Source organism: Apium graveolens, chromosome 9, assembly GCF_009905375.1.
Source record: "Apium graveolens cultivar Ventura chromosome 9, ASM990537v1, whole genome shotgun sequence".
NCBI lineage: Eukaryota > Viridiplantae > Streptophyta > Magnoliopsida > Apiales > Apiaceae > Apium > Apium graveolens.
Window position 1 is genome coordinate 211,148,388 of NC_133655.1, and position 144,179 is coordinate 211,292,566.

The following is a 144,179-nucleotide window of genomic DNA, read 5'->3' on the forward strand; positions in this document are numbered from 1 at the left end:
TCCAGAAATTCTTCTAGATCATGTAAAGCAAATTGAAAATGGAACCAACTTCAAAGTCAAAATACTAAGAATTGATAATGGCACTGAGTTCAAGAACTCAAAGACGGAGGAAGTCTGTAAGTACAAAGGTTTACAACAACAATTCTCAGCTCCTGGTACACCTCAACAAAATGGTGTTATTGAGAGGAAGAACAGAACCTTGATTGAAGCTGGAAGGACTCTGCTAGAAGAAGCCGAATTACCCACTTACTTCTGGGCTGAAGCAGTAAACACGGCTTGTTACACTCAAAATATCACTCTGATAAACAGACATGGTGTTACTCCTTATCAGATGCTGAAAGAAAAGAAGCCAAGTCTCAAACATATCCATTTATTTGATGTAAGTACTTTGTTATGAGAACTCATACTGATCAGCTAGGAAAATTTGAATCAAAAGCTGATGAAGGAATCTTTGTTGGTTATTCACCATCTCTATCAATGTATCTTTTGATGATAAGAAAATTCCTGGTTTTGAAGAAGACTCTCATGAAAGTTTGATCTTTGTAAATGAAAATGCACTGTTGGAATCTGCATCAGACTCTAATGGATTATCAATTACTGATGATCTAAATCCTGATACTCCTTCGGATCCTGAAGATGATCCATGTACTAATGAACTTGCACATGTTGAGGGGGAGCAACTGTAAGGTTCAACTGATAGTACTAACACTGAAGAATCAACTCAAGTTTCTTCTCAATCTGATCACTCAGAATCTAATGCTGATTCAATATCAGGAGAACATGAGTCAAGTCCTAATACTTCATCTGGAGATAACAACATTGATTCGGGGGAGCCTAAAATGTATTTGATGAGGCACATGATTCAGGGGGAGCATCTAGCTCAAGAAGCACATTTCCTCATGCCAGAAAATGGACCAAAGATCATACTCCTGATCTGATCATTGGAAATCCTGATGAAGGTGTAAAGATAATAAGTGCAACTCAAAATGAATGTTTGTATCACAATCTACTTTCAAAAGAAGAGCCAAAGAAAGTAGAAGATGCACTTAAGGATGTAGATTGGGTTATGGCTATGCAAGAAGAGTTGAATGAGTTTGAAAGAAATGAAGTATGGAAGCCGGTGCCAAGACCTAAGAACAGATCAATTATAGGCATAAAGTGGGTCTTCAGAAATAAAACTGATTCTGATGGAACCATTGTCAGGAACAAGGCAAGGTTAGTGGCTAAAGGATATTCCCAACAGGAAGGCATTGATTATGATTAAATATTTGCTCCTGTTGCTAGGCTGGAAGCAATCAGAATTTTCTTGGCATATGCTGCACACAAGAAATTCAAAGTCTTTCAAATGAATGTCAAGAGTGCATTTCTCAATGGAGAACTTGAAGAAGAAGTCTATGTTGAACAACCACCAGATTTTGTGGATCCTAAACATCCTGATTATGTTTATAGACTTGACAAAGCACTCTATGGCTAAAGCAAGCACCTAGAGGATGGTATGAGACACTAGCTCAGTTTCTACTTGAAAGTGGATTCAAAAGAGGTACAATAGGTAAAACTTTATTTTATCTGAATAAAGGTAAATATTTGTTTTTAGTTCAAATTTATGTGGATGATATCATTTTTGGATCAACTAATCAAAAATTGTGTGATAAGTTCTCAAAGTTGATGCAATCAAGATATCAAATGAGTATAATGGGAGAGATGAGCTATTTCTTGGGATTGCAAATTAAACAAACTGATGATGGCATCTATATTAATCAGTCCAAGTACACAAAGAATATGTTGAAAAGGTTTAATATGCAAGAAAGTGCACCTGCAACTACTCCTATGGCAACTACTAAAAATCTTGATCCTCAAGAAGGTATAACAGTTGATGTCACAAACTACAGAGGTATGATTGATTCTCTTATGTACCTAACGGCTAGTAGGCCAGACATTATGTTTGCCACCTATCTGTGTGCAAGATTTTAGGCAAATCCTAGGGAGCCACATCTTATTACAGTTAAGAGAATCTTTATGTATCTCAAAGGCACTGCATCACTTGGTCTATGGTATGCAAGGGAAACTGATTTTAAATTGTGTGGATATTCAGATGCTGACTTTGCTGGAAGCAAAATAGACAGGAAGAGTACCTTTTGAAGTTGTCAGTTTTTGGGAGGAAGATTAGTCTCATGGTTTAGTAAGAAGCATAAATCCATTTCTACTTCAACTGCTGAGGCTGAATATGTTGCAGATGGAAGCTGCTGTGTATAATTACTATGGATGAGGAACCAGCTCATGGACTATGGATTATCATTTTCTAAAATTCCTATTTATTGTGATAATCAAAGTGCTATTTCCATGATAGGAAATCCAGTGGAACACTCTCTTACTAAACATATCAATATCAGATATCACTTTATAAGAGAACATGTCACGGAAGGGACAATTGAGCTTCATTTTTTTCCTACTGATCAGCAGCTGGCCGATATCTTCACAAAACCATTACCTGAAGCAACATTTACAAAACTTGTCAATGAACTTAGTGTGGTTAGTTGGGACAAATGTATTTTTTTTAAATCCTGATATATATTGATCAAATTCTGATGTTGTCCTAACTATTTTAGAGATATTATTTTGGGAATTAATGATGTATTTTGTCTATATGCATGTTCAATTAAGTAAGTTATTTGCTAAATGTGCATTTATACATATATCTTTATCATCATTACAAATCAGTCTAGGGAGATGCGTATCACTTAGATTTTTTTTGATTAAATTATTCACTTAACTCTGTAGTTAATAATTAACCAAACCTCTAGTCCTTTCATATTCCCCCTCTCTCTCTCTCCTGGTTATTTAAACCACCATTCATTATCCAGTCTAATCATACCCTCTACACATTAAACTCTCAAATCTCTTTCATTTTTCACATTTCCTTCTTCTCTCAAACGATGGAGAAATTCGGTTGGTTCTACAGCTATGGCACAAATACGGTGACACACTTTCTTGGTGGGGTGCCAAGATCATGGAACATCACAGCTATTCCAAATGATATTTGGATTCAACTTCTAGAAGTCACCAAAACTGACTTTCTGGGCTTTCAGAGAGCACTTCATCTCTCCATCCTTCGCCAATAAGAGAGGATCATTCTTCTTGCCATTCTCTTTGATGAAAGCAGGAAGAAGTCCTGATCATTCACCACCTTAGTTCTCCTGAAAAACATCCTCTTCCTGTTTCTCTTCACCATCAGCTTTGTCAGGCTTCTTAGACTAAGGCTGTTGAAGTTCTTATCTATTAGACTAGGATTCTCTTGTAATTTCTCATGCATGTAATCAAAATTTCATGAAATGTAATCCTTTGATCTATTAATGAAATTTTTGTTTACAAGAATTAATCTCTAATATTTAGTTGTGTGTGCATGTGATTGTTCTTATTTGTAGCTTGTTAATCTCTAAATCATACACTTATCATGTATATTTTGATGGTTATGAGCCTAAAATTGTGGTATTCTAATGAGGTTGCATTTTTGACAAATATTGATGAATTTGAGTTGACAACTCTTGAGACTGTCAAATCCTGAATGGTAAGAAATTCCAAATACTGATGACATGTCAACATACTCAAATTTAGAATATTATTTTTAAATAATTTCTGGGTTGTTTAATGCTGCAATTGAATATCTTATTCAATTATTGATTAATAGTGGATTATATGTTGCACAATTTCACACGGTGAATTTTTGAAAAAGCTGTGCGTATTTTGTTACTAATTCCGCACATTAGTCCATTTTTAATTCATATTTCTCAGTAATTGTCCTCTGTCATAAGTCTAATTATATAAGCCATCTTCTTTGAATGTGTATGTTATAAATAATTCAGCCCTACAACCTTATATACCCACGAGAACTTCAGTGACATAAATCATCATACACACAACATCATTGTCCATAACTCACCCATATCCTTACTCAACTACATTCATCATGTCATCTTCTGACGTTTTACCACTCTTCAGCCAAATGACTATCATTCATGGAAACACTTTTCGCACCAACAACTATTTGGCTCTGCTTACACATAAGCAGTTTCCAAAATCTTTTCATGATATTCAGGATTTCTTAATTCAATGTCCAATTGGGTATGCTCTTACAAATCCTATCAAGGTGTCATACAAGGCTGTAATGCAGGTATGGAATACAACTCTTGTTAACGAAACAAATACTGCTTTCTCTTTTGAATATAAGGAACGCATGTATGAAGTTGATGCTGATATCTTGGTTCAAGCCTTGAGACTGCCTGCTTGTGATGGTGCTCCTAATAACTATACAACTGAGAAACGGTTTGCTATGCTAATGACATTGAGCTATAGAGGTGAAATCACAACCATTGGCAAGCTGACAAGGACAAAATTGAAGAGAGAATGGAACTTCTTCTTTGACTGCATCAGCAGGTGTTTCTTAAATAAAACAACAATTTTGATGCTTTTCCATCTACTTCTCTCAAAATTGGGTACTCTCTCCTTTACTCTGGTAATTTTGACTATGGTAATAATATACTTCAATTTATAATTTCTAGGAGAGTAGATACATCAGCAGTTATAGGGTATACTAGATTCTTTCAATTAATTTTCAATTATCTAGGCCCTAATGCTAAATTTGATGATGATGAATTGCTTCATGTGTTTCAAATTTCTGATAAAGCTATCATTGATCACATTAAAAGGGATGAAAAGAATGATTTTTCAGGACCTCCTTTCCTGCCTAAGGAGGTCAGACAATTTCTGTTAAGAAATATACATACTCCTTGTTAGTCGCTAAATACGCACTAAAATTCATGCAAGTATACGTGTTCGCAAGTAATATAGAATTATTTATAGTTCGTTCACACAGGGATAGGCTTAGATTAACTTTGTGATTTATGCACTTATGCAACAATGATATGGCTATTATTTAATACTAAGACGAATAACAATTTGGGTTATTTATACTAAGATTAACTATTGAGAATTATACTAGAGAATATTAACTAAAGGGAGTAAAGAGAGTTGAATAATATATAACACAAATATGGGATTCTAACTTCATTAAGTACTTCATTCAATAGCCTTTTCGTTCTTAAGCTTAGCATGTAATGGTGATGACACTAATCAGATAACACGAAACTAATAATCGCCAACTTTCGTTGCACGAATACCATACTACCAGACATCCACAAAAGAGAAAAAAGCTGAATAGACACCAATTATATTGAGACCCTATATGTCTATGGAATTTGACAACATAACGGTTTAATGCACAAGTTATCTATCGTGATTACATAGGGTAAGTAAGATGGTTAAAATTACCTACGAATCATGCATAACAATAACACATGAACCTATGCTAGCATTACAAGTTCTAAACCCTTAAATTCACTTTCACTTCATTAAGAATTAACACGCTATCTTATAAGATCGCGACGCTCATAAGACGAATAAGCACAACCAATACTAGGTTATCATACAATCACCACACACTAAGGCATCGAAATAAATCAACTAAAGAAATCCATAAATAAATCCACTAGAACCCCACAATAACGATTAGCCCATAATCAGACTCATCATCAATGTGGGTTCCTATGAAAGCATGGTATAATAAACATAGTCTTTATACTTAAATAAACCGAATACAAAACACAAGTAAAGGTTCGAGAATAAGAAAACTAGCATCCAAAGTTAACTTAAAACAAAGAATCATAAAAATAAACAAGATCTTCTTCACCTTGGTTGAATTGTGCTCTATGGTCTTCTTACACCTTTTCCTTAGCTTTGATAAGTCTCTCCCTTGAAAAACGTCCTTATTTACGTATATATGCTGTAGAATTGACCAGGGCTTCAAACTCTCAAAATCCCAATAAAAACATAATTCTGCCATCCCGACCTGGCGCGGCCGCGCGCTTGACCAGCGCGGGTGCGCTGAGTTTTTGCTCATTAGGCGCGGGCGCGCGCTACTTTAGCGCGAGCGCGCCGTCCTCCTGAAAAAAATTCTGATTTCTTTTATTCTCCTTGCTGATTTAAGCCGGTATTTTCACGAGCATTTATTCCAACACCATCCAAACACCAAATTAGCACTACAACCATGCTAATTTACCTGATTACCTGGAAAATGTCTACAATGCAAAAACACTATAAAAACACGTAAAAACACCAATAATTTGAGTACAAATACACCAATTCAAAGCTTTACGGAGCTTAATAAAGTGTCATAAATGCCACTCAACATACCCCCAAACTTGAATCGATGCTTGTCCTCAAGCATAAACAGACTCAAAGAACAAGAAATAAAAATGCATGAATGCAACTAAATGAATACAACGATCCCCAATAGAATAACTAAACCAATCAACAAGAAACATCTCAACAAATGCAGTTATTCGCATAAAACTCAATCAAACCTCTCACAAATCAACCTACAAACCAGAGACGTAGGTGTGTGCAACTATTTACAGATATACTATCGCAACTAGATCAATAATCATGACTCACTACTCATCAAAGCAATCACAAGGTTATAAATAAAATAAAATCTAGACTCAAAATAAATTATAACTCTTCAATTCTTATTTTGTAGATTTATATAGAGTCACGCTTTTATTCACAACAAAACAACACAAGTATGCTTATTTGACCATGCAATGAGTGAGATCTACAAAAGACTTATACAATAGTACCCATGTAGCGAGCGTTAGGTTAGCGGATCTCAGACTATAAAATCCTTAGGTCACTAGGCACAAAGTACCCTAAGAACTTAATAACTCGAATATTAAAGAGCCCACTTGTGATCAATTATACATAACACTTCTTTTTTTTCTTTTTTTCACAAATTTCTGAACGAGTGTGTTTCGCTCCATCTCGCTCAACCCTAGACTACTCATATAAATATGAGCCGGCTACTAGCCATTTGACACCTAGCCACAACAACTAGCAATAAAATCCAATTTCTCCAAAAAAAATTTAAAAAAATTTATGTTATTTTATCATTAAAAGAATATCCTAAATTTTAAATATAAACAAGCGATTAAACCTCGACAAACAAACAAACCATGATCATGATCTAGCACTCAAGCAACCTATAAGACTTAGTGAAATACAATTGTCTTTAGCAAGTAAATTAATTCGACAAGACTTAATATCACTAAATACGACATCACTACACTAGCATCAATATCATAAGTCAATCATAAAAAATCATCTAAGGGATCATGTTATAATGTAAATGCATGAACTATATGAACAAACTATCATAAAAATTACAAAAATAATAAAAAAAAACTACATGGCAAAATATGCAACTATATGCACTAAAATATCATGAATATGCAAACTATATGCGACTCACACAAAACATATTCCTTCAACTACTACCCCCAAACTTAAAATTTTCACTGTCCTCAGTGAAGGTAATAGTAAGGAATCAGGCATACCTACTCGGAATCGGGATCATCACCCTCAACGGGTGGAGTGTCAGGCGTGTCTGGAGGTGGATACACGGAGTCCTGGCCAAATACTGGCCACTGGATGTCAACACCTGAGGCTCTGAATGCAGTCCCTAGTTCCTGGATGAGATCACGTGCAAACCGACTATGGATATCATGCATCACATCCATCCTCCTCGCTAGACGCCTATACTGCGTCGTGCTCAAACCAGCTCCATCATCTGCTTCTGCTTCCTCCTGCTGCTGTGATCCTGAAGGCCCAGCCTCCTCTCCCAAATGAGCTCTCCATACTGCCTTACTCGCCTGTTGCATTCCACCCGCATACATCTGATCGCGAGGCCTTCCACCTGGCAGATGGTCAAAAGAGTAACCAAGCCCCTTCAAATCAGGATTTCCTCCTCCCCACTCTGTCATGTTTAACAGCGTAGAATTGTCGATAGGAGGAATGGGAAGCTACAGCTGCTCATGTGCGGGCCATGAACATTAACTTCCACACACAGCTTCGTCACAATGGACACATAGGGTATAGAAACCTTAGTACCTCCTCGCAAGAACCTCAAAATACCCTGGTAAATAACCATACCAAGGTCCACATAGTCGCCCTGAAGAATACCCATAACAGACGAGCACGCTCCACAGTAATCTCATGCACATGAGAAGATGGTATGATGTTAGCACAAATAAACGAATTCCAAGCACGTGCAAACCTGTTCATGCACGAAGCCGGGAACGTGGAATAAACAACTGTGCCCCTCTTGAACTTCCAATGAGTCTCAGGCACACACAGAGTAGCAACTATCAAATCCAAATCAAAATCCTCTAGTATCTTATCGTTTCAGGTGTCCTGATCGGGCTTCCTTGCGGGCTACTCAATCACCCTCCTTATCGCATCCGCACTGTACTCCACCGTCATCCCCCTAACCACAGTGAAATCGTTCTTCTCCGCCTTTGCATTAGCATAGAACTCACGAACAACACACATGGGCACAGCAGTGGGTGCCTCGCAAAAAGCAACCCGACCCATCTCCAACATCATCTCCAACAACTTACCATCTTTTCCGGATGGCAGAAAACCTCGCTCCTTTGCTATAGGCTTCGAGAGAAGCCTCGTATATTCCGCTTCAGCCTCGGGAGTCAAAAACCTCGGCCTCACACCACCTGCACTCGAAGAATCAGTGGTGGTGCTACTGACTTGAGTTCTTTGTCTCTTAGGTGCCATTGCGATTGAATAAGAGAGGATAAAAGATAAGTGTTTGAGAGAGAATTGTGTTTGAGAATTTGAGAAGTGGTGGAGAAGTTTATGTATAAGTGTGTATATATATAGGAGGTGAGAAGAGAATTAGATATGAAATATAAGTGGGAATTGATTATGGGAATAGTGAGAATAATGGGTTGATTTGGAGAGGGAAATTTGGGATGTGGAAGAGTAAAAATCGGGTGGAAATTGATTTTCTATTAAAAACCCCGATCTTCTCCTCACAAACTGTTATTTTTTTTTGAATCGGGACCCCGGCATGGCCGCGCGCTAGACCGGTGCGGACGCGCTCACCTTCTGCCAAATCGGCACGGCCGCGCGCTAGATCAGCGCGGGCGCACTTGGTTTTTGGAATTCCAGCGGAGTCACGCGTTAGATCAGCGCGGGCGCGCTCAGCTTCTGAAGTTGGCCCTGCAATTTTCTGTTTTTCTATTTTTTTTGTGTTTTTCTTCTTTCTTCTTACTTCGACTGCCTACTAATGTACCACAAACTTGGGTTGCCTCCCAAGAAGCGCTTGTTTTACGTTGTTAGCTTGACGTAGAAATGCGAGATCAAATGGACAATAAAACGGCACTAACCACCTCACGGTTTGCCGTGTCACCATAGTAATGCTTCAACCTCTGACCATTTACCTTGAATGCCTGGCCCGGATCATTCTCGAAAATCTCCACCGCTCCATGTGGAAACACAGTTTTGACAACAAACGGCCCTGACCACCTTGACTTAAACTTTCCAGGAAAAAGACGGAGATGAGAGTTGAACAAGAGAACTTGTTTCCCCGGCACAAATGATTTGAGCACTAGACCCCTATCGTGCCACCTCTTGACTTTCTCCTTATATATTTTATTATTTTTATATGCTTGAAGTCGAAACTCATCGAGTTCATTCAATTGAAGCATCCTCTTCTTTCCAGCTGCATCCAAATCAAGATTCAACTTCTTCAAAGCGCAATACGCTTTATGTTCTAGCTCCATCGGCAAATGACACCCCTTACCATAAACCAACTGAAACGGCGACATTCCCAATGGAGTCTTGTATATTGTTCTATACGCCTAAACAACTTCGTCAAGCTTCAAAGACTAATCTTTTCTCGATGGACACACAATCTTCTCTAAAATGCGCTTGATCTTTCTGTTATATACCTCAACTTGACCATTCATCTGAGGATGATAAGCCATACCAATGCGATGATTCATATTATATCTTTGCATCATAGCAGTGAACTTGCGATTGCAAAAATGCGACCCCTCATCACTAATTATGACTCTTGGAGTTCCAAATCTTGTGAATATATGCTTGTGAAGAAAATTAAGCACTACTTTCGTATCGTTCGTTGGAAACGCCTTAACTTCAACCCATTTCGACACATAATCAACCGCCAACAAGATATACTGATTGTTACAAGATGAGACAAATGGCCCCATGAAGTCAATTCCCCAAACATCGAAGACTTCAACCTCAAGAAGAACATTAAGAGGCATCTCATCCCTCTTGGACATATTACCCACACGTTGACATCAATCACATTTCAAAACGAACTGATGAGCATCTTTAAACAAGGTCGGCCAAAAGAAACCTTTTTGAAGAATATGAGTTGTTGTCTTTTCTCCACCATAATGTCCTCCATATGCCGTTAAGTGGAAATCTCGCAAGATCCCCCCCGTTTCGTTGTAAGGAATACATCTCCTGATGATTTGGTCAGCTCCTTGTCGAAAAAGAAATGGCTCATCCCACATATACCACTTCACTTCATAAAGAAACTTCTTCCTTTGAGCCTATGATAAGTCGGGAGGCATGATATTACTCACAAGGCTTCTCATCAGGAAAAGACTCATTTATTAATGTCTTATCTTGTGAAGTTGCAATTTGATCCTCTATACGCGAGAGATGATCAGCGACTTGATTTTCAGTCCCTTTTCTGTCTTGATCTTTAATTCAAATTTCTGGAGTAAAAGAACCCATCAAATCAATCTAGGCTTCGAGTCCTTCTTCGAGACGAGATATCGAATGGCAGCGTGATCAGTGAAAACTGTCACCTTCGTCCCAAGCAGATAAGATCAAAATTTCTCGAAACCATAGACAATAGCCAAAAGTTCCTTCTCCATAGTAGTATAATTCAGTTGAGCACCATTTAGGGTCTTACTAGCATAGTAAACCGCATGAAATATGTTGTTCTTTCTCTGTCCAATAACTGCTCAAACTGCATAGTCACTTGCATCGCACATCATCTCAAAAGGTTCACTCCAATCAGGTACAGTTATGACAGGTGCCATGATTAAACTCTTCTTTAAGAACTTGAAAGAAGCCATGCACTCGTCATCAAACTTAAACGGGACATCCTTCTCCAGCAGATTGCACAAAGGTTTAGAAATTTTTGAGAAGTCCTTGATGAACCGCCTGTAGAAGCCCGCATGACCAAGAAAACTGCGAACTCCCTTAACTGAAATTGGTGGGGGAAGATTTTCGATTACCCCCACTTTGGCTTTTTCCACCTCAAGACCGTTACTAGTGACCTTGTGCCCAAGAATAATGCCCTGTCATACCATAAAATGACATTTTCCCCAATTGAGAACCAAATTGGTCTCAACACACCTCTTGAGAAAGTCACCTAGATTCTGCAAGCACTCATCAAATGAATCTCCAAACACAGAGAAATCGTCCATGAACACCTCCACAATATGACCAATCATATCAGAGAAGATAGCCATCATGCATCTTTGAAATATGGTCGGTGCTCCACATAACCCAAAAGAAACCCTTCTAAAGGCGAAAGTACCAAATGGACAAGTGAAAGTAGTCTTCTCCTGATCTTCTGGAGCAATGAAAATTTGATTATAGCCAGAATAACCATCCAGAAGACAGTAGTACTCATGCCCAGCCAATCTGCCAAGCATCTGATCAATAAACGGCAGAGGGAAGTGATCTTTTCTTGTGGCCTTATTCAGCTTCCTGTAATCCATGCAAAATCTCCACCCCGTGACTGTTCGAGTAGGAATGAGCTCATTCTTCTCATTAGCAATGACTGTGATACCTCCTTTTTTTGGTACACACTAAACCAGACTCACCCAAGAACTGTCAGAAATAGGATAGATGATCCCTGCATCCAGCCACTTAAGAATTTCCTTCTTCACGACTTCCTTCATGATCGGATTTATCCTTCTTTGTTGCTCAATAATAGGCTTTCTACCTTCCTCTAGCAGAATTTTATGCATACAATAAGAAGGGTTGATTCCCTTGATATATGCTATAGTCCAACCAATTGCCGATTTGAATTCTCTAAGAATTCTCAAAAGCTTCTCCTCTTCGCTACCTGAAAGGTCAGATGCAATAATAACAGGTAAAGTAGATGCATCACCTAAAAACGCATACCTCAAATGTTCAGGTAAAGGCTTAAGCTCAAGAGTAGGAGCTTCCACAATAGATGGCTTGAGGCGCTTAGGAGCTTTGTTCAACTTCTCCATTTCCAGATATTCAAAATGCATATCAATCTTTCTCTTCCAGGGAGAAGCATTCAGAAATTGCAACTACTCATCCCCTTCATCATCTTTACTATCGGAATTTCCCAACAAGGCCTTCTCTAAGGCATCAGACCTAAGCAATTGATCAAGTTCTGAAGTAACCACAGAATCAACCAACTCCACTTTTAAGCACTCCTCATTTTCCGTAGGGAACTTCATGGAATTGAACACATTAAAAGTTACATCATGATCCATCACTCGCATGGTGAGCTCACCTCTCTGCACATCTATTAAGGTTCGGCCAGTAGCCAAGAAAGGTCTTCCCAAGATTATAGGAATCTTCTTATCCTCCTCGAAATCAAGAATTACAAAATCAGCAGGGAAGATGAATTTATCCACCTTGACCAAGACATCCTCCACAATACCACGCAGATATGTAATAGAACGATCGGCCAACTGCAAAGTCATATAAGTAGGCTTTGAATCAGGAAAGTTCAACTTCTTGAAGATTGACAAGGGCATCAGATTGATGCTAGCTCCCAAGTTACATAGACACTTGTCAAATGACACCTTTCTAATTATACAAGGAATAATGAAGCTTCCAGGATCTTTAAGCTTTGGAGGCAACTTCTGTTGCAGCACAGCACTGCATTCCTCCGTGAGAGCAACGGTCTCTAAGTCATCAAGCTTCACCTTCCTAAAGAGAATACCTTTCATGAACTTCGCGTAACTAGGCATTTGTTCAAGAGCTTCAGCGAAAGGTATGTTGATGTGAAGTTTCTTAAACACCTCCAGAAACTTCTCAAACTGCTTGTCCAGCTTTTTCTTCTGCAGCCTCTTAGGAAAAGAAGGTGGATGATAGATATGTTTCTCCCCTGTATTACCTTCAGGAGGAGTGTGCTCAACAGTAGTCTTTCTTGGTTCCACTTCTGCTTCCTTCTGCACTTTTTCTTCTACAGCCTCAACTTCAGATTCTGGAGTCTTAGCATTTTCAGGATTTGCAACCTTACCAGACCTCAATGTAATTGCCGTAACATGCTCCTTAGCTTCCTTCTTGCCTGGCACTTCAGTATCACTCGGAAGCGTGCCAGGTTGATGATTTAGTAATGCATTAGCAATTTGCCCAATCTGATTCTCCAAGGTCTTGATAGACACAGCTTGGCTCTTGCACATGAGCCTCAACTCCTCCAATTCATATTTTTCATTAGCTTGCTGTAACTGCTGAAGTTGAAGTTGTTGTCTAGGGGCATATTACGATTGCTAAAAACCAAGAGGGTTATACTGCTTTGCTGTGTATGGCTGATAAGATTGTTGTACCACATTCTGATTGTTACTCCAGCTGAAGTTAGGATGATTGCGGTTATTTGGATGATAAGTGATTGGAGCTTGTTGCTGTGATCTTTGAAAGTTACTCATAAATTGAGCTGATTTGCTAGAAATAGCACACTGCTCAGTTTCATGTGCCCCCGTACAAAGCTCACAAACACTAGTGATTTGATTAACTCTATAATTCACCAAAGAGTCCACTTTCATCGTCAAAGCTTGAACTTGAGCAGCTATAGCAGTAGCTGTATCCACTTCTAGAATTCCTGCGACCTTTCCTTGTAACATTCTTTGCATAGGATTCTGGTATTCATTAGCTGCCATGAGCTCAATCAACTCATAAGCTTCATTATAGCTTTTGGCCCGTAAGGCTCCGCCAGATGCTGCATCGAGCATAGGTTTAGACTGAGCGCCCAAACCATTATAGAAATAGTTTATAATAATCCGATCAGGCATGCCATGGTGTGGGCACTTTCTTAGCATTTCCTTATATCGATACCAAGCCTCACACAGAGATTCTCCAGTTTGGTGAGCAAACTGAGTAAGAGCATTCCTGATTGCAGCAGTCTTCGCCATAGGAAAAAATTTAGTGAGAAACTTTTGAGCAAGATCCTCCCATTTGGTGATAGACCCTGGTGGTAGAGAATGTAACCAGCACTTTGCTTTATCTCTTAGAGAGAATGGGAAGAGTCGCAGCTTGATAGCATCTTCAGTCACCCCATTGAACTTGAAAGTGTCGCAGATCTCGATGAAATCCCTGATATGCATGTTGGGGTCTTCTGTAGGAGAACCCCCAAACTGAACTAAGTTTTGTATCATCTGAATCATGCTCGACTTGATCTCAAAAGTGTTAGCCGAAATGGCCGGTCTAATGATGCTTGACTGAATATCATTGATCTTAGGCTGAGAATAGTCCATCAAAGCCTTAGGATTTTCTGATTGATCTCCCATCACTACTAAAGCTGGTTTCTCGACTTTATCTTCTTCTTCTACTTTCTCTTCGTCCTCAAAAGCTTCCCTTCAAATCAGTACAGCTTCTTCCTCAGCTTGATCCAGAGTTCTCTTACGAGCTGAAACATGATAAGGAAAAGATTAAGTAAGTAAGTAACAATGTCCGAGTCAATAAACTTTAACGATCATTGATGACAAACACATAAACTAAGAAGTTAACACCGTGTCCCCGGCAGCGGCGCCAAAAACTTGTTAGTCGCTAAACACGCTCTAAAATTCATGCAAGTATACACGTTCACAAGTAATATAGAATTATTTCTAAATTGTGAAGCCCTCAATCTCTGGGTTAGGAAATGAGGACCTACACACCATTAAACTAACATTAAATAAGCATAAACCCCGATTAACTACTAATATGATCTAAAAGGATTAAGTTTGAGACAAGATAACAACTACCAACCAGATAATATATATTATAACCCAAAATAATATTTAATTTCCACAATCGATTCTGACTTGGAACCGACAGATAATCATTGTATCCTTATAACTTTCCAACTAAAGCGCTTGCTCACACATCTTGTATTACCTGCTCTGGCATCTGGAAGCCTACGACACGGTAGGGGCCACCAGGTATGCTCTTACGAGCAGTGCGCCTAAGTCTGGCCATCTTCTCGCTTAAATATATGAGCATAAAAAGCTCAGCAAGTAACTATATGACAGTTCTATGATGCAATAATAACAATTATCCATAATCTCTTTTAAGGCATTTTACTTTAAATCTCTAGGTGGCAGATTTCTGTCTATGGGCTACGAAAGGCTTATGAAGAAAGGTTTGGGCTTTCGGAAATCAAGGCTCAAGATAGGGTGAAAGCCGACATTCAATCCAAATTATTAACAGGATCTCAAGGATCTTTCAAGCAAGAATCTATTCAACTCTGGGAATCAATTATATGATTGATAACAATATCAGAATAAGAATCAAAGTTCTCAAAGATGTATGCTAAACAAAAACACAATCAACTTTTCTCAAATTGTTTCATTTTCAAATAAACAATTTCTAAGGCAATGTATTCAATATCTTTTATAAAGTGATTGGGAACCCTTGATTGGACTACTTTAACTTTCATAAATAATAATACGGGTGATCAGCCCATACCGACCTCCATCTGGTCGTTAAGGTACCTATGGCATAATTTCAGCCTTAAATTGGACTAGCCACGCTAGTCTCTTAATTGACTGGACTAGTCCCACTAGTCTCTTACGTCTCAATCCAATCCATCAGGAATTCATTTGGAAAACCTTGTGTTGGAAAAGAAAGGTTTTACTAAGTTCATTTTATCATTACCAAGAATATGAAATCATTCGGACTCTTTCAAGTTGAAACTCATTCTTAAGTTCAATTTCAAGAATTCAAAGGAATTGAACAAATCAAACATAAACACGGATCAATACTAAGGAACTGGATCAAATGATAAACATGGATCAATATCAAGGAACTGGATCAAATGACAAATATGGATCAATACCAAGGAACTAGTTCAAATGACAAACATGGATCAATACAAAGGAACTGGATTAAATGACAAACATGGATCAATACCAAGGAACTAGATCAAATGATAAACATGGTATACAAGTTAGGGAATCAAAACAGTTCTAAGGATCATTACAGGATAAGGTAAATAAAGGAATGAAAGATCATTATGCAAGGGATTTCATTAAGGTTCTTATAGGGTTTACAAGAATTTAGGGTATCAACAGGTGATCATGATATGAATAAAAAGGTTACTATAAAGGTTTGAACAATAATCATATCAAGTCATTACAAGAATCAATAACAGGTTCACAAGGAATAATAACAGGGTTTCTCAAGAATCAATAATAGGTTCACAAGGAACAATAACAGGGTTTCTCAAGAATCAATAACAGGTTCACAATGAACAATAACAGGGTATCTTAAAATCAATAACAGGTATATCACAATTGCAATAAAAAGCCTCTAGTTAATCATGGCATCATCAATATCCTCTCTATAATCAAATTATACGAGTAGGAAGAGTTACTTGCCTGAATTCGCTTTCCTGCTTTACGGGGTTGAGCTACTGCCACCTAGAATACCTTTCCCTTTCCTAGCCTGAATGCCTTCATAATTCGAATCTACAATCCAATATCAAACCCTAATTAGATTCCCACTCGACGTTCCCGAAACATTTAACAATTACCCCAATTCGATCTAACGCTTAACTCATATATACGAGTATAAACACCGAATACTCACATAGCACTTAATAGTGTATACTTATATACTTAAACTCCATTCTTTAGCAAATAATCTCAATTCGTATGACTCGATAACAAAACAACTCAATCATTTCCTTTTTATCCAAAAATTCGAACCAAACAAACGAACCACATTAACATGCAAGCTTATGCATTCATTTAACTAGACTCTAGAATCAAATCAACCAAATAACTTGAATCAATCCTTTTGGAATTTATGAACCATTTGGCTTTTTCACAAGTTACAAACAAGAAATCAAATTTTTACAAGCAAAACCTTAATTTGTTACATGCAACACCACAAATTGACATGCAAGTACAAGGATCATCTATAAACTTTAGTTCAATCCAAAAATCATCCTTTTAAACCAAAATCCTTTGTAAACTTAAATCAAAATCAAAACCCCCTTTTGAAATAGTAAGAATTTCGAACTAAAAACCATTCAATCAAATCAAAAGATTCTTTAAACACTTAAAATATAATCAACCTAAGCAAACAATCATTCTTCTCCTTTTAATTCACAAAAATTCGAACCCAACATAGCACAAAGCCATCCAAAATCACATGAAACTAGTCTAATGCTATCATTTATACTAAAAATCATTTAAACCAAGAAATTTATTCATAAAATCAAGTAATCATTTTGATTATAAATAATAACTAAAAACAACTAGCATGCAAGCCATAAAAATCAATTTATTCCCCTTTTTATTACAAAACCCATTCGGGTTTTTTAAATAACACACATGCACACACCATTTTTGACATGCAACCTTTAACTCACATATTTATCTAGCCAAAATCCATTATTTAATCATTTTACTCAAGATCAAACTAAGTTACAACATTTATTCACAAAATCTTATATGCATGCAAAGAGTTTTCTTAAAAATAAGATTTTATAGTCCATACCAATTCAATACTAAATATAAGCAAGTAAATCATGGATTATCAATCAAAACTCATTTGGAAATCAAACTCCATTTTATTTTTCCAAAAAATCGAACTACACCAAGTCAAAACCAAAGAGAACACAACATATAGCACACTACACTTCTCCCATGATCATACACTAAGAAATTGAGGTTTTCTTAAATATAATCAAGAGAAGTTGATTTTGAAACTAGCTTAAATACTTACATGCAAATGGTATATGAGTAGAAGATCGAAAATGATGATTATAGGTAGCAAGATCTTTGAATTTGGACTAAATTTTGATGTTGGATGCAAGAGAGATAAAGGGAGAGAATGAGAGAGTCGAGAGAGAGAAGAGAGAGAAAAGAGAAAAGAGAGAGAAGGAAAAGAGGAAAGAAAGAAATAAAGAAAGAAAGAGTGGCTGGGTGGAGAGAAGAAAAAGAGGGAGGGTGGGTTTTTATAGCCAAAATGGTAGGGGCGTTTTGGTCTTTTGCCAACCCACTCTAGAATCTTCTTTTTATTTAACTCAAAATAAATTTAATTAATACACCACCCTCTCAGAAGAGATGAAAATATCACGAATAACAATTTTAGAATATAGATCTCGAAATTAGCTTTCGAGACATATTTTTAAAATAATTTTTGAGCGTACGATTTATTTTCTATGAATTTTACAAAATTCGCTCAAAATAGAATTATAACTCGATAAAATCATTTTAAAATACACCGAGCACCAAATTATTCTATCTATCATTTTTTTGGAAAGTCCCTAGGACTATTTCGAAGATAACAAAACAATTTCACACCTTAACCATACTTGTATAATTTTATAAAAATATAAGGTTCAATAAACCTTATTTTAAATCAAATAAATCCCTTAAAATCATTTAAAAATAACCAGAGCACATAATCAAGAAATAGAACGTATTCACATATCATAAATCATATCATAACACATTCGATCATAAAAATTTCCCCTTTCTTTTAATTACTAACCACTTTTCGCGTAACGGGTCGCGTCTTGTCTGACGGCCCGACGCTGAGCGTTTTCAACTATGCTTCTCAATCATTCTCTTTATACCAGCTGACACGTCAAACTGGAATATAATATTCACTTAAAAATTTCATCTTCACATAATAACACATAATCACACTTTATTCATATAATTTAGAATTATAACACAAAAGTATACTTTATTCACTTAATCACGTCGCGAAATTCCCAGTCGCTACAATCTACCCCCCTTAAAAGGATTCTGTCCCCAGAATCTAGTCTAAGCAAATAGATGGGGATACTTTTCTTACATTTAACTCTCTAATTCCCAAGTTGACTCTTCTACTTTAGGATTTCTCCACAACACTCTAACTAGAGGTACAACTTTATTTCTGAGCGCTTTTTCTTTACGATCTAAGATTCAAACTGGTTGTTCGATATAAGACAGATCTTGTTGTATTTCCAATGGTTCCAATTCAATCACATAGCTTACATCAACATTATATTTCTTTAGAAGAGAAACGTGAAATATGTTATGAAGATGTTGCATCTGCGGAGGTAATGCTAACTCATAAGCCACTTTCCCGTCTTGTTTAAGTACTTCGAATGGTCCAATATACCTTGGACTCAACTTTCCTTTCTTCCCGAATCTGGATAAACCTTTTCACAGAGATATCTTTAACAATACTTTGTCTCCGGGCTCGAATTGCAAATCTTTCCGATCTCAATCCGCATATTTCTTGTTGTCGATCTTAAGCAGAAATCAACCTTTTACGAATTACTTCCACTTTCTCTTTCGTTTGTTGAACTAGCTCTAGGCCAATTAGTTTGCACTCACCAACCTCATCCCATTTATGTAGGGGATCTACATTTTCTTCCATACAATGCTTCATAGGGCGGTATGCCAATACTCGTGTGATAACTGTTTTTGTAAGAAAACTCAATCAATGGCAGATGATCGTCCCAATTTCCTTTGAAATCTAATGCACAGGTTCGCAACATATCCTTGATCATTTGAATTGTCCTTTCTCTTTGTCCGTTAGTCTGCGGATGATACGTCATGCTCATTTTTAATTTAGTTCCCAAATGATCATGAAATTGTCTCCAAAATCTCGAGTTAAATCTCGGATCTCTATCGCATACGATAGACACTGGAACTCCATGACGCATCACAATCTCGTCCAAATACATTTTGACCAACTTTTCCAATGAAAATCTCTCATTGATGGGCAAGAAATATGCTGATTTTGTCAGTCGATCAACTATCACCCAAATCGCATCATGATTAGACTTGGTTTTGGGCAATCCTAACACGAAATCCATCACGATATGTTCCCATTTCCATTCAGGTATGTCGAGTGGTTGAAGTAGTCCACTTGGTCGTTGATGTTCCGCTTTTACTCTTTGACATGTATATCATTTACTTATCCATTCCGCGATTTCCTTTTTCATGTTTGGCCACCAATAACTCTCTTTTAAGTCCTTGTACATTTTCGTACTTCCAAGGTGAATTAAAAATCTGGAGTTATGCGCTTCGTGCAAAATCTCATGATTTAGCTCCACAATGTTAGGTATCCAAATGCGTGAGTTAACGTGATATATTCCTTTTACATCCTTTTGAGCTTTAAGTTCCTCTCCTGTACACTTATCTTTCTCGTGGTTCATTACTTGCTCTTGACCACATCGAATCTTTTCCAAAATTTCTGGTTGAAATGACATTGCATACATGGCTCCCTTTCCTAACTCTGGAATCTGCACTTCTATTTCCAACTTTTCAAAATCCTTGATCAATTCCTTTGATGAAGTCAACATATTCAATCTTTCTTTGCAGCTTATTGCATCTGCTACCACATTCGCCTTACAGGGGTGATTAATTATCGTACAGTCGTAATCTTTGATCAATTCTAACCATCTTCTATGTCTCATATTCAACTCTTCTGGGTGAAAATATACTTTAAACTCTTATGATCCGTATAGATCTCGCACTCTCCATATAAGTAATGCCTCCAAATTTTAAGAGAAAACACAATCGCTGCTAATTCCAAATCATGCGTGGGATATTTCTGTTCATGCGGCTTTAGTTTTCTTGACGCATATGCTATTACTTTCCTGTGTTGCATTAACACACATCCTAACCCTTTATACGAAGCATCGCTAAAGATCACAAACTCTCCTTTTTCATCCAGTAACACTAAGACTGGGGCGGTTACCAATATCTTCTTCAACTCTTGAAAGCTTTCTTCGCATTTATCTGTCCACAAAAAATTTTCATTCTTCCTTATCAGCTTAGTCAATGGAACAACAATCTTAGAGAAATCTTGCACAAATCTTCTATAGTATCCTGCTAATCCCAGAAAACTTCTGACCTCCGTAGGGGTCTTGGGCCTTTCCCAATTCATCACAGCTTCTATCTTGGCTGGGTCTGTTTTAATTCCTTCACTATTTACTACACGTCCAAGAAACTGAACTTCTTTCAACCAAAACTTGCACTTTGAAAACTTGGCATATAACTTCTCTTTCCTCAAGATCTCTAAAGAAATCCTCAAATGCTCCATATGGTCTTCCTCCATCTTGGAGTATATCAGAATATCATCGATAAATACTATAATGAACTTATCCAAATACTACTTGAACACTCTATTCATAAGATCCATAAATGCGGATGGTGCGTCCGTCAAACCACACGCCATTACCAAAAACTCATAATGTCCATATCTCGTTCGAAACGCTATCTTGGGTATATCTTCTGCTTTAGTCTTCAGTTGATGATACCCAGATCTTAAATCAATCTTTAAAAAATAAGTAGCTCCTTTTAACTGATCCAACAAGTCATCGATTCATGGTAGAAAGTACTTATTCTTAATCGTCAACTTATTCAATTCGCGATAATCAATGCACCACATCATTCTTCCATCTTTCTTCTTCACAAATAACACCGGTGCACCCCACGGGGATACACTTGGGCATATTACTCCTTTATCCAACAATTCTTGCAATTGTGTTGCTAATTCCTTCATCTCAACTGGCATCATACTATAGGGAGCTTTCGATACTGGTTCCGTTCCAAGAGCCAAATCAATCGTAAACTCGATCTCTCGATCTGGAGGTAGTCCAGATAATTCATCTGGAAACATGTCGGGAAAATCTCTCACTACTGGGATATCCTCAATCCTTACGGATTCTTTTTCTATATATTTGATATGAGCCAAATAAGCTTCGCATCTTTGAGGTAGCAATCTCCTCGTCTGAATAGCCATTAGAAACTTCTTTTCTTGCCTTTTTCCCTTGAATATCACTTCAACACCATCCTTGGTCTTTAACTTCACCTTCTTACTTTTACACTCTATTTGCGCCTCGTGGTTTGACAACCAATCCATTCCTAATATAATGTTGAACTCCCCTAACTAAAAAGGAATTAAGTCAGCGGAAAAGTGCCAACCTTCTATAATTAAATCGCAACTGGGACAAATCCTATTAACAATAACTCTCTCTTGATTTGCTACTTCTATATTCAAATTAGGTTCAAGAGGGTATGCAACACATTTTAGTCTATCAAGAATACTTTCAGCAATGAAGGATCTAATTGCTCCAGAATCCAGTAACACTTTTAATTCTATTAGAGCTTATAATGAGCATACATGTCACCACATCCACATCTTGCACAGCATCTTTCATTGACATGTTGAAGGTTCTAGCTCTGATTTGAGCTGATGGTGCTGGGAGAAGTGGTGGTCCAGCAATCCTAAGAATATGTGCCTTCTAAACAGGCTCCTTACAATTTCTAGCCATATGGACCACCTTTCCACACTTAAAACAAGTTAATTCTGGCTTCCTTGCTCAACTTGGGGACCCTGATGAATAATGCCCTTTCTTATTACACCTAAAACAGGTCACATCCAGCTTATTACATCTTCCCGGGTGTCTTTTCCCACAAACTTTACACTCTTAAATTTGAGGTCTACTATCATTTCCCGGCTGTCCTGACTTCCGGAAATGATTCTTTTGAGTTCCATTCCTTGATTTAAACTTCTGAAAATTTTGATTCTGACCTCCTCCATTCTTGCCAAACTTTCCTCTAAACTTCGAACTTCCTTGTTTTTGCTCTGAGCTCTCAAACTTCCTTTGCCTACCTTCATTCTCTCTTTTTGCAGCTTCACGCTCCCCTTCCAATATCATTGCCTTCTGCACCAAGGCGGCATAGTTCTTGATCTCCAACACTGCCACTTGACTCCGTATCCATGGCCTAAGTCCCTGCTGGAACCTTTTGGCCTTCTTCGTCTCCGTATTCACATACTCAGGTACAAACCTAGATAACTCTGAGAATTTTACTTCATATTCTGCCACCGACATATCCTTTTGTCTAAGATCCAAAAACTTCATCTCTAACTGGTCTTGTATATAACTTGGCAAGTACTTCTCCATAAACATCCCGGTAAACTTTTCCCACCATAAGTCATTTCCTTCAAGTAAAGCCTTGGAAGATTCCTACCAGAAACTTGCCTCGTCTTTAAGGTAATAACTCGCATACTGAGCTTTCTTTTCATCCTTAACTTCTGCTAATTCAAACGCTTTCTCCATTTCTCTTGACCATGACTGAGCTTTTATCGGGTCGGGCAAACCTAAGAACTCTAGGGGATGCACAAACTGAAAATGTTTGAAGTTTCCAACTTTAGGGGCTACGGGTTGTTGTAAAAGCTAAGCAAGTCGGTTCATCATAGTGGTATCTTGGTTTAGTTCTTGGTCTTGGGTTTGAGTTTCTTCTTGGTGGTTTGGTGAGTTGGCCATTTCTTACAAACCTGATTGAGCAATTATTTAGCAATACGATAGCATGGCATTGATATATAATAACGACAATTTTACTACGAAGTAACTTTAACGGGTTTTAAGCTTTACCCAATTTTGCATATGCAGTCCTATTACTATATAATTCCTCTTATCAGTTGTGTTTTCACATGGCACAGGGTATGATTTTGCGAAATGGTAAACACGGTTATATAGATATATGGTATGCAAAACAGTTAATAAAGATTTCTAGGGTTCACGATAAGGTATATGATTTAATCAACAGGCCAAGGGTACATAGATAAAAGGTCTGGTTACATCAAGTTCTGAAATAGGGTATAATAATATGGCAGGGTTAAATAGAGGAAAAAGTGGAAAACATCCCCCTATCTACCCCTAACTTCTAACAACCGCTACGATACAAGGTTCCGAAATATAATACAATATAACAAATGAAAAAGGGATCCTGGCATCTAACCAAGTATCCCAAAGCCTACTGGTGCTGAAAAGTAACAACAACTATGGGCTCCACCATCTCAGTGCAAACTTTCCACCTATCCTCCACTACTGAAGTCCTCTGCCTAGACTCTCGAGCTAGCCAATCCACCACAGCTCCCAACTCAGACATGCGGGAGTAAACAAAGTCTCGATCCTGGGCTAACTTGCCACCAACACTAACACGCACAATCTTAGGCATCTCAGACTCTGGCTCAGGGGCTGGGGTCTCTGACTCTGGCCTCATGGGTGATATCTGTATAGGGATCTCACTACTCTCAGATGGATCCTCCTTCGGATCTGAACTAACATACATAGGCTCCTCTGAAGAGGGCGGAATAGAGTCTACTGGGGTACCGGTCAAACTAATCTCTGAATCGGAATCACAACCACTACTGGGGTCCTGAGAGAAAACACAAAACTGCAACCAAGAAACAACGTTAGGGCGAAATAAGACTTCTAATTGTCACGCATCTAACTATAGTTGCCATTTTAACCTATTCACTTTTCTAAGACTATACATAATAGTCTAACTCAACTCTATATGAGTCGAACAATCTCGCGATACAGATATATACCCAAAATACCCTTTTATCCTAACTTGTCTCAGGGACTAGATCCTGTAGCTCTGATACCAACTTGTGACACCCTCAATCTTGGGGTTAGGAAATAAGGACCCACACACCATTAAACTAACATTAAATAAGCATAAACCCCGATTAACTACTAATAGGATCTAACAGGATTAAGTTTGAGACAAGATTACAACTACCAACCAGATAATATATATTACAACCCAAAATAATATTTAATTTACACAATTGATTCTGACTTGGAACCGATAGATAACCCATTGTATCCTTATAACTTTCCAACTAATGTGCTTGCTCACACATCCTGTACTACCTGCTCTGGCATCTGGAAGCCTACGACACGGTAGGGGCCACCAGGTACGCTCTTACGAGCAGGGCGCCTAAGTCTGGCCATTTTCTCGCTTAACTGCCATGGTTCGAACAAAGCAAGATATATGAGCATAAAAAGCTCAATAAGTAACTATATGGCAGTTCTATGATGCAATAATAAAAATTATCCAAAATCTCTTTTAAGACATTCTACTTTAAATCTCTAGGTGGTAGATTTCTGTCTTTGGGCTATGAAAGGCTTATGAAGAAAGGTTTGGGCTTTCAGGAATTAAGGCTCAAGATAGGGTGAAAGCCGACATTCATCACAAATCATTAACAGGATCTCAAGGATCTTTCAAGCAAGAATCTATTCAACTCTGGGAATCAATTATATCATTGATAACAATATAAGAATAAGAATCAGGGTTCTCAAAGATGTATGCTAAATAATAACACAATCACCTTTTCTCAAATCATTTCAAATCATTTCATTTTTAAAGAAGCAATTTTTAAGGCAATGTATTCAATATCTTTTATAAAGTGATAGGAAACCCTTGATTGGACTACTTTAACTTCCGTAAATAATAATACGGGTGATCAGCCCGTACCGACCTCCATCTGGTCGTTAAGATACCTATGGCATAATTTTTGACTTAAATTAGACTAGCCCCGCTAGTCTCTTATATGACTGGACTAGTCCCACTAGTCTCTTACGTCTCAATCCAATCCATCAGGAATTCATTTGGAAAACCTTGTGTTGGAAAAGAAAGGTTTTACTAAGTTCATTTTATCATTACCAATGATATGAAATCATTCGAACTCTTTCAAGTCGAAACTCATTCTTAAGTTCAATTTCAAGAATTCAAAGGAATTGAACAAATCAAACGTAAACATGGATCAATACCAAGGAACTGGATTAAATGAGAAACATGGATCAATACCAAGAAACTATATCAAATGACAAATATGTATCAATACCAAGGAACTGGATCAAATGACAAACATGGATCAATACCAAGGAACTGGATCAAATGACAAACATGGATTAATACCAAGGAACTCGATCAAATAATAAACAGGGTATAAAAGTTAGGGAATCAAAAAATTTCTAAGGATCATTACAGGATAAGGCAAATAAAGGAATGAAGGATCATTACACAAGGGAGTTCATAAAGGTTCTTATAGGGTTTATAAGAATTCAGGGTATCAACAGGTGATCAGGATATGAATAAAAAGGTTATTATAAAAGTTTGAACAATAATCATATCAAGTCATTGCAAGAATCAATAACAGGTTCACAAGGAACAATAACAGGGTTTCTCAAGAATCAATAACAGGTTCACAAGGAATAATAACAGGGTTTCTCAAGAATCAATAACAGGTTTACAAGGAACAATAACAGGGTTTCTCAAGAATCAATAACAGTTTCACAAGGAACAATAATAGGGTATCTCAAATTCAATAACTGGTATATCACAATTGCAATAAAAAGCCTTTAGGTAATCATGGCATCATCAATATCCTCTCCATAATCAAATTATATGAGTAGGAAGAGTTACTTGCCTGAATTCGCTTTCCTGCTTTACGGGGTTTGAGCTACTGCCACCTAGAATACATTTCCCTTTCGTAGCCTGAATGACTTCACAATCTGAATCTACAATCCAATATCAAACCGTAATTAGATTCCCACTCGACGTTCTCGAAACGTTTAACAATTACCCCAATTCGATCTAACGCTTAACTCATATGTACGAGTATAAACACCGAATACTCACATGGCACTTAATAGTGTATACTTATATACTTAAACTCCATACTTTAGCAAATAATCTCAATTCGTATGACTCGATAACAAAGTAACTCAATCATTTCCTTTTTATCCAAAAATTCAAACCAAACAAATGAACCACATTAACATGCAATCTTATCCATTCATTTAACTAAACTCTAGAATCAAATTAACCAAATAACTTGAATCAATCCTTTTGGAATCCATGAACCATTCGGCTTTTTCAATAGTTACAAACAAGAAATCAAATTTTTACAAGCAAAACCTTAATTTGTTACATGCAACACCACAAATTGACATGCAAGTACAAGGATTATCTATAAACTTTAGTTCAAGCAAAAATTCATCCTTTTAAACCAAAATCCTTTGTAAACTTAAATCAAAATCAAAACCCCCTTTTAAAATAGTAAGAATTTCGAACTAAAAACCATTTAATCAAATCAAAAGATTCTTTAAATACTTAAACCATAATCAACCTAAGCAAACAATCATTTTTCTCCTTTTAATTCACAAAAATTCGAACCCAACATAGCACAAAGCCATCCAAAATCACATGCAACTAGTTTAATGCTATCATTTATACTAAAAAACATTTAAACCGAGAAATTTATTCATAAAATCAAGTAATCAATTTGATTATAAATAATAACTAAAAACAACTAGCATGGAAGCCATAAAAATCAATTTATTCCCTTTTTTATTACAAAACCCATTCAGGTTTCTCAAATACACACACATGCACACACCATTTTTGATATGCAACCTTTAACTCACATATTTATCTAGCCAAAACCCATTATTTAATAATTTTACTCAAGATCATACTAAGTTACAACTTGGATTCACAAAATCATATATGCATGCAAAGAGTTTTCTTAAAAATAAGATTTTATAGTCCATACTAAACTCAATACTAATTATAAGCAAGTAAATCATGGATCATCAATCAAAACTCATTTGAAAATCAAAACCCCATTTTATTTTTCCAAAAATTTGAACTACACCAAGTCAAAACCAAAGAGAACATAACAAATAGCACACTACACTTCTCCCATGATCATACACTAAGAAATTGAGGTTCCCTTAGATATAATCAAGAGAAGTTGATTTTTAAACTAGCTTAAATACTTACATTCAAATGGTATATGAGTAGAAGATCGAAAATAATGACTATAGGTAGCAAGATCTTTGAATTTTGACTAAATTTTGATGTTGCATGCAAGAGAGAGAAAGGGAGAGAATGAGAGAGCTGAGAGAGAGAAGAAAGAAAAGAGAGAAAAGGAAAAGAGGAAAGAAAGAAAGAAAGAAATAAGAGTGGTTGGATGGAGAGAATAAAAAGAGGGAGGGGTGGGTTTTTATAGCAAAAATGGCAGGGGTGCTTTGGTCTTTTGCCAACCCACTCTAGAATCTTCTTTTTATTTAACTCAAAACGAATTTAATTAATACACCACCCACTCAGAACAGATAAATATATCACGAATAACAATTTTAGAATATAGATATAGAAATTAGCTTTCTAGACATATTTTAAATTATTTTTTGAGCGTACGATTTATTTTCTATGAATTTTACAAGATTGCGCTCAAAATAGAATTATAACTCGATAAAATCATTTTAAAATACACCGAGCACCAAATGATTCCATCTATCATTTTTTTGGAAAGTCCTTAGGACTATTTCGAAGATAACAAAACAATTTCACACATTAGCCATACTCAGATAATTTTATAAAAATATATAAAGGTTCAATAAACCTTATTTTAAATCAAATAAATCCCTTAAAATCATTTAAAAATAACCAGAACACAAAATCAAACATATTTTCAAGCAATAGCACATACTCGCATATCACAAATCATATCATAATACATTAAATCATATGAATTTCCCCTTTCTTTTAATTACTAACCACTTTTCGCGTAACGGGTTGCATCCTGTCTGACCAGCCGACGCTAAGTATTTTCAACTATGCTTCTCAATCATTCTCTTTATACCAGCTGACACGTCAAACTGGAACATAATATTTACGTAAACATTTTCTCTTCACATAATAACACATAATTCACAAATCACACTTTATTCACATAATTTATAATTACAACACAAAAGTATACTTTATTCACTTAATCACATCGCGAAATTCCCAGTCGCTACATAGTTCGTTCCCCCAGGGACAGGCTTAGATTAACTTTATTATTTATGCACTTATACAACAATGATATGGATATTATTCAATGTTAAGATGAATAACAATTTGGGTTATTTATACTAAGATTAACTATTAAGAATTATACTAGAGATTATTACCTAAAAAGAGTAAAGAAAGTTGAATAATATATAACACAAACATGGGATTTTAACTTCATTAAGTACTTCATTCAATAGCCTTTCCGTTCTTAACCTTAACATGTAATGGTGATGACACTAATCAGATAACACGAAACTAATAATCGCCAACTTTCGTTGCACGAATACCATACTACCAGACATCCACAAACGAGATAGAAGCTGAATAGACACCAATTATATTGAGACCCTATATGTTTATAGAATTTGACAACATAATGGTTTAATGCACAAGTTATCTATCATGATTACATAGGGTAAGTAAGATGGTTAAAATTACCTACGAATCATGCATAACAGTAACACATGAACCTATGCTAGCATGGCAAGTTCTAAACCCTTAAATTCACTTTCGCTTCATTAAGAATTAACACGCTATCTTATAAGTTTGCGATGCTCATAAGACGAATAAGCACAACCAAGACTAGGTTATCATACAATCAGCACACACTAAGGCATCGAAACAAATTAACTAAAGAAATCCATAAATAAATCCGCTAGAACCCCAGGATAACAATTAGTTCATAATCGAACTCATTATCAACGTGGGTTCCGATGAAAGCATGGTATAATAAACGTAGTCTTTATACTTAAATAAACTGAATACAAAACACAAGTAAAGGTTCAAGAATAAGAAAACTAGCATCCAAAGTTACAACTTAAAATAAAGAATCACAAGAATAAAGTAGATCTTCTTCACCTTGGTTGAATTATGCTCTATGGTCTTCTTACTCCTTTTCCTTAGCTTTGGTACGTCTCTCCCTTAAAAACGTCTTTATTTACATATATTTATGTTGTAGAATTGACCAAGGCTTCAAACTCTCAAAATCACAATAGAAATAAAATTATGCCACCCCGACCTGGCGCGGCCGCGCGCTTGACCCGCGCGGGCTTGCTGAGTTTCTGCTCATTGGACGCGGCCGCGCGCTACTTCAGTGCGGGCGCGCCGTCCTCCTGAATAAAATTCTGATTTCTTTTCTTCTCCTTGCTGATTTGAGCCGGTCTTTTCACGAGCCTTTATTCCAACACCATTTAAACACCAAATTAGCACTACAACCATGCTAATTTACCTGATTACCTGGAAAATGCCTGCTGCATAAACACTACAAAAACACGTAAAAACACCAACAACTTGAGTACAAATACACCAACTCGAAGCTTTACGGAGCGTAATAAAGTGTCATAAATGCCACTCAACACTCCTACGCAAGTGCCTGCAAATCATGATGCTGGCACCTCTGTACCACTTCCTGATGCTGTGGGACAAGACACTACCCATCTTGTTTCTAACCCAAGCAGTTTTTCTCCCAAACATCACTCTCATCCAGCCCCTAAATTAGCTTCATTTGGTGTCTCCCAAAAGGCATCAGTTGTAACAAAGAAAAGGCTAGTTAAGAAAAATTGTTAAATATAAACATAAAGCTCTAAAGGCCTTACTGAGTGAGAGTGAAGAGAAAGAAGGATGTTCCAAAGTCAGAAAGAGAAGACTGATCATGCATGATGACTCAAATTCTGATGATCAAATGCCCATTGAGTCAAGGTTGAATATCAAGAAACCAATAGTTGCAAATCATGATGCATCTGTTAACAATCCTGGTACCAAGGAGCCAACTACTGATGCTTGTGCTCTACTAAAAAAGATTCTGGTACTCAACGAAACTGAGATAATCAAGTCAGCTGAAAATAGCAGCTTGAAAAGAAAAGGTGGATCAACAGTTGGGTACGCCAAAAAGAAGAATAAGGTTCAGTCCTCTGCTATGGATGTCAGTCCACAAGAACCTGAGTCTCAAAGGGATTTAGCAACTGAGACACATCTAGTCACACAAGAACCATCTTCTCAAAGGGAAGATGCAGACCAAGAGGCTGCACAAATCATTGTTGATTTTACTCAAGGTGATCTTCTTGCTGATTCTGAGCAACTACTGAAGGAAAAGAAGACTCATCAAGAAGAATTGTCAAAGGTGGATGCAGTTATCAATGATCTTATTTTTTAGGAGAGTACATAAGAACCTTCACCAACACTTACTGAAGCAACTCATATTCCTCTGCCCCCACAAGAACCATCAGTTCAAAGTACTGATGTTGGTCTATCTCATCCTCCTGACAAGTCAAATCCTGATGCTACATCAGATTCTAATGTGGTTCATCCTTCAACTGAAACAACTATTACTGATGATCCCCTACTGATTGCTAGTTTGTAAAAGCATCCTAATGTGTTGTTTGTTCATCCACTATCATCACTTCCACTTGAGAACTTTTGAGTGGCATTTATGACACTTTATTACGCTCCGTAAAGCTTTGAATTGGTGTAAATGTACTCAAGTTATTGGTGTTTTAATATGTTTTTTTAGTGTTTTTGCATTTTTAGGCATTATCTAAGTAATCACGTGAATTAGCATTATTTTGATGCTAATTTGGTGTTAAGGTGGTGTTGGAATAAAAGCTCTTGGAAAGCCGGCTCAAATCAGCAAGAAAAAAAAGTCAGATTTTTATGTAGGAGGCCAGCACGCCCACTCTGTGATAGCGCGCGCCCGCGCTCAAAGTCCAGAAACTCAGCGCACCTGCGCTCGTCAAGCGCGCGCCCGCGCCAGGTCGAATTTAAAGAATCCTGTTTCTACTCTGATTTTGATCTTGAAGAGTTCTACTTCGCATGGCGCTACTATATATATATAATTAAGCTCATTTTTCAGAAGAGACACATCAGAGCACAAGGAGAAGGAGTAAAGAAGACCGTTTTAGCACAATTCAACCAAGGCGAAGAAGACCTAGTTTTAACTTGTGATTCTTTGTTTAAGTTGTAACGTTGGATGCTAGTTTTCTTATTTTTGAACCTATACTCTTGTGTTATACTTTGTTTATTATTTGTTTATAACGACTACGTTTACTATACCATGCTTTCAATGGAACCCGCGTTGATGATGAGTCTGATTATGGGTTAATCTTTATCGTGGGGTTCTAGAGGATTTATTTATGGATTTCTTTAGTTAATTTGTTTCGATACCTTAGTGTGTGGTAATTATATGGTAACCTAGTATTGATTGTGCTTATTCGTCTTATGAGCGTCGCGAACTTATAAGATAGCGTGTTAATTCTTAATGAAGCGAAAGTGAATTTAAGGATTTAGAACTTGCCATGCTAGCATAGGTTCATGTGTTACTGTTATGCATGATTCATAGGTAATTTTAACCATCTTAATTGCCCTATGTAATCAAGATAGATAACTTGTGCTTTAAACCTTTATGTTGTCAAATTCCATAGACATATAGAGTCTCAATATAATTGGTGTCTATTCAGCTTCTATCTATTTTATGGATGTCTGGTAGTATGGTATTCGTGCAATGAAAGTTGGCGTTTATCAGTTTTGTGTTACCTGATTAGTGTCATCACCATTGCATGCTAAGGTTAAGAACAATAAAGCTATTGAATGAAGTATTTAATGAAGTTAGAATCCCATGTTTGTCTCAGATAATATACAACTTTATTACTCTCTTAGTTATAATTGTTAGTTAATCATAGTTATAATGAAAACCCCAAATTATTATCGTCTTAGTATTGGATTATAACCATATCATCGGTGCATAAGTGCATAAATTAATTAGTTAACCAAAGCCAGTCTATGTGGGAACGAACTAGAAATAATTCTATATTACTTGTGAACGCGTATACTTGCGTGTATTATTAGCGCGTGTTTAGCGACTAACAAGGACACACCTTCGAGTATTGCTTCAAAAATATATATATAGCGCATGATTTTGATCCAGAAGACTTCTACTTGTGCTTCACAAATTTGAATTAGAGATCAAGGACAGAAAAGGGACTGAAAATCAATTCGCTGATCATCTATCTCGATTAGAAAATCCTAATGCTATTTTACTGGACAAGACATTGATAAATGAGTCTTTTCCCGATGAGCAGCTGTTTGGAGTGCAAGAGGAAGAACCATGGTTTGCAAAAATTATGAACTACCTTATGAGTAACATCATGCCTTCCGACTTATTATACACTCAAAGGAAGAAGTTTCTGCATGAAGTGAAGTGGTATATGTGGGATGAGCCATTTCTTTTTCGACAAGGAGCTGACCAAATCATCAAGAGATGTATTCCTTACAACGAAACGGGGGGGATCTTATGAGATTACCACTCAACGGCTTATGGAGGACACTATGGTGGAGAAAAGACAGCAGCTCGTATTCTTCAAACAGGGTTCTTTTGGCCAACATTATTTAAAGATGCTCATCAGTTCGTTTTGAAATGTGATCAATGTCAATGTGTGGGTAATATGTCTAAGAGGGATGAGATGCCTCTTAATGTGCTTCTCGAGATTGAAGTCTTCGATGTTTGGGGAATTGACTTCATGGGGCCATTTATCTCATCTTGTAACAATCAGTATATCTTATTGGCGATTGATTATGTGCCAATGAACGATGCGAAGGTGGTGCTTAATTTTCTTCATAAGCAGATATTCACAAGGTTTGGAACTTCAAGAGTCATAATCAGTGATGAGGGGTCGCATTTTTGCAACCGCAAGTTCACCGCTATGATGAAAAGGTATAATGTGAATCATCGCATTGCTGCGGCTTATCATCCTCAAACAAATGGTCAAGATGAGGTGTCTAACAGAGAGATCAAGCGCATCTTGGAGAAAGTTGTGTGTCCATCGAGGAAAGACTAGTCTTTGAAGCTTGATGAAACTGTTTGGGCGTATAGAATAGCATACAAGACTCTGTTAGGAATGTCGCTGTTCTAGTTGGTTTATAGTAAGGGGTATCATTTATCGGTGGAGCTAGAGCATAAAGCTTATTGGGCTTTGAAGAAGTTAAATCTTGACTTGGATGCAGCTGGAAAGAAGAAGATGTTTCAATTGAATGAACTCGACGAGTTTCAACTTCAAGCTTATGAGAATAACAAAATGTATAAGTAGAAAGTCAAGAGGTGGCACGATCGGGGTCTAGTGCTCAAATCATTTGTGCCGGGGCAACAAGTTCTTTTGTTCAACTCACGTCTCCATTTTTTTCCTGGAAAGTTGAAGTCAAGGTGGTCAGGGCCCTTCATAATCAAAATTGTGTTTCCATATGGAGCAATGGAAATTTTTGAGAATGATTCGGGCCAAGCATTCAAGGTAAATGGTCAGAGGTTGAAGCATTACTATGATGACATGGTAAACCGCGAGGTGGTTAGTGCCGTTTTATTGTCCGTTTGATCTCGAGTTTCTACGTCGAGCTAACAACATAAAACAAGCGCTTTTTGGGAGGCAACCCAAGTTTGTTGTACATTAGTAAGTAGAGGAAGCAGAAAAAAAAGAGAAAATCACAAAAAAATCAGAAAAAAAAAAATCAAGGCCAACTTTAGTAGCCAAGCACGCCCGTGCTGATCTAATGCGCAACCGTGCTGTTTTTCCAGAAGGTAAGCGCGCCCGCGCTGATCTAACGCGCGGTCGCGCCGATTTGGCAGAAGGTGAGCGTTGCCGTGCTGGGGTCCCATTTCTGAAAAAAATAAAAGGCAGTTTTGTGAAGAGATAATCGGGATTTTTAACACAAAATCAATTCCTACCCAAATTTTACTCTTCCACATCCCAAATTTCCCTCTCCAAATCAAACTCATTATTCCCACGATTCCCATAATCAATTCCCACTTCTATTCCGTATATAATTCTCTTATCACCACCTATAAATACATATACTTATACACAAACTTCTTTACCACATCACAAATTCTCAAACATAAAAATCTCTCAAACACTTAGCTTTTATTCTCTCTTATTCAATCCCAATGGCACCCAAGAGACAAAGAACTCAAGTAAGCAGCAGCAGCACCGATTCTTCATCTGCGGGTGGTGTGAGGCCAAGGTTTTCTACTCCTGAGGCTAAAGAAGAGTACACGAGGCTTCTCTCGAAGCCTATTGCAAAGGAGCGAGGTTTTTTGCCATCAGGGAAGGATGGTCAGTTGTTAGAGATGATTCTGGAGATGGTCTGGGTTCCTTTTTGCGAGGCTCCCGCTGCTATTCTCATGAGTGTTGTTTGAGAGTTCTATGCTAATGTGAAGGTGGAGAAGAATAGCTTCACGATGGTGAGGGGGATGACTATGGAATATAGTGCTGATGCTATTAGGAGAATGATTAAGCAGCCCATGAGGAAGCCCGGTCAGGATACTTGGAACGATAAGACTCTGGAGGACTTTAATCTGGATCTGATTGTTTCTACTCTTTGTGTGCCCAAGGCACACTATAAGTTCAAGAGAAGCACAACTAATTACTCCACGTTCCCTGCGTCGTGCATGAACAAGTTTGCACGGGCTTGGAACTCGTTTATTTGTGCTAACATCATGCCATCATCACATGTGCATGAGATTACGGTGGAGCGTGCTCGTCTGCTTTGGGGTATTCTTTAGGGCGATTATATTGATTTGGGGATGGTTATATATCAGGGGATTTTGAGATTCTTGAGAGGAGGTACTACAGGTTCCATACCCTATGCGTCCGTTGTGACGAAGCTGTGCGTGGCAGTTGGTGTTCATTAGCCCGCGCATGAGCATCTACAACTTCCCGGTGCTCCTATCGACAGTTCTACGTTGTTGAACATGAATGAGTGGTATGGTGGTAAGCCCGATCCTAAGGGGCTTGGGTATTCATATGATCATCTGCCAGGTGGTAGACCAGCGGATCAGACTTTTGCTGGTGGAATGCAGCAGGCAAGGAAGGCAGCATGGAGAGCTCAGTTGGGAGCAGAGGCTGGTCCATCGCAGCAGGAACAGGAGGGAGCAGGAGCTGATGTTGGAGCTGGTTTGAGTACGACACAGTATAGGCGTCTAGCAAGGAGGATGGATGCCATGCACAACATCCATAGTCGGTTTGCACATGATCTCACCCAGGCACTTGGGACAGCTTTCAGAGCCACCGGTGTTGACATCCAGTGGCCAGTATTTGGTGAGGACTCCGTGTATCCACCTCCAGACACGCCTGACACTCTACCCGTTGAGGGTGATGATTCTGATTCAGAGTAGGTATGCCTGATTCCTTACTATTACCTTCACTGAGGACAGTGAATATTTTAAGTTTGGGGGTAATAGTTGAAGGAATATATATTTTGTGTGAGTCTCATGTAGTTTGCATATTCATGATAGTTAGTGCATATAGTTGCATTTTTGCCATATAGTAGTTTTTAATTTATTTTTGGTAGTTTTTATGTTAGTTTGTTCATGTAGTTTCATGCATTTGCATAATAACATGATCCCGTAGATAATTTTTCTGATTGACTTGTGATATTGATGCTAGTGTAGGGATGTCGTATTTAGTGATGTTAAGTCTTATCGAATTGATTTGCATGCTAGAGACAATGTATTTCACTAAATCTTATAGGTTGCTAAAGTACTAGATCATGATCATGGTTTGTTTGTTCGTCGAGGTTTAATCACTTGTTTATATTTAGAATTTAGGATATTCTCTTAATAATAAATTACCATGGATTTTTAGAAATTGGAGAAAAAATGGATTTCATTGCTAGTAGTGTTGGCTAGGTGTCAAATGGTTAGTAGTCGGCACATATTTATATGAGTATTCTAGGGTTGAATGAGATGGAGTGAAACACACTCGTTCAGAAAAAAAGAAAAAAAAAAGAAAAAGAAAAAGAAAAAAAAGTGTTATGTATAATTGATCACGAGTGGGCTCTTTAGTACTCAAGTTATTAAGTTCTTAGGGGACTTTATGCCTAGTGACCTAAGGCTTTTTATAGTCTGGGATCCGCTAACCTAACGCTCGCTACATGGGTACTATTATATAAGTCTTTTGGGACCTCACTCATTGCACGGTCAAATAAGCATAGTTGTGTTGTTTTGTTGAGAATAAAAGCATGAATCCATGTAAAACTCCGATATAAAAGTTGAAGTGTTAAAAGTTATTTTGAGTCTAGCTTTTATTATATTTATAACCTTGTGATTGCTTTGATGAGTACTGAAGTCATGATTATTGATCTAGTGGCGATAGTATATATGTAAGCAGTTGCACACACGCACGTCTCTGGTTTGTAGGATGATTTGTGAGGTTTGATTGATCTTATGCGAAAAACTGCATTTGTTGAGATTTTGTTTTTTGATTGGTTTAATTATTCTATTGGGGATCGTTGCATTCATTTAGTTACATTCATGCATTTTTATTTCTTGTTCTTTGAGTCTGTTTATGCTTGAGGACAAGCATTGATTCAAGTTTGGGGGTATGTTGAGTGGCATTTATGACACTTTATTACACTCCGTAAAGCTTTGAATTGGTGTAAATGTACTCAAGTTGTTGGTGGTTTAATGTGTTTTCTAGTGTTTTTGTATTTTCAGGCATTATCTAGGTAATCAGGTGAATTAGCATTATTTTGATGCTAATTTGGTGTTAAGGTGGTGTTGGAATAAAATCTCTTGAAAAGCCGGCTCAAATCAGCAAGAAAAAAAAGAAGTCAGATTTTTATGCAGGAGGTCAGCGCGCCCACGCTGTGATAGTACGCCGCCGTGCCCAAAGTCTAGAAACTCAGCACGCCCGCGCTGGTCAAGCGCGCGGTCACGCCAGATCGAATTTAAAGAATCCTGTTTCTACTCTGATTTTGATCCAGAAGACTTCTACTTTGCATGAGGCTGCTATATATGTATAATTAAGCTCATTTTTCAGAAGAGACACATCAGAGCATAAGGAGAAGGAGTAAAGAAGACCGTTTTAGCACAATTCAACCAAGGCGAAGAAGATCTAGTTTTAACTTGTGATTCTTTGTTTAAGTTGTAATGTTGATGCTAGTTTTCTTATTCTTGAACCTATAATCTTGTATTATACTTTGTTTATTATTTGTTTATAAAGACTACGTTAACCATACCATATTTTCATCGGAATCCACGTTGATGATGAGTCCGATTATGGGCTAATCTTTAACGTGGGGTTCTAGCGGATTTATTTATGAATTTCTTTAGTTAATTTATTTCGATACCTTAGTGTGTGGGGATTGTATGATAATCTAGTATTGGTTGTGCTTATTCGTCTTATGAGCATCGTGAACTTATAAGATAGCGTGTTAATTCTTAATAAAGCGATAGTGAATTTAAGAATTTAGAACTTGTCATGCTAGCATAGGTTCATATGTTATTATTATGCATGATTCGTAGGTAATTTTAACCATCTTACTTGCCCTGTGTAATTAACATAGATAACTTGTGCTTTAAACCTTTATGTTGTCAAATTCTATAGACATATAGGGTCTCAATATAATTGATGTCTATTCAACTTCTCTCTATTTTGTGGGTGTCTGGTAGTATGGTATTCGTGCAACGAAAGTTGGCGTTTATCAGTTTCGTGTTACATGATTAGTGTCATCACCATTGCATGCTAAGGTTAAGAACAATAAGGCTATTGAATGAAGTATTTAATGAAGTTAGTATCCCATGTTGTCTCATATAATATACAACTCTCTTACTCTTTTAGTTATAATTATTAGTTAATCATAGTTATAATCAAAACCCCAAATTGTTATTGTCTTAGCATTGGATAATAACCATATCATCGGTGCATAAGTGCATAAATTAATTAGTTAACCAAAGCCAGTCTATGTGGGAATGAACTAGAAATAATTCTATATTACTTGCGAACGCGTATACTTGTGTGTATTATTAGCGCGTGTTTAGCGACTAACAAGGACACACCTTCGGGTATTGCTTCTTCTCTTACACATTGTTCCCTATTTTTGTATGATTATAAATAGTCTCTTGTTTGAGGTTACCTCTATTTATATGACAAGCATACTACTCTTCTCATCTATCTCTTATTTCTTTGACAAATATATGATTGTGCCTTTCTGTGAGACTGTGTGAACATATTATGAGAGAAAATAAAATTTTTGAGTGGCAGTCTCATGTACTGGCAAAAGGAGAGGTAGCTTTGAGACAAGACTTTTATAAGTGTTTCTTTACTTATAAGCTTTCTTCTGTGAGAAAAATATTACTCTCAAAAGTAATATATTGTGTGAGAAGTGATGAGATCACTTGAAAAGAAAAGAGAGATTTAGGTGTTACCTTGTTTATGTTTCGGGATCTCATCAGGAACAGACACCTATTGCTAAGGATTCATCTAAAGGCAAAGCAATTCTGCCTAGTTCTACAAATTCTTCTGAGGGCCTGTCTAGTTCTGATTCTGATGATGATGTGCTGAATCTGACACATCTCGGATTAAGGCTGCTATTTATGCATCTAAGAAGTCCACTTTTGGTTCTTCTTCACGTTTTAATAAGAATCCTTCTTATTACAATGATGACGCTGAACACCTTAGAAAGTCTGAATGGGATTTTAGATGGAGACATGCAAATGCTTCTATCTCATCTGATGTTAGTATGCAACATGTTCACAGGGCCTATGATGAAATTTAAAATCCTGATCTAAAATTGCTTCTTAAGGCCTCTACTATTTCTGCGAAAGGGATTTATTCTGAACTTGCTGATATGAAGAAATCTCATGCTAGTGTAAAGGACAAGATTGATGCATTCATGATTAATACACCTACTTCAGCTGAACTCACAAGTGTAAAAACTGCCATTAAAGCTGTGGTTCAATCTCAACAAATCATGGATTCTAGATTTTTTTCTTTGAAAGATAAGGTATCTTCTATGGCTGACAAACTAGATGCAATATTTTCTCTTCTTTCAAATACTGATGCCGAAAAGGGGGAGAAGATAGTTGTTACAAAATGAACACCAGATTCTATTCAGATGAAGAATAAAGATACTGATGGTGATGGTGATAAAAGTCCAGTTGCAAATGTTCTAATTGCTCCTACTGCTCAACAACCGCAACATTCTAAAAAGTCTGTTTCTTCAGGACAAGAGAAGTCTACTGGTGCTCACGAAGCTAAGCACAAGACAACTGATGATGCTCCTAAGACTGGTAATGTTACAATCTCTAACTTAGAAGATGCTAAAGGGTTATTATTTTCTTACAGACACAAGGAAACAGGTGAAAATATTATTATGTACTACAAAGATAAAAGGTTTGAGCAAAAGAATGCTAGGAGTGCTCTTGAAATGATAACTGAAGAATTTTCTGATCTAACAACTGAAGAAGCAGTTATGCAAAAGAAGGAGTTAATGGCTCAAATTGAAGCTAAAGTCAACACCTCTAAAGGAAGAGGAAGAAGAGGTGGAAGATCTACAAGAGCTAGAGGAAGAGGAGGAAGAGGAAGGACTTCTAAACCTTTTAAGTCAAATGGTTGTAATTGATTCTGCGTTTCTGAATGTCTTATCCAGAGAAGTTTATGTTCATGTACAAGGACATGAATTAGCTGAAGAAGCTCAGAGGACTGAAGAATTGATTGTTCAAAGAAAGAAAAGGTCAGTCACTGACATTGATCAAGCTGATATAACAAATCAGAATATAACTCTTGAAGCAGACATAAATTCTGAGGATAAAGCAAATCCTAATGTTGTGAATCTGATAGCTGATTTTGACACTGATGAAAAGGTGATCAAAGCATTGAATGAGTTGGTTCTTACTACAGTAGTTACTTCTCATAACTCAGAAGTTGATGAACAAAAAGGAATTGACAGAAGGAAAGTTGATCAAGCATGTAATGACTATGTGGAGAGAATTCTAAATTCAAAGAGAGAGCTATGGCATAAAGCAAAAGGGAAGATTTATGATTTACCTACAAGTTATGCTCCTCTCAGAAAGCTGGATAGAAGATGGAAAGATGTTTATTCATTGATTTATCCTAAAGGGTTCAAGCGTATCGAATATGTGTCAGCAGGACTAAGAGATCCTATTGTATAACAGGAAGATGTTGACAAGTCCATCAAGAAACCTTCTTGGGTGGAACATAATGAAAGGCTGAAGCTTATCAAAACTCGAACTAGAGGAGGTATTGGTCATTCTGGAATGGAGAAGGTATGATTTACTGGATACAAATACTCTGACTGACAATCTTGGTGAAAGGGTTACTTCTTCACATCTTGAAAAACTTGAAGCTGTGAAGATTGTATATAGAAAGATAAATAATGATGAAGTCAGAGAGGAGATTCTGTACTTTTTGAGAGATGGTAAAGTAAAGAGTTTTACCTTGCAGCAACGCTTGATGAAGACTGTGACAGAGTTGAAATACATTCACTATCATCTTAGAGTTGAGAATAGTTTCACCAGAAATTGGTCTTCTATGATACTTGAAATTATCAAATGAAGAGTCATGACCAAAGATGATAAATATAATGGTGATTATGATCCTATGTACAGAACTTATACTGGTCAAGAAATAAAGATGCAAAAGGGAGCTACAGTTCTAAAAGTTTTTCTCAATAATCCTCAGTTATCTTTCAGTCCTGATCGTGAAGATGTTAGTTTGAGCTTTATACTGATTGGTGATCTTGAATTGAATAAAAGCTCAATTTTTAAACTGAGATCAGCCGTCTATCAGCTTGGAGAAGATACTGAAGAGAAGAGAGAGTTGAAGAAAAAGCTTGTTAAAGTCCTACAAGACCAGGAGGAAGAAAGGTTGAACAACTTTCTGGAAATAACTGTCGGTTATCTTAGGATACTGAAGTAAGCTTTACTCCTTGTATATTTTGTAATTGGTTTTGGCATCATTGAGAATGGAATTTGTGCTTCATTACATAAAGCATAAATTGGGGGAGATTGTTACATGCTGATTCTCAATGATCAGAAGAAGCTCAGGATCTGACTGCGTTTTAGATGTCATCAGTATTTGGTGTGTCGTCAGGATTTAACACATCATTAGTATTTGCATGTCATCAGCATCTGGAGGTGGTCAGCTAAGAAGATTGATTATGTTCCTTAGTTTGAGGAATAGATATCTGTTATGTGTTGAGTCATAGGACTTTATCTATTCAGTTAAAGATATGTATCATTTTCAGTTAGTATTTGATAATGCATATTTTAGATTGATTTGTTACAGCTGTGTAATATATAAACAAAGTTTAGGTCATCACATAGTGAATTAACTCGAGCATTGTACGACCTAGCAGCTCTCAAGTCAGTATTTCTTGAAAGAGTTTGTAACAGTTTTTATCATAAATATAAAGAACTGTTATATTTTTCATACTTGTTCGAAACATTTATACAATTGTATCCAATCTCCCTTAAACAATCGTATTATTACTCGGCAACATGGTAAATTTCTGAATCAGTTTTTCTAAAAAATACTTCCATTCGGGAAGTTGCTTCTTGAAACAACAAGTGTCCCGTTATTTTGAAATTAACTAGTTGAACTATTGATGGAAACAATTACTAATTACAGTATTAAACCTCACCAAATATATTATTGCATGTATACTATAACAAAATAAATGTGAAAATTAAAAAAATTATCAAACAATTATGTAATTTTTGTTACTAATTACAGTATTAAACCTCACCAAATATATTATTTCATGTATACTATAACAAAAGAAATGTGAAAATTAAAAAAATTATCAAATTCACAACAATTTTTACCAACAATTTCGAATATAGCCTTAATCAAATTAAGAAGTGTACCCTAATTTTTATATTTTTGAGCCTCTTAACTATTTTTAACTTATTTTGATCGTTTATAAAAATACAACTTTATGTCCCTAAATTATTTTTTATGATGCCGGTCGCCTGGGTGGCACAGAGCAAAGCACATGTTTCAGAATATCATTTTATATTTGTGAAACAAAAATTATGTTCCATGTAATAATATATTTCTTGTATTTTTAATTATATGACGCTTGATTATTTACATGCATTTTAAGATATTTTGATCGGATAATTTTAAATATATTTTTTTAAATTTCTTTTTATAAATTATAATATATATTACCTATTTTTTGCTAAAAAATAAAATAAAACGCGTATAAATATTCTATCAAAAGATATCGAAGTGTGTACAAAAACTCTCTTAAAATAAAAATAGACTGAAAAATGAGAAAAGAAATAAATAAAGGGAGGAAAGTTTATTCAAAAAATAGGAGGAAAGTGACTAATGCGCATCTATATTGAACACTCCAGTCTCCATGAGTGTGGAGTGAAAGCTACTCAAATTATTCATAGAGAGTGCGTGGCTGGAATAAAAAAAAGGAATATTTTTTAAAAAAATTACACGAAAAAGTTAAAAAGTAAACAATGTAACAATGTTTTATTGGGGTATTAGATAATGACGTATTCAACCGAATCTTAATTCTCACATCAAATTATTGTCAGTTGTTATGTGTCTTCATCAACCAGCACAACATTTTGTATTTAATAATTAATGGCTCCCATGGAAATTTTTGCTTGTCAATTTTCCTGTGGGCTCAAAAGCTGTAGCTTTTATTATATTTGGGTCCATTCTAAAAGCAAATTCCTTTTTTTTTTTTAATTTTTTTGCGGGGCTGCTAGTTGATAGAATAGAAGTACTATATTTTTAATTGTAAAAATGAAGTGAGTATCATGTGGTTTCAACTTTCATGTAAGTTTAAAAAATAAACTACTCGGATAATTGTCCTAAATTTTGATCAATATTTATCAAAATAAAGGTATTAAACTTTTTTACCCCAAAACTTCCATGTAGCGTGACTGAAGTAAAAGGCATGGATTGTGCACCATATGATTTATTATATGCTATCTGGCCAGGGTGCTATGCAAGGGCTTTTTTTAATTTATTATCTAATTAAATTTTATTGTGATTTAAATTATTCTCCATAATTTTTTGTCGGGTCGAGATTTGGATAATAAATTAACTTTTATTGTGATTTAAATTATTCTTCATAATTTTTTGTATAATAATTTTCTAACGAATATTATCATAATTTGACTTCTAAAAGTTATAAAAAAGATCATTTTTAAATTTTAGTTAACTTAAATAAAAAAGTTTAGAAACATGAAATCTGAATGCCATAGAAAATATTTTTATTGGTGCACCTCAAATTCACAATTTTTAAATATTAAAGAAAAAATCCAACCGTACGAATATAAATATTATGTAAAATTAAGTAAGTATTAATTTTTTTAATAAATTTGTTATTTGGTTAGACCACTTTATAACAAAAAATAATTTGTTCAATCTCTACCATTAATATTATAGAATAATATAGAATAATTATAAAATTAATACTATACCGTTTGAAATAAATAAAAAAAATCTGCAATTATATTTTAACCTACTCTTAATATCCATATGATTGAATGTACAAAAACATTCAATAAATATGATGTTAGACTGCACTAATAAAAAAATTCTATTATGTCTTTCAAAAACTCCAAACCCCAATAATTTAAAAGCGAAGAGAAGTTTTAATAATTAATGAAATTGGTTTGTTTTGCCCAAATCTTATAATAATGTTTAAGTGGATTTGATAACTCGTCAGGCCCAAATACATAAAGGCCAGTTAAATGAAAGTTAGAGAATTTATATTTCCAAAAGTTGCAGGTTTCAAACTCCTATATTGAAAATTATTATCAACTAGCTTATAACCTCATGCTGTTTTAAATAATCATAATTATATTTTATTAATTTTAATATTTTATTATTTAAATTTGTTATATTTTATTAATTATTTTATAATATTTTAACATAACCAATAGTCGGGATCATCTTTAATTCCATTTTAGCCTTCACTTGTACGTATTATATTGTTCTAGCCTAAAACACATCATATCGACAAAATCTAAGTAATTATATTCAAATTTTAATATAATTAGTTTAATTTCAGATATATTATATAATTTCTTAGCCCTAATAAAAGTATATTTATTATTTTTGTTTGTCTAATTATTTTTTAATTTTAATTTTTTATCTTGGATTACATATACATATTTATTTAGCTCGGAGCAGTAAAAAATATTTTGTATTTATTCGATCTATTATACAAATTAACGAATAATGTTCAGTTTAGTTTTAATAATATAATATGTCTCTCATTTCGTTTTTATAAAATAATACAGATATGGTACAACTAGACATAGAAGAAAACCTTTCATTATATAAGACATTTATTTCAACCAAATTCAAGTAAATATAATTAGTTTGTTTTTAATTATATTTTAGTTCGGATGAATATTATTTAGTTTTAGCCGGGATGGGTAACATATATTATTTGTTTTAACTTGATGTCATTATATCAACCAACGAATTAGTTCTATTCAATTTTAGCCCGGATGAGTACGAATTAGTTATACTTAGTTGTAGTCGGGTAAGTACTATATATTATTTAAATCGCACTAGTAGGATTTTTATGGTATTTAGCCCGATACAACAAATCAACTAACTTTATTTAGTTTTTTTTTTATTTTTTATTTTAACCCGGATCAGTAGTATAATGTTGTTCAAACCCGTATGATATTGTATATTATTTATTTTTTATCTTGGGTTGTCATACCTACCAACCATTTATTCTAATTTTAATTTTGTTTTAGATCGGTTTAATAGTATAATTTTTTTGGTCTGGGTGATTAATATATTTTTTTTTCTAGCAAGAGACCATTATACATATTTAATTATTTTGTTTTACACTGGCTCAATAGTATCATTTTTTGGCTCAAGTCAATAATATGTATTATTTTGTTCCGGTTAGAAACCAATATATATATAGTTTTATTTTTATTTATGTAATTATATTTCTGAATATTAGTCTATTAAGAAACATGTTTTATGTTAAATATAATTACAGATTTTGAGTTGCCAAAATAAACGTGATCAATAACTAACAACCAAACATTCCATATTTCTTCTTTAATATAATAGTATAGAAATGCCACGATCATAACATGACTTAAACGTGGCACACTTTTAATTCTCAAATAAGCTCTCGAGAGGGTTTACGATCATTTTCAATAGGTGTGGAGAAGGTGAGAACACTTGTATTTTGACTTGATTAATACTATACCACTTGAATTTGCATGAAATTTATTTTACAATTATATTTTGATTTAATTTTCCCATTCGTACGGTTGGATCTTGTAAAAACCTTGAATAAATAATAAATAAGATTTTATACCGCACTAATAGAAAAGTTTTATATTGTGAGATTTAAAAATTCCAAGCCCCTTTTAAAAATGTCATGTCCATATGTTAGATATATTTGAGATGTCATGTCTAATCTGTTGTATTTAGTTTCAGAACTTAATATCATGACTTACTGGAAATCAGAACTTACTGAAGTCAGAACTTATATCAGAACTTAAGGCCATCAAGATTTATATCAGGACTTAAGTGCGGATACTCATGAAAAAGTTGACAAACTTCTGGAAAGAGCTGATAAGCTAGATATGGAGATCAAGCTAGACAAAAAGAGGTTTATCAGACCTATTCATGAGAAAGTTGAAGCTATTAAGAAGGTTCAAGAAAAGTAACAGGCCCAACTTACTGAGGTCCTGAAGAATCAAACCTCTCAACAAGCTCAACTGAATGAAATTCAATCTTCAGTAGAACTTCTTCTCTCTCTCCTACTACCAGATGATGCCAAAAAGGGGGAGAAGGTAGTTAAGTCCAAATGCTCAACTAGTCAAATACTGAAGAAGAAGGATGATAAAGGTGATGACCAGGGAAACTCTGATAAGAGTAGAGGTCAGTGTCAAGGTCAAGGAAAATCTTCACATAAAGTAATTTATGATGTTAGCAAATCTTCTACACAGAAGAGGTCAACTTCTGATGTTGTGCATGCTAAAAGTCTGATGTCAAGTTCTGATATCCTGATTCAGTCAGGATCTAAAGACTCTCAGAAGTTTTTAGAAACTCTGAATCTAAAGGGAAAGCAGACTACTGTCTACTACAAAGATCTTAAAATTCAGAAACTTGATGAAGAAATTGCTAGAAGACTATTTCTCAAGCATAATCCTGGAATGGATTTAGAGACTCTAAAGGAGGAAGAAGCTAGATTTGTAGCTGAGAAGACAAATCTTAAGTCTAAAGCTTCTGATGCTAAGAAACCTCCAAGGACTAAGGTAAAAGGCATTGTGATCAAGAAAAGGTTAAATTATGAGGCTTCAAAGCCCAAGACAAGATCACAAGTTGATCCCAAGGATAAAGGGAAAGGAAAGATTGATGAACCAACAAAGCCACAGGAGATGAAGATTCCTCAAATCCTGATGAAACCTGTATGCAAAATGGTTCAAGTATTTGATGATGCTGCTACAGTAGATGAAACAGTTCAAACTCTGAAAAGAAGGAAGATAACTGAAGAATCTAAGACAACCTCTGACACAGCTCAAGTTGTTCAGAATGAAGAACAGCAAGCTACATAAGAAACAACAAATTCTGATCAAGTCATCAAGACATCAACCTCTGACAGTGTTCAAGTTGATTTGAACAAATTGATAGTTACTGATAAGAGAAAACTCCTATGGAAGAATGTTAATCCATCAGATCCTAGGAAAATCCAATTGCTATCTGATTTTATGACTGTTGGATTGAAAGCCATAGAAACAAGAGACATAACTGGATTAGGTTCTGAAGAAGCCAAGATCAAGACATGAGTTGAAGTACTTACAAGAGATCCATTTTTATTGACTGAGAAACCTCTTGAAGAAGTTACACAGAAACACCTTGATAAGGTTATATCTGTTCAAGTGGTACTGGACGCTCATGAAAAGCATAATGTCATAGAAAATCTTATTTTATTTCTTGAAGATGGAAGAACATATCAAATGTCAGAATCAGATGTGTTGAACAAATCTCTTAAAGAACTTCAATTCTTTCATTATCTTTTGGAGATAAAGTCTAGGATTACTAGGAGATGGTCAAATTTCATCATGAAGACCATAAAGGATAAATCAAGAATTTCTGGATTAAGGGTTACATAATTCATTCCAAATATTGTTGAAGATGATGGAAATGAAATTTCAATGAAGAATGATTCTATTAACTTGTATATTTTTCATAATTCACAAGTTGGGGGAGATTGTTAGATATATTTGAGATGTCATGTCTAATCTGTTGTGTTTAGTTTCAGAACTTAATATCAGGACTTACTGGAAATTAGAACTTACTGAAGTCAGAACTTATATCAGAACTTAAGGCCGTCAGAATTTATATCAGGACTTAAGTGCAGATACTTCAGATAAGGAAAACAGCTGATTTACTGGAAAAGATCGTGACTAAAATAATAGAAGATATGCATGAAGGGTTAGAAGACTAGAAGACTTTTAGAAGATATCTGATTGATATATTTTAGGAGACAGAATTATATTCTATATCAATTAGAAGATATCTTGTAACTATGTACTATATAAACACAGCTTAGAGTTTACACTATATGTGTTATCATTCACGAGGAAGATCATACATTATAACCAAGCAGCTCTTAGTGATATTGTGCATCACTGAGAGAGAACAACTGTTCTATTGTTATAGAGTTTATTATATTAACTATACTTGATTACTGTTACATACTTGTGTTCGAAATCGATTTGATTGTATAAACACTATATTCAACCCCCTTTTATAGTGTTGTGTGACCTAACACCATACATGTTAATTTGAAGAAGATAACATGCATAAACCCCTCTAAATCAATACCAGTACATAACCGATATTAAAATTTAAAAGCAAAGTAAAAAATTAGGGTTTTAACAAAAATAGTTGATCCAATAACACCTATATCTTGCCCTATATCAACAATAATTCTTCAAATCTTATTTCTCGGTCACTTCTCTTAACTTACTTTTTATAATAAATTATTATAAAAACTCCCTTTCTCCCTCTTGTGTTGGATTTTTAATCGCAGCGGGGCATGGCAAAACACTTTTACACATATAAAATCCAAATAATAGCATATAAATCGTGGTAAAAACATAGGGATCAAATCTAACCTTTAAAATAATTCAGAGACAACGATCAGAGATCCTTAACAGTTGCTCCTCAAGTGTGAAGCACTCCACCGGTATCCACCAAGAAAACGATGTTAAGGAGGAGGAAGGAGGTGGAGAGAATTGGGTTTTCCAAACTTTTTGGGTTTTTGGGGTTCCAATGAAAATAGGGTCTATAATAGTATATTTATAGGCAAAATTTTCAGCTGAAATTTTCCCATAAATATTATTATTATTATCCCATTTATTATTCTCATTAATAATTAAAACACCTTTTAATTATTAATCCTTTTTCTAAACACTTTAGAAATAATTCTCTCACTTGATTTAATTTCCAAAAATTAAATCCTTAATTAATAATATTAAGAACTTTTCTTAATTAATTTATAATCAATTAAATCTCATTTAATCAATTATTAAATTTGCCAATTAATTATTTATTTCACAAATAAATAATTATTAGCCATTATTAATTAATTCCACCACCATTAAATCATTCTCTTTTTATGGTGTGACCCTGTAGGTTCAATATTAAGCCGGTAGTAGAAATAAATAATAATAAAACTATTTTATCATTATTTATATAAATTCTCTAATTTATTAAATATGATTAATTAATTAATCACATTTATTCTACATCGTGAGGGATACTTCTCAGCATATCGCGACTATCCGGATAATATGAATTCACTGCTTAGAATACCAAGAACCTATTCAGTGAATAGTTACCGTACAATAAACTCCTTCTACCCTACAATGTCCCGATTAAATACAAGGCATGGATCTCATGTCAAGCCTATCTAATTCAATCACTTGCTTACCATTTACTATGCGTAGTTCTATGCAAATTAGAAACTCCTTTCTAATTTCATTCACTCTGGCCAGAGATTCATGAACTAGCATAAGTGGATCAGCCTTGAACATTCGCTTCCTTCACTGGAAGGGGTAGATCCTTTATTGATCATACACTATCTTCGTGTACAAATTCCTATACCCAGTAGAGCCCTAATAATTGTCCCTGGAGACTAAGAACTAAACCAAAGCATAGTTCAGTGTACACAAGATGACTATGATGACCTCAAGTCTAAGGATACTTGTACAACTATCACTATGTGAACAACTGCTGACACGTGAGTGAACTCCATCAGTTGTTCAGTTGTGCGAGTCATGTTCAGTGAACTTATTCTATAATAAGCACCTACATACTAGCTATAGTGTCACCACACAAATGTCTATGAGAACAGACATCCTTCATAATGAAGCAAGCATAGTATGTACCGATCTTTGCGGATTATTAATTACCAGTTAGTAATCATACGACCAGGAACTATTTAAGTTTAGAGTTATCATCTTTTAGGTCTCACTATTATGATCTCATCATAATCCATAAAAAGCTTTACTCTAAACTATGGTATATCTTATTTAAACACTTAAATAGATAAAGCCCGTAATAAAAACAAAACTAGTCTTTTATTAATATCAATGAAATCAAAACAAATTTCACAGGAAGTTATTCCTAAATTATAATTCAGATTAGACTTAGGACATATTCCTTTCAATCTCCCACTTGTACTAAAGCTAATCACTCTGGTATCTAATACCCATCTTGTCTTTATGACGATCAAAGTGACTTTCATAAAGTAGCTTTGTGAATGGGTCTGCTATGTTGTTATGTGTGTCAACTATAATTCAATACAATATAAGAAATGTTACCGCGCTCCCACTAACCCTTTTGTAGACGCATGGTTCATCTTCGTTTTTGATAAAATCAAACTCTTTGATTGTCTCATCAAAACGAATGTTCCATCTTTCGAGAAGCTTGCTTTAAACCACATATGGTTCGCAGCAGCTTACATACTAGGTTTTCATTTCTCTTGGAAAGAAAACCATCTGGCTATTTGCCAGATCTCATAGTCGTAGTAAGCAGCAATCGCAAGCAAAATCCGAACTGATTATAACAGGGCTACAGGTAAAAGGTTTCATCAAAGTCAATCAATTGCCTTTGTTTGAATTCTTTTGCCACAAGCCTGGCCTTAAAGGTCTCCACCTGGCCCATCTGCTCTAATCATTCTTTTGTATCCCGTATACATAGATTTCATTCCGGATTTCATGGCACTATGCCATTTCTCTGAGTCAACACTACTCATAGCCTCATTATAGGTCACAGGGTCGTCATCATCAATGATCGACAACTTATTGTCATTCTCAATGACAAGGCCATATTACCTCTCAGGTTGGCGAGACACTCTCCCTGTTCTATGAATGGGCTGTTCCACAAAAGGTTGTTCAGTCAGAACAGGTGTTTCCACTTGATCCGTAGTAGTTTGTGCTTCTTGAACTTCATCAAGTTCAATTTTGCTCCCACTGTTTCCTTCAAGGATAAACTCCTTTTCCAAGAAGGTAGCATGTCTGGAGACAAACACCCGATGATCAGTGTAAAAGTAATACCCTAAAATCTCTTTAGGATATCCCACAAAACTACATTTTACGGATCGATATTCCAGCTTATCTGGGTCAACTGACTTGACATAAGCTGGACATCCCCAAATCTTAACGTGTTTAAGACTCGGTTTCCTTTCTTTCCATATCTCATACGGAGTTTGAGGAACAGATTTGGAAGGCACCTTATTCAGTAAATATGCTGAGGTTTCCAATGCATAACCCCATAGGAATACTGGAAGATTTGCATAGCTCATCATGGACCGAACCATGTCTAACAGAGTTCGATTTCTCCTTTCAGATACCAATCTGGAGGCGTTCACTGGGAGACTATACCATTTACTTTGAGATAATCCAGAAACTCTCCATTCAAGTATTCACCACCTCGATCTTATCGAAGAATTATAATACTATGTTTGGTTTGTTTCTCCACTTCATACTTATACTCTTTGAACTTTTCAAAGGCTTCAGACTTGTGTTTCATCAAACACATATCCAAATCTAGATCTATCATCTATGAAAGTAATAAAGTATGAAAATCCACCCATGGCTTGCTTAGACATTGGTCCACATACATCTGTGTGTACCATTCCTAGCAAATTTGCAGTCATCTCTCCATGTCTACTAAATGGAGACTGCAGTGCCACAATAAAGTGAGATTTTCATCATCCCTTTTCTTTTATTAGTTTGTTCAATCTGAAGTAAATTATGTCACATATATACAGACCATTATTTAAAGCACCACATCCATAAAGAATATTATCTCTAAGAATAGAACATTCATTATTCTCAATAATAAATGAAAATCCAGCCAAGTCTATCATGGGAATAATATTCCTCACAATCGAGGGAACAAAATAACAATTATTTAAAATAATAGTCTTGCCCGTAGGCATATGTAAATGAAATGATTCTACATCTTCAGCAGCAACTCTTGCTCCATTTCCCATCAGTAGAATCACCTCCTCTTCCTCAAGAGTCCTACTTCTCCTTCGTCCCTGCAACAAATTGCAGATGTCAGAACCATAGGCGGTATCTAATACCCAAGTAGAAATTTGATTTAATGACATATTCACTTCTATCATGAACATACATGAATCAGAAGCGGTAGTCTCACTACCCTTCTTCTTCTTTAATTCTGCAAGGTAAACCTTGCAGTTCCTCTTCCAGTGCCCCACCTTGTTACAGTGAAAGCAAACAACTTTGCTCTTGGGGTCTTCAGCTTTTGGTGGAACCGGCTTTTCTTCACCTACTTTCTTCTTCTTGGAAGAGTTCCTCTTCCTTTTCTTAGGATTGGAACCTTCACCAATTAGAAGAACAGAACTCTTCTTAGGGGGAAAATTCGATTCCGCAGTCTTCAACATGTTGTGGAGTTCAGGCAGGCTGACATCCAACTTATTCATGTGAAAGTTCACAACAAACTGCGAGAACAAACTCGGAAGTGATTGCAAGACCAAGTCTTGGCTCAGCTCCCCATCCATGGCAAAACCAAGTTGTCCAAGACGTTCAATCAAATTGATCATCTTAAGTACATGGTCATTCACAGATGATCCTTCAGACATCCTACAACCGAACAGCTCCTTCGATATCTCATATCGAGCTGTCCTCCCTGCCACATCATACAACTCTTGTAGATGCATGAGGATAGTGTGAGCATCCATATGCTCATGTTGCTTCTGTAGCTCAATGTTCATGGAAGCTAGCATGATGTATTGAGCAACATTTGCATCATCTATCCACTTACGATACACAACATGTTCATCATTATGTGCATCACTAGCAGGTTCAGTAGGCTTAGGTGAGTCAATCACGTATTCCAGCTTCTCAATCCTGAGAACAATTCTCAAGTTTCGAAGCCAGTCAGCATAATTAGGACCAGTCAATTTGTGAGCATCTAGTATGCTCCTGAGTGATAGTGCAGAAGACATAACGTACAAAGTAAATCTGTAAATGATAAACACGTAACAACACTTAGCAAATATTCGATTTCATTTTAAAACACTATATGAATCGGGTCTTTATTCATAAGTGGCTCCCACTAGTTTATCTAATTTATTCACCCCCCTATGTGAAAAATTAAGCATTCATAATGCTAGTGGGAATAGGAATCCTACATTCCATTACACGACCCCGGCTGTAGCACGAACCGCCATGTAATGTTCAATAGGCAGACAACTCTTGTCAATTACATCTTATGTTATTCCCTAATCAAAGTTTAGCCTCTTGAATAACTGAGTCTCGGCTGTAGCACGACAAACTCAATATTCTAAGTCAAGTCTAACCCAACATTCCGTACAGTTGAATCAGTCCCCAAAGGCCCACGGCTGTAGCACGTACCGACCTTTAGATTCTTATTCAATGTACACATCTCTATGTAATAGACAAGTATTTCTTATTTCGAAATCAAAGCCCTCGGCTGTAGCACGAACCGACAATGATTCAAAAATAAGAACTACTTTCTATCATGTTGGAAGGCTATGACCGACACAAGCCCGTTGTATCATTGGCCAATTACTACTTGATATTATTTAATTTTAGAGGGATTATATTATGTTACAATCATAATCATATTATAAAGAAATTCTTCCTTTTAAATTAAATATTTCAAATCAATAATCAATAATCAGATGATTCCCAGATCGGGTGGAGCATTGTCAAGAGGCGTCACTTAATAACCCTTTCTTACAGATAGAAATCTGTTGTTGACAGAATCATCCTTTCTCTCATATCGAAAATTCATATTCAATTACGTGTTTCACAAACACAAGAATCTCATGATTGTATTCATAATATTGTTATTAAGGTTATGAAACAATTTCACTATACTAGGTTGTCTAACAAACGCCTTATGTTCATTTAAGTTCACCTAAATCTATCATCGCATGATAAACTAAGCATATATCACATATATAAACATGAATAAACATCAAGGTAGGCATGTTACATCATCTAGCATATTGGTCTAAGCATTATACATCTCTATGTATCACATGAAGCATTTAAAAGCAATTAAAACAGTCAAAAACAACTTTAAAACACTTTCGGAAATATAAACAGTCCAAAACTTTTATATAAACTAAAATTGATCACTCCATTAGATCCGTCTCGGAAAAACGAATCCAATGGTATATTGCACGCCCAAAACGGAGTTACGAAACTCACAGAAAATCAATTTTAATATGGACAGTCGGGCTGTAACGCATTACAGGAACGCGTTACAAGCCCTGTAACGCATTCCGGTGATGCGTTACAACCCTTTTAACCAATTAAAAGGTGTAACGCATTCCGTGAATGTGCCACAGGGTGTAACGCATTCCCGGAATGCGCGACACCCCCCTTCTGCGTGCTCTGCATGCGCCTGTTCATAGTTGCCACCGCCTGACATCTGTGTACTTCTTTTCCGTGCAGCCGTACCTGATGTGTTCCTTGCTTTGCTTCCCGTGCAATCAGACAGACAAGCAGCAGAACAGATATATATATATATACATACTTACAATATCATATATATATAATTATTTAATTACGAATTTAATTACAAGAACTTCAAAAATTCATAATAAAAAATCTATACATCATAAAATTATGAAAAAAATATACAGACGATCTACAACACTTGTAGAACCCAGATTAACATTCAAAATTATTCTGAGAAACGATTTCTCATCAGACAAAATTAATCCATGATATAACTTGTAAAAATCATAACTAATTCATACAAGCACATAAAATTCTGAAATTTTTACTACAAATCTATATACATACAACCTATGCTCTGATACCATTGTTGGATTTTTCATCACAGCGGGGCATGGCAAAACACTTTTACACATATAAAATCCAAATAATAGCATATAAATCGTGGTAAAAACATAGGGATCAAATCTAACCTTTAAAATAATTCGGAGACAACGATCAGAGATCCTTAGCAGTTGCTCCTCAAGTGTGAAGCACTCCACCGGTATCCACCAAGAAAACGATGTTAAGGAGGAGGAAGGAGGTGGAGAGAATTGGATTTTCCAAACTTTTTGGGTTTTTGGGGTTCCAATGAAAATAGGGTCTATAATAGTATATTTATAGGCAAAATTTTCAGCTGAAATTTTCCCATAAATATTATTATTATTATCCCATTTATTATTCTCATTAATAATTAAAACACCTTTTAATTATTAATCCTTTTTCTAAACACTTTAGAAATAATTCTCTCACTTGATTTAATTTCCAAAAATTAAATCCTTAATTAATAATATTAAGAACTTTTCTTAATTAATTTATAATCAATTAAATCTCATTTAATCAATTATTAAATTTGCCAATTAATTATTTATTTCACAAATAAATAATTATTAGCCATTATTAATTAATTCCTCCACCATTAAATCATTCTCTTTTTATGGTGTGGCCCTATAGGTTCAATATTAAGCCGGTAGTAGAAATAAATAATAATAAAACTATTTTATCATTATTTATATAAATTCTCTAATTTATTAAATATGATTAATTAATTAATCACATTTATTCTACATCGTGAGGGATACTTCTCAGCATATCGCGACTATCCGGATAATATGAATTCACTGCTTAGAATACCAAGAACCTATTCAGTGAATAGTTACCGTACAATAAACTCCTTCTACCCTACAATGTCCCGATTAAATACAAGGCATGGATCTCATGTCAAGCCTATCTAATTCAATCACTTGCTTACCATTTAATATGCGTAGTTCTATGCAAATTAGAAACTCCTTTCTAATTTCATTCACTCTGGCCAGAGATTCCTGAACTAGCATAAGTGGATCAGCCTTGAACATTCGCTTCCTTCACTGGAAGGGGTAGATCCTTTATTGATCATACACTATCTTCGTGTACAAATTCCTATACCCAGTAGAGCCCTAATAATTGTCCCTGGAGACTAAGAACTAAACCAAAGCATAGTTCAGTGTACACAAGATGACTATGATGACCTCAAGTCTAAGGATACTTGTACAACTATCACTATGTGAACAACTGCTGACACGTGAGTGAACTCCATCAGTTGTTCAGTTGTGCGAGTCATGTTCAGTGAACTTATTCTATAATAAGCACCTACATACTAGCTATAGTGTCACCACACAAATGTCTATGAGAACAGACATCCTTCATAATAAAGCAAGCATAGGATCTTTGCGGATTATTAATTACCAGTTAGTAATCCTACGACCAGGAACTATTTAAGTTTAGAGTTATCATCTTTTAGGTCTCACTATTATGATCTCATCATAATCCATAAAAAGCTTTACTCTAAACTATGGTATATCTTATTTAAACACTTAAATAGATAAAGCCCGTAATAAAAACAAAACTAGTCTTTTATTAATATCAATGAAATCAAAACAGATTACATAGGAAGTTATTCCTAAATCCTAATTCAGATTGGACTTAGGACATATTCCTTTCATCTTGTACCAGATTAGTTATCGGACATGTGTCCTAGTTATATTATATATAGGGTTGTTCATGAACCGAGTCGAGCCGAGTTTTGACGTAAACGAGCCGAGCTTTTGTTTTTTCTGATGAACCGAGCCGAGCTTCCTTATCGAACAAAAAATTGTGTTCGGGCTCGAGCTCATTAATTAACGAGCCGAACACGAACTTGTTCGCGAACAATTACGAGTCGAGCGGAGCTCGAACTATAACTGAGCAGCTCGTTAACAAATTAAAAAAATCAACTTTTGTTGGCCCAACCCACTCAACTGACTATGCCCAGCCCAATTATCATATTATCTCCTCAGAGAATGCTTAACTCCCTTTCACTCCTTTTAATCTTTTTATCCCCCTCTACTCTCCAATATCCTTAATTTCCCATTTTACTAATAACTAATTACGTAACTACTATGTATATATGTATGCATTTAACATGTTCTTGTTTTGTATGTCTTTTTGCTTTGGACTTGAGTTCTTATAATACTTTTTTATGATTTTCTTGGTGGGTCTTGTACATAAACATATATGGTGTGAAATACTTGATTTGGGATTTTGGGTTGCCTTGATCTTGGTAGGTTTCTGTGATGTTTTTTGGATATAATTGTATGCGTATGTATACAGGAGACTCTGTTTTAGAGCATTAGCAGCCATATTGGTTTTTATCATTTTATTCCTCACGGTTCACGGGTAAGGGCATACCAAAATATTCTGCAAATTTGGTATTTTTTTCGAGTTTTAACGAGCCGAGCTCGAGCTAAACGAGTTTGAGCCGAGCCTAAGTCGAGCTTGAGTTGAATATACAAAAGCTCGGCTTGAGCTCGTTTTCTTAATGAACACATTTTTGTGTTTGAGTTCGAACTCGAGTTCCAAACGAATCGAGCTGAATTAAGCCCTTACCGAGCCGAACTCAAACTTGTTCGCGAACAGTTTGGTTCGTGAATAGCCCTTGTAGTAACAGTAGTGCACACAGTGTTATTGATGATCTCCAGATTAATTATTGTGAAAATGACCATAAGCCATTGACTATTTCTTGGACTCAAGAACATAATTTAACATGGAACATATTAGATTAATTAGAGAAATGTAATCCATAGTAAACTATTCTTAAATCCAGTGAAAATCAAAGAAGTATAACTGAAATAAATGTACAATAATGTCTCATATTTGAATTTCCTAAAACATAGAGACATGATCCATACTATGTCTTTGTTCCCACAATTATTTTTCCCTTCCCAAACTTTGTTGCACTGACAACTATACGAGCCCGAATTTCATGTCCATGTCAACAACCTATGACAATAGATAATCCTTGGCTTGTTTAGAATTATTTTTTTGATTATCTTGCAAAAAAACATTATACAATTATATATTTATTTAATGAAATGTGTTATCCATTATCAACTAACAGATAACCATGTAGCATTTATCTTACTTTTTCAACACGCAACCATATATTCCATATAACAAGTTCTCATTTAGGTCTCCATGTGGCACATTGTAAATAACACAATCAACTAAATTTTCAAAGATCTATCATCCCATCCTTACAACTTTTTGTACTAGATTATTGATCTCAGATTCTTTTGGCACGTTATAAATGATAATCCAATGGTATAAATATTCAAAATGTTTTATTATAAACAATAACCCATATAGCTCAGTACTATAATATCACACTCTGTATATTTCATTATTCTAACAATTTTAAAAATTTACAACTACGCAGGCAGGTCACCATAAGTATCCTTAACTTCTCTAGTATGGACTATGTTATGTATGATCTCCATAATTTATTTTCTCATATTGTAACATATATATAGATATGACCAGGAATGTAAATTGGAAAAAAGAACTACAAGAAAGCAAAAAAACACTTATGAAGTAACATAAAAAGTGGCAGCATTAACTAATTCGGGAACAGGGTGACAATATTATTTTTTTCATTTACCATATCAAAAACCTTTTTTTTGTACTATTTCATATGCATTTTACAAATCATGCCTACGGAATGTCCATATTATCGTCGAACAATGCATTTTATTCCATAACATAATGTGCAACACCTTTATCTACTTCCATTGCAAGAGGACCATACTGCAACGAATAGATATAAGGAACTTAATGTCAACAAATAACCAACAAATCAATTATATTACTTATAGAATTAAATAAAGCATAATCACATACTCTTATTCCCTAGCAATACAACAACATAATTACGGAAGAGGGGGTTGAATGGAATTTTGGTTCCTTTTTGCTTTTCTGAAAAACTCTTACTGAAATATACAACTGTGTTTTTGAATATGCAAGAATGCAGATAAGGCTTTTAAAGTATTATACCAACACAAAATAAATAAACACAAGTTTCAAAACTTTCTGGTGGATTTGTCTTTCCACCAGAGATGTATATATTGAAGAAATCTCTGTGATGCAAAATGTACATAACTACTTACAAGTATTTGTTACAATTTAGAACTTAAGAGTACTAAAGATACAACTTGATTATTCTGCTTGTTGTTCTAATTAGTTCTAAGATACTTGCCACACTTGGTTTATATATTTACCAAGTTTACATGTGCAATAAGACAAGAATTGTATTTCTATTAGCTAGGTCCAAGCACATGCTACTTCATTTCTCTGTCCAATACAATCTAAGTTAGATACAACATCTTTGAACGAGCTTGTTTTGCATGGAAATGGAAATACTTCATTTTCTTCTAAAACCTACAATCAGGCTGCCATATTTTTTATGCACTATCAACTCATGTGACTATGTCAGCTTCTGTCAAGTCACTATCAACTGCTATATTTGATGATCATCTGTTAAAGCTTTATTGAGTTATCCGTTGACACTGCATTAGTTCCATCTGTTGAAACTTTCTTTCTAACATCCTCTGAAGCTTTATCTGATATGAATTGAAGAGCTTATTCCTTGAAGGCATATGAGTTATCCGTTGAAGCTTGTAGAGTCATCCGTTAAAGCTTGTAGCTTAGCAGTTGAAGATGTTTCCTTAGCAGTTGATACTCTTTCACTTATACAAAATTACAAGGCATTTTATATTTACACCTAGCCCACCTATTTTGTATATCTTGCTAGTAGTCAACATGACTTAGAAATACTTAATACTCCCAAACCTCTTAGTTATTATAGTGTACAGAATGTGCTACATACTTATTGTGTTAGTCACTTAACAATATAGCAAGAATTACAGAAGGGGGGTTGAATGGAATTCTTGAACCTTTTTCTTGAAATAAAAATGTTCAACTCGATTATAGATATATTTGTTTTGATTAGCACAATGCGGAATGTAAACTTAATTGAATCAAAACATAAGTAATTAAAAACAAGAGTCTTTAAAAACTTTCTGGTGGATTTAAACAATTCCACCAGAGATATATATATATCGAGAGGACTCTGTGTGCAGAAATGCTCACAGCTGCTTACAAATGGAACTACTCAGAATACAGGAAATGCTAATGATTCTGCTTATAAAGATTTCTCTGTTTTTGTGTTTCTCAGCTATCTCAGTTATTTTTCTATTTGATACTCTCTTGGTTTATATAATACCAAGATTACAAAGTCAAAAAGACTGAACAAATATAAAATCTAACAGTCTTAAGCTTTGCTGCTTTTCGTCCTCTATTACCCAGTTAATGGGCTTCCACAGTGTGTTTGTATACATCTCGACGGCTGTGTCAGCTTTCACTATTCAACTGATGTTTGAATTCTTCATATGATCATCCGTCGACTTTCAGAACATCCGTTGATGATTTAATTGATCATCCGCCGACTGCTATATTAAACATCCGTTGATAGTCATTTGATCATCCGTCGATGGCTTTGTTAATCATCCGTCGGTAGCTATTTTGGCACTTGACTCTATATCACTTATGCAGAATTACAAGACATCATTTATGTACAATTAATCAACCTATTCTGCATATCTAGTTAAAGTCAACATGACTTATATGCTACTACAGATTCTATACAAAGGTGCATACATAACTGTGCTACAAACTTATTATTACATAAGCTACTCACTCGATGGATAATAAGTTAATCATCCGTCGGGACTATAATGAGTTATCCGTCGGGACTATAATTCTTATCCGTCGAGTGCTACATAATTTCACTAAGTAAAATATACTTAGATATTTTGTTTAAGAAATCATCAAGTACACAACATATGCACAACAATCTCCCCCAATTTATATCTACTGGAATTGTAGCCATAAATTAAGAGATACTTGATGATAACAAAATATCCTGAACATATATCTTTAAAGATAAGTAGATAAAACTGAAAGTGCTTCAATTAATTAAAATGAACAAGGTTTGGCTCACAGTCAGTTCAAGATGCTCCTCTAGCCTGAGCAGATTTTTCTAGTTCCTTGAAGGTCTGGATCTTCTTCCAAGCTTTCTGTTATTTTCTTCAATTTGATTCTGGAGCTGCCTGTGGAATTCTAGTTCATCAGATTTTGAGAGATCTAGCTTTTCTTGCATTTCCAAGAGAGTCTCATTGCTAGAGATACACAATTGGTCTTCTAATCTGAAGAATCTTCTTACACCCTTGTCATCCATGAATTCCATCATCCATTAGGGCTTTAGATGCACTCTTCTCCCTGTGTATGGGATGATTAGAGACTTTGGGAGTGCATCTTTAGCTCTAACACTCCTCAGCTCTTCAATCTTCTTCAATACTAGTCTTCTTGCAGTTACATTGAACCCAAAGTTTTTCTTGAAGGATGAATAGACTTTAATCAGCACAGCTTGGCTTTCTTGAAGAATCCTGTGAAGTGGCCACTGAATCTCCCTTCCTCCTTTGTACTTGAACACCAACCTTTCAGGTAGGTTTCTGTATGCATCAATTGCCCTTACTTCATCCAATTCATCCAGATAAAGATTTAGATCTGAAAATTCTTTGATGTCACACAAGTACAAGTAGTCTCCCCTGTTGACCTTGGGTTGAGCTTTAACTACTGACTTGGATTTGAGAGGTGACAGCTTCACTTTCTTGACTGCCCTTGACTTTGTCCTTTTTGGCTTGCTAAGGATTGGTAAGTTGAAGTCAGGAATTGGTATTTTATCCCACTCTATTGGCTCATCCTTTGGTACAATAGGTTCACCATGTATGTTCCTGTAGGGATCCACCACCCTTATGTCTTCAAATACCACAGAGGGCTTTGATGCTTGAGTTGTAGCTGGAGTGGATTCCTTAGGAAATTGATCTTCCAATTCCTTGTCAGCAACATCCAGTTTCCTTTTTGTTCTTCTAGCCAATTCTTTCTTCCTTGGGGATTTCTTCTGTTCTTCAATTTTCTTCTTTGATTCAGCAGCTTCAGATGGTTGAGAGGGAATTTATTGAGAAGAGTTTACAGCCTGTAGCTTGGCCAAGATAGCAATCTGTTCTTTCTTTTGTTTAGACTTCTTTGCATTTAGAGCAGCTTGCCTCTTTTCCTGCTTTAATCTGGCTTTTTCTTCTTTCTTTGCTTGAGCAAATTATGGATGTCCAGCTACCACACAAATTTCCTTTCCATTTCTGAATATCTTAGCAATTCTCCTCTTTGAAGCTGAATCAGCTGTATCTTTATAGAAGACAATAGATCTTGACAGAAGCTTCTTTTCATCAGGCTTGGGTGTCTCATACACAGTGTCCATAGGGTTCTTCCAAAATGATTTTGGATAATTTGCCCTTGGTTTAAGAATTGTTTCAGCCTTTGTAGACTTGATGCAGGAAGATTGTCCTTTTTCCAGATAGTTCATGCTCATCTCATTCACACTGATTGGCTTGACATGAGAGTGATGGATGGCTGACTGAACTGGCTCCTTGACTAGTTCAAACTTTTTCTGTATCTCCTCATCAATCTTATTCCAGTTGATCAAACTTAACTTTCCTTTTTCAGCAACTTTCAAGTTTGCTGCTGCTGCTTTAATTAGATCTATACCATCTGCAACTGTTGGCTTGGAGACAGTAATTGAAGGTATAATTACTTTGCTGATTTGTACTTGAAGTTTCTCCCCCTCAGTTGGTCCTTTCTCCCCCTTACTTGATTCTCTCTCCCCCTTTTTGTTATCATCAAGTTGAGGAGTTAGGTCTTGTGCTTTAGCCAGTTGCATAAGAAGATTTGTCTGAGTCTGTTGATTTTGAAGAAGGATAGCCACTGAATTCTCAATAACTTGAACTCTGTTTTCCAGCTAGGCTAGCTTCTTTTTAGAATATGATTCTCTCCTTGATCTCAGTAATAGATCTTGCACGGTACCGTATGACATTACTGAATCCAGCTTGTCAGAATTATATGTCTTCAAGTCAGCTATATCTCTTTTTAGTTCATCCACACTCATATTCTGTCTTAAGTGCTGGATCTTCATGAGATGTAAAGAGTCTAGGTGAGCTTGAAGAATAGCCTTGGTACCAACATATGAAGTTTCCTGAAGGGCCTTTTGAATAGCCATCACTTGCTTGACCAAAGGCACATCAAATTGTCCTGGTGTAAATTCCTTTGTCCATGCCCATCCAGGTAAATTTAAAACAGAACTTGGGCCTTCATCTCCCCCTAAGTTCATGCTTCCATCCAAAGAAATAGAGTCATCATCATTAGAATTTACTCCAAATTCTTCAGATGGCTCACCAGCCTGAGAAGGCATCCTATTGACAGCAGCTTTATCTCTTTGAAGAGATTTTGAGGTGTGTACTAGATTCAAGGTCTGTTCTGCCTCCACATTGCCCTGAGCAGCCAACAATTGATAGGCTGACACAGGATGAGTAAAAGTGTCAGCATCCAAGGAAATGTTATCAATTTCAGCTTTGTAATGTTGTTGAAATTGTCTTCCCTTTTCAGCATCATCCATAATCATTGACTCACTAGCAATGGCTGGATCCACCCTTATTTCTCCTATACCTGCCTTTCTTTCATAATCTCTCTTTTGTTGCATCAGGGTCTCACCCTGGCTCCCCACCCTCACACCCTCACCTTCACCTACTAAGGTGGGACTCCTCTCACTCACTTTTGCCAATCTTGAATAAATGGATTGCTGAGATTCACTCTTTTCCTCTCCTTTTGCCTGGGAGCAACCCAGCCTCTCACTCAATGCACTCTCCTCTCTCAGTCCTAAGAGTGACTGTATTACCACTAAATCTTCTGCACTAGAAATAATTGAAGTTTGAAGTTGTGCAGAGACACTCGACGGATAAGTGATATCCATCGGGTGAGTGGTAAAGCTATCCGACGGATAACTGCTGTTAAGATTATCCATCGGGATACAATCACTACTCGACGGATGAGCAATATCCATCGAGAGAGTAGAAATGAATGAGGTGGGAAAAGAAACTATTGTTGACTCTGTGTTGATTAAAGTTATTTGAGGCACAAATGTCACAATAGTATCTGAAAGAATTGGCAAGTGAGCCAACAAATCATCTAAAAGATGATGCTCACTTGTACTAGATTTTGGCTTCCCCAAAAGAGTTAAAGAAGGGGAATCAGGAATTGAAGTGTTTATCATATCCACTTCCAGAGAGTTTGTTGGTGAGTATGGTGTTTCAGAGGCTTCTATTATAAGAGATTTTGGCTGTGACTCCACATTTATTGGAGCCACATCAAACTGAATTTGAGAAAGTGCAGGGACTGTATCTTTAGCACCAGTTTGCACTGTGTGTGTGCCCTGTGCATCCCCAGTGGTTTTGGATTTCTTCTTTCTTGTGTAAGTTTGGGGTGAGCTTGTGTCTCTAACCCTTTTGGCCTGTGCTCTTGGCTGAGAGCTTTGTTCAATAGCCACATCCTTTTGGGAGGATGCAGCTAGAAGTGAGCTTTTGTCCTTTTTAAGCACTGCAGTTTGTTGGGAAACTGCAGTGTGGCTAGGCTGGGATTCACTCAACTCTCCAACCTTATCCTTGGGGTTTCTTTGATGTTCACCCCTTCCCTCACCTAACTGACCCTCCTTCACACTCCCCTCTTTAGCTTTGGTAGATTTTTTAACTGGTACCTTTTGAGAGATACCAGAGGGGGTTTTCTTTGACTTGGATTTAGAAGTTACAGTTATTTTGGCAGCTTTGGTAGGCAACTGTTTGGTCATTGTCACAGTTGCCATAGCTACTCCTGAACTCAAAGAAATTGAGGAGATTGGAATAGTTGAGGGTATGGATGAACTTACCTCACTTACCCGAGGTGTCTGCATTACAGGAAAGTAGAACATTGGCACATCCCTATGATGGTTGGCTCTGTTCAAATCTGCAATGATTCTTCTCTCTTGAACCCAACAAGCTAATTTGTTGTTTGGGTTCTCAAGTACAATCTCTTGACAAAGATGGTTAGCCAATAGCATAAAAAATCTAGCATAATATACATTCTTTCCCCTTTTGGCTAACTCACCTAGTTTAAAACCTAACTCATACAAGACAAGGTCACTGAAATTGTAAAATTTATCTGTAACTAGCATGTATAACATGTTAAGCATGGAAATGTTCACAGAATCAAAATTACTGATTTTTCCAGAGAAAACTTTAGTCACAACATCACACATGAAACTCCATTCCTTCCTAAGACCTAATCTTCTAATATCACTTAGCTTAGTAGTAGGAAGTGCATAATGCATGAAATTAAGCATATTGATAATATCAGTGTCAGTGTGTGGTGAAGTTACATTATCATCAGGAATTTTGAAATATGCTTTTATCACATCATTATTGATACAGAACTCATTACCTTTGATAGTTAGAGTGATGGTTTTGTCAGTAGAGTTGTAGATTGCAGTGGTCCATATCTCTTCAACAACTTCACGGAAAATTATGGGTGATTCAAGCATGGCATAACTTAACTTGCAGTTCTTCACGAAGTCCATCATCTTGTGATAGTCTTCTGATTGCTGAATACCCTTATTGACCAAAGCAGTGAAGTTGTTCTTCTCATAAATGAACCCAGTCTGAGACATAATCTTTACTACATGTGCCATTGTTAGAGAATGAAAGCTTGAAGAGAAAGATGATATTTGCTTGAGAGAGAATAAAATAAAAGCAGTTGAATTTGAGAATGATAAAAGAAAATAATTGGATTGAAATAAGCTTTTATACTATCTCAAAAACAACGGATGAAAATAATAAAGAAAAGTAAATTACCCAATATAAATTGCCTAAAATAGCCGTTTAAAAATAAACTGTAAAAATTCCACCCATTATCCATCGTGTAATACTTACAAACTGTAAGTATACTCGATGGATAATGTTCTGGGAATTAACGGTTAAGATTTAGACAATTCGACGGATGAGGATAAACTGTTATCCGTCGAGTTTTAAAAGATTCCAGAAAAGTAATTGATTTTTATTTACAAATAGTATATCGACGGATGACTCAACTCGATGGATAATGGTCATCCGTCGAGATGCAAATTTTGACTTAGCCAAAATTTGATCCATGACTAAAGATCAGTTAAATTTCTGGCTACTTTTCAACTTGCAAAATAACTCAGATAAATTTAAGAGTAATTAAGCATACCTAACTCACTTACCAACCTAGAAAAGGTGGATTCATCCAGTGGCTTGGTAAAGATATCTGCAAGTTGCTTATCACTTGGAACAAAATGTAACTCTATAGTACCATTCATTACATGTTCCCTTATGAAATGGTACTTGATGTCTATGTGCTTTGTTCTTGAATGTTGCACTGGATTTTCAGTGATGGCAATTGCACTTGTGTTATCACAGAAAATAGGAATCCTTTCAACTTACAAACCATAGTCTAGCAATTGATTTTTCATCCATAAAATATGTGCACAGCAACTGCCAGCAGCAATATATTCAGCTTCAGCTATAGAAGTAGAAACTGAATTTTGCTTTTTACTGAACTAGGACACAAGCTTGTTTCCTAGAAATTAACAAGTTCCCGTTGTGCTCTTTCTGTCAATTCTGCAACCTGCATAATATGCATCTGAATAACCAGTTTAATCAAAACCAGAATCTCTAGGATACCAAATGCCGAGTTTTGGTGTTCCCTTGAGATATCTGAAAATTCTCTTAATAGCTATCAAGTGAGATTCTCTAGGATCAGCCTGAAATCTAGCACATAAACATGTAGCAAACATTATATCTGGCCTACTAGCTGTTAAGTACAGAAGTGAGCCAACCATGCCTCTATAGCTTGAAATATCCACAGACTTTTCAGTAGTGTTTAGTTCAAGCTTAGTTGCAGTGGCCATGGGAGTTTTTGCAGATGTGCAATCCATTAGATCAAACTTCTTTAAAAGATCAAAAATATATTTAGTTTGACTAATGAATATTCCATCATTAACTTGCTTAACTTGAAAACCAAGAAAGTAAGTTAGTTTTCCTATCATACTCATTTCATACTTACTTTGCATCAGTTTGACAAACTTTTTACAAAGTTTCTCATCTGTAGAGCCAAAAATAATATCATCTACATAAATTTGAACAAGTATGCTAGAGCCATTAACATTTCTGAAAAATAAAGTTTTATCTACAGTACCTCTTGTGAAGTGATTTTCCAAAAGGAACTTTGATAAAGTGTCATACCAGGCTCTATGTGCTTACTTCAGTCCATAAAGTGCTTTAAGTAGATAATAGACATACTCTGGAAAATTTGGATCTTCAAAGCCTGGAGGTTGACTAACATACACTTCTTCCTCCAAATCTCCATTCAGAAAGGCACTTTTGACATCCATTTGATAGACCTTGAAATTTGCATGGGCTGCATAGGCTAAGAAGATTCTGATGGCTTCAAGTCTTGCAACAGGAGAAAATGTTTCATCAAAATCTATTCCTTCTTGCTGGCAATAGCCTTTAGCAACCAATCTGGCTTTGTTCCTTACTACTATGCCATTTTCATCCATCTTGTTTCTGAATACCCATTTGGTGTCTATTGGATTTTTTCCTTTAGGCTTGGGTACCAGCTTCCATACTTTATTCCTTTCAAATTGGTTTAGCTCCTCCTGCATAGCTAAAATCCAATCAGGATCTAACAAAGCTTCTTCTACCTTCTTTGGTTCTTCCTTTGACAGAAAGCTGCTGTATAGACATTCTTCCTGAGTTGCTCTCCTTGTTTGAACTCTAGAAGAAACATCACCAATAATCAGTTCAAAGGGGTGATCTTTTGTCCATTTCCTTGGTTGAGGTAGATTAGCTCTAGATGAAGAGACCTCAATGTTGTCTTGATGTGTGATTGAGTTTTGATTGCTAGAAACTCCCCCTGAGTTTGTGGATCTTTGATTTGAGAAAGGGGTACTTTCTATGGGTGATCTACCTTGACTTCCTGCTCCTTTTGATAACCCGACGGATGGTGAATTTTGAGTACCGACGGATGAGGCAGGTTGTCTTTCGACGGATAACACAGATTGCCTTCCGACGGATGAAGCATTATGTAACTCGACGGATGTTGAGTTTTGTGCTTCATTGGTGGTAGATTTGTCTGCATTATCCTTAGACACTGTTTCTTGATCACTCTCATCATCACTTCCATCACTGACCATCTCAACATTGTCGAATTTGAGGCTCTCATGGTAATCTCCATATTTCAGTCCTTCAATCTTTATATCATCAAACACAACATGTATAGATTCCACAACAATGTTGGTTCTTAGATTGTAGACTCTATATGCTTTACCAACAACATATCTAACAAAAATCCCTTCATCTGCTTTAGCATCAAACTTCCCATTTTGATCAGTTTGATTTCTCAGAATATAGCATTTACAGACAAAGACATGAAGAAAGTTTAGAGTTGGCTTCTTGTTCTTGAACAATTGATAAGGAGTCATGCATCTTGCTTGATTAATCAGAGAGATGTTCTGAGTGTAGCATGCGGTGTTTACAGCTTCAGCCCAGAAGTATGTTGGTAATTTTGATTCTTCAAGCATTGTCCTTGCAGCTTCAATAAGTGATCTGTTCTTCCTTTCCACTACTCCATTCTGTTGTGGAGTCCTTGTTGCTGAGAACTCATGTAAGATTCCATTTTCCTCACAAAATGCTCTCATGACATAGTTCTTGAACTCAGTTCCATTGTCACTCCTGATTCTTCTAACTTTGAAATCAGGATGATTGTTAACTTGCCTTATGTGATTGATGATGATTTCACTAGCCTCATCTTTAGACTTTATGAAATATGTCCAAGAAAACTTTGAAAAATTATCTACAATTACTAGGCAAAATCTTTTCTTTGAAAATGATAATACATTCACTGGTCCAAACAGATCCATGTGGAACAGTTGCAGAGGCTCTTCAATTGCTGAATCACGTTTCTTCCTGAATGATGCTTTGATCTGCTTCCCTTTTTGGCAGGCATCACACAGTCCATCCTTTGTAAACTCCACTAGAGGAATGCCTCTTACTAGTTCTTTCTTTACCAGCTCATTCATGGTCTTGAAGTTTAAATGGGATAGCTTCTTGTGCCATAGCCAACTTTCATCTTGACTTGCTTTACTGAGAAGACAAGTTACAGATTCTGCTTTAGTTGAGTTGAAGTCAGCTAGGTACATATTTCCTCTTCTCACACCAGTGAGAACCACTTTGTTGTTTTGATTGTTAGTCACAACACAGGCTTCTTTGTTGAAGGTCACCGAGTTGTCTTTGTCACAAAGCTGGCTGATACTCAACAGATTATGTTTGAGACCATCCACTAAGGCAACCTCTTCAATGATGACATTGTCCTTTGAAATCAAGCCATATCCCACAGTATAACCATTACTGTCATCTCCAAAAGTAATACTTGGGCCAGCTCTCTCCTTAAACTCTGTGAGCAGGTTAGAATCACCAGTCATTTGTCTTGAACAACCACTATCCAAGTACCAAAGATTCTTTCTATTTCCCTGCACACATCAAAATCAAATCAAGTTGATTTTGGTACCTAAGTTTCCTTGGGTCCTGCCTTGTTAGCTTTCTTCTTCTGTTTCTTAGGTCTTAACTCATTTGACTTAGGAATTTCAGATTCTTCCTTAGTCATTTGGGTTGGGCCTTTGAAACCATTTAATGCAACAGAATTATCATACTTATTATGGCTAACAGGAAATGACATGCTTGGTGCAAACATGTTATTCTAGTAAGGCATGCTAAATGGCATTTGAGGCATATTGTATGCAGCATAATATAGATTAGGTACAAATGGCATATTAGCAAACTGTGCATTCATGTTCTGTGTAGGCATAGCATTAACAGGCATGGGAGGCATGGCATTCATGTTAGGAAATTGAGGCTGAACAGACATGGGAGTAGGCATGGAAGATTTGTAATTAACAGACAAATGATTTACACTACCACACTTGACACAGATTTTTCTAGGGGCATATTTATCAGGTGTGTAGTTATTATGTTTGTTAATCCCTACTTTACCATTCCTATTGTTTTTCTTTTTAGTATCTGTTTTTACCTCTATTTTCTCAAGTCTGTCACTTAACTGTTTGACAGTCATGTGACCAACATTTGCCTTTTTCCCTTTCTTAGCTTGACTTGACTCTCCTGAAACAAAGTTCTTGGAAACAGACCCATACTTATCATTTAGCTTGATTAATTTGGCTTTGCTAATGGGTTTGCTTACAGCCGATGGATGAGGATTTTTATCATTTGACGGATAACACTTTTTGTTATCCGACGGATAGTCCTCATCATCCGTCGAGTCTACATCTGTCAGCAACCCATCTACCAAAATAGGTTCTAGTTTCTCTTTATTCTTTTTCCAGGCTTCATCACAAAAAGACTCAATTCCTTGAACTTTGGTGATTTGAGCATGAACATCCCTGGATGTTTTCCATGCTTTAATCACCTCTTGTTCACGCTCGAGCTGCTTCTTCAAAATTTCTTCCTTTTTCAATGACTCAGTTAATTCCTCCTTGGCAATCTTACACTCAATTTTTTAGTTTCTCAAACTCAACAAACTGAGACTCAAGCACATTATTCCTCTCACTTAAAAACAAGTTATTTTCTTTGATTTTAGCATTTTCTTTAGTGAGAGACTTAAGTGTAACACGTAAATGATGCAATTCTGTAGACATGTCATTTATTGCATCATTACACTCAGCTTTAGATAAATGTGCAAGGTTTGTAGTGATTACCTGATTGCTTGAGGAACTTGTCTCTGTTTCATCAGACTTAGCCATTAGGGCTAGATTGACATAGCTGACATCTTCATCTTCATCTTCATCCAAACTATCAGCTGCCCAGTCATTCTCTTGTGTAATAAAAGCCCTTTCCTTTTGTTTGAGTAGATCAAAGTATTTTTGCTTATAATCCACAGACTCAAACCTTTTCTTACTGGAATCTGACTTTCTACACTCATTTGCAAAATGCCCTGCCAAGCCACATTTGAAACATTTGAATTTTGACTTATCCACCATGTTTCTATTTGGCTTGGCTGCTCCAAAGTTCTTCTTGAACTTGAGCTTGGCAAATCTTCTTGAAAGAAATGCTAGGTGCTCATCAATGTCCTCCATGTCATCTTGGCTCAATGAATCTTCACTTTCTGCAGCTAGCCCCTTACCCTTATTCTCACAGACCTTTGAAGTTGATTCTACAACTTCCATCTTCACTTCCTTCTCCTTTTCCAGATCAGCAACTAGTGCAATGGATCCTCCTTTCTTCTTTCCTCTCTCTATTCTTTCATCCTGCTCTATCTCAAGCTCATAGGTCTTCAGAATGCCATACAGTCTTTCCAAAGTAAACTCCTTATAATCTTGCGAGTTTCTCAATGAGACTGTCATTGGTTTCCATTCCTTTGGAAGAGATCTGAGAAATTTCAGATTGGAGTCTTTAGTCTGATAGACTCTTCCATGCAACTTAAGAGCATTTAGTAGTTTTTGGAATCTACTAAAAATGTCAGTGAGTGACTCACTTTCTTCATTATGAAAATGCTCATATTGCTGAATCAGGAGCTGCATTTTATTTTCTCTTACTGCTCAGTGCCATCACAAATTATCTGTATTGTGTCCCAAACTTCCTTGGCAGTTTTGCAGTTGATAATATTATCAAACATGTCTGCATCAACTCCATTGAACAGAATGTTCATGGCCTTTTTATCCTTCATGACTTGTTCAATATCAAGGTCAGACCATTCGTGCCTTGACTTTGGAACAGATGGCTCGTTTGCTGTTGCAGCTCTCATTGGAACATGAGGGCCTCTTTCTATGCAGTCCACATAGGCCTCATCTTGAGAAAGCATATGAAGATGCATCTTTACCTTCCAATGATGGTAATTATCTTTATCAAGAAAAGGAATCTTGAATCCAACATCTTTCTTGTTCATCTTGCTGAATTGTTTTGATCTTTAAACTCTTTGTAGATTAAGAGCTTGCTCTGATACCAATTGTTAGTCCCTTAACAATATAGCAAGAATTACAGAAGGGGGTTGAATGGAATTCTTGAACCTTTTTCTTGAAATAAAAATGTTCAACTTGATTATAGATATATTTGTTTTGATTAGCACAATGCGGAATGTAAACTTAATTGAATCAAAACATAAGTAATTAAAAACAAGAGTCTTTAAAAAACTTTCTGGTGGATTTAAACAATTCCACCAGAGATATATATAATATATCGAGAGGACTCTGTGTGCAGAAATGCTCACAGCTGCTTACAAATGGAACTACTGAGAATACATGAAATGCTAATGATTCTGCTTACAAAGATTTCTCTGTTTTTGTGTTTCTCAGCTATCTCAGTTATTTTTCTATTTGCTACTCTCTTGGTTTATATAATACCAAGATTACAAAGTCAAAAAGACTGAACAAATATAAAATCTAACAGTCTTAAGCTTTGCTGCTTTTCATCCTCTATTACCCAGTTAATGGGCTTCCACAGTGTGTTTGTATACATCTCGACGGCTGTGTATCAGCTTTCACTGTTCAACTGATGTTTGAATTCTTCATATGATCATCCGTCGACTTTCAGAACATCCGTTGATGATTTAATTGATCATCCGCTGACTGCTATATTAAACATCCGTTGATAGTCATTTGATCATCCGTCAATGGCTTTGTTAATCATCCGTCGGTAGCTATTTTGGCACTTGACTCTATATCACTTATGCAGAATTACAAGACATCATTTATGTACAATTAATCAACCTATTCTGCATATCTAGTTAAAGTCAACATGACTTATATGCTACTACAGATTCTATACAAAGGTGCATACATAACTATGCTACAAACTTATTATTACATAAGCTACTCACTCGATGGATAATAAGTTAATCATCCGTCGGGACTATAATGAGTTATCCGCCGGGACTATAATTCTTATCCGTCGAGTGCTACATAATTTCACTAAGTAAAATCTACTTAGATGTTTTGTTTAAGAAATCATCAAGTACACAACATATGCACAACATATTGACTTAAGCTAGGATAGATAACTGTGGTTATCTGTTGAAGGCTACAAAAGACACTAAATTAATCTACTTAAGGTATTTTGGTGAATTATCATCAAGACTACAACATATTTCTAACAATCTCCCCCAATTCATGTTTAATGAAATTACAGTCATAAATTTAGGTTGACTTGATGATAACAAAACATCCTATAAAGATAATACATTCAAAAGTAGATAAATTGCAAAGTGTTGTATTAAAATAGAACTGTACAAAGAAGGTTGAAAGAGTTTATATGCCATCATAAAGGTGCTCCTCTAGACTGAGCAAATCATTTCCTTTTTCTTGATTCCCTTGTTTTCTTCCCCAATTTTTCATTATTTTCCTCAATCTGGAGTTGGAGTTGTCTGTAACATTCAGCTCCATTTTCTTCATTGATATCCAGCATCTCCTACATCTCTTTGAGAGTTCCATTACTTAAAATTTTAAGCTGGTCTTCAAGTCTAAAAAATCTTCTGACATACTTTTCATCTCTAAACTCCATGATTAAGTAAGGTTTCATGTGCACTCTATCTCCAGTATTTGGAATAGTTAGAACCCTTGGTAGTGCACCAGGATTTCTCCAGCTTTGTCTGATTTGACTTATCTTCTTGAGTATTTCTGACTTAGTAACCCTTGAGAATTCAAAGTCTTTCTTTTTTGCAGAAAATACCTTGACTAAGACATTGTAGGTTGCACTGAGAATCCTGTAGAAAGGCCATATTATCCCATGACCACCCTTGTATTTGAACGCCAATCTTTCTGGAAGTCTGAAAGTAGCATCAATTCCTCTCACTTCTTCCCATTCATCCAGATAGAGCTCAATATCAGAAAATTCTTTGATGTCACAAATGTAGAGTTTATCATCCTTGTTGACAGTAGGCTTTGGTTTTGAGACGACTTTGGTTGGAGGCAAGGTTGGCTTGTTCTTCTTTCTTTGAGTTCTCTTCTTGGTAGGCAAAGGGATATTTAAATTAGGAAGTGGTAAACTATCCTAGTCTATAGGTTCATTATTTGGCACTATTGGTTTACCATGTTAGATTACCTCAGGATTGACCTTGATTTCAGCTGTTTCCATAATAGACACAGTTGGTTGACTTGTAGGAATAGATTGAGATGGCTCACTTTTTTTCTGAGACTTTGCTTGGCCTTTTTGCTCTCACCTTTATTCTTTTTCCTGCTGCCCACTCAGGCTTTTCTTCTTCTTTATTATCCACTTTATTTTTAGTTGAAGTAACAGGCTTCTCAATTTTCTTTTGAGCTCCCTTAGCAGCCTGCTTTTTCTTTGGCTTTGGCAGTGTCTTAATTCTCATATCTTCCTCTTTCTTTGCTTCTATAAATTGAGGATGCCCACTCATTACACTAATCATTTTCCATGTATATAGATTTTTGTTATTCTATTCCTCAAAGCTGCATCCTTAGTTATCTTGTAACTAGCAATTATTTTCCCAGAAGTTTCTGCTCATCAGGCCTGAGAGGTGAATTATCTAGCTGCATTGGGTGTTTGTTTGAAAACCTAAAAGATGAAAGTTTAGGCTAGAGCACCATAATGGGCTTAAGTTCATATGATATTGATGTTTCTCCCTTTACACCTTTTCCTAGCTTCATCATTTCTAATGTAAGTGGCCTCAACTGTGTGATGTGTTTCACAGATTTTAATTGGTTTGCAGTTGAGCCAAATACTTGAGCAATTCTTTCATCTATCTTCTTATTCTTCTCTATAAGCTTCACTCAGCTGCAACTGGATTGATGAGGTCTATGTTGTCTAACTCCTCCATTAATGGTGGATTTAGCAAAGTAATAAAAGGAACTATTACCTTTAAAACTTGAATATGCACATCCTTCTCCCTCATTTTTTATCATCAGGTTGAAGTGTAGAAGTTGAAGTATAACACCCTCCAAATCCGGGGTATAGATTTGGGGCATTATTATCACTAACTACTCACTAAACATGTACAACCAAGATATAAATAAAATAATTACCCCGAACTACTACTACTCGGGATCTTTTCAAGGTTAAGGATTGAAAACAAGAATGACAAACCAACTTTATTACAAACCAAACTAAATAACTGTCTCAAGAACTCTCTTTGTTACAAAACATTATTCTAATTACATTTTAAACTAAACATCTTTTATTCAAACTATTATTGTTACTTTTCCTGCTACACCTGATCTGGCAACTCATAGCTCTCTTCTAGGATAGGGACAAACACCCTTGGTATAAGAGGGTCCTGGGTCCCGCTGCTTGACTCGCTTCTTGACTACTCGGGTTCTGATGGGTTTCAATCTCTACCTTAACTGAAAAACAAGGTGAACAACAATAAAAAGGGGTGAGCCAAAATTGCTCAACAAGCCTGCATCAATGTATATAGCATAGAGATAGAAGAATATATGAATCATAATATGCTGGTTTGAATAACAATCTGCTTCTGTAAAGAATAATAACTTGTCATTACTGGCGAGTGCCAAATGAACAAGACTGGAAACAAGAACCAATATATGCACTATAACCTGCTGATCAGTCAGGATACAACACAGATGTATACCCAACTGCATAGACCAAACCAACATAAGGGGTACCCAGGAAACTATGACCTAATAATCAAGGGTCCGGTTAATACCCAGCCCATATCGTAACCATCCAGTCCATACCTTAGCATCCGAAACAATCGGTATGCTTTTGATGTATCCCAACATCAGGATATATCAGAGTATATATAAGTAAGGGTATCAATATTGGAATATGAATAGAGGATTCAATAAATTAGGAGAAATCAAGAATCGAAATGAAATAGAAACAAGAATTAATAATTGTGTGTCAGTGTATGTGAACAAGAATTATCAAGGTGCAATTGATATGGAAAGTGGGATATATTTGACTATTCTGAACTTAGAATAGGGGAAAACTTGCCTGGTATGCACTTCACCTCGTGTGATTCACTACCTTCTGCCTCTTGCTTGATTCGCCTTGAGGATATGGAATCTATCATGGAGGGATATTCGTTTAGATAACTTATCTCATACGCATATCTTGAATTGATACCACGAAGCCCTAATCGTCTACCCATACGATTCGATCTGACTCGATATATAATATAACGCATAAGGTTCACATGATCACGTAAAACACATAGCACATAAGGCACATAATTGATTTTAGACTCATAATTATTTTTAGAATTGATACTAGATTTATACTCGCATTAACCAACCCTATTTGGTTCGGTTCCTGATTTTTCAGAATTTATTGGACTCGATTCTACTCCTAATAGGGTCTAAAAGCAATTAACTACCACAAGATGACTCGCTTTCAGAAGAAATTATGATTTATAATTATTTTTAATGGAATCGGGTCATTTTTCTGAGTCTAAGGGTCTTCGATTCACTCAAATCGAACTAACGGTTTAATTATTACGCAATAAACAAGATTTAATTAATTATAAATCAATTATAAATAATTAATCATAATCAAATAAACCTTAATTATATTTTTTATATAAATATTTAATATTTATTGTATTTTAAAATAATTAATCCTTAATTATTAGAAATATTTACAAATTATTACCATTAATCACAAATTATTACAAATTATAAGATTAAATCGATCATTTACGAATAATTATTCGATATGAATAACTATTACGACACTCCTCGAATAAATAAACGAACGCTCGAATCATAATTCAACATATCGATCAACTACTCGTACAACTACGAGTTACTCGCATTATTCGATCAATTATCGAATTATTATTCATGTTACTAGATATATTTTTAACCTTATTTATTAATTAATTACTTAATAATTAAATAATAGATAAATAAATAAATAAATAAATAATTAAATAAATAATTAATTTCGAATTTCCAAATTAATAAAATAATATGAAAATTATTAAAAATATTTTTCAGATTTTAAAACTAATTTTTTGTTGATTTTTAGAATTATTAAAAACAGATTTTTACTTTATAAAATATAATTAAATAGTAAAATTGCAGAAACAGAAATCTGGAAAACAAGTTGGGTTTTATTGGATCAAACCCGGGTCATTTCCCAGGTCGAAACTGGGTCGACCTCGGGTCGATCAAGAACAACGCTGGCAACCATCGCCGGTGAACTTCCCGGCGAACAAAACATGGGTGAAACACGTCGATTCCGGCGATATCAACCTCGTTTCTTCTGCAGCTTCACCTCCCATCGTTCCCAAGTCTCCCTCCCGTCCTCCTTTCGCCAAAACGCAGCCGGAAACTCAAGAACAACCGCCGGAACCGTTATCGGCGACACCGAAAACAACACCAAATTCAACGAGACTGGTATGAATCGATTGCAAATTCAACGATCTACAAGCTTCTAACATCATAATCTTCTAACAACTAACAATAATCAAAACCCGAATTCATGAATTAAACTCGAAAATTATGAAATCAAAATCGACTAATCAATCACTAAAAATAATTACAGAAACTGATAGAGAATCAAAAGAGCTTCAAAACGACTAATTACATGATCGATTTGGTTAACAGAATCACCTTCAAAATCTGGTTTGATTCCAAGAACTCCAAACCCTAATTTCAGAGTATTGGAGATTTTCTTGAATTTTCTGATTTTTTTTATGATTAATAACTAATTAATTATCAATAAATCAGCTATTTATATTTATGAAAATAATACTCCTAAATAAAATTAAGGGGCTAATTACACATCTAATAAAAATATTTGGCCCCAATTTCTATAATTTTTGGGTATCAATTATGAATAATTTAAATATCCAATAAATACCAAATATATGCCAAAAATTCTCAAAAATTGTGAATATTACAAAAATGCAAAAAAAATGATGTTTGATAATTTTATGATCATATAAAAATAAAAATGTGATTTTTGTGGGGTTTTTTTGACTCCCGAAGGGGTCCGGAAAAGTCATTTTTTCGCGAAAGAGGTAAATTTGTAAAATGTCTAGGGGTTCAGAATAGCGATGTGGTATAGGTCATTTTTGGCAAAATAGGGCCAATGATTTTGTTTGAAATACGGGCTTTTAAAATACTGTTTGAGCTTTAAGGATTTTCATATAAAACCTATAACTTATAATAAAACACTCAATAATTACCCGAAACACATTCTGATCGAAACAAACAACACGTATCACATAGAAATTAGGGTTTTATGACTCAACACACTTAATCACATAATAATACACATAAATTATCTTTATAAGAATATAATACAAGTTTAATTTTCTCGATCGTCACATTCTCCACCCTTAATAGGATTCTGTCCTCAGAATCACGCTATGAAAATAACTGAGGGTACTTTTCTAACATATCACTCTCAAGCTCCCAGGTCGATTCTTCAACCACGGGATTTCTCCATAAAACTTTCACTAATGGTACAGACTTATTCCTTAATACTCTCTCTTGCCGATCTACAATTCTTACCGGTTGTTCTATATATGACAAATCTGCCTGAAGCTCTATTGGCTCATATTTTATTACATGCTTTGTATCAGGGTTATACTACTTAAGCATTGACACATGGAATTCATTATGAATATGCTGCATATGGGGTGGTAAAGCTAGCTCGTATGCAACTTTTCCGGCTCTCTTCAGAATTTTAAATGGACCAACGTAACGAGGCTTTAGCTTGCCTTTGTTGCCAAACCTAGTCAATCGCTTCCATGGTGATACCTTTAACAGTACACGCTCTCCTTCTTGATAATTCGCCTTCCTTCTGGTTGGATCTGCATATTCATGTTGTCGATTTTGCGCTGTTTCGAGTTGTTTTCGAATAAGTTCTACTTTTTCCTTGGTCTGCTGAATCAGTTCTGGACCTAGAATTTTGCGCTCTCCAACTTCATCCCAACATGTTGGTGATCTGCATTTTCTTCCATATAAAGCTTCATAAGGTGGCATTCCGATACTCATATGGTAGCTGTTGTTGTAAGAGAATTCCACTAGCGGTAAGTGCTCGCCCCAATTGCCTTCGAAATCTATCGCGCAAACACGTAACATATCTTTAATTGTCTGAATAATCCTTTCACTCTGCCTGTCCATTTGTGGATGATAAGCGGTGCTCATGTTTAACTTGGTTCCTAGACATTCCTAGAATTGTCTCCAAAACCTCGAATTTAAACGAGGATCTCGATCCGATATAATGGACACGGGTACTCCATGACGCATCATAATTTCCTTGAGATATAAATGTACTAACTTGTCAAGTGAAAACCTCTCGTTGATTGGAAGAAAATGTGCTGACTTCATTAATCTATCGATAATAACCCAAATTGCATCATGATTTGCTTTGGTCCTTGGAAGTCCTACTACGAAATCCATAGCTATGTGCTCCCATTTCCATTCTGGAATATCTAGTGGTTGTAGTAATCCGCTCGGGCGTTGATGTTCAACTTTGACTCTTTGCCACGTATAACACTTACTGACCCATTCCGTTATCTCGCTCTTCATATCTGGCCACCTAAAGTTTTCCTTCAAATCTCTATACATCTTGGTGCTTCCGGGATGAATTGAATATCTTGAGCTTTGCGCGTCTTGTAAAATTTCCGCTTTCAATTCTGGTACATTAGGTATTCAGATTCTCGAAGCAACTCGAAAAATTCCCTTGTCATATCTCTGGCTGGTAATTTCTTCTCCTGACAAATTGTCAATTTCGTGATTCATTACTTCTTCTTGACATTTTCTCATTTTCTCCAATAATTCTAGCTCAAAAGTCATGACATAAATCATTTCCGGGAAACTTTCTGGAACACGAACTTCAATTTCCAATCTATCGAATTCTTTAATCAAGTCTTCTGAAGATGTTAACAAATTCAATCTTTCTTTTCGACTCAATGCATCTGCTACCACATTCGCTTTGCATGGATGATAGTTGATTTATACATCGTAATCTTTGATTAGCTCTAGCCAACGTCGTTGTCGCATGTTGAGTTCTTTCTGCGTGAAAATATACTTCAGAATTTTATGATCTGTATAGATTTCACACTTCTCGCCATAAAGGTAGTGTCTCCAGAGTTTCAGTGTGAATACAATTGCTGCTATCTCCAGATCATGCATCGGATATTTTTGCTCATGAGGCTTTAGTTGTCTAGAAGCGTATGCGATTACGTTTCCATGTTGCATCAAAACACATCCGGGTCCTCGATAAGAAGCGTCGCTGTAAATAACAAAGTCTCCTTGATCATCAGGTAAAACAAGTACAGGTGCGGTTACCAGTCAATTCTTCAATTCTTGGAAACTTTCTTCGCATCTCTCATTCCATTTGAACTTTTCATTCTTCCGGGTCAACTTGGTCAATGGCGTGGCTATCTTTGCAAAGTCTTTAACAAACCTTCTGTAATAACCTGCTAATCCCAAGAAACTTCTGACTTCTGTCGGAGTCTTTGGTCTTTCCCAGCTTAAAATAGCTTCAATCTTCGCTGGATCGACTTGAATTCCTTCAACACTGATGATATGTCCTAGAAATTGCACTTCCTTTAACCAAATTCGCATTTCGAAAATTTCACATAAAGTTGTTCCTTTCTCAACGTTTCCAATGTCATTTTCAGGTGCTCTGCATGTTCTTCTTCCGTCTTCGAATAGATCAAGATGTCATCAATAAATACACTGATAAACTTATCCAAATACTTCTTGAATACTCGGTTCATCAAATCCATGAATGCTGCTGGTGCATTGGTTAGTCCAAACGCCATCACTAGAAATTTATAATGTCCATATCTCGTTCGGAACGCAGTCTTTGGAATATCTTATGTCTTGATCTTCAATTGGTGATAACCTGATCTTAAATCGATTTTCGAAAACCATATCGCTCCTTTCAGTTGATCTAATAAGTCATCAATTCGGGGCAAAAGATATTTGTTCTTGATAGTTAACTTGTTCAGCTCACGATAATCGATACATAGTCGCATGCTACCGTCTTTCTTCTTCACGAATAACACCAGTGCACCCCATAAGGATATACTGGGCATTATGATTCCTTTGTCGAGAAGATCCTGTAATTGCTTTGCTAATTCTTTCATTTCAACATGCGCCATTCGGTACAGAGCTTTTGAAATTGGTTTAGTCCCTGGTGCCAAATCAATAGTAAATTCGATTTCTCGATCCAGAGGTAGTCCTGGAAGTTCATCTAGAAAGACATCGGGAAACTCACAAACTACAGGACTATCTTCAATCTTAGGGCTTTCTTTTTCCGTATCTAACACATAGGCTAAGTAAGCTCGACATACTTGACGCAGTAATCGCCTCGTCTGCATCATTGTTAAGAATTTCTACTTTTGCCTTTCACCTTTGAGCGTTACCGTTGTATTTTCTTCGATTCGTAGTTTTACCTTCTTGTTTGCGCAATCAATCTGAGCATTATTACTGGCTAACCAATCCATTCCTAAAATAACATCAAATTCTCCTAACTTGAAAGGTATCAAGTCAACTGAGAAATGATGTCCCGCTATTTCAATATCACAACTAGGACACACTCGATCTACGGCAATCTGATCATCATTTGCTAACTTATAACTAACACCTCATCTAACCAATGAATCTCACAATATATCTTAGGAATAAAATCTTCAGAAATAAAAGACCTCGTAGCTCCCGAATCAATCAATACTTGAGCATTTACAGAATTCACAAGAAGCGTACCTGCAACCATATTCGGACTCTGTACCGCTTCTTTCATTGACATGTTGAAAGTCTTTGCCCTGGGCTGATTCTGTGGTGGTGGAGGTAATGCTAAAACCCTTGTAATGCTGGCGGCCATTGGTGCTCCCCTACAGTCCTTGGCAATGTGTCCTTTTTTTCCGCATTGAAAATAAGTGACTTCTGCCTTCCCCATCGGACATTCTCCAGAGTAGTGTCCCTTCTGCTTGCACTTGAAATACGTGACATTTGGCTTGTTACAAATCCCAGTATGCTTCTTTCCACATATTCTGCAATCAGGTATAGGTGGTCGGATAAGTCTCTGTTGGTTTGGGTCTGGGAGTCGGTTATCCGTCCTCTGGTTGCCCTGCTCTGTCCTTCTGAAATTCACATTCCCCCGGGCTTGAAATCCCGGCCTTCTGTTGGAACGGTTCTGGAAACTTCCCGATCCATTCTCTTTCTGAGATGTTTCACTCCCTCCTTCAATAATCTTGGCCTTCTGAACAACGGCTGTATAAGTTGTCAACTCGAACACTGCTACCCTACTACGGATCCATGGCTTCAATCCCTGCTGAAACCTCTTGGCTCGCTTTTCATCAGTATCCACCTGCTCGGGAACAAATCTAGCCAATTCAGTGAAATTGACTTCATAATTCGCGACCGACAAATTAACCTGCTTCAACTCCAAGAACTTGATCTCCATCTGATTCTTCATGTAACGAGGAAAATACTTCTCCAAAAAAAGATCGGTAAATCTATCACAAGTTACTACATCTTCGCCTTCCAAAGCTTTCTTCGATTCCCACCAGTAATTAGCTTCACCTTTCAAAAAGTAACTAACGAAATCTGTCTTCTGATCTTCCTTAACTTTCCTAATGCAAAGGCCTTTTCCATTTCTTTTAACCAAGCTCTCGCCTTTGTAGGATCTGTGGAACCTTCGAATTCCGAAGGCTTCACCGACTGGAATTGCTTGAAAGTAACTACCGGTGCTGCTGGTGGTGCTTGTTGCTCTGGATAAATGACTTGTTGTAGCATTTATTGTTGAAATTGATGTTGTTGTTGCTGCATCTGTTGCTGCATCATCATCATCATCTATTGTTGCATGAGGTGGAACATTTGGTCAATGAGATTATTATTCTTCTGACCCTCGGTATTTCCATTAGACGACTCGGTTCTTGTTTTTCTTTTAGGTGCCATAGTTCTGATAATAAAACAATTGGTTCTTTTAATAATAGTTTATTAAACAGGTGATATAAATAAAGAAACAATTTATATGGTATTAAAACAAAATTTGAACAGTTGATATTGGAAAGAAAAACAATTTAATGTTTAAGTAAATCATTTTGAAATAATTGAAAATTTTAGAAAAATAAATGATACAACATAGTTGTATATAAAAACAACATTTTAAAATAATGCAATGGTAAACAGTAAAATAAGTGTAAATGCTTAAAAGACTGGAAAATAAAAGAAAATGTGAAAAGGTTCATTATATATATATATAGGTATAACACCAGCTACAGGTGTCAGTGCTTGATACAAAAAGGTCTACAATATATCAGTCATCCTGCTACTACTACTAGTCAAAACTAGTGGCTATACGCATACAAACTAGTCATACTATACTATGCTGCATCTATCTACATATAATACATATGGTACAACATCATACTATCAGCTGAAATCAAAATCTGGGTGGCACACAGCCCAACTCCTGCTGTAGCGCCTCTAGTACGGCCTCAGTCAGTCTCAAAGCCCTACGATACACGGCATCGGTGCGCACATCCTGCTGTCTCAAATCATACATCTTTTGAGATCCTGCCCTAAGTATCCGAAGAAGTCTATCCCTCAGTATATAATCTGGCTGAAGTGCTCTGACTGGTCCATCCTCTCTGGTCTCGAATAACCCAAGTATCTCTCGACACTGGTCCTGCCATCTCAGTCTCTCCTCCCCTCACTCTGGAACTGCTGGTAAGACACCATATGAGGCTCACGAAGATCAGTCTGGGAACCTCGGGTAGGTAATGGCTGTCAACAACTACCTCATCCATGAACTCCTGCTGTGGGAACTGGTATATCCCAAGTACAGGTGCATAAATAGCCAACGGTGCGGGAAATAAGACACACGACTCTGGGGTGCAAACATAGGTGGCTCTGGCTGATACTGTGGAATCTATGGCTGTGGTGCTGGAATCTGCGGCTCCAACTCCTCCCACTGTCGGATGTCAACCATATCATGAATATCAAATATCGGAAACTCTAACGGCGGAAAATCAGGTATCTCCGGCTCAAAATGAGGAAAATAATCAACAAAGTCAGGTACCTCTGGTGCGGGGGTACCGACAACTGCTCTGGTGGGGGTCCCTATGGAAATGGGGGTGGTGGTGGCAGTGGTGGAAATGCCTGAATCGATGCTGGTGGTACCACTGGGTCTGAAGTTGTCCGCTCCGAGGATGACGCTGAGGAAGCCATCTAATATAATAACCATAACACAAGAAAAGATCAAATCACATGCCTAAAACTCACAAACTCCTAATATAATAAACAAACAACCCTAATACCATTATTCCTATCTTATGTGATCTCCCTATCATATCTTAACTCTAATGTTCTTATTTTCAAGGGCCAAAACCTAAGCTCTGATACCAACTATAACACCCTTTGAATCTGGGGTATAGATTTGGGGCATTATTAACACTAACTACTCACTAAACCTGTACAACCAAAATATAAATAAAATAATTACCCCGAACTACTTCTACTCAGGATCTTTTCAAGGTTAAGGATTGAAAACAAGAACGACAAACCAACTTTATTACAAACCAAACTAAACAACTGTCTCAAGAACTCTCTTTGTTACAAAACATTATTCTAATTACATTTTACACAAAAATCTTTTATTCAAACTATTACTGTTACTTTTCCTGCTACACCTGATCTGGAAACTCAAAGTTATCTTCTGGAATAGGGACAAACACCCTTGGCATAAGAGGGTCCCGCTGCTTGATTCGCTTCTTGACTACTCGGGTTCTGATGGGTTTCATTCTCTACCTTAACTAAAAAATAAGGTGAACAACAATAAAAAGGGGTGAGCCAAAATTACTCAACAAGCCTGCATCAATGTATATAGCATAGAGATAGAAGAATGTATGAATCATAAACTGCTTGTTTGAACAACAATATGTGTAACGCCCCCAAATCCGGGGTCAAAGGATTTGGTCGTCACTATGAAACCTCAATCAAAAATAATCTGTTAAATCAATAAATAAATGCCAGCGGAAGATATTTATCATCTATGACCCCAAACTAATCCAAGATATTTTAAGGTTACAGATCTAAAAACAAGAAATCCAAATTCCACACATAAATTTTTCACTTTATTTTCCTTTTAAAACTCTTTTCAACAAATTTCAGTTCAATACTAACCCGCTAGTATAACTTCGAAAAGAATTATACTAGGCCCAACTATAAAATAACACAATTATAATATAATATAATATAAATAACTTCAAATAATAATAATAATATCTGAAAATATGAGATATTACAATCTACTCCCTATAAGGATTCCATCCTCGAAATCAGCATAAGAAAGCACTAAGGGTTTTGTTACCAACTTCCCAATCTTGCATATGCAACTTTTCTCAAAATTTCCAATAACACTGCAATTCCTTATACCATACAGTTATCACGTGAGCTTCACTCTGCATTATTGTTCCATTCACATCCTTTGACCAATTTCTCAATAGAATCACTTTTTCTGATTGCGAGAAAGAAGAATAGAGAGAAAGTTAGAGAGAAAGAAAGAGAAAGAGAATGATAAATAGAGAGGGAAGTAAAGAAATAGACTGACTTCATTGATTGCATTGCAATCCACTGCTGCTAGTGGTAATCCCGTCGCATAGACTTATTTTGACTCGACCATGATAACTCAGCCCAACTTGATTAGCATACCTTCGAATATTTCAGATAATAAAATCATGGAATTCCAAAAAGAAATGAATCCCATATCATAACAGGACCAAAATCTGAATTTGTGAAAAAGTACTATTCAAATAAAAGAATAATTGAGAGATCAATATGATCAAACGAACTTAGTGTTGCGTGCCCAAATTAAGACACTACTAAAGGTTGTTAACCTTCTTGTAGTCACAACACACACAAGTGATGGCGTTCCATCCAATTCCTATCATACAGACAGGTATACCTTGTGTCCCCTATAGATTGGGTTGTTCATCTCAGTTTGAATAAAAGAATATCAAAGGAATTCAAAATCAAATAAATAAAACTGAAAAGATTTCAAAGTTGACATTTATGGAGGAAATGAAATCCAGAAAACAAGATTCTTGCATAAAATGAGCAAGTGGTATCACATCACCACGAAACTATTCCCCATATAAGAAAAGTGGAAGTTAAATTATCATAATTTTGGCAGAGCTATCAAAACCTGAAAATAAGTTTCATGACAACCTCTGGCACAGTACGTGATTGAAAACGGGTGTTATGGACTATGTCATTTAACAAATACCTCTTTTTGAAAGATGACAAAAGAATTTGTAGAAAGAGAAGGTATTGCCAAGGTCTTAATACTTATCTTCTTTTTGAACTCTTATGTTGACTCGTCATCCGATTCTAGATACCTTTTCACGTTCCAAGGATATCGGTAATCTCCATCATCATCGAATCGTAGTCTCGAAAGATTCTACAATAGAAGTTTGCAGCTTCTCGGAGTTCCATCCAGCTGAACACAACCATCTCGAACGAATGCGCCTATCTTAACTAACTTGTTGGTACTATATCCAATAGTCCAATAGGAACTCGATATGAGCTCAAGCGTCCTCATATAGCTATACACACTCCTACACACTCTCGTTTCTAGTTTACTATAACCTCAGCTCTTATACCAACCTGTAATGCCCCCAAATCTGGGTTTATGAAACCTCAATCAAAAATAATCTGTTAAATCAATAAATAAATGCCAGCAGAAGATATTTATCATCTATGACCCCAAACTAATCCAAGATCTTTTAAGGTTATAGTTCTAGAAATAAGAAATCCAAATTCCACACATAAATTTTTCACTTTCTTTTCCTTTTAAAACTCTTTTCAACAACCCGCTAGTATAATTTTGAAAAGAAGTATAGTAGGCCCAACTATAAAATAACACAATCATAATAAATATAATATAAACAACTTCAAATAATAATAATAATAATAATATCTAAAAATATGAGATATTACAATCTGCTTCTATAAAGAATAATAACTTGCCATTACTGGTGAGTGCCAAATGAACAAGACTGGAAACAAGAACCAACATATGCACTATAACCTGCTGATCAGTCAGGATACATCGCGGATCTATACCCAACTGCATAGACCCAACCAACATAAGGGGTACCCAGGCAACTATGGCCTAATAATCAAGGGTTCGGTTAATACCCGGCCCGTATCATAACCATCCAGTCCATAGCTTAGCATCCAGAATAATCGGTATGCTTTTGATGTATCCCAACATCAGGATATAATATAGTATATTTAAGTAAGGGTATCAATATTGGAATATGAATATAGGATTCAATAAATTGGGAGAAATCAAGAATCAAAATGAAATAGAAACAAGAATTAATAATTGTGTATCAGTGTATGTGAACAAGAATTATCAAGGTGCAATTGATATGGAAAGTGGGATATATTTCACTATTCTGAACTTAGAATAGGGGAAAACTTGCCTCGTATGCACTTCACCTTGTGCGATTCACTACCTTCTGCCTCTTGCTTGATTCGCTTTGAGGATATGGAATCTATTATGGAGAGATATTCGTTTAGATAACTTATCTCATACGCATATCTTGAATTGATACCACGAAGCCCTAATCGTCTACCCATACGATTCGATCTGACTCGCATATATAATATAACACATAAGGTTCACATGATCACGTAATGCACATAGCACATAAGGCATATAATTGATTTTAGACTCATAATTATTTTTAGAATTGATACTAGACTTACACTCGCATTAACCAACCTTAACTGGTTCGATTCCTGATTTTTCGGAATTTATTGGACTCGATTCTACTCCTAATAGGGCCTACAAGCAATTAACTACCACAAGATGACTCGCTTTCGGAAGAAATTATGATTTATAATTATTTTTAATGGAATCGGGTCAAGTTTCTGAGTCTAAGGGTCTTCGTTTCACTCAAATCGGACTAAAGGTTTAATTACTACACAATAAAGAATATTTAATTAATTATAAATCAATTATAAATAATTAATAATAATTAAATAAACCTTAATTATATTTTTTAAATAATTATTTAATATTTATTGTATTTTAAAATAATTAATCCTTAATTATTAGAATCATTTCCAAATTATTACCATTTATCACAAATTACTACCAATTATACGACTAAATCGATCATTTACGAATAATTATTCGATATGAATAACTATTACGACACTCCTCGAATAAATAAATGAATGCTCGAATCATAATTCAACTTATCGATCAACTACACGTACAACTACGAGTTACTCGCATTATTCGATCAATTATCGAATTATTATTCATGTTATTCGATATATTTTAACCATATTTATTAATTAATTACTTAATTATTAAATAATAGATAAATAAATAAATAAATAAATAAATAAATAAATAATTTCAAATTTCTAAATTAATAAAATAATTTAAAAATTATTAATAATAGTTTTCAGATTTTAAAACTAAATTTTTATTGATTTTTAGAATTATTAAAAACTGATTTTTACTTTATAAAATATAATTAAATAGTAAAATTGCAGAAACAGAAATCTGGAAAACAGGTTGGGTTTTATTGAATCAAACCCGGGTCGTTTCCCGAGTCGAAACCGGGTCGACCTCGGGTCGATCAAGAACAACGCCAGAAACCATCGCCGGTGAACTTCCCGGCGAACAAAACACGGCTGAAACACGGCGATTCCGGCGATATCAACCTCGTTTCTTCTGCAGCTTCACCACCCATCGTTCCCAGGTCCCCCTCTCGTCCTCCTTTCACCAAAACGCAGCCGGAAACTCAAGAACAACCGCCGGTAACGGCGGTTTCCGGCGATACCGAAAACAACACCAAATTCAACGAGACTGGTATGAATCGATTGCAAATTCAAAGATCTACAAGCTTCTAACATCAGAATCTTCTAACAACTAACAATAATCAAAACCTTAATTCATGAATTAAACACGAAAATTATGAAATCAAAATCAACTAATCAATCACTAAAAACGATTACAGAAACTGATAGAGAATCAAAAGAGCTTCAAAACGACTACTTACATGATCGATTTCGTTAACAGAATCACCTTCAAAATCTAGTTTGATTCCAAGAACTCCAAACCCTAATTTTAGATAATTGAGGATTTTCTTGAATTTTCTGATTTTTTATGATTAATAACTAATTAATTATCAATAAATCAGCTATTTATATTTATGAAAATAATACCCCTAAATAAAATTAAGGGGCTAATTACAAATCTAATAAAAATATTTGGCCCCAATTTTTATAATTTTTGGGTATCAATTATGAATGTTTTAAATATCCAATAAATAAAAAATATATGCTAAAAATTCTCAAAAATTGTGAATATTACAAAAATGCAAAGAAAAAATGATGTTTGATAAAAATGTGATTTTTGTGGGGTTTTTGACTCCCGAAGGGGTCCGGAAAAGTCGTTTTTCGCGAAAGAGGTAAACTTGTAAAACGTCTAGGGGTTCAGAATAGCGATGTGGTATAGGTCGTTTTTGGCAAAATAGGGCCAATGATTTTGTTTGAAATACGGGCTTTTAAAAAACTGTTTGAGTTGTACGGATTTTGATATAAAACCTATAACTTATAATAAAACACTCAATAATTACCCAAAACACATTCCGATTGAAACAAACAACACGTAGCACATAGCAATTAGGGTTTTACGACTCAACACACTTAATCACATAATAATACACATAAATTTTATTTATTAGAATATAATACAAGCGTAATTTTCTCGGTCGTTACATGAAGTTTGTGTAGCCCCAGTTGTTGAAGCAACTGAGTTTGAGTTTCTTGTCCTTGAAGTATCTTGGCCAAGGAATCTTCAACATTTGACATTCTGGTATCCCAGGCCTCAATTTTTCTTGCTAGATCGGTTTCCTTTTTAGCTTTAGTTGCAGCTCCCTCATGTTGGCTTCATGAATCTTCTCATCCATCTTGGTATACAAGTCCTATTTGACTTTATTAATTGATAGTTTGAGGTCATCCAAATCTAGAGCCTGTTTGAGTTTTTGAATTTTGTGGAGTTGTGGAGACTCTAGATGTGCCTGGAAAATGGACCTTGTACCAGTATTGAAAGTGGCTTCTAGAGTTGTTTGAGTTTGATTGATTAGCTTAAAAAGTGTAGAGTTAAAGTAATGAGAGCTACATTCCTTGCTTAACATCCAATCAGGAGTATCTGTTGTAGAACTAGGGCCTGCAACTCCCCATATGTCCATGCCGAGATTGCAGAACATGTTCAACAGAAGGAAGCTCATCAGGAGCACTTAGATAAATTAGATGATGTAATCAATGATCCTATCTTTGAGGGAAACACACAAGAACCTTCAAATTAAAGTGTTGAAGCAGCTTCAAAACCTCCATTCACACAAGAACCTTCAGTTCAAAGTACTGATGCAAACAAAGTTACAAATACTGACACAGGGTCCAATCCTGACATGATAAATTAAGGAACACAAGATATTCGGGGAAATATATATTCATATATAAATCCTCAGGGGTGTTGCTACACTCCGGTAAATAAATTAATCGCTATAATCCAAAAATAACAATGTTCTTGCTCCTACAAAGATTTATAAATCAAATTCTATACAATGATCTAGCTTTTTGTTTGTCTAAGGATCTAATTACTAGATAACAATTATATGCCCATATTAAAATGGGCATTATAACATTTCTCCGGTGAAAAGTTTAACGGATATTCAATGTGATTGAGCTTCTCTGTGTATCTTTGTTTCTTGTTTCATCAGCTCTCGTGAGAGAGAGGATGAACTGAACAATTCAAACTTAATTGTTGATTATTATCATTCTGCTTCATAGTATAGTCTCAATATTAATTGAAATACATGGATAAATGTATACCACATAAATCAATTGAATGGATCAATAAAGTTATGGTTGAGAGATGAATGAAGACTAGGAGAGCTTCTCTTCTTACTTACGTGTACATGTGGGAGAATAGCACTTGGAAGTATTTCTTCAAAACTTGATGGAGACTAGAGTAGCTTCACTTGTACTGGCATATTTAAGTTGCGATTCTACTAGCTCTAGGAGGAGCTTCTAGTCAAAAGGGGATCAACATGAATTTTCTGCTCCTGGAACTCCACAGCAAAATAGAGGTATTGAAAGATTGATTAAGAAGAATTTGGTACCCAAATTTTCTTGGGTCCTAAAGGTTTAGGGGTAGAAACAGGATCAATAAATGAAACTATAACAGGCTTAGCTTTCACTTTGACTGACTCCTTATCAGTGTTAGTCTCAGCAGTATTGTCAGACTTAGAGATAGAAGGTACTACAGTTTTTTCCTATGTGTGCTCGTTACTCATGCTTGTCTTATTGTCAGTGCAAGTGCTAGTAGTTGCATGAAAAGCTTTAAAATATTCAGATATAGTAACAAATGCATATGGCATACAACCAACTACGCCACAGGGCTCATGAAAACTAGGCATGTTAGGTATGACACGCATACTAGAAAATGTAACAGATTCCACTTTAGCTTTAGTGTATGTATATGTAAGGTATGTAGCATAATTACAATTATTACATAACTTTCTAGATGCGGATGAGGAAGATGCAAAATCAGATTTTTTATTCACTCGTACCTTACCATTCCTGTTCTTCTTAGACTTAACCTTAACACTCTCACCGGTCTTAGAGTCATCCATGGTATCTGGTTTCTTAAGTGTGTCAGGTCCTTGCTTATCCACCTTATTACCTTGGCCAGCTTTGGGTTTTGCCTTACTAACTGGAACCTTAGGAGTCTTAGGGGATTCCTCTACCTTCTCTTTCTCTCTATCCCCAACCATCAATTCCTTATTGATTAGCAAACTTACTTCATCCAAAGGTTCTGAAACAGACTTAATGAACAAACGAGATACAACATCCTTAATAATTTATGGTACCTTTTCTGAGACAAACATGTTTATCTCTGATGCACCGCTATATTTCTTACTAGCTAACTTAGAATAGACAAGTCCTATTGAAGTCTTAGATCTAAATCTTTGACTATCTATTATCTCCTTCTGAGTCAAAGCTGCATTCTTAAACGCCTGTAAATTCTTTTCTATATCAGCAATTTAGGTTCTAAGAATGGCTTCTATGTCTACGTTGCACTTAACCTTATTTTCTAGATATTCATTCTTTTGCTTAAGGTCTTCTAAGCCAACTACAAGTAATTCTAGTTCTTCATTTCTAGAGGTCAAACTCTCAGGTTTAAGAACTAGCTTATCATTTTCAATTTTATATGCAAGCATGCTTGTATGAACATTAAACAATTCTAAAGTAAGTTCATGCACAGCAGATTTGTATTCAGATTCAGCATATCAATAGTGGTAAGTTCAGGAACCTGAGATGATTGTGGTGATTCCTCTACAGAGTCTGTCATAAGAGTTAGATTCACATACTCTTCCTCTTCATCCGAATCAGTATCATCCCAGGTTTGTACTTCAACAATGTATGCTCTTCCCTTTTCCTTAACCACATAAGCATTCACCTTCTATTTCAGCTTCTCATTCTGCCTCTTCAGATCTTCATGAGTTTCTTTCTTTTCATAAGAATCTTTTCGTTTTGCCGCCTTGGGCTTTCTGCAATCAGATATAAAGTGCCCCAACTTATTGCAGTTGTAACATCTTGTCTTGCTCTTGTCTACCCAGCTTGACTTGTAACCTTCTCTGGAGCTTGACCCTGACGAGTAGCTTCCCTTCTAAAATCTCCCAGATGAACCCCTTGATTTGTAGTTGGATTTTCTTCTGAATCTAACATGACTACATTTTGCAGCCATGTATGCCATAGATTTATCCTCCAACTCTTCAAGTTCTTCTTGAGTGTAGAACTCACTTTCATCTTCTGACTCACCATGAGCAATTTCAGCTACAACAATTTCCTTGATTGTTGAGGAGGGTGTAACCTTTGTAACGACCGAGAAATTACGCTTGTATCATATCTTAATAAAGATGATTTATGTGTTTAAATATGTCAGTAAGTGTATTGAGTCATAAAATCCTAGTTGTTATGTGCTACGTGTAATCTGTTTCGATCAGAACATGTTTCGGGTAATTATCGAGTGCTTTATTCTAGTTAAATACTTTGATATCAAACGTTGTACGACCCAAACAGTGTTTTAATAGCTGATATTTCATATAAAATCATTGGGCCTATTTTTCCAAGTATGGCCTATACCATCTCGATATTCTGAATATCAAGACGTTTTATAACTTTTCTCATTTCGCGAAAAACGACTTTCCCGGGACCCTTCGGGTGTCAAAAAACCACAAAAACCACATTTTTATTTTTATACGATCATGAAATTATCAAATATCATTTTTCTTTGCATTTTTGTATTATTCACAATTTTTGGGAATTGTTCGCATATATTTTGTATTTATTGGATATTTAAAAATTCAAAATTAAAACCCAAAAATTAAAAAAATTGGGGCCAATTAATTTTATTAGATGTATAATTAGGGCCTTAATTTTATTTAGGGGTATTATTTATATTAATATAAATACCTAATTTATTATTAATTAATTATTAGAAAATTCAAGAAAATCCCCAATTCTAGAAATTAGGGTTTGGAGTTCTTGGAATCAATCATCAATTTGATCATGTTTCTGTGCACCAAATCGAACATGTAAGTAATCGTTGTGAAGCTTGTTGAATCTATTTTTCATATCTGTTATTGATTTCATCTGTAGATTAGTCGATTTTAAATTCGTTATTTTTCGGGTTTAATTTCGAATTCGGGTTTCTTGATTCGTTGATTGTTAGATGATTTTGTTGTTATGAGCGTTTAGATCGTCGAATTTCTGATCGATTGGTACCGGTTTGGTCGTGTTTGGTTTCCGTTTCGAGCTCGCCAGAGAACCGCCGCCGCCGTGTTCTTCGCGATTTCGCCGTTGATATCGATGAAGAAAGAAGATGCAGGAGTGGCTATGTTATGGGAAGTTAAAAACGCAGATAAACGGGACCAAAACCGTGTGTTTTGGTTGTGTTTTGCTCTCCTGAGTATCACCGGAATCGACCACCGTCGCCGGATTCTGGTGGTGACAGTGGTGTTCTTGGTGACCCGGGGGCGACCCGGTTCCAACCCGGAAATCGACCCAGGTTTGATCCAAAAACCCCCAAATCTGTTTTCTCATTTTTTTTTATTTTCTAATTTAATTTAATCTTATAAAATCAGAAAAATTAGTTTCTATTAATTAGAAAATCAAATAAATAATTTGATTAAAAATCTGAATTATTTTGTAAAATAATTTCTAAATTATTTTCTTAATTTTCTAATTCGAAAATCTATTTATATATTTATTTATTTATTTATTTATTTATTTTATTTATTTATTATTTAAGGATTAATTATTTAGACTAATTAATTGCTTGATAATAGACCGGTTTAAGTGAATAACTCGTAATAAATTCGAGTTGTATTCCAAATTTTAGAAATTTGGAATGTAACTATTTATTTATTTATTTATTTATATATTTAAAAATTATTTATTATTTATATGAATTGATTAATTATTTATAATTAATCAATTTAATTGAATAATTTGTAATAAATTCTAATTAATTCCAAAAATTAGGGAAAAATTATTTTAAAATATGATAATTCCTATATAATTATTTAAAATATAAATGAGGCTCAATTATTTGTGAATAATTAATTATAACTGATTAATAATGGATTAATTCTTGTTTATTGCATAATATTTAAACCGTTTATCCGATTTAATTGAAACGAAGACCCTTAGACTCAGAAAATGACCCGATTCCATTAGAAATAGTTATAAATCATAATTTTTTTCGAGAGCGAGTCAGCTTATGATACTTATTCGTTACAAACCCTATTATTTATAAATACATGTCCAATAAATCCCGTAAAATGAGGAATCGAGTCAGATATTGTTTGTTAATACGAATATAGGTCTAGTATCGACTCTAAAAATATTTATAAGCCTAAATTAATTATGTGCCTTATTTGCTATATGATTTACGTGATTATTTGAACTCTATTTGTTAGATAATTATATACGAGTCGAATATAATCGTATGGGTAGACGATAAGGGCTACGTGGTTTCAGTCTGAGATACGCGTACAATGTAAGTCAACTAAATAAATGTCATTCTTTGATAGAAACACCACTAACAAGGCGAATCAAGCCGGAGATAGAGAGCTGTGAAGTACCTGAAGCAGGGCGTATATCATGCAAGTTTTCCCCTATTCTAAGTTCAGAATAGTAAATTGCTTCCAACTTTCCATGATAGCTATACCCTGATAATTCTTGTTCACAAACACTGATACACAATTGTTGTTCCTTTATTCCTATTTCATTTTGATTCCTGATTTCTCCTAATTCATTGAATCCTCTATCCATATTTCAATAGTTACATACACATATATACATATTTTCTGATATATTTCGATGTCGGGATACATCGAAAATATACCGATTGTTCTAGATGCTAAGCTATGGACTAGATGGTTACGATGCGGGCCGGGTATGAACCAGACCCTTGATTATTAGGTCAGAGTGCCTGGGTACCCTATATGTTGGTGAGTCTCTACAGTTGGGTATAAATCAGTGCTATATCCTGACTGATCAGCAAATTATAGTGCATATGCTGGTTTTTGTGTCCAGTCTAGTTCATTTGGTACTCGCCGATAGTGGCTTTCATTATTTCTTACAGTAACAGGTGATTGCACGAACCTGCAGATTACCGGTTCATTTAACTTTCTCTCTTTACACTATACATATAAATGTTGCAGGCTTGTTGAGCAATTTTGGCTCACCCATATTATTGTTGTTTACCATGTTTTTTAGTTAAAGTTGAGAATGAAACTCATTTGAACCCGAGTAGTCAAAAAGCGGGTCAAGCAGCGGGACCCTCTAGCACCAAGGGTGCTTATTCTAATCCCCGAAGAGAGTTTTGAAATGTTAGAGCAGGTGTGACAGGATAAGTTATAGATATGGGTTGAATAGAAGGAACTTAGTTTAAAATTTATATAGATAACTGGTTTGTAATAAAGAAAGGTTTGTAAGACAGTTTATTTGGGCTGTTGTAATAAAGTTGGTAAGTTGTTCTTGTTTTCACATAAACTTAAAAGATCCTGAGTAGTAGTAATATGGGGTAATTATATGTTTTTATTATTATTGTACAGGTTCAGTAAGGTAGTTAGTGATAGTAATACCCCAGATCTATACCCCGGATTTGGAGGGTGTACAGTTGGCATCAGAGCTTAGGTTTTGGCCCCTGAAAACAAGAACATTAGAGTTAAGATAAGATAGGAAGATCACATAAGATAAGGATAATGGTATTAGGGTTTGGCTAGTTTCTTAGATTAGAAAATTGTAAGTTCTAGGAATGGGAAATGACCTTTTCTTGTGTTATGGTTATTCTGTCAGATGGATTCATCTTCATTAGAGAGGACTGCATCATGGACCAGCTGCACCCCCAGTATCCATGCCACCAGCAGCCCCTGTAGATCCACCATTTTTAGAGGTACCTGATCCTATTGACTTTTTCCCATATTTTGAGCCGGGGATACCCCAGTTACCACCACTCGAGTTCCCGATGTTTGAGGTACCTGACATAATTGATTTTCCACAGTGGGATGAGCTTGAGCCACATGTACTAGTGCAGCAGCCACAGGCAGAGATTCTATTACAACAGCCTGAGATACATCCAGATCCTCAGATGATTGAGCCACAAGTTCCCCCATTGTTATTACTAGCTCTCATAGCCATTTATGCCCCAGTGCCCGGAGTTTCCCAGTTTCCGCCTGTCGAGTTCATGGACAAGGTTATTGACCAGCCGATGCCTTTACCTACTCGAGAATCATAGAGAGACCTCTGAGAGCTACAGACAGTGCCATACCATCAGCATGCCAGGATGAGAGAGGACATGCATATGTGGAGGGATCAGTGTAGGTAGATTCTTGGGTTATTTGAGAGCAGGGAGTTTGGTCCAGTGAGAGCCTTGCAGCCAGATTATATTATGAGAGAGAGGCTCAGACAGATTTATCGAGACGCTTCACAGGAGGTTGGAGAGCTGAGACAGGAGGACATCCGTACTGACGCAGCGTACTATCGGGCCATGAGGTTGGTAGAGACAGTGTTAGATTCGCTCCGACAGGAGATAGATCGCGTGCCACAAGAGTTTTGAGATCAGTCAGATAGTCAGATGTGTTATACTATATGTGACATATGTAGATAGAGGCAGCATAGTATAGTGTGATTATGCTTGTATGTGTGTAGTATCTAGTTTTGACATGTAGCAGCAGTAGCTATGACAGATTTGATATAGACCTTTTTGTATCAAGCACTAACACCTGGAGCTGGTGTCATATATATATAAAATGAACTTTTCCAACTTTTCTTTTTCTTTTATTTCAAATTTCAGTCTTTAAAACATTTTCATTTACTTTAATGTTTTATAGTTTTTACATATCTCAAATGCTGTTTTTATTTAAAATAATATTATACCATCTATTATTACAAATTTCAAAATTTTTCAGATGATTTGTTTAAATTCTAAACTGTTTTAATTTTTCATTTTAGATATCTGGTAAATTGTTTTCTTTCCAATATCAACTATTTAAATTTCCTGTTTTAATGCCATACAAATTGTTTCCTTATCCATTATCACCTCTTTAATAAATATTTATTAAAAGAACCATTTGTTTTATTATCAGAAATATGACACCAAAAAGAAAAACCAGAACTGAGTCATCTAATGATAATACCGAAGGACAAAACAATAATAACTACCACATGGACCAAATGTTTCACCTGATGCAACAACAAATGGTGATGATACAACAGCAAATGCAGCAATAGCAACAGCAGTTCCAGCAACAGATGTTACAGCAGCTACTTCATTCAGAGCCACAAGCACCACCAATTGTACCTGTTGTTACTTTCAAACAGTTTCAGTCAGTAAAGCCTCCAGAATTTGAAGGTTCAGCATATCCTACTAAGGCAAGGGTCTGGTTAAAGGAGATGGAGAAAGCATTTACGTTGGTTAGAGTGAAAGCAGATCAGAAGACGGAGTTTGCTAGTTACTTCTTGAAAGGAGAAGCTAATTACTAGTGGGAGTCCAAGAAAGCGCTAGAAGGCGACGGTGTAGTAACTTGGGATAGATTTACCGAGCTTTTTCTGGAAAAGTATTTTCCCCGTTATATGAAGAACCGGATGGAAATTAAGTTCCTGAAGTTGAAGCAAGGAAATTTGTCGGTCACTGAATATGAAACCAAGTTTACTGAATTGTCTAGGTTTGTTCTAGAGCAGGTAGATACCGATGAGAAGCGGGCTACGAGATTTTAACAGGGATTGAAGCCATAGATTCGTAGCAGAGTGGCAGTATTCGAACTGACGACGTATTCAGCAGTAGTACAGAAGACCATGATAATTGAAGGAGAAAGTGAGGCGTCCCAAAAGGAAAAGGTACCAGGAAGTTTTCAAAACCATTCCAACAGGAGGCCGGGATTTCAAGCCCGGACAAATACAAATTTTAGAAGGACAGAATAGGGCAATCAGAGGACGGGTAACCAACTCCCAACCCCAAATGAACAAAGAATCATCCAACCACCAATACCCGATTACAGGATATGTGGAAAGAAACATACCGGGGTCTGTAATAAGCCGAATGTCACATGGATCAAGTGCAAGCAGAAGGGACACTACTCTAGGGAATGCCCAACAGGGAAGACAGAGGTCATTTGTTTTTAATGCGGAAGAAAATGACATATTGCTAAAGACTATAGATGAGCAGCAATGGAAGCCAATATCCCAAGGGTTTTGGTATTACCTCCACCACCACAGCAGAATCAGCCTAGGGCAAGGACCTTTAATATGTCAATAAAAGAAGCTGTGCAGAGTCTCAATGTGGTTGCATGTATATTTCTTATGAATTCTGTAGATGCACAAGTATTGATTGATTCTGGAGCCTTAAGATCTTTTATTTCTGAAGAATTTATTCATAAGTTATATTGTGAAATTTAATGGTTGAACGAAACGTTAATTATAAAGTTAGCAAACGATGATCAAATTACGGTAGACCGAGTGTGTCCAGGGTGCGATATCGAGATAGCATGACATCACTTCTCAGTTGACTTGATACCTTTCAAGTTAGGAGAATTTGATGTTATTTTATGAATGGATTGGTTAGCCGGTAATAATGCCCAAATTGATTGCGCAAACAAGAAAGTGAATCTGCGAACTGGAGAAAATACAACGGTAACGTTTAAAGGCGAGAAACAAAAGCAAAAGTTTTTAACGATGATGTAGACGAAATAATTGCTACACCAAGGATGTAAAGCTTATTTATCCTATGCATTGGATACGGAAAAAGAAAGTCCGAATATCGAAGATATTCCCCTGGTATGTGAATTTCCCGATGTCTTTCCAGATGAACTTCTGGGACTACCTTCGGATCGAGAAATCGAGTTTACCATCGACTTGGCACCAGGTACTGAACCAGTTTCGAAAGGTCCGTATCGAATGGCACCAGTTGAAATGAAAGAGCTGGCAATGCAATTACAAGATCTTCTTGATAGAGGAATTATAAGGCCTAGTGTATCCCCATGGGGTGCACCGGTATTGTTCGTAAAGAAGAAAGATGGAAGTATGCAACTATGTATCGACTATCGTGAGCTGAACAAGTTAACTATCAAGAATAAATACCCTTTGCCACAGATCGATGATTTATTTGATCAACTGAAAGGAGCAGCATGGTTTTCGAAAATCGATTTAAGATCGGGTTATCACCAGTTAAAGATCAAGGAAGAAGATATTCCTAAGACTGCTTTTCGAATGAGATACGGACACTACGAATTTCTCGTAATGGCATTTGGATTGACCAATGCACCAACAACGTTCATGGATTTGATGAACAGAGTGCTCAAAAAGTACTTGGATAAATTTATCATTGTATTTATTGATGACATCCCGATTTACTCAAAGACCGAAGAAGAGCATGCAGAGCACCTGAGAATCACTTTGGAAACCTTGAGGAAGGAACAATTTTATGCAAAGTTCTCGAAATGCGAATTTTGGCTAAAGGAAGTGCAATTTCTAGGTCACATATTCAGTATTGAGGAAATTCAGGTCGACCCAGTAAATATTGAAGCTATTTTAAATTGGGAAAGACAAAAGACCCCGACAGAAGTGAGAATTTTCTTGGGATTAGTTGGTTATTACAGAAATTTGTTAAAGACTTTGCAAAGATAGCTACGTTATTGACCAAGTTGACTCGGAAGAATAAAAAGTTTGTATGGAATGAAAAATATGAAAAGAGTTTTCAAGAATTGAAGAATCGACTAGTAACCTCACCTATGCTTGTGCTACCAAATGATCAAGGAGATTTCGTCATATACAACGACGCTTCCTATCGAGGGCTTGGATGTGTATTAATGCAGCACGGCAACGTAATCGCGTATGCTTCTTGACAACTGAAGCCTCATGAACAAAAATATCCAACGCATGATCTGTAATTATCCGCTATTGTGTTCGCACTAAAACTTTGGAGACATTATCTTTATGGAAAGAAATGTGAAATCTACAAGGATCATAAGAGTTTGAAATATATTTTCACGCAGAAAGAACTCTACACGATACAGCGACGCTGGCTAGAACTAATCAAACACTACGACGTATCAATCAACTATCATCCAGGTAAAGCAATTATTGTAGCCGATGCACTAAGTATAAAGGAAAGATTGAATATATTAACATCATCAGAAGAATTGATCAGAGAGTTCGATAAATTGGAAATTGAAGTTTGTATTCCAGAAAGCTCCACTGAAATGAACTACGCAATAACATTCCAGCCATAAATATTGGAAAAGATAAGAAGGTGTAAGGAGGAAGTAATGGATCATGAAATTGACAATTTGACAGGAGAAGAAATTACAAGCCAGAAAGATGACAAGGGAATCTTACAAGTTGCTTCAAGAATCTGGATACCCAATGTACTGGAACTGAAGGTAGAAACTTTGCGAGACGCTCATAGTTCAAGATATTCAATTCATCCCGGAAGTACGAAGATGTACAAATATTTGAAGGAAAACTTTTGGTGGCCAGACATGAAGAAAGAAATAGCTGAATGGGTCAGTAAATGTTATATATGCCAATGAGTCAAAGCAGAAAATCAACGTCCAAGAAGATTACTACAACCACTGGATATTCCAGAATGGAAATGGGAACACTTAGTGATGGATTTCGTAGTAGGACTTCCGAGAACCAGAGCAAATCATGATGCGATTTGGGTCATTATCGACAGATTAACAAAGTCAGCACATTTTCTCCCGATCAGGGAGAGGTTTTTGCTTGACAAGTTAGTACATCTATATCTTAAGGAAATAGTGATACGCCATAGAGTGCCTGTATCTATTGTCTCTGATCGAGATTCACGTTTTAATTCGAGATTCTGGAGACAATTTCAGGAATGCCTTGGTACTAAATTAAACATGAGTACGGCTTATCATCCACAGACGGACGGGAAAAGCGAAAGGACGATTCAAACAATTAAAGATATGATACGTGTATGTGCAATATATTTTGAAGGCAGTTGGGACGAACATTTATCGCTAGTGGAATTCTCTTACAACAACAGCTATCATGCCAACATTGTAATGCCACCTTATAAATCCTTATATGGAAGGAAGTATAGATCACCTACATATTGGGATAAAGTTGGAGAACACAAAATTATAGGTCCAGAACGGATTCAGCAGACCAATGAAAATGTACAGCTTATCCAAAAGCGACTCGAAGCAGTAAAAAATCGACAACTCAAATACACAGATCAAACCAGAAAGGATGTGGATTATCAAGAAGGAGAAAATGTATTGCTAAGGATATCACCATGGAAAGGATTGACTAGATTTGGCAACAAGGGCAAGCTAAAGCCTCGATACGTCGGTCCATTTGAAATTTTGAAGAAAGTCGGAAAGGTTGCATGCGAATTAGCCTTACCGCCCCATGTGCAACATATCCATAATGTGTTCCATGTGTCAATGCTTAAAAAATATAATCCTGATACAAGGCATGTAATAGAATATGAGCCGATAGAGCTTCAAGCTGATTTGTCTTATATTGAACAACCAGTAAGAATTTTAGATCGACAAGAGAGAGTATTGAGAAATAAGTTTGTACCATTATTAAGAGTCTTGTGGAGAAATCCTATGGTTGAAGAATCAACCTGGGAGCTTGAAAGTGAAATATTAGAAAAGTATTCCCAGTTATTTTCCTAGCGAGATTCTGATGATAGAATCTTAATAAGGGGGGATGTAACGACCGAGAAATTACGCTTGTATTATATCTTAATAAAGATGATTTATTTGTTTAAATATGTCAGTAAGTGTGTTCAGTCATAAAACCCTAGTTGTTATGTGCTACGTGTAATCTGTTTCGATCGGAACGTGTTTCGGGTAATTATCAAGTGCTTTATTCTAGTTAAATGCTTTGATATCAAACGTTGTACGACCCAAACAGTGTTTTAATAGCTGATATTTCATATAAAATCATTGGCCCTATTTTTCCAAGTATGGCCTATACCATCTCGATATTCTGAACATCCAGACGTTTTATAAATTTTCTCGTTTCGCGAAAAATGACTTTCCTAGGCCCCTTTGGGTGTCAAAATCCCCACAAAAATCACATTTTTATTTTTATAGGATCATGAAATTATCAAATATCATTTTTCTTTGCATTTTTGTATTATTCACAATTTTTGAGAATTTTTGGCATATATTTTATATTTATTGGATATTTAAAAATTCAAAATTAATGCCCAAAAATTATAAAAATTGGGGCCACTTAATTTTATTCGATGTATAATTATGGTCTTAATTTTATTTAGGGGTATTATTTATAGTAATATAAATACCCGATTTATTATTAATTAATTATTAAATAATCATAAAAAAATCAAAAAATTCAAGAAAATCCTCAATTCTCTGAAATTTGGGTTTGGAGTTCTTGGAATCAAGCATCAGTTTGATCGTGTTTCTGTGCACCAAATTGAACATGTAAGTAATCATTGTGAAGATTTTTGAATCTACTTTTCATTTGTGTTATTGATTTCATCCGTAGATTAGTCTTGTTTGGTTTCTGTTTCGAGCTCGCCTGAGAGACGCTGCTGCCGTGTTCTTCGCGATTTCGGCGTTGATATCGATGAAGAAAGAAGATGAAGGAGTGGCTGTGTTATGAGAAGTTAAAAACGCAGATAAACAGGACCAAAACCTTGTGTTTTGGCTATGTTTTGCTCGCCTGAGTATCACCGGAATCGACCACCATCGCCGGATTCTGGTGGTGACGGTGGTGTTCTTGGTGACTCGGGGTCGACCCGGTTCCAACCCGGAAATCGATCCGGGTTTGATCCAAAAACCCCCCAAATCTGTTTTCTAAAATGTGTTTTTGATTTTCTAATTTAATTTAATTTTATAAAATCAGAAAAATTAGTTTCTATTAATTAGAAAATCAAATAAATAATTTGATTAAAAATATGAATTATTTTGTAAAATAATTTCTAAATTATTTTCTTAATTTACAAATTCAAAAATCTATTTATTTAATACTTTATTTACTTATATATTTATTTACTAATTTATTTATTTAATTATTATTTAAGGATTAATTATTTAGACTAATTAATTGCTTGATAATCGATCGGTTTAAGTGAATTACTCGTAATAAATTCGAGTTGTATTCCAAATTTTAGAAATTTGGAATGTAACTATTTATTTATTTACCTATTTCTAAATTACTTATTATTTATTTGAATTAATTAATTATTTATAATTAATCAATTTAATTGAATAATTTCTAATAAATTCTAATTAATTCCAAAAATAAACAGGGTGGGGCCTAGATATAGGACAAGACTCTTATACAAGGTACTTAAATGTAAATGAAATACTGTGATTTGAATTTTAAATTAGGGAAATATGATAATTCTATATAATTATTTAAAATATAATTGAGGCTCAATTATTTGTGAATAATTAATTATAGCTGATTAATAATTGATTAATTCTTGTTTATTGCGTAATATTTAAACCGTTTATCCGATTTAATCGAAACGAAGACCCTTAGACTCAGAAAAATGACCCGATTCCATTAAAAATAATTATAAATCATAATTTCTTTCAAGAGCGAGTTGGATTATGATACTTATTTGTTACAGACCCTATTATTTATAAATACGAGTCCAATAAATCCCGGAAAATGAGGAATCGAGTCAGATATTGTTTGTTAATATGAATATAGGTCTAGTATCGATTCTAAAAATAATTATATGCCTAAATTAATTATGTGCCTTACGTGCTATGTGATTTACGTGATTATTTGAACTCTATTTTGTTAGATAATTATATACGAGTCGGATAGAATCATATGGGTAGACGATAAGGGCTACGTGGTTTTAGTCTGAGATACGCGTACGATGTAAGTCAACTAAATAAATGTCATTCTTTGATAGAAACACCACCAACAAGGAGAATCAAGCCGGAGATAGAGAGCTGTGAAGTACCTGAAGCAGGGTGTATACCGGACAAGTTTTTCCCCTATTCTAAGTTCAGAATAGTAAATTGCTTCCAACTTTCCATGATAGTTATACCCTGATAATTCTTGTTCATAAACACTGATACATAATTGTTGTTCCTTTATTTCTATTTCATTTCGATTCCTGATTTCTCCTAATTCATTGAATCATCTATTCATACTCCAATAGTTACATACACACATATACATATACTCTTATATATTATGATGTTGGGATACATCGAAAGAATATCGATTGTTCCCGATGCTAAGCTATGGACTGGATAGTTACGATGCAGGCCGGGTATGAACTGAACCCTTGATTATTAGGCCATAGTGCCTGGGTACCCTATATGTTGGTGGGTCTATGCAGTTGGGTATAGATCCGCGCTATATCCTGATTGATCAGCAGGTTATAGTGTATATGTTGGTTTTTGTGTCCAGTCTAGTTCATTTGGTACTCGCCGATAGTGGCTTTCATTATTCCTTACAGAAAGAGGTGATTGCACGAACCTGCAGATTACCGGTTCATTTAACTTTCTCTCTTTACACTATAAATATAAATGTTGCAGGTTTGTTGAGCAATTTTGGCGCACCCCTATTATTGTTGTTCACCTTCTTTTTCAGTTAAAGTTGAGAATGAAACTCATCCGAACCCGAGTAGTCAAGAAGCGGGACCATCTGGCACCAAGGGTGCTTATTCCAATCCCTGAATAGAGTTTTGAAATGTCAGAGCAGGTGTAACATGATAAGTTATAGATATGGGTTGAATAAAAGGAATTTAGTTTAAAATTTATATAGATAACTGGTTTTTAATAAAGAAAGGTTTGTAAGACAGTTTATTTGGGTTGTTATAATAAAGTTGGTAAGTTGTTCAATTTAGCCAAAAAAAAAGTTGGTAAGTTGTTCTTGTTTTCACACCTTAATCTTAAAAGATCCTGAGTAGTAGTAATAAGGGGTAATTATATGTTTTTATTATTATTGTACAGGTTCAGTAAGGTAGTTGGTGATAGTAATACCACATATCTATACCCCATATTTAGAGGGTGTTACAACCTTGACTTTTTGAGTTTCAAGTTCACGAGCAAAAACTGCAGTGGTTTTTGCAAGTGCCATACTCTTACTGCCAACAGATCCAGGGCCATAGATAATAGCTCTCTGCTCTTGTTCCAATTCATGGGTTCTCGGCTTTCCATAAATCACATCCAGGGACATCATAATAAAATCAACTTTTTCCCTGATTGATGTGTTCTTTTGTTCGAAGTGAACTAGTAGAGTTAGCATAAACTTTCTGTTAGACTCTCATATCAGATAAATTTTCCCCTGTAGCTTCAATTTGCTTAATAGTTTTGCATATCTTTCCAAGAGTGAAGACAGTATTTCTCCGGGTTGAAGTTTAAACACTTCATACTGAGTCGTCAGAATATCCATCCTGTTTTCTTTGACTTCTTCTGTACCTTCCATCAATAGCTCAATGGTTTCCCACATATCTTTCACACTATTACTTCCTAAAAGTTGATGACTCATATCATTATCGGTCGATTTCACTATTATGAGTTGAAGTCTTGTGTCCAGATTTATCAACTCATTGCCAGTCTTCGTATATTTAGACGGATCCCTATGAGTCGAAGTGGAAGGAATTCTGACACCCATTGGGGAAGTCGATTCAGCAACCACTTCCATCAGAACATAAGGGTGATTCAGTAATATCCCAATATATAATGGATTTGAAGCTTTCATAAATAGCATCATTTTTTTCTTCTAAAGGTTATAATTATCTCTGTCAAATGGGGGAACCTTGATACTTCCAATTATTTGGTTGTTCATCATGTTGGCGGAATTAAAATTATTTAAGATTAAAAAAATTCAAGAAATGAAAATTTTGAAAATTAAAAATTATTAAGAAATTTTTCAAGAACTTGTTTCTTTCTTCGGATCTGAATTTTTATGTCAATCAACAAGCTCTGATACTAATTTTTAGTCCCAAAGTATCGTAGAAGGGGGGGGGGGGGTTGAATACGATACCTACAATCTTTTTTGATTCATTTCAAGTTCTTCGTTATATTTACGAAATCAAAATAGATATAAAATTATTCGAGGAATATATTATTTTATTAATATAAACCTTGAGGTTGCTACAATCTAATCAATTTAATGATTATCTACCATAAATTCGACAACACAAAAGTATGTTTACAAGCTTAAATAAATAGAGCCTTCAATGGAGCTTCGTAAGAAATACAGTTGGTTGCTGAGGAAGATAACTGAATGAATCAATTCATTCTTATTCTTTTATAGACTTTTAAAAGAATTGCACAAGTGGCACAATGTTTTCCACAAATCCATTCAATTTATTTCTTGATTCATGAATTCACCAAGTGTTTACTGGCGACAAGAGGGAACTTTCTTACTTTGTCTTTCTCCTCACTTGCGATCACAGTGTGACAGATTACCTTGGACATTCTCCTTGACTTCTTACTGGAAACCACGGGAGACAAGAGTTTTTTATGCGCTTACTTGCGACTACAAGGTAATGAAGATGCCTTAGAAATCTTTCTTTTTACTGGCGACCACGGGAGTATGATTCTCCTTAACCAATTCCTTGACACACTTTCTTACTTGCGACCATATGAAAGATAACTTTGCCTTAGACTCTGTTTCTGTCTTGCGACCACTAGAAAAAGTTGTTCTCTCCTAACTTACGACCACTAGTAAAATTAACTTAGAATATTTCACCTCTTGAACTTTAGTAACTGTATCAATAATAAATCTTCTGTATAACCGAATTAAATCCTTTATGATATGTTGATGCTTGGTGCACTGGTCTGGTTCACAAACAACTAACATGAATTGATTTAATTCAATTTTCTTTGCAATTCTGAACTGATACATCTTGATTGAGTATTCATTGCTTCATTCACTAAACCCCTGAACTTTAATACTTCAAATTAGATCATTTCACTAACACTCGAAGTCCTTTGGTATTTTATTCTTCATGGAGGCTTGAACATATTAATGAACTAATGAACTTCTTCCCATGACCTGGTTACGACTTAGAGCATTAATTTCATATTTTGATTTTTTATATTTATCCAGTCTTCATCTTCAGGGTTCTTGTGCTTCACAGTTAATATTATTTATCTATTTCTATTTCATGTTGAGTTGTGTTTCCTCGGTTATATATTACGTTACATTATGCTTTACACTTACTAGATTTTATCCAATTATGTAGTACACTTACATGCATGAGCTCTTATTATTTTCCATGATTGCGATATATTAAATAACGTTAGATATTACAATAACTATGACTAATTTCCTACAGTTAGGAAGAGTTTACCTATATTTCAATTACGATCGCAATATCTTTCAAATCAATTATTGTGCAAGACATGCATGTACATAACTAGACTAAGTCATCTTGACAACCCTAAGAATTCGTTGTATGATAATATAATTTTGTATTTGTAATTATATTTCTTGATTCTGTAAAAAAATGTTAAGTAGATTAGACATGAGGGTTTTTCTTTGAACAACCATCAAGCTGATATTCTAGAAAATTTATATTCTAAGTCAGATATCGACAAGTCAGAGCTCAAGGAATATCAAGAAGTATGTCTAGAAGTTTAAATGACTTGTAGAGAAGTTCCAAGAGATTTCGATAAGTCAATCTGCATGTAGAGAACTCAGATATCGATAAGTCAAAAAGCTCATATAGAGAACTAGAGATATCGATAAGTTAATTCTTCATGTAGAGATCTAGAGATATCGACAAGTCAAATTCTCATGTAGAGAACTGAAAATATCGACAAGTGAAAAAGCTTATGTAGAGAAGTGGAGATATCAACAAGTCTTTCTACTTGTAGAGATTTGGAGACCTCGACAAGCCAAAAATATATTTTGAGAACTCAAGGTATCGATAAGTCATTTTACTTATCAATATGTGACATCTCTACAGAACAAAAGATCTCGACAAACTATTTCATAATTCAGAACACAGACAACTTGAAGATTCAAGATTATCAGCCAACAGACAATTCTATCACTGAATTGGAAAGCCTACAAATGTAGCTTTAAGAATACAAGATCAAAGGCCAAGATTCACTGGACAAGGGAGAGTCATAGACCTACTAGATTCTGCACAAGTTTGCTAACACTGGAAATGGAAATGTAAAAAATAGCTTTAGAAACTGTGTTAGTCCATTTTAGTGCAACTTTTGTAAACCCATGCAACCTTCTTACCAATTTTGTCCTGATCAAACTTAGAAGTTGTTGGCATAGGGGTCTTTGCCGGAGTTGAATCTTCCAGATTGTACTTCTTGAGAAGTTCTCTAATATACTTAGATTGACATATTAATATCCCGTCTTTCATTTGACTCACTTGTAATCCAAGAAAGTAATTCAACTCTCCCATCCTGCTCATTTTTATATTCACTCTACACTAGCTTAGATAATCTCTTGCAAAGATCATCATTAGTAGAAAAAAATATATTTCATCAACATATACTTGCACTAATATCACATCAGTCTTATGCATTTTATGAAACAGAGTTTTATCTACAACACCTTTTGTAAAACCATTTTCAAGTAGAAATTCCGAGAGAGGAAATGTCTTGTATTCTCTCTCAAGAATTATAGTTGAGTTCTTATCTTTAAGAATACATATTTGTAGCAAGACAAATTTGATTTAATACAAATCAAGTGAGTTTTTGATAATTTGCTTGAGTGTTCTACATTTAAATATTTATCACTACAAGTTCATACATCTGTTTGTTTCAAATAGCCAAACACTTTCACAATTAATTAAAAACCAAAAAAACACATTCAACCCCCTCTTTGTGTTACATTTCATACCTAACAAGAGGTATCAGAGCTAAATCTGAAAGTAAACAGATAAAGATCTTGGATGTATGAGTGCATTGAAGATCAGTAAGATTCTTGTCTTTGACAAGGTAAACTACACCTTGTGGAAAAAGAAAATAATGTTATTTATCAGGATGGACAATCCTATGTATGTTTAGATTCTTAGTATTTTGGATTCAAACACAAAACACAACGGAAAAAGGTCCAAAAAGAAAAAAAAATTGAATTCCTGCTACATGATCTATGTATAAATAGTGAATAATTATCGAGAACGGAATATGTACCTTAAACGAAGCTTTACAAGTGACTATAATGGAGGTCCATGATGAATGAATCACAGCAGCCCTTTCACATAAAGATCTGCACTCCAAAGATGTTCACATGAATGCCTGATCGTCCAATGATCACCGGAGCCGGTACTAGCCAAAATATTTACCTCTCTCTATCTCTCATTTCTAGCCTCTCCTTGTGTAGAGCAGCTAGTGTTTTTTCTGAAAATGATTTTTCAACTTCTTAACCCTAAAATTATACATCATCATGTATATATAGAGGATATAGATATTTGGGCTTAACCTAATCCGTTTTGGGCTTCATGTAAAACCAAAACTGATTGGGTTATTAGATTAAAATTCAAATTATGATTTAAGTAATTAAGTTCAACCCAATTAATTAAATAACTAATATTAAATTTATAATCATATAATTTAAATTTGAAATTTAAATTAAAACTCCTTTTAAACGTTCTTAGTATGTGACCCTTTAGGTTATTATTACGTTGGCAATAATTTTAATATCCAATAATAATAAAATTATAAATAATGAGCGACATCTAGTAATACATCATTTTTACCCAAATAATAATAGTAATTGGTGATCAAATTAAATATTTTGTGAATAATGTACAATCTAATATAATCATTTTAACCTTATATTATAGATCAAACTCGAGGCATGCATTGTGTCATCCTCTGTAACGTTTAATCTGGGTTTCCTTGATCAATAAGTAAACTATTAAACAAATCAGTATTTGAGTACGGCCATGCATTTTATGGTCTCACTCAATCAAGAGGCCAAAAATATCACTCCATAATATAGGAGGGCTAAATCCCATCTAGATCATTCATATTTCTCATACGATTCATAATATACCCAATATCTACTTTATTATTACCCGGTCAAAGATAAGTTTTAATAGAATCAAAGTGTATTAATTCTCGTATAGAAATATAATGACTTCAGGTCTAAGGACCAATACATCATTATCCCCTTGAGATTAACTTATGACATTATAAACATGTAGTATCTCACAATGGTTAATCCAGTACTATGTATCTAATATATGTGCTTGCGTTTTGACTTTAGTTTCACCATGCCTATGATCAATGAGATTTGATCATCAGTCAACAAACACATTAATCTTAATGTATTATTATCATCCCTTAACAATAATACTTGACTAGGGACATTTAGGAATATCAATACTATTCTCATAATCTCATTTCTAAGTCACGTACTTAGAGATATGGATTTACATATCATATTCCAAGGACATTTATTAATCTAACATTTTATTACAGAAAATAAAGATATAATAAATTTCTAAAGAATAATTTATAGAATCATAATTTATAATCCAAATGTCTCATAACATAAACATAATAGTGTTGTCTCTAGAGCACACACATTAACACTTAGGCATGGACCCTTTATTCCTATGGAAAGGATTCCTGAATCAACAGATGGAGACATGGTCATTCATGCACACTTTGGTCCAAAAGATCCATCTACCTACAGTGAACCAGATAAAGAGAAGGTTGCCTTGACAGTGGCTTACAACTCATATTAATTGAGTCCCTTGATAATGAAATGTATAACAACATTATCAATTGCGAGTTAGCTAAGCAAATCTGGGAGAAGATAGAGATCTTGTGTGAATGATCAGAAGTGGTGAGATCTAACTAGAGAAGGATCTTGGTTTCATAGTATGAGGGTTTCATGGTTAAACCAAAAGAAGGCATTACTGAGGTATTTGAGAGATTCAACAAACTGATAAATGATTTGCAACTTCATGACAAGTACTATGAAGCTGAAGAAGTTAACATAAAATTCTTGCTCACTCTTCCTAATCACTTGTAACAAAAGATCTCTGCAATAAGAGAAAGAAGAGATTTAGGGAGAATAACTTTGAAGGTTTGGTATGGTATTCTCAAAACCTATGAGCTAGAAATGATGCAGAGAAAGTCATTGAAAACCAGTCAAGGGCATGTTGTGGATGTGTCAAGTGCCTTGATAGCAAATGACAACAAAATGATTTAAGATGAAATAGAACTCCAGACTCAATTTATTCAAGCTATTGAGCAGAAAAACAAGGAACCTAAAAACAAGTCATTTTTGAGCTAGAAGAGGATGAGTTCTATACTCTTGATGAGTTAGATGAAATGGACCAATCTGTGGCTTATCTAACAATTAAATTTTTAAATGTCAGAATCAAGAAGCCTAAATATTTCATGGGTAAAGGCTAAACATCCTACAATAGCAACTGGAAAGGAAAGACTCAGTTAAATGCAACTCAAAAAAGTGAGTATAAGTCAGGATTTGTGGACAGGTCAAAGATTAGGTGCTACAACTGTGATGAACTTGGTCATTTTTCCACAGAATGAAGGAAGCCAGAGAAGTGAAGAAGGACAAGTCTTATTTGGAACTGGAAGCTAAGTATGAAGCACTTTTGAGAAATCAAGAGGGAAAAGCTAATATTGCTGAGGTTAAAAGTTGGGATGATACAGATGATGGAGTTGATGGTGAAGAATATGAAAACTATGCTCTCGTGGATTTGGAGCAAGGAGAGTCATCTGCATCTAAGTATGAGGTACCTATCCTAACTACCATTTATTCAAATATTGCACAATATAAGGAAACTGTTGAGAAGATGAGTGTATAAATGTTTCATATTCATACAAGCATGGTGGTAGCTACTGAGAAAGTGAGTAGGCTGTCAAAAATTGATGAAAAACTTGAGACTGGGAAACAGGAGCTAGAACTACAACTTGTTGGTCTTGAAGCAGTTAAACAAGAAAATGAGTACCTCAAGAACAAGCTTAAGTGTGCTGGAGAAGTAGAAGCAGAGTTAAAAGAAAGAATTGAAAAAAAATGATTTGAAGCTCAAATCATTCAAAAATGCATCTCAATTAATTGGTCAGTATCATGAGAAGAACAAATAATGTGCTCACATAGCCATTCGCTTGGACTACGAGGTTGTGAATTCTCACAAGAAAAATAAAGTTGACAAGGGGAAGGATAGTGTAATATCCGGGATATCGTGTGTAATTATTTTTATCAATAAATGATTATTATCTGATTATTATATGAATTTTGGTGGATTATCTGTTGATTGATAATAATATTTAGATGTTTATATGTGACAGGATATGAGTATGTTAATTATAATATGTCCAGAATAAAATATAGATAAGTGTGGTATTTTTCTGGTAATTTTTGGAGTATTATATGACTTTATATTAATTTATGAATTTATTAAGTATTTTCTGAATAATTATAAAATTATTTTATAAAGCCGGGAATCGTCTAACCTTAACCGTTTTTACATTTTTACAACCCAAAACTCTTCCGAAAACTCCTTTAAAACCTAATCCGGTAATTCCGGACATTTTCCGTATTTTGACTTTTTCAATCCGGATTACGGTTTGACCCGTACGCGTCCCGCCGCACAATTTTCGATGCGATAATCATTTCAATAAACCAACAAAACCCGTATTCTCAAAAGACGGGATATTATTACATTATTTTCATATAAAATGTTTTATAAGAAGCTCGGTTTGGATAATTATCCACTACGGGTATTAAATTGGATCGTTTTTGCAGTTACTTAGCGGCTAAGTAACTAATTTATCGATCCAAAATGATCCAACACGAACCAATATTCCATAAATATATATAGCCCTTTTATTATTCTATTTTATTCATATAAACATAATCGATGTGTAAACATATAGGATTTATAGAGAAAAACCCTAAAAATGTTATGTTCTTCATAATCAAACCCACGAACGAAGACGTTATCGAACTCCGATTCAAGCATGAAATATATCAAATCGAAGCTCTCGAAAAACCCTTTTCTGAATCAATCAACTACTTTGGTGCAGAAATCAAGGTATTGTTCTTATTTAATTATTTTATTCAAAATTATTAAAGATTAAATTATGAAAATTTATTCTTGATGTTGTTGATATGATTTGATGATTCCATCATGTATATAATCTTTTTTGGTCAATTTGGTATATTATATGTCAAAAATAAAGTTTAATAACATATAGAAAAGGGTGTTTGATTCTCAGAAAATGAAATTAGGGTTCTTGGCATGAATGTTCTTAATCAAGAATTGGGTATGTCTACCCTAGGGGTTATCAGTTGCTTTTGATGATTGCATCATGTTCCTTGTTCAATTTGGACTCGATTGGTATATATAAATCCAACAGACGATTCCTGGATAACCTGTAATTGGCCAAGCCGGATTTTGGTCGAGTCTCCGGGTTTCTTATCGTTTTCGCCGGAGTACGAGTTTTGGGCATCGTTTATGAATTGATTGATGATTCTGTACTCATGGACTGAATTGTGATGCAAAGAATGAAAGAAACTCGTTGTTTGGCTGTGATTTGGGGCCAACCGGAGGTTCACCAGAACTCCCGGCTCCACCGGAATCTGAAATTGGTCTGGTGGGTCTGGGTTGTTCTTGGCAACCCGGTTTGACCCGTTACCGACCCATTTTGTTTAAAAACAAAACCCGGTTTCAACTTCTTTTTCCCTAATTCAAAAATCGGAAATTGTTTCTGAAATTTTCTTTTTAAAATAATTCAAAAATTCTGTTTTTAAATTTTTAAAATTCATTTTAATTACAAAAATTCATTATATATAATTCAGAAAATTCTTAAAAAATAAATCTGATTTATTTTATTAATTAATTTTAATTAGTTTTTAATAATTTAATTAATCGATTAATTTAATATTAATTGATTAATTAATTTAATTAATTATTAATTGATTTTAATTGACTTAATAATTAGATTTAATTATACTTTTTGATTTAAAAATTCCGAAAAATAGTTTCGAGCTTTAAAATATTATTTTAAATTATTTTCAAGGCTCGATAATTATTATAAATTTATTTTAAAGTCAGATGCGGGTGTTCGAACCCAATTATTTAATTATAAATTTATTAAGAGTCCCGTTGTAATTCTGAAAAATATTAAAAATTTCGTATTAAATACCTGGAAAATCATTTTAACCCCGAATCTTTTTTGAATAATTATTTTAATTAAATATCTTACGTGCTGCGTGTTATATGTGATCTGATTGATGCATAATATGACTGTACGTGCATTGTCTGACTATTTTTGCTGTAACTTTTAATTTGTAAGTCGGATTAGGGTGAAACGAAGGGTAGATAGAAGCTTGTATTGAATAGAACAAGTTGAGAAGTAGTATTGATAAGTACATGTGATGTTTAACAGAGGAAGTAAGACATAGAAAGGGAAAACAAGTGGTCAGTGAGTGGGAACTAATTGACAAGTGTTAGTAAAGTAAAAGAGGATTGATAAGGCAAGTGTTCCTATTCTTCTTGATTATATTACAGGTATTTTGAACTATCTTCATTATGTTGCAACTATTTTAAACAGTTCTTATTCTATATTGCAAGTACTTTGAAGTACTTAACCCAAACCCTAATTCTTATTGATCTTGAGCCATAAGCCTGATTCTTCATAAACCATTGATTGTTGAATTCTCAGATACAAACCACACCTATACGATACTACTCCAAAAATATATATCTACGACATACTGATTCTTGATACAAGATTGCTTAACATACCAACCCTTATATCTTGTGTAACCGAAGACCAATTCTAGTAACTCTTGAACCTTTGGGTCTTCTGCTTTTTGATTCTTTCCTTGATTGAAACCCAACCTTTATAATTTCCTTGTTATTTCATGGAATAACAGATCATCATATTCTTCAAGATAAATGTCATTCATGATTCAACTATTGATTTACATTGCTTATCATATTGTGATTCTAGAATTGGATTTTTTTAAATATGGACCAGATTCGTCGTCGGACCAGATTCGTGGTCATAATAGGCCAATGTGTGCCTTGGATCCAGTATATAGAGCAAAGCTGGGAGCCTTGTTCGGGGTTGGTGCGTGACTGATCAGCAGCCTAACCTTGGTTTTTAAAATGAAAATGAATATCCAATTCTAATCATTGCTTATTAGTAAAGTTGATCCCTTATATCATTTCAATTGATCATGGTTAATCTCAGTTACTGTCATTTTGACGTGCTGAGCTAGTTAGCTCACTCTTGTAAATCTGTTTATATTCTTTTCCAGTGAAAAAGAAAACCGGTGGTAGCGAGGTTCCCCAGACAAGTGTGCGAGCTAGGTATCCAGGTTGAGATGGAATAAGCTAGCATATGATGTTTGGCTTAGTTTGTGTTGATAGTTTGTAATAAAGTTTAAACTTCCATTGTAAGATAAATAAATTAGGATTTGGTACGTTTGTGTAATAAATAAGGTTGTGGCTTGTGGGTATACTTTAAACTTCGTCGGTCCATGGAATATGGTAAGTAGGGTCATTGCATATATATTATTATATTCATAAGCAGGTTTAAACATGGTGTGTGTGTGTATGTAGTGGACCCCAAACTTCTGACCCGAGTTTGGAGGGCGTTACAGATTTGGCATCAAAGCTACGGTTTAAAGTCACTGCCACAAGCCTAGATTGTCGAGAATGGGTAGAGGGTTAAGATTAGTATTAGGAAATAAAAAAATAGAACGTCGAGAGGTTAAGTGCGACTAAATAGTAGGTTTTAGTATGATTCGTGACGAGATTTGAGATTCTTATCTAGTAGCGTAATTTTAAGATAGCAATGATGGCAGATTCCTTTATTCCAACATCATCTGATCACTCGGAGCCTTCAGTTAGAGGACCGTCATCTAATCTACTTCCTGCTCTTTCACCAGTGTCAGCCATAATACATGTTACGACGGTTGCACCAATGCGAACTATTCTACCTCCAAGTGTGAGACCACCTATTCAAGGACCTCTACCTGCTGATTCTGACTCTATTGGACATTCGGCTGCGGATGCATCTTAGGATTTTTTTGATCCCATTATAAATCATATTCTCCCCTTCCCTATTTATGAATTTTTCTATCTAAATATTGTTTCTTTCCTCGGTGATTCTATTGGACGATTGGGGCAAATAATGCATATGCGTTGACTATTTGTCTGTGTGACAAAAGGGTCTGGTGGGATGCCACATAATTATGTGTTGTGAACTATGCGGTACTACGACTGGCCATCTTATGTACTTTATGGTTGCTCTCAGTCATACCTACATGTTCTTCACTATTCCTTCTCATTCGATTTCCTTGATTTTGAAATTTCATTCAGTATTCTATGATAATGAATTTCTTCAGTAATCTCTAGTATGAGGCTCTTCTTTTGGAGCGAGAAGCCCTATAGGGCACAGATCCGGGAACTAGACGATGGAGATGATATGACAGCTGATATATGTATAATAATGTGTGATATATAAGATCAGACTTTTGGTAGGAATATAAATAAACAAGACTTGCTGACTAATGGATAGGCCTGTTGTACCTTTGCCTTCAATAAAATGTTTCGCACTTGTACCACCAAACTTTGATATACACCAGTACCTTTCCTTCCCAGTATGGTCATCTACTTTTATTTTATTACACCAGTTATAAAACTCTTGTGATAACCTGTATTTTTCCCCTAATTGTTTATATTCTATAAAGAAACATGCAATTTACTTAGTTCGACTATTGAAAGTGTTTTCAAAAAGAGATATTTCGGTTTTACAAAAATCTTTTCAGAAAAAGGGATTTGATTTAAAGGCTAAATAAGTTATTTGATTCTTTACAGAAAATGCCTCCTAGAAAAAACACCCGTGCTACCAACTAAAATGAAGAAACCAACAACAACAACAACAATACCCAAGACAGCAATAACCAGAATGTGAATCCAGGTCCCATAAGCCCAACTGTAGCCCAGATTCTTCAGATCTTGGCTCAACAGATAGTCCACCTGACCCAACAACAGTAGAGGAAGACTAACCCTCAGGTAACCTTTAAGACCTTTCAGGCGGTGAATCCACCAGAGTTTAAAGGTTCTGTAGATTGAGAAGGCATTTGCCTTAGTCAAGTTAGGGATGAACATAAGACTGAGTTTGCAAGTTACTATCTAAAGTATGAAGCCACCTACTGGTGGGAAAATGTTAGTGTTGGAAGGTACTAATTATGTTACATATTATAAATTCAAGGAGTTGTTTCTAGAAAAGTATTTCCCTCAGTTTGTTCAGGATCAAATGGAATTGAAATTTCTGGAGCTCAAGCAGGGGAATATGTCAGTGGCAGATTATGAAAGCAAGTTTGAGGAATTGTCTAGGTTTGTGCCATCCTATGTGGAAACTGATAGGAAGAAGGCTAAGAGGTTTCAGCAAGGACTCAAGCCATGGATCCGAGGGAAGGTGGCCATATTTGAATTGGACACGTATGCAAAAGTTGTGCAGAAAGCTATGATTACGGAGACAGAAAGTGAAATGTCTCAGAAAGAGAAGGAAGGTAAGAATAGGAAGTTTGAAGGGAGTGAAGGACAGTCTCAAGCAGGGAAGTTTCCAAATTTCAATCAGAGGAAAGGCAAGTTCCAGCCTGGAAGAAATTTCAACAGACAGAATGCCGGCAACGAAGGCCAGGGTAACCGTCCAGCCATTGGGAACCAGCCAACCCAGCAGAGGCCAGCTCTACCAGATTGCCAAGTCTGTGGAAAGAAACATGGTGGAGTTTGCAACAAGTTGAATGTGGTCTGCTACAAATGCAACCAGAGGGGGCACTATTCAAGAGAGTGCCGTAATCAGCTAGCCAGGGAGCCAACCAACAAGGATCAGCCTATTAGGAATCAAGTAGGAAAAGTTCCAGCAATTGGGTATACCTGTTTCAAGTGCGGAATGCCAGGACACATAGCAAGGGATTGCAAGGCACCAGTTCTAGTCAATAATAAACTATGAATCATGGAAGCCCCTCCAGTAGTGAATGAACCTCCCATAGCTAGAGTTTATGACATGTATGTGAAAGATGCTATCATGGACACTGATGTTGTGGCATGTACGCTTACTGTGAATTCATTACGTGCAAAGGTGCTAGTAGATTTGGGAGGAACTGGATCATTTATTTCTCAAGATTTTGTTGATAAGTTGAATTGCCCAATTGAATTGCTAAGTGAAATTATGACGATAGAATTAGCAAATCAGGAACGTGTATCGGTTAATCAAGTGTGTAAGAACTGTGACATTGAGATTTCTGGCAATAAGTTTGCTGCTGACTTGATACCATTTAAGTTAGGAGAGTTTGACGTTATTCTAGGAATGGACTGGCTATCTAAGCATGATGCTCTGATAGGCTATCGTAACAAGAAGGTAATCCTGAAGACGCTAGACGAGAAAGTGGTGACGTTTAAAGGCCAGAAGCAATCAAAGAAGTTCTTGACGATAATTCAAGCCAAGAAGTTACTGCAACAAGGATGCGAGCACTTCATTGCATATGTGATAGATAGAAGCCAGGAGCCAACAAGGCTGGAAGATATTCCTGTGGTAAATGAATTTCCAGACGTATTTCCAGACAAATTACCAGGACTTCCTCCAGATAGAGAAATTGAGTTTGCGATTGACATAGCACCTGGAACGGAACCAGTATCTAAGGCCTCGTATAGAATGGCGCCAGTTGAAATGAAGGAACTAGCAAAGCAATTACAAGATCTATTAGAAAAAGGAGTGATTCGACCCATTGTATCCCCATGGGGTGCGCCGGTACTATTTGTTAAGAAGAAAGACGGAAGCACGAGGTTATGCATCGACTATCGAGAACTCAATAAGCTTACGATTAAGAACAAGTATCCATTACCTCGAATCGATGATTTGTTTGATCAGCTGAAAGGAGCCAAGTATTTCTCTAAGATTGATTTAAGATCCGGATATCACCAGTTAAAGATCAAACCTGAAGATATACCAAAGACAGCTTTCAGAACAAGGTATGGTCATTATAAATTTTTAGTGATGTCTTTTGGATTGACCAATGCTCCAGCAGCATTTATGGACTTGATGAACAGAATTTTCAAGGAATATCTGGATAAGTTTGTTATTGTGTTTATCGATGATATTTTGATATACTCAAAGTCAACGGAAGATCATGCAGAGCATCTAAGGATATCTTTGGAAATTTTAAGAAAGAAGAAGTTGTATGCAAAGTTTTCAAAGTGTGAGTTTTGGTTACAAGAAGTTCAATTTTTAGGGCACGTAGTAAGTAATGAAGGAATCAAAGTGGACCCGACAAAGATTAAAGCTATTATGAATTGGGAAAGGCCAAAAACACCAACAAAAGTGATAAGTTTCTTGGGATTAGCGGGATATTATCAAAGATTTGTTCAATATTTCTCGAAGATTGCGACGCCTTTGACGAAGCTTACCATGAAAAATGAGAAGTTTATATGGAATGAGAAGTGTGAAGAAAGTTTTCAAGAATTGAAGAAGAGGTTAATCACGGCACCTGTTTTGTCACTTCCAGATGATCAAGGAAATTTCGTAATCTATAGTGATACTTCTCATAAGGGATTACGTTGTGTTTTGATGCAGCATGATAAAGTCATTGCATATGCATCTAGAAAACTGAAACCTCATGAGCAGAAGTATCCTACTCATGACTTGGAACTAGTAGTGATAGTATTTGCCTTAAAGATTTGGAGACATTATTTATATGGAAAAAGATACGAGATCTAAATGGATCATAAGAGTTTGAATTACATATATTCACGCAAAAGGAGCTCAACATGAGACAGAGAAGATGGTTGAAGTTGATCAAGGACTATGATTGCACGATAAACTATCATCCAGGAAAAGCGAATATGGTAGCAGATGCGTTAAGCAGAAAGGAAAGACTGAACATGCTGCCGATACCTGAAGAATTATACAAGGAATTTCAGAAATTGGAATTGGAAGTCAGAATTTGCAATCCTAATGAAGCAAAGATGTATAGTATAACTTTTTAACCAGAATTGCTAGAGAAGATAAGAAAATGTCAAGAGGAAATAATGGATCAGGATATCAATCGTTTGGTTGGAGAAGAATTATGCACTCAAAAGGATGATCAAGGTATTCTAAGAGTTTTTTTCCAGAATTTGGATACCGCCAGTGGCAGAATTGAAGAATGAAATTCTATAAGAAGCTCACATTTCAAGGTATTCCATTCATCCGGGAAGTACCAAGATGTACATAGACTTAAAGAAGAATTATTGGTGGCCAGATATGAAGAGGGAAATTGTGAAATGGGTTAACAAATGTTACACGTGTCAAAGAGTTAAGGCGGAGCATCAGAGACCAAGTGGGCTATTACAGCCACTAGAGATTCCAGAGTAGAAGTGGGAGCACATTTCTATGGATTTTATAGTTGCATTACCAAGGACGAAAGCGAACCATGATGCCATTTGGGTTATAGTGGACAGACTCACCAAATCAGCTCATTTCTTGCCTATCAATGAAAGATTTTCACTGGACAAGTTGGTTCACATGTATTTGAAAGAAATAGTAGTGCGTCATGGAGTGCCTGTGTCTATTGTGTCGGATCGAGATCCACGATTCAATTCAAGATTTTGGAGAAGTTTTCAAAAATGCTTGGGAACTAAGTTAAATATGAGTACGGCTTATCATCCACAAACGGACGGCCAAAGCGAGAGAACAATCCATACAATTGAAGATATGTTACGTGTGTGTGCCATTGACTTCAGAGGGAATTGGGATGAACATTTCCCCTTAGTAGAGTTTGCTTACAATAACAGTTATCATGCCAGTATCGGAATGCCTCCCTATGAAGCTCTTTACGGACGCAAATGTCGATCAGCAGTGTATTGGGAATAAGTCGGAGAACGTAAGATACTTGGACCTGAATTGGTACAACAAACAAAAAAAGTTGTGAAAGTCATCCGGATAGGTTAATTACAGCACAAAATTGTCAAAGAAAATATGCAGATCAATCTAGAAAGGATATGAAATTCAAAGAAGGAGATCTAGTGTTACTAAAGATATCACCATGGAAAGGATTATCGAGATTCAGAAAGAAAGGAAAACTAAGTCCTAGATACGTTGGACCTTTGAAACCTTGAAATGTGTCGGCAAGGTAGCATACGAGTTGTGTAACACCCCCAGATCCGGGGTCAGGGATCCGGGTCGTCACGGTATTTCTTTCCATAATATCACTTCACTTAATTAATAATAAATAACCTCATGCTGTGACCCCACACTAACACACACCACAACCCGTTATAGTCTCAGAGATGAAATTGAAATAAGTACAAGTCTTTGAATCCACAGTTTAAAAGTTATTACAACCCAAAATGATTACTTGATAAGTTTACAATTAATTGCCATTATCTTCCTCAAGTTATAATTATACATAATTGATTCCCAAAAGTAGAAGGTCTGATCTACAGATAGATCTACCTCTGCAGCTATAACAGCTATGATCTCAATGGGAAGGCGCGGGGCGCTTCCCACGCTCTTGCGCTGGGTCTGCTGGAGTCTGGCCATCTTTCCTAACTGTTGTTGTGTGATGAAGAAATAAAGCAAGAGTGAGCATTACAGCTCACAAGATAATATATAGTGTAAACAATAACGCAAGTATCTAAATGGATAACTTGCCGGAAACCTTTATCAGGTGTAAGATAATTACTTACTGGATATAAGCAAAAACAAGGGATGAAGTTACCAAATACTTCACTATACTTATATCGTTTATAAAGCTACTTGAACTACCACTGTTCAAGGTATTATAGGGTTCAAAAGGTCATCCCATAGATGAGACCACAAGTTAAGACTTGAATAGATTCAATCTTTGAAATATTATTGAATGAAATAAAGTTACGAGATACTTTATTTAGTCCCGATATATATATATATATCCACATATATATATCTCTTAAACATTTCCTGGAACCTCTGTTATGTAAAGTATGAACAGAGTTTGTAACATCTAATAAATTTTGGAAAGGAAAATAATTTTGGCATAAACCTGATATCTTGCTGATCAGGCAAAGATACCAATAGGTAACCTTTTCTACTAGTAGATGGATGAATCCCCCACCGGTCATCACCCTGGCCACATAAGGACCTTGTGTCGGACCACCACCCGGCCTCTTACGCGTTGATGGACTGCCACCCAGCCACTTACACTTTGATAGACCGTACCCCGGCCTGTCGCTTATGCCGACTCAATTAGATGGACTTACTTCCTGAATGTTGGGCAAGTAATCAAATTGTTTTCTCAAAACAGCAACCACGTTGCGAATGTAAAATACACCACAAAGCCGGATCCCCCAGGTTTTGAGCGAGTATTTAAATCCCCTTCGAAAGGAGGATCTTAAATATAAAAGAATGAGTTTTTGGGATCCGCCCTAACTTTTAGAAATCATTTTGAAGACTCGAAAATATTTTTAAGAATGTTTGGAGTACTGCTGATTTATTAAAATAAATCAATCCCGATATATTAGAAATATCTGAATATTATTATTTAAATAATATTCTCATAAAGATAATCCTTATAAAAATAATCGAAGTAGAAGTTTTAAAACTCATACTTGAAATGGATATTAAATAACCAAAGATATACTTATATGAAAGTACTATCTTTATTAGAATAATCGAAAATAAGTTTGATTATCGAAACATTATTCTTTAATAAGATAAAGGATATTATTAAATAATAAGTGGAGTCATAATACCTCGAATGAATATTATAAATAATATTCATTAACTAAAATAAACGGAGTCATACATCCTCAAATGAATATTCAAATAATAATCATTAAATAGAATAAACAGAGTCATAAGTCCTCGAATGAATATTCAAATAATATTCATTAAATAAAATAAAGTTATCGAATAAACCTTATTCGATCAATAGTTTTGAAAACTATATCCATATATATATAAATATATATAAATATATATATATAATATACTCGAGAACATCGACTCCCGGTTTAGAAATATGTTCACCTTGGGGTCCCCTTTACTAAGGGTATATGCCAATTACCGCTTATCTCTAGCATGGGTATTATCAACTGAATCAACAGATATATGTATCAAGATTACGAACCAAGCATGCATATATACCATATCACATGCTACAATATATCGCAAGAATTTGCTAATTAACCAACATGCATTTATCACAAGACAATGCATATACATATATACATCACAACAACAGTATAGCGGGTAGAAAACTTGCCTGAGCGACTGGGGGTTACAAATAGCTTGGGACGAGTCTGGTAACCTATAAACAACATATAAGTTGGAATTAAACCAAATTCACTTATAAATCTATACTTTAACCAATTTAGACTCTAACGCTCGCTTTGCGCTTAACGATTCACTTAAGTCGCTCGAGTACCCTCGGCTCCACCATTTTTCATAAATTTACCATTACGAGTTTTAAGGCGAATCTTTCGCGAGTGTCTTACCAACTGCCTATTAAACTTTAAATAAATGTTTCATACTCCAATTAGTCCTTTAAGGTCTTTAACCTATGTTTCAAAGTAAGGCGAGGGGTAATGGTTCGTTCGCGAAACGTCGTTACTTAAAACGGCCGTTTCTCCTAAACCGTACATCGGAATCAAAAGAACCACATATCAAAACGAAGCTCGTAACATGAACTATCTAATCATGGCAATGGTCAAAACCTAGCAGGGAGTTCTCGGGTCCTAATGTTAAGAACAAAACAGCCTAAAGTAAATCGGACATTACGACGACTATGTTTACGCGATTTCCCAAATTTAAAACACTCCAATTCAACCCACAATCAATCCACAATCACAACCCAATCAAAACTCCATCCATACTACATCATAAAAGCCCCAACAACTCAATCATTAACAATTTATACTTATTCTTAAACTTGAATTTAACTACACTTAAGTTCATTAATCAACAATCCAAGAACTACCACTCCAAAAACTTCACAAAATCAACTAATCTCTACATTTACAACTAGCAAACCTCTCATGAATTATAACAACAAAATTAAACCTAATTATTCAGATAAATTTAGGGTTTGGAGGGGTTATACCTTCCTTGGAGAGTGGAAATTCAAGAGAATGGCTTGGAATCACCCTTAAAGTCCTTATCCAAACTTAATCTAAACAAAACTTCAAGAACAAAAAATTTAGTTCTTGAAAAACACTATTCACCATCTTCTTCCATGATTTTTAGGAAGAGATTGTGAATGATTTAGGATCTCAAACTTATAGGATATCCATAACTATGCATAAGGAGTCTTGGATAATTACCTTGTGATCTAACAAAGCTTGGAACTAGGATTTTGATTTTTCTTTCTTTGGAAAAGAAGAAAAGCCGAGAGCAAGATGAAGAAAATGAAATGATCTTTGTATTTTGGGTGAAATGATTGTTGGTTGGTTGTTTTTAGCTTGATTTTGGTTAATTACCTTTTTAACCATGAACTTTGTGTGGTTTTAAATCAACCACACCTCCTTCCCCCTTATGTCATGATTATGTCACCTTGTTATGTCATCATCCCTTAATTGCCCTCTTCTTATTGGTTTGATGACCTCATCATCCCTGACCTCCTTGATTAACTCCTAATTGTTTGCCTAACGACCGCTGATCTGTTATACGGTTCGCTTATCTTTCGTTCTCGTTTATCGTTTGAGGGATCATACCCGGGATCTTATTACTTAGGTTCCCTTAACCTTGCTCAATACATTATATTCCTTTTTATGATCCTCTATTAAAATCCTTGAATTTAAATCCTTTTTATCCTGTTACCTTATACTCAATTCTTTCGATATCTGGTGGATTTCCGGGAAAAATCAAAGTGTTCAGATTTGGATTCTGACGATCTTTACATACGCTTATATATCATATAGAGTACCAATAAAATCTCAGAATATCCATATAAGAACCCCTATATAGTGTGGCATGAAAAGTTTTCTTGTTCAGAAATATCAGCAAAAACACTATTCATAAGGGTTACAAAAAGTTCAAAATTTTGGGGTTATTACAGTCTCCCCTCCTTAAAAGGATTCCGTCCCGGAATCAAATAGAAAACAATTGGGGGTACTTTTCTAGCATTGCGCTCTCTAGTTCCCAAGTTGATTCTTCCACATTATGATTCTGCCATAGCACTCTGACTAGCTTGATCACTTTGTTCCGAAGCACCTGCTCCTTATCCATAATCTTTACTGGTTTCTCCACGTAAGTCAAATCTGGTTGCATATCCACATGCTCGTACTACACTATATGTCTGGCATCCCGATGATACTTCCTTAGCATTGACACATGGAACACATTATGAACTTGTTGTAGGTTCGGGGGTAAGGCTATCTCGTAAGCCAACTTCCCAATCCGTCTTAGTATCTCAAAAGGTCCAATGTATCTTGGGCTTAGTTTTCCTTTCCTTCCGAAACTCATTAACCCCTTCCAAGGGGATACTTTTAGTAGTACTAAGTCCCCTACTCCATACTCCTTGTCCTTTCGGGCTAGGTCTGCATATTTCTTCTGTCTGTCTTGGGCTGCTACCAGCCGCCCTCTGATAAGATCCACTATGTCTTTGGTCCTTTGGACCACTTCGGGTCCGAGCATCTTCCGCTCCCCTACTTTATCCCAGTATAAGGGAGATCGACACCTTCTTCCGTACATGGCCTCATAAGGCGGCATTTCGATGCTAGCATAAAAGCTATTATTATAAGAAAACTCGATCAACGGCAAGTGATCATCCTAACTTCCTTTAAAGTCTATTGCACAGACTCTCAACATATCCTCTAGTGTCCGGATGGTCCTTTCACTCTGCCCATCCATCTGGGGATGGTACGCGGTACTCATATTTAACTTGGTCCCCGCACATTCTTGAAAGCTCCTCCAAAATCTGGAGTTGAACCTGGGGTCTCGGTCTGCGACAATGGACGCTGGGACTCCATGTCGTGTCACTATTTCCTTAAGGTAAATGTCCACCAGTCTATCGACTGTGTATCTCTCATTGATAGGAATGAAATGAGCTGACTTTGTCAGTCGGTCTATAATCACCCATATGGCATCATGGTTGGCTTTCGTCCTTGGTAAACCGATAACAAAATCCATAGCTATCTGTTCCCATTTCCATTCGGGAATCTCCAGGGGTCGTAAAAGTCCACTGGGTCTCTGGTGCTCTGCCTTTACTCTTTGGCAAGTCAAACATTTGCTTACCCATTCTGCTACGTCCCTCTTCATGTTGGGCCACCAGTAATATTCCTTCAAATCCCTATACATCTTGGTGCTTCCCGGGTGAATGGAATACCTTGAACTATGGCTTTCATCCAAAATCTCATCTTTAAGCTCTTGAATGTTCGGAACCCAAATCCTGTAGGAATACCTCATTATCCCCTTATTGTCTCTCTCAGTATGGATCTCTTCTCCAGTCATTGACTCTCTGCCCTCACTCATTATTCTTTCTTGGCACAATCTAATCTTTTTTAATAACTCTGGCTGCATTGATATCTCAAATAGCTTTTCAGTTCCGGTTCCGGTTACCTTTACTTCTATTTCCATTCTTTCGAAATCCCTGATTAATTCCTTCGAAGTCATTATCATTCTCAGACTTTCTTTCCTACTGAGGGCGTCAGCCACCACATTGGCTTTCCCCGGATGATAGAGAATCTCACAATCATAGTCCTTGATTAGTTCTAACCATCTCCTCTGGCGCATGTTGAGCTCTTTCTGCGTAAATATGTACTTGAGGCTCTTATGGTCTGTGAAAATCTCGCACTTCTCTCCATACAAGTAGTGCCTCCAAATTTTTAAGGCAAAAACTATTGCCGCTAGCTCAAGATCATGGGTAGGATATCTAATCTCGTATTCCTTCAGTTGTCTCGATGCATACGCAATCACTTTACCGTGCTACATAAGCACACACCCTAATCCTTTGTGTGACGCGTGTATATCACAAAATCTCCTTTTCCGTTTGGCAATGCCAACACCGGGGCCGTTACCAACCTTTTCTTTAATTCCTGAAAACCGTTCTCGCATTTCTCCGTCCATTCAAACTTCTCTGTCTTACGAGTAAGTCGTGTCAAAGGGGCTGCGATCTTCGTAAAGTCCTGTACAAATCTACGATAGTAGCCGGCCAATCCTATGAAACTCCTTACCTCTGTGGGTGTGGTTGGCCTTTCCCAATTTGAGACCGCCTCTATCTTGGAGGGGTCGACCAATACTCCTTCTTTATTGATCACATGTCCTAAAAACTGTACTTCATTCCGCCAGAATTCACACTTCAAGAATTTGGCATATAACTGTTCCTCTCTGAGTATTCCTAGAGCTATCCTCAAATGCTCTGCATGTTCTGCCTCAGTCCTTGAGTAGATTAAAATATCATCGATAAAAACTATCACACACTTGTCCAAGTACTTCTTAAATACTCTGTTCATTAAATCCATGAAAGCCGCTGGAGCGTTGGTTAATCCAAAGGACATTACCAAGAACTCATAATGCCCATACCTGGTACGGAACGCTGTCTTGGAAATATCTTCGGGTTTAATCTTTAGTTGGTGATATCCAGTTCTCAGGTCAATCTAGGAAAAATAAACAGCATCCTTTAGCTGGTCGAACAGATCGTCTATTCTAGGTAACGGGTACCTGTTCTTTATGGTTAGCTTGTTCAACTCTCGATAGTTGATGCACAACCTCATGCTCCCATCTTTCTTCTTAACAAATAATACTGGTGCTCCCCACGGAGACACACTGGGTCTTATCATACCCTTATCCAAGAGTTCCTGCAATTGGGTAGCTAATTCCTTCATTTCTAACGGGGCTAACCGGTAAGGTGCTTTTGAAACTGGCGCCGTCCCTGGGGCCAACTCAATAGCAAATTCAATCACTCTATCGGGTGGTAATCCTGGAAGTCTTGTGGGAATACATCTTCAAATTCGTTGACTACCGGAATATCTTGTAAGTTGGGCACCTCCTTTTGCGTGTCTACCACATAAGCTAGGTAAGCCTCGTTTCCTTTTCGTAGCATCCTTTTGGCCTGGGCCATGGTCAAAAATTTATGCGTCTGCCTCTTTCCCCTAAATATGACTTCTTTCTTTCCTGGAATATTCAACTTAATTTTCTTCCCTTTACAGTCTATCTGAACATCATTGCTAGATAGCCAGTCCATTCCCAAAATTATATCAAATTCCCCTAACCTAAAAGGAATCAGATCAACACTGAAAGATTGTTCCCCTATGCCTAACTCACAGGCGGGGTGAATCAGATTAACAAGAATAACTTCATGGTTGGCTATTTCTACTTGTAAGGGCTCTATCAAGGGTTCAGCTTTAAGTCTTAATTTACGCGCAAAGTCCCTTGATATAAAAGATTTAGTTGTTCCTGAATCAAATAAAATGTTTGCACTGACTGAATTTAGAGAAAGGGTACCTGCTATCACATCTGAATCTTTCATAGCATCCTGGACTGTCATGTTGAAAGTCCTTGCAGTAGGTGGCTTATTAGAAGCAGCCCTGCTTGCTCCCGAAGCTGCTGGTTTGTTCATTGGGCATTCCCTCTTCCAATGACCCGGGCGTCCACACTGATGACAAGTGGTGGTTGGGCGGGTAATGGGGGTTGGCGAAGTGCACTTGTCCGAATAGTGACCCTCTCGACCACACTTGAAGCAGATTACCGGCTTTCCTTTACACTCCCCAGAATGCATCCTTCCACAAGTGTTACAGGCTGGCAATGGGGGTCGAGACTGGTTGGAATAGGACATTCTTGACTTCTGGCCGCTCTGGCTCACATTTACACTCATTGGCCGCTTAAACCCAATGTTCTTTCCCGGTAGGGACACTGCTCCCCTATTAACTCTAGTTGGGAAGTTCCTTCTTGCGGAACCTCAAACCATGCTCATACTTTTCCTCTTTATTCCCTTCTTCTCTCTTTCCTTCTGCATCAGTTCACTTCCGGCTTGTACAATTGTTGCCTTTTGCACCAGAGTGGCATAATCAGTAAGCTCAAGGATTGCCACCCTATTCTGAATCCACGGTTTCAGTCCCTGCTGAAACCTCCTAGCTTTCTTTTCCTCGGTGCTCACAAACTCCGGCACAAACCTTGATAACTCAGTAAATTTTGCTTCGTACTCTGCTACAGATAAGTTATTCTGCTTTAGCTCCAAGAACTTGAGCTCCATCTGGTTTTCCATAAACCTCGGGAAATATTTTCCCAGAAACAACTGACTGAATCTTTCCCAGGTTATAATAGCATCTGTCTCCATGTTTTTCTTGGCCTCCCACCAGTAGTTAGCCTCTCCTTTCAGAAGGTAGGTAGCAAATACAGTCTTCTGTGCCTCATCGATACTCAGAATCTCAAAGGATTTCTCCATTTCCTTCAACCATGCCCTTGCCTCAACTGGGTCGGCTGATCCGTGGAACTCAGGGGGCTTAAGGGACTTAAAAGCCCTGAAAGAGTTTGCCACAGCATTGTTATTTCCTTGAGGGGGTGGGTTGGGTTGATGTTCCAAGTTCTGCCTTAGTAGTTGCATGAACTGGCCCATGGGATCCATGCCTGGGTTTGGTATTGGTTGCTCAACCTCAGTTTCTCCTTCCTCAACCTCTATCTCAAATCCCTCAACATCATATGTCTCCTCCTCCTCTTCATACAGGGAGTCATCCTATTCAACATAATCCTCGTCTTCCTCTTCACTATGTTCCTGGTTCCTATCGTCCTGGTTATGGCTTCCCTGGTCCTCAGATCCAGGGTTCGCTCTAGTTCCAATCTTTCTTGGCGGCATGATACTGATAATAAAAAAATCATTGGGAAATTCAACGTTAGGTCACAATCCTACACAACATTGTGCCTTGCACAGCTCTATAATGGGGAGAATGTATCTCGCAATTCTATTATTTTATGACAGTTCTAATAAGAAGTGCAGTAATAATAATGATAAAAACAGTGATCTCGTCACTAAGGAACTGAACTGAAAGGAAACAAATATATACATAATGCGAGAAATACATAGTTTGATCTGATCAAAAGTACAACAGTGCTACAACCATCTGTCCCAAAAGTGATACACAATAGTCTATCTGTCTAGTCAGAAAAAGGGATGCTATATACAAGTCAACTATCCCGGAAAATTGGCTCTTACTAAGGCCTCGACTAACTAGACAACTAGACTATCCATTCGTCAGTCCTGAATCACACACCGGAGCGGGTCAGCTCCCATACCCTTTCCATCGCACGACGGAAGATATAGTCGGCCTGCCGCCTGGAGATCCTACCATGCCTGTCCCCCTGGAGCGATCTGAGTCTCGCTCGGGATGTGAGCTCTATCCCCGTCAGCTCCCTCCTCAAGGATCCGGGTATAGCAGCCCTAGTCTCATAAGCTCGGGTACGCCTACCCGCCCTCTCCGCATCCAACTCCCGCCTGGCCTCATCCAGCCGGGCCTCAACAACAGCCACTCAGGTCCTCAGTACATCCTGAACATAGCCGTGGGCTAACAAAGACTGCCTATGGGCAGGGTCGAGAGGTGGTGAATCCGGAGCCGCTGGGGGTGCCTCCTCGGTCTGCCTAGGCTCGGAAGTATGGGTCTCCGAGCTGTCATCATAGGGGATCCAAGATAGTGGTGGAGGGGTGGGAGCTCTGACCAGCGGGAGTGAGGGTAAAGGGGTACCAGTGTACTCCACTATAGCTCCGACACGCTCCTCAGCTACTAGGACCTCATCCGGGTCCTCCTCATCTGAAATAGCAATGACCTCTGTCTCTGACTCCTCTGAGGGGTCCTCCTCATCCTCCTCCATCTCAGGCTCCTTCTGATCCTCGACATCTAGCAGTGCCTCATCATGCTCACGCTCGAACATCTCAGGGTCCTCTATCTCATGCACCTACACATTAAACGAGCTAAGTTACTATCATGATACTTATAAGGGTTCCCGTAAGGGTTTTAACTGTCAGCGCTACTTTAAGTAGTCCGACCATGAACTTGGCAAAAGTTCTTATTATCTTTGTGAGTTTATTATTATATCATCGCATCATCTCTGAGGTTTATAACGCTTGGCTCTGATACCATTTCTGTAACACCCCCAGATCCGGGGTCAGGGATCTGGGTCGTCACGGTCTTTCTTTCCACAATATCACTTCACTTAATTAACAATAAATAACCTCATGCTGTGACCCCACACTAACACACACCACAACCCGTTATAGTCTCAGAGATGAAATTGAAATAACTACAAGTCTTTGAATCCACAATTTAAAAGTTATTACAACCCAAAATGATTACTTGATAAGTTTACAATTAATTGCCATTATCTGCCACAAGTTATAATTATACATAATTGATTCCCAAAAGTAGAAGGTCTGATCTACAGATAGATCTACCTCTGCAGCTATAACAGCTATGATCTCAACGGGAAGGCGCGGGGCGCTTCCCACGCTCTTGCGCTGGGTCTGCTGGAGTCTGGCCATCTTTCCTAACTGTTGTTGTGTGATGAAGAAATAAAGCAAGAGTGAGCATTACAGCTCGCAAGATAATATATAGTGTAAACAATAACGCAAGTATCTAAATGGATAACTTGCTGGAAACCTTTATCAGGTGTAAGATAATTACTTACTGGATATAAGCAAAAACAAGGGATGAAGTTACCAAATACTTCACTATACTTATATCGTTTATAAAGCTACTTGAACTACCACTGTTCAAGGTATTATAGGGTTCAAAAGGTTATCCCATAGATGAGACCACAAGTTAAGACTTGAATAGATTCAATCTTTGAAATATTATTGAATGAAATAAAGTTACGAGATACTTTATTTAGTCCCGATATATATATCCACATATATATCTCTTAAACATTTCCTGGAACCTCTGTTATGTAAAGTATGAACAGAGTTTGTAACATATAATGAATTTTGGAAAGGAAAAGAATTTTGGCATAAACCCGATATCTTGCTGATCAGGTAAAGATACCAATAAGTAACCTTTTCTACTAGTAGATGGATGAATCCCCCACCGGTCATCACCCTGGCCACATAAGGACCTTGTGCTGGACCGCCACCCGGCCTCTTACGCGTTGATGGACTGCCACCCAGCCACTTACACTTTGATAGACCGTACCCCGGCCTGTCGCTTATGCCGACTCAATTAGATGGACTTACTTCCCGAACGTTGGGCAAGTAATCAAATTGTTTTCTCAAAACAACAACCACGTTGCGAATGTAAAATTCACCACAGAGCCGGATCCCCCAGGTTTTGAGCGAGTATTTAAATCCCCTTCGAAAGGAGGATCTTAAATATAAAAGAATGAGTTTTTGGGATCCGCCCTAACTTTTAGAAATCATTTTGAAGACTCGAAAACATTTTTAAGAATGTTTGGAGTACTGCTGATTTATTAAAATAAATCAATCCCGATATATTAGAAATATCTGAATATTATTATTTAAATAATATTCTCATAAAGATAATCCTTATAAAAATAATCGAAGTAGAAGTTTTAAAACTCATACTTGAAATGGATATTAAATAACCAAAGATATACTTATATGAAAGTACTATCTTTATTAGAATAATCGAAAATAAGTTTGATTATCGAAACATTATTCTTTAATAAAATAAAGGATATTATTAAATAATAAGCGGAGTCATAATACCTCGAATGAATATTATAAATAATATTCATTAACTAAAATAAACGGAGTCATACATCCTCAAATGAATATTCAAATAATAATCATTAAATAGAATAAACAGAGTCATAAGTCCTCGAATGAATATTCAAATAATATTCATTAAATAAAATAAAGTTATCAAATAAACCTTATTCGATCAATAGTTTTGAAAACTATATCCATATATATATATATAAATATATATATATAATATACTCGGGAACATCGACTCCCGGTTTAGAAATATGTTCACCTTGGGGTCCCCTTTACTAAGGGTATATGCAAATTACCGCTTATCTCTAGCATGGGTATTATCAACTGAATAAACAGATATATGTATCAAGATTACGAACCAAGCATACATATATAACATATCACATGCTACAATATATCGCAAGAATTTGCTAATTAACCAACATGCATTTATCACAAGACAATGCATATACATATATACATCACAACAACAGTATAGCGGGTAGAAAACTTGCCTGAGCGCCTGGGGGTTACAAATGGCTTGGGATGAGTCTGGTAACCTATAAACAACATATAAGTTGTAATTAAACCAAATTTACTTATAAATCTATACTTTAACCAATTTAGACTCTAACGCTCGCTTTGCGCTTAACGATTCACTTAAGTCGCTCGAGTACCCTCGGCTCCACCATTTTTAATAAATTTACCATTACGAGTTTTAAGGAGATTCTTTCGCGAGTGTCTTACCAACTGCCTATTACACTTTACATAAATGTTTCATACTCCAATTAGTCCTTTAAGGTCTTTAACCTATGTTTCAAAGTAAGGCGAGGAGTAATGGTTCGTTCGCGAAACGTCGTTACTTAAAACTGCCGTTTCTCCTAAACCGTACATCGGAATCAAACGAACCACATATCAAAACGAAGCTCGTAACATGAACTATCTAATCATGTCAAAACCTAGCAGGGAGTTCTAGGGTCCTAATGTTAAGAACAAAACAGCCTAAAGTAAATCGGACATTATGACGGCTATGTTTACGCGATTTCCCAAATTTAAAACACTCCAATTCAACCCACAATCAATCCACAATCACAACCCAATCAAAACTCCATCCATACTACATCATAACAGCCCCAACAACTCAATCATTAACAATTTATACTTATTCTTAAATTTGAATTTAACTACACTTAAGTTCATTAATCAACAATCCAAGAACTACCACTCCAAAAACTTCACAAAATCAACTAATCTCTACATTTACAACTAGCAAACCTCTCATGAATTATAACAACAAAACTAAACCTAATTATTCAAATAAATTTAGGGTTTGGAGGGGTTATACCTTCCTTGGAGAGTGGAAATTCAAGAGAATGGCTTGGAATCACCCTTAAAGTCCTTATCCAAGCTTAATCTAAACAAAATTTCAAGAACAAAAAATTTAGTTCTTGAAAAACACTATTCACCATTTTCTTCCATGATTTTTAGGAAGAGATTGGGAATGATTTAGGAGCTCAAACTTATAGGATATCCATAACTATGCATAAGGAGTCTTGGATAATTACCTTGTGATTTAACAAAGCTTGGAACTAGGATTTTGATTTTTCTTTCTTTGTAAAAGAAGAAAAGCCGAGAGCAAGATGAAGAAAATGAAATGATATTTGTGTTTTGGGTGAAATGATTGTTGGTTGGTTGTTTTTAGCTTGATTTTGGTTAATTACCTTTTTAACCATGAACTTTGTGTGGTTTTAAATCAACCACACCTCCTTCCCCCTTATGTCATGCTTATGTCACCTTATTATGTCATCATCCCTTACTTTCCCTCTTCTTATTGGTTTGATGACCTCATCATCCCTGACCTCCTTGATTAACTCCTAATTGTTTGCCTAATGACCACTAATCTGTTATACGGTTCGCTTATCTTTCATTCTCGTTTATCGTTTGAGGGATCATACCCGGGATCTTATTACTTAGGTTCCCTTAACCTTTCTCAATACATTATATTCCTTTTTATGATCCTCTATTAAAATCCTTGAATTTAAATCCTTTTTATCCTGTTACCTTATACTCAATTCTTTCGATATCTGGTGGATTTCCGGGAAAAATCAAAGTGTTCGGATTTGGATTCTGACGATCTTTACATACGTTTATATATCATATAGAGTACCAATAAAATCTCAGAATATCCATATAAGAACCCCTACATAGTGTGGCATGAAAAGTTTTCTTGTTCAGAAATATCATCAAAAACACTATTCATAAGGGTTACAAAAAGTTCAAAATTTTGGGGTTATTACAAGTTGGCGTTACCCCCGCACATGGAGCATATTCATAATATTTTTCACGTCTCAATGCTTAAGAGATATAATACAGATTCTAAGCATGTAATCGAGTATGAGCCGATAGAACTTCAGGCAGATTTATCATATGTAGAGAATCCAATAGAGATTCTAGAAAAGAGAAAAAAGGTATTGAGAAATAAAGTGGTAAATTTGGTAAGAGTATTGTGGAGAAACCCAAAGGTTGAAGATTCAACCTGGGAGTTAGAAAGCGATATGCGAGAAAAGTACCCTCAGTTGTTTACTTATAAGATTCTGAGAACAAAATCCTTTTAAGGGGGGGAAGGATGTAATATCCGGGATATCGTGTGTAATTATTTTTATCAATAAATGATTATTATTTGATTATTATGTGAATTTTGGTGGATTATCTGTTGATTGATAATAATATTTAGATGTTTATATGTGACAGGATATGAGTATGTTAATTATAATATGTCCAGAATAAAATATAGATAAGTGTGGTATTTTTCTGGTAATTTTTGGAGTGTTATATGACTTTATATTAATTTATGAATTTATTTATTTTCTGAATAATTACAAAATTATTTTATAAAGCCGGGGATCGTCCAACCTCAACCGTTTTTACGTTTTTACAACCCGAAACTCTTCCGAAAACTGCTTCCTAACCTAATCCGGTAATTCCGGACATTTTCCGTGTTTCGACTTTTTCAATCCGGATTACAGTTTGACCCGTACGCGTCCCGACGTACAATTTTCGATACGATAATCATTTTGATAAACCAACAAAACCCGTATTCTCAAAAGACGGGATATTATTACATTATTTTCGTATAAAATGTTTTATAAGAAGCCCGGTTTGGATAATTATCCAATATGGGCATTAAATTGGATCGTTTTTGCAGTTACTTAGCGGCTAAATAACTAATTTATCAATCCAAAATGATCCAAAATGATCCAACACGAACCAATATGCCATAAATATATATAGACCTTTTATTATTCTATTTTATTCATATAAACATAATCGATCAGTAAACATATAGGATTACAGAGAAAAACCCTAAAGACGTTACGTTCTTCATAATCAAACCCACGAACGAATGCGTTATCGAACTCCAATTCAAGCGTGCAATATATCAAATCGAAGCTCTCAAAAAACCCTTTCTGAATCAATCAACTACTTTGGTGCAGAAATCAAGGTATTGTTCTTATTTAATTGTTTTATTTCGAAATTATTAAAGATTAAATTATGAAAATTTGTTCTTGATGTTGTTGATATGATTTGATGATTCCATCATGTAGATAATCTTTTTCTGGTCAATTTGGTATATCATATGTCTAAAATAAAGTTCAATAACATATAGAAAAGGGTGTTTGATTCTCAGAAAATGAAATTAGGGTTCTTGGTATGAATATTCTTAATCAAGAATTGGGCGTTTCTGCCCTGGGGGTTATCCATTTCTTTTGATGATTGTATCATGTTCCTTGTTAAATTTGGACTCGATTGGTATATATAAATCCAATTATGGCGCCCCAAAATCTGGGGTCAAGGATCTAGGAGGCCACGCCATCTTGAATGCTATATAATACTTATCTCGTATCACAATGTATAAATACTCACACTTTTACAACCCCACACTTATCACACACACACACACTTATAGGTTATTGTCTTGGAAACGAACCAGTCATTACTAGATTAAATTAATCCACAAAGTGATAATTATTACAATCCAAAAGTAACTAAGTCTTACCGTGGAAATAACCTTTAAGTAAGGTTAGTGCGTCAGCCAAATATTCGTTTTTTATTCATTATCTTATATAAGTCATACTTGTAAATAAGTCAGACTAAAAACAACTGAAAACCAATCCCACTTATTCGATCTACCTGAGGTACAACACCAAACATCCTACAGAACAGCTGGCCATTTCCTGGCTGTGGGTTTCATGATAGGCATCTTGATTCACTGTTGTGTTGTGTCAATTTAAGAAAACAAGTGTGAGCTATAATGCGCAACATAATAATGTACAGTATGAAATGAATGTATGATAAACTCAAGTATAATGCTATATACGATAGATGCGTTTTATTTAAAATAGTTTTCCTTGGTGATACACACCTTCTTTTGAAAACAATTCTTTAGTGATTTATTATTATGCGAATACCTTAATGGTAAACCTATCACCTAGGCTTGGGTTACGGTATTGCATCACAATTCCAATTGGAAAAATTTAGGACATTCACTGGAGCCACCATATATGATGATCAGTCGTACTACGAAAATAATAACTTTTTCTACATATAGAGGGACGACTTCCTTACTCCCGGTTGTCACCCTAGCCGCATTCGGGCTTTATATGCTTCCCCATTCCACCCGGATATGTTTTGCTTACTTCGTATGTCCCTCAGTACACATGGTACCTTCTCATACAAAAAATTTATATAGCAGTCTCCCCAGTCCACGAAGTACTGGATCTCTATCCCTCCTTTGTCCTTTTAAGAATCCTATCATATACTTGGAATCTGTTAGGTCACACACACTGTAGAAGGGGGTTGAATACAGTGTATAATACAATTAAATCGAATTAAGAACACAAGTATGAAACACAGAATAATCTTATTAATAAAACAGTATTGCAATAGAACCGTTCTCTCTCAGTGATGAACAAATATCACGAGAGCTACTAGGGTTACAATGAATAATATTCTCGATAATGATAACACATATAGTGTAAACCCTATGTTGTGTTTATATACCACACAGTTACAAGATAATCTTCTAATTGATATCGAATATGATTCTGTATCCTAAAATATATCAATTAGTTATCTTTTCTTCCAAGTCTTCTATTCTTCATAGAATTCTTCTCCATGCATATCTCTTCTTATTTTAGTCTTGATCTTCTTTCCTTTCAATCAGCCGCCTACCTTATCTGAAAGTCTTCTTAAGTCCTGATATTATCTTCTGATGAATATCTTCTGATATCTTAAGTTCTGACTTCAGTATAAGTACTGATTTCCAGTTAAGTCCTGATTTGTCCTGTTAGTTAAGATCTGAAAACTAAACACAAATCATTATTAGACATGACATCACAAATATATCTAACAATCTCCCCCAACTTGTAAATTAGCATAATATACAAGTTCAATAGATATTTGATGATGTCAAAAATATTAAGTACAAATAAATATGAGAATTTGACTAGATAACTACAACTCACAGTCCTTGTAGCTTTTACCATCCTTAAAGTCTGATATCAGCTTTAGCCTGTATATCCTTCAAAATTTAACAGTTGTAGTCATTGACTTGGCTTCAGTGTTTGATCTCTTGAATGTCAGGAGTTGTTCTGAGATAGTTCTTCAGAAGAGTTCTCTCAGCATATTCAAGTTCATTTATCATCCTCCTTTTAGCATCTTAAAGTTCAACTGTATCTTCTCCTGTCTGAAAGATAGCAGCCCTGAGATCATTAATCTTTGCTTTCCTTATTTCCTGATCCAGTTTGATCAGATAATCTTTGTCAGACTCTAGATTAAATTCAACACCCTTAATACCCCGAAATGTAGTGATCTTGGCGGTATTAGGCTTCATCTCAACTAATTCACCATTGTGAGCTCTGTACTTTGGATAGTATAGTCTGTCAGACTTTACAGAGTAAAGTTTTTTCTGTCTTTGAATATCAGATTTTAAGTAACTGGCAGCACCATCTGTTGACCTGTTCTTCACTTGAAGTAGAAATAAAACATGTTGCAGTTCTTCATAATACTTCAACCGAATTGCATCCTTTCTTATCTGGAATACTCTTCCATCTATCATAAAATAAAGCATTATGTCTTCTTTCAGCTTGGAATTGTAGACCATCTGTACAGACAGTAATTGATTTAGTCTTTCTGGAGTTGTCCCTAATCCTGGTTCAGAAAGAGATGTAGGATACGAGGTAGAGTTGTTTACTCTTTTCTCATCAGCATTACCCGATCCTGTTTTATCTCTAGCTTCCTTTCCTTGGAGCAATCTACCCTTAAAAATATTTGTTTAAGTCTTCATAGGTTGAGCAGATTGTTGAGCTTTAGTAAACCCAGGTAGTAGAACTGTTGAAGGTTTATCATGAGCAATGTCAGAAGTTTCCTTTTCTTCTGATGTCAAGACAACTTGAGCTCTGTCAGAGGTTGCTTGAATATTCCTTTTCTTCTTCAAAATCAAATTTGTATCTTCATCATATTTTGTTTCCAAATCCATGGTTGGCATATATATCTTTACAGATTCATCAACTTTTGCCTTACCCTTGAATCTAGGATCAACTTCCACCTGTGATTTGGACTTGGCCTTAGATGCCTCAGTATCTGTCCTCTCTTTGATCAAAATGCCCTTAGGCTTAGGTGGTTTCTTTGTTATGACTTGAGCTTTAGACTTTGACTTAGATTTGTCATTTTCAGCTTTCAGTCTAATCTCTTCTTCCTTCAGACTTTCAAAATCCATGCCTGGATTATCCTTTAAGAACAGCCTTTTGGAGATCTCTTCATCAAGTTTTAGAGTTTGTTCATTAGAACTTATCCTTTTACCAGTATCAGAACTTGTTCTTCTCCCAGCATCAGAACTTGTTCTTTGACTTGTAGTTCTGGCTTTGCTTGATAAAGAACCCCTGCCTTGACTTAGACCTCTACTCCTTTCAGAGTTTCCCTGGTCTTCATTATCATCATCCTTACCCTTCAGTGGTTGATCAGTTGTGCATTTGGACTTAATTACTTTCTCCCCCTTTTTGGCATCATCTGGTAGAAGCAGGGAGACAAGCAATTCCAAAGAGTTTTGGATTTCATTGAGTGGGTTTTGTTGAGCAGCTTGATTGTTTAAAATATCAGATAGTTGAGCTTGCTGCTTTTCTTGAATCTTTTCTATATACTCAATGCGGTCAAAGGCTGTCTTAAAAAACCTTTTCTTGTCTTCTGTTGGGTCTGAGGTACTTTCTTAGTCCTCTTGGGTTTGGAAGATGAAGGTTGCTCTGTAAGATCAGAAGGCTGAGGTTGAGAATTTTGAGGTGTTTGTGTAGAGGTGGTAGGTACTGATGGATGAGGTTCTGATGGTTGGACATCAGGATATACTTCAGTATATTTAACCGGATAATAGGTTATTAAGGCTTGTTTGACAGATAAAGGAACTAGGAGGGGTATTAACACAGCCTTCTTATTATCAGTAGATAATAGGTCATTAAAAGCTCTTTTAGCTAGTCTGAATGATGGAATTAATTCACTAGCAGATTGGGGCTTATTATCACAACAAAAACTATAGATAAGCTGACAGAATCTAGAAAAATAAATAGTATTTATATCTTTTTTCATTCTATCCCCAATAAAACCTAAGACAACACTTGCATAATCAAAATCAGTTTGATATATGAGAGCATACCCGATTTGTTGGCTGAATATGGGAATTGCATCGAAATTAGAACATTTGTTTGCAAAAGCCTTGGTTATGCAGTCAAAGAAGAAACTCTATTCCCTCCTTATGTAGGATCTCTTCAACTAACCCAGCTTAGCCAATGTCATCTCATACCCCAAACCGGCCATCATGTTTTGAAGAACTGGCTCTTCAACAATAGAATAAACACAGTTCTCAGGCAGCTGCAGTGCTTAGCGAACCGTAGCTAATGTCACGACATGCTCATCCTCCCCTGATGAAAAAATAATACTTGGGGACCCTTGAGCACCACCATCATCATATACTCCGCTTCTCCAGAACTCCAGTACTTGAGTACCAGAGACTGCTTCAGGTTCGGTCAGAGCGTACCCAATATCAGAACTAGCAAGAAAGTCCTGAATGAAATGAAGTTCTGATGGAGCTTCTGACTTGCTAAGAATAGCGGAGAAGTTATTAGGAACAAACTTAGCTCCATAAAAAATTACGGCTTTTGGTGCCATCTCTGTAAGAAATTAAGTGAATAAGAGAATGTTTGCAAACTGTTTGTAAAAAGTCCTGAGAGAAAAACGACTTTAGAAAATAAAAGAGAGAGAGAGAGAGGGAGAGAGAGAAAAAAAGAGATTTAGAATAGAAAAGTAAGTAAAAATTAGAAAATCTTTTATCTCTCATATATATACTCTCTCCACTCAACAGTCATATTTTGAAGCATGGGATACACTTTACACCTGGCACCATTTGAACAGTCAGTAAACGGTTAGAATGAGAGTTAATGTGTACGTAAAATAAGCAATAATTACCGTGCACATGCAGTTTTTCAGGACATACACGTTAACCACTAACCCACAATGATTATGACTGTTTTATCTCACATTAACCAATATTCTGTAAAAATATTATTATTCAAGTAATGACCAAAAATAAACCAAGTAAATAAATACTGTCACGTCAGCATCAAAACTTGATTATTATCAGGATTTAAAAGTCATCAGAATATGGCTCCTTAACTCAAAAAGTAAATGTGTATTCCTGTAATTCTTCACACAAATACTGATATGGTTTCATCAGAACTTAATCATCAGAACTTCCATCAGAACTTGTCCTCAGAATTTATGCAATCTGACACATAAACTGTTCATCTAAAATAACATTGATCACCACAGTAATTTTCATCATTCATATGGAGTGTATGTGTGTGCACTAAGCTATATATCAGACAAGGAGTAAAGTCTGATTCACTTCAGTACATCTTAGAAATATGGCATAACTAAGAACTTTACTCAAAATCTGTCATTATTCTGAAGTCTACTTTAGAATGAGTTCATGCATGAGTCCACCTCAACTATTTTGTGCTCATTTTATGCATCTTTTGAAATTCTATTTTACAGTGGCTTCTCAGTGTAAGTGAGTCACGACTGCTTATCAGAATTTATGCTGTTATCAGAGTATTTCTCCAGTAATCATAGAGTGTGAAAAGTCACCAAGAAAATTTTATTTTGCTTTTCTAATGCATATTACTTAATACCAGCAATGCACTTGGGTCTTCCCTTCCACATTTTTACTCTAGATCTCAAAGGAGTACTTGATTTTTATTTCTTTTCTTTTCTTTTTTTTTGATAAGTGAGGCTTATCAGCACTTAGTACATTCACCAGATTTACTAACATCAGAACTTACCAGATAAGAAGCACTATTCAAGTTTTTGACTTAGTAATAAGATACACAAAGTAAACTTAACTAAGCTCAATATCAGAATTTGCTTGTGTTAAAAGATTTCCACATAAATAATTACTTCAAACATGGGATCTTTAGTATAATAAAGATTACTAGGTCAGCATCTAGCACCGTTATCCTCATTGGATTGAATAGTCACAGAAATATTCATATCATTATCAGAGTTTAGAAATTCACATCAGACAACAATCAACACTTAAGTAATTTTCAATTTAAGCACAGAATACACAAAGATAGTAATATCTGTAAATACTGATCATAAAGTCTGATGTATCAGAACATAAAATAAGAAGATTTAGAGAAAGAACCTGAAACCATTCCAACTTCATTTACCAATCTTGTAAAAGTAGCTTCACACAATGGTTTTGTGAAGATATCTGCTAGTTATTGATCTGTGGGAACAAAATGCAATTCCACTGTACCTTTATCCATATGTTCCCTTATGAAGTGGTACCTAATGCTGATGTGCTTTGTCATTGAGTGCTGAACTGGATTACCTGTCATAGCAATAGCACTTTGATTATCACAGTAAATAGGGATTTTAGAAAATTCTAACCCATAATCCAGTAACTGATTCTTCATCCAAAGAATATGTGCACAACAGCTTCCTGCAGCAATGTATTATGTTTCTGCAGTTGATGTGGAAATCGACTTCTGTTTCTTGCTAAACCAAGAAACCAATCTGCCTCCAAGAAATTGGCAGCTTCCACTTGTGCTTTTCCTGTCAATTTTGCATCCTGCAAAATCTGCATCTGAGTAACCTATTAGCTTAAAGTCTGATTCTCTAGGATACCACAATCCCAGATCAGCTGTACCCTTAAGGTACTTGAAAATTCTTTTCACAGCTGTTAAGTGAGGTTCTCTTGGATCTGCTTGAAATCTTTCACAAAGACAGGTAGCATACATGATATCAGGTCTACTTGCAGTTAGATAGAGTAGAGAGCCAATCATACCTCTGTAATCAGTAATATCTACTGATTTACCAGTATCCTTATCCAACTTAGTTGTAGTGGCCATAGGAGTGGATGCACTTGAACAATCCTGCATTCCAAATTTCTTCAACAAATTTCTGGTGTACTTAGATTGAAAAATAAAAGTTCCTTCTTCATTCTGCTTGACTTGAAGGCCCAGAAAATAGTTAAGTTCTCCCATCATACTCATTTGATATCTTGACTGCATCAGTTTGGCAAACTTCTTACAAAGTCTGTCATTTGTAGAACCAAAAATGATATCATCAACATATATTTGCACCAAAAGTAAGTCCTTTCCATGGTTGAGGTAGAACAGTGTTTTGTCAATAATTCCTCTGTTAAATCCACTTTCCAGAAGAAACTGAGCTAATGTCTCATACCATGCTCTTGGAGCTTGCTTAAGGCCATAAAGTGCTTTATCAAGCCTGTAGACATGATTGGGAAAATTGGGATCTACAAAGCCTGAAGGTTGTTCAACATATACTTCCTCTCCCAATTCTCCATTAAGAAAAGCACTTTTCACATCCATTTGAAAGACTTTAAACTTCTTGTGAGCAGCATAAGCCAAAAATATTCTTTTAGCTTCCAATCTAGCAACTGGTGCAAATGTTTCATCATAATCAATTCCCTCATGTTGAGAGTATCCTTTTGCAACCAGACTTGCTTTGTTCCTTGTAATTATTCCATCACTGTCAGTTTTGTTTC

The 144,179-nt window shown here is 35.8% G+C and overlaps 1 non-coding gene across 1 annotated transcript; it reads left to right on the forward strand.

Moving 5' to 3' along the window:
• The first annotated feature begins 13,947 nt into the window (after nucleotides 1-13,947).
• Nucleotides 13,948-14,054, forward strand: LOC141688502 (small nucleolar RNA R71). The gene has a single exon (XR_012561942.1). It is a non-coding gene; the product is annotated as a small nucleolar RNA R71 (small nucleolar RNA).
• The last annotated feature ends 130,125 nt before the right edge of the window (nucleotides 14,055-144,179 follow it).